Source organism: Hyperoodon ampullatus (assembly GCF_949752795.1).
Source record: "Hyperoodon ampullatus genome assembly, chromosome: 1".
Taxonomy (NCBI): domain Eukaryota; kingdom Metazoa; phylum Chordata; class Mammalia; order Artiodactyla; family Ziphiidae; genus Hyperoodon; species Hyperoodon ampullatus.
In genome coordinates, this window is record NC_136914.1 from 49,897,644 (window position 1) to 50,041,822 (window position 144,179).

Here is a 144,179-nt window from a genome sequence, read left to right on the forward strand (position 1 = left end):
ACCATTCACACTCATTCACTCATCAGTGGAAAATTTTTCCCCAAGAGAACCAAATATTGAACACTTCCAGGGTCCCTAGAGCAGTGAAAACTGGTGATTCTGATTACTAAGAAAATTACCAGGAAAAGACAACATCTTCACTCCAATTTTCAGGAACCAAACAGCCTATGCCCACCTTCACTCACCCTCAAGATATTTTAAAATATAGATTTATATTCTGTGTTTGTTTTTACATATTAAATATGTTTGTCAAAGTGTGTATCCAAAGCAAGGGTTTTTCTCCATGATTATTTTATATTTTAATGATATGGAATGGATTTTATGGAGTGAAAGTCCAATTCAAGAGTCAACTCTGGGACTCTTCTAGCTGTCATCCACAAACTTTATTGTATATCATGGGTCAATAATATTTGCATTTCTAATTCCAGTTTGTCATACCTTCTGAGGCACGGAGAAAGGAAAAGAAGAAATGAGGGTTAACAGCCATTGAGCAGTGCTCAGTTTGCAGACAATATGCATAAAGGATCTTACTTAGTCTTTATAAGCACCATTGCCAAGTAAGTAATATCATCTACGTTTTTTTAGGTGAGGAATCTGAGGCTCAGGGAGATTAAGCAGTGTGTCCAGGGTCATCAAAGTTAGTAATTGCAGAACTGAGACCTAACTGCAGGTTTATTTTTGGAGGCTGCTTTTACCAATAATCTATCCTATAAGAAGATAAAGATATGGCATTACATTATTAATTTGAAAGTGACCTTTGTGACTTTTACTTCTTTTTATCCAAAATATGCCTAGCTCCGTGCTGGGTACACAGTAGAAGACCAACGGGGGTAGGTGAGGAAATGGATAAAGTATGACATTTGGAACTGTAGCTCTCAGGCTCCAGAGCCAACCCCCAGGCTCAATTCCTGGATTCACCACTAAACAAATACGTACCCTGTGGCAAGTCTGTTTATTCATATGGCAAAATGGGGATAATAATACTTATCTTTCAGGGTGGTTGTAAGGATTAATTGAGTTGATGCTACTAAATTACTTAAAATAGTGTCTGGTACATAATCAGTTCTCAGTGAATATTAGTTTTTATTATGATTGATCAGATAGATTCTGTCAGATTGTAGGTACGTGAACTTGGGTAAGCCTCAGTTTCCTCATTTGTAAAATATGGAAAAATAATGTGTCTTGCATGGCTATTTTATTTAGCAAGCATAGCTTTTGTCTGCATTCAGCAGGTATTAATTCACTTAACTTTTATAGCAGCCTAAAGAGGCAGGTACCCTTCTGATCCCCATTTCACAGATGAAGAAACTGAGGCACTGAGAGGGTAAATGTTTTTTTCAAGGTAATACAACTGGTAATTAGTTGAATTGAGATTCAAACCCAGACACTCCAGCTCAGAGTTTGAGTTTGTAATGATGACTCAATGCTACAGATGCAATGAAATAATATTTGTAAAGCATCTGTCCAGTTCCTGACACATAGCAGAAGCTTAGTAGGTATCAGCTCTTCTCCCATCTTCTCAATAAATACCTTTTGAAATTCTCATGGAATGCAAAATGATGTGAATTTATCAGCTGGTCTACTTGCTTTCCTAACATGTCCAAGCTTGTGTGATAGCAACATCTCTGTGCTCTTTGGGGGTACCCAGAAATATGTGAACATATTTCTTTCAGATTAGGCCCATCTTAGATCATCTATTCTGTTAACGCGTTGGAGTTCCAGGAAGAAAGACATCAACGTGCACTCATGCGTGTGCAGTGATATCCTGGAGAGCAGCTGTCAGCGATGACAGTTTGCAGCAGAACAGCTGGAGGGCAGAGCTGATGTTTCTAATGACTGAGAACAAGTAATGGAAGTAAGGCAGCCAAAGAGATGGTGCCCGCAGCAGTGCACACCGCCCCACGCTACTGTTCAGAGTTCCCTGATGAGGAAGCCGTAAGAATTCCAGGTGGGACAATTCTGTGCCATGCAGGACTGTCCTTAGAAAATCAACCTGGATTATTTCACACGTTGTCGGATTTGTAGCATTCTTCACTCTCAGATACGAAATGCCAGTAACTCCACTGTCATACCAACAACTAAAAATCAAAACTAATCTATGCTTCCACACATTGCTTCCCTGCTGTTAAGAGGTGGTGTATCACCTCTGTTGAGAACTGCTTCTGGTCAGGCCCATGGGGTTCACCTGGGATTATGAGTAGAAGGCTTCATTTTATATTGCCTTGCAGCTTACAGTCAGGGGGCAGCCTGGAAACCTTAGCATCAGCGCCCCCTGGGAGCTTATTACAACTGCAGAATTTATGCCCCACCCCCAAACTATGACTCAAAATCTGCATTTTAACAAGATCCCCTGTGATTTGCATGCACATTAAAGTTTGAGAAGCATTATCATACTAAATAGAAGATGGGCTTTGGCGTAAGAAGGACGGGATTGAAATCGAGACTGCCTCTTACTAGCTCTGTGACCATGGGAGGGTCACTTAACCTTTCTGGGCCTCAGTTTCTCCATTCTGGAAAAGAAGAGGCTAACAGCCAGGTGACGCTGGGAACCCTTGAAAGGCAACGGAAATCTCAAAACTGTGCCCCCATGAGGAGGGCTGCTCGGTGAGCTTGACTGCTTTTCAGAAATGGGTGTTCAGGAGGAGACAGCACAACCGCTCAAATAGCCTCTGGGCCTCAGGACCTGAGATTTAATCACCGTTGGGGGTTACTTATCCCGTATTTCATTGATCACTTATCAGCTCCAGAGCTTGTTTTCGTGGCTCAGTAAACCCATCTGCAACCTGGAGTTTCCTCATCGGTGGGAGGTCGATTGGAGGGATGCGGGGGGCAGTGTGGCTGTTGGAACTTCCACGGTGAAAGTGAATAAATTAAAGGAAACCCTGCTCATCCCAGCAGGTCTCTTTATCATGCTCCAGCTTTCGGAAATCTGCATCCTTCTCCTCACAAGACCCCAAGCAGAGGCAGGGAGCTGGGAGCCATCGGTGGGTGGTTGGGGGCAGGGATGGCCATGTCTCTGCCTGCAGCAAGCAAAATGCTGAGAGGGGTTTTGAACCCTTTGTCTATCTCCTCACCCACCTTTTTTTTTTTTTTTTTTTTTTTGGCGGTACGCGGGCCTCTCACCGCTGTGGCCTCTCCCGCTGCGGAGCACAGGCTCCGGACCCGCAGGCCCAGCGGTCATGGCTCACGGGCCCAGCCGCTCCCCCCACCTTTTTTTTCTATTTGTTGGGAGTGGATGAGTGGGCTGGAGGGCTAGTGGGAGGGGAGAGGGAAGGGCAATGAAAGTAGGGAGGGGAGAGGATCTGGTACATTATATGCAATGTGAGCTGTTCTCTCTCTCTCTCTCTTCCGTGTTCATTTAAAATTTAGGTCAAAATAAAAATATATGCATTTTGTGGGTTCATAAAACTTCATTTACTGTATCTTTAAAGAAAACAGAAGTAACAGCAATGTATATAAAAGTAATGACTTAATGACTATAAGCAAGACAAAACAATAGCATTATAAAAACAGCGTCCAGTTCAGTAGCTCCCTTTCTTTTCTCCAGTCCCCAAGTTGTACTCACATTTTGACAGAACATTTGCGTTGCCACGTGAAGAACCACGATCAGAGGAGATGGTGGCTGAGGATAAAAGGAGCCTGCGAGTGGGAGAAGAAAGCTATGGACAGCAACGTGTCACGTGACTAGCTGCAGAAAGGAAGTTATTTGTACCTATGCATATTCTCCTCCTTGCTTTGATAGGGATATAGGTATATATATTAATCAGTTCCTTTTCTCTGCTTTCTCATGCCCCCTCTAGCCAATATAAAGCAGCTAACCCTATACTTTGGCATTTAAGTCACAGGAAAGCAAAGGAATATTGCGTCTGAACTAGGAATGAATATTCTCGGAGATAAGGTGACATATGGGAGGCAGTGTCTTTCTTTTTCAGGAGCAGTTGAGTGCATCCTCAGTTGTGTAAGGGACAGTTGTATCACATTAGGGATAACATGATGTTGTCTTCTGGGGGAAGTTCTAATCTGGGGAAAGACGAATGGACTGTACTGTCTGTGTTCAGCTCAGCATCGTTACCACCCTGTGCTCTGCAATACAGAGGAGAGGGCAGGAACCACGCTTCTTGCAATTCCCTTTCCTGAAAGGTTCTGGCTAGAACTCGTCCGTAAGAGGTTCTCAGGTACAATATGGAAAAGGCAAGGCCATTCTCCAGAAACTGTCGCCAGCAGGTGTGTGGGCAGCTGCGGCTGTCCCGTGAGCTCCTGAGAATGACCTGCTTCACTGCTGCAGCCTGAGACACTGCAGCCTCCCAGAGACCCAAGAATGTCAGCAGTTATCTGGCACGGCTTCCCTCACCTCTTCTCTTCCCGCTCTCGCAAAGCCTGTGTAAGACTCTCATTTCTATCTGAAATCCTTAACTTCATATTAAGATTTTAATATATATCCCAGAAATTCAAGGAAAAGTGTTTTTGTTTTGTTTTTTTTTCCCCCTGGTGAACCCTAGTTACAGGGCTGAATGTCCTGGCACAGGGGTTGAGCTGTGGGCGTTTGTGTCTCACACCACCCGACAACATCTGGCTTCTGACTGACTGGAACTTTTCAACACTCTGCCCAGCAGTGTTTGAGGCGGTGGTTTCTGTCCAAGTGTCAAGGGAGACATGGTCAGTGGGAGAATAGGAGGGCGGTCTGGACCATCTCACCATAGCTGCTGTGTGGTCTGGGGCCTGGGAAGGGTCAGCCTGGAGTCCCCTGCTGTTGATTACAGTGGTTGTCAGGTGAGTGACCTTGGCTGGCAGTGCCAGAATCTACACAGAGGCAGCTTAGAGTCTGGTCGGCTGGGTGCCCTATGAGTGGCCCCCTGGCTACTCTAGAAACCTTCCTATAGGTAGGGATCTTGCTTCTGCAGTGGGTACCCAACCTTGGCCTTGGGTTGTCCCACTGGGTTCACTGGGATGGCTGGCCCAGTGCACGTGCCAGGAACCTCTGGCACAGAGTGAGGGCTCTGTGGAAGTGGTCAAGAGCATGGACTCTGGAGGTCCACTGGTGACATTTGAATTCTGCCCCACCACTTACCAGCTGTACGACCTGGGGCAAGCTTCTAAACCTTTTGGCCCTTAGTCTTCTCATCTGTACCGATGGGGATATTCACAATAGCTCCTTCACAGGGATGTTAATCCATGTAAAATGCTTAGTATCTTTGACACAGTTAGTCTATGTGAGAATAAACATTATTATGACGACACCAAGGAAAAGACGAGTTAGCGCAAAGATGGAGACTTCGGACAAGAGGGGGCAGTGACACCAAAGGCAGCGTCCCTAGTCCAGGCTGCTGTGGACTCACATCCGACTCCTGGGGAGAGCAGGGAGGCTGCAAGGGGACAATAAGAGAGAGGTTTTCACGAAAACGCTGGGTGACAGCGGGGGCCTGTGTTCTTGCAGAACTGGGGGGAGGGGAGGCAGTCTCCCCCTTGGCAGAGAACACAGCCCAGCAGGGCAGCAGGAGTCAGCAGAAAGGTGACAGTGCCTGGCAGGGGGTATGTGCTCAGGAGCTGACTGGGCTTGCTCTGGGCTGCATACCAGGCACCCTAGAGATGGCCCAAAATAGCTGAGGGGGACTTTGCAAGGGATCTGAGAGTCTTAAGACCTGGGTTATATTTACATCAGATACCAGTCCCGTGGGTGGAAACGGCTCTGCTGACAGACAGACCTGGTTTGAATCCCACCTCTGCCACTTACTAAACTGTAAATGCTTGGATAGCACGGGGCGTCGCATTCACTGTGGAGCACACAGGAGGATTCAGTCCATGCGTGAATGAATTTAATATCCTGGAACCTCAGTTTTCCCATCTGTAAGATGGCAAGAGTGTAATGACCCCTAAAGCTGATGCAAGGGTTACATTAGACAATTGCCCACAGGCACCTAAAATTCCTAGTGAGTATACATTGCTTCTTTTTTTTTAGCTGTATGCGGGCCTCTCACTGTTGTGGCCTCTCCCGTTGTGGAGCACAGGCTCCGGACGTGCAGGCACGTGCAGGCTCAGCGGCCATGGCTCACGGGCCCAGCCGCTCCGCGGCATGTGGGATCTTCCCGGACCGGGGCACGAACCCACGTCCCCTGCATCGGCAGGCGGACTCTCAACCACTGCGCCACTAGGGAAGCCCACATTGCTTCTTTTGTTTTTAGTAAATATTCGGTGTCTTGCTTAAATTGAAACACATTTGTTGACTGGAACGGATTAATGCTATCTTAGTGAAGAAAATGTAGTCCATTCTACACTTGCCAAAGACTACATCCTTTAAGAGAAGAGGTCATACCTCTTACAGGTGTTTTCCCAATTTGATCAGTGTTTTTCAGTGTCATTCATGACTCAGTCCTTTCTGACAAAAATCAAAATATAGCTACTAGCTATTGATGCATACTATTGACTATTAGGAGAGTAGAAGATTGAGGATAGGTTACTCAGTGATTGAAACAGATTATGACCTGACTTGGAAAAGCTATAATACAGGGAAAAAATTGATCTGGAACCAATAATTCATGATATGTAAACACTATACATTATTATTAGGCTTTTTCTTTCTATACACACTTAATGTGCTTTCCAACCAATCCTGTTCAGGCAAGCTTGGAATAATGGAGTTGTTACTTGCTTTCGTGCCCATGGCAGGTCTTCGAGAAATGACCGAATGGTCAACGGGGAAGGGTCTGTTTCACGTCTGGTTCTCTTTGTTCATCTTGAGTCCTCCCCAGCAATCCTCCATGCTGTGCCACTGGAAGCCAGGTACCTAAACATATTAAATCTGACCTCAATTTTAAATCCATCATCAAATCAACTTGCTCTAGTTTGCAGGTGGATCCACTGCTCTCCTATGTTGCAAGATACATGGGCTTTGTTATTGCTGCCTTCTTCACAATCAGCATAGTCTTTGGTTGGCTTCTGGGGGTGGAAATTATATTCTGGATGATTGAAATTGCTTGCTGTTTAACTGTCAGATGGATGGGTATGCCGAATTTTTTGAAGGAGAACAAAGCAAGTATCAAATGTACTGCTACTGCCTTAATGTGACTTATCATGGATCACTACCTGTTTATTGAATCAAAGTGTTTATTTTTATAACTATTTTATAAGGCATGGTATATGGTTAAGAGTAAAGTCATTGCTTGGAAAGTTTCTTCATTTCTGACATCCTTCAATTCTGTTTCAAGATCAGAGAGAACTTCCCACTCTGCAGAAAGTATTATTTATTGATGTGGGATAAATTTTCTCTAAGAACAAGCCAGGACTACTTAATCTGAGCAGTACTGAGCATAGGAACCGAATGGCTTGAAGAACAAAACATATCAAAATGTGAATCAACACTGTCAGATGCAAGCTTTTAAGAACTTTAATTGATATAATTATCATTAATATGCAATACGTCTTACAACAAATGTAGATACAATGAGATCAAATATCAAAGAAGTTGCAAGTTTTTCCATCTTGAAATGATGTTGGCTAACTCACCCCAAAAAAGCAATCTGGCATTGGTCTCTTGGTTAGCACTATTACCAATATCAACTAGCACTTTAAAATCAAAGTTGAAATGGTACATTCATTTGCCAAAAAGAGATAAAAGGCAAAGAAGGTGAATCAACGTGCAAATTAGCATCTGGCCCAGTTGCAAAATTCATTTCCCAGATGCGAGGGATTGAACCATGCACCCTTGCAAGCAAGATAAAGGGCAAACAGATGACAGTAAACCAAAATCAACTCCACAAGGAACTCAGAAAACTTTGGGATGGTAAAGGCCAGGTCTACTGCTGTTAGCGTTCAGGTATCCATATGTGTTACCCTAACTCAATAGTCTGTGAGACCTATGTCCTGGGCCATCCTTTCATTCAGGGATGGAAACCATCCTTCATGGTCCCAGGAGTCAGGCAGCGGCATTGGGGGTTAGCTTGGAATTGTAACAGCTGTCTGTATCTAGTTACTATACAGCTGTCATTTCATAGATTTAAGTAAAAACAACACATCAGTCAAACAAGAAACTGAGATTACTTATACATTTATGTAATACTTAAAACATCTATAAATATTTTTCTCCAGAAATTGAAAACACTGTAGACATGATTTCATTAATCCTCACAACACATTTGTGAGGTAGCATGGGGTGAGGTCCATAGGACAGCATCACGCCCGACTAAGAAATGAAGACACAGACGTCCAGGGAGGGCAGGAGACTTCATTGGGGCCACGGTAAAAGAAAACAAACTTGAACCCCGCTCTGTCATTTGCAATCTGTGACCTAGAAGAGGCTGCTGGCCTCTCTCCTGCTCTGACATTCTCTCTAATGCATTATGACTAGTCCGGTCCCTGGAGAGTATATGGTTGTTTTAGATCCACCGGAGCCATTTCCCTTAAGTAGGCCTGAACAGACTCGCTCCCTGAGGTAAAGGACGTCAGTTATTGGCATATATTTCAGGGGTGTGTGTGTGTGTGTGTGTGAGTGTGAGTGTGTTAAGCAATATTTGTTGAATGCAGTTGTTAACATTTTTGGCCAACTCAAAAATAGAAAAATGCGCTTGGCAAAATAAGGTTCAACCCACTGGTATTTTACACTAGCACAACAAGGAGTGTTAGAGCGTTTATGGGAAGCTGTCACCTTGCTGAATGCATCTGCTGATCCCTCTCTTTACCCTAAGGATCTGGAAATTAATAAGAGCAACCAACCCATCAAGTGCTCTTGTACATCAGCAGCCTTGGTAGGGAAAGATGCTAGTTGAGTCAGGATTCCCTGGGAAGAGGCTGGTCCCTCTTACCCAGTATTTATGACTGAAGCAACACCCAGAAGACCACCTCTCCAAAGGTGCTTCATGGACGTTTTGTCAACACATCTGTGGCCGAGGGAGTAAAAAAATATATGGAATATCCTGTCATTATTGAATTGTCCTTTGCCGAACCGAAAGCCTATAAAGAGGGTGAGGGTAGGAAAGAGGGATAATTATTCAGGCCAAGCATGGTCAGAAGGGGTACCCTTGGTCATTCCTGGCCATTTTTCTGAGAATGTCCACTTTCGTTGTCCAATTTCTTTCAGAGAGGGGGATTGGCACATCATGGAAAGTGTCACCAGCCCTAATGTCTCTGCCACCAGAGAAGTTTAGCCCAGCACGGTAGCGGCTGTTTTCATGTCAGTACTTTTGCTGGGCCACAGTGAGTGACAGGAGGAGTTGAGGGTCAAGTTTCTGGAAACTAAACAGAGTCATGGCAGCAGGTCCAAGTTAAGAAACAAAATATGATGCAGTTTCAAGTTCTTTATGATAGCATAGGACACTATGACACATTCTGAAACAGAACCCAATGTATATTTTCTATGCTATGAAATCAGGACATAAAATGCCAGCTGCTAATACACAGGTGTTTCAGAAGGACAGGGTTAGAGCCATGAAATAAAACCATCTAGAAAACACACAGAAATAAAAAGGCAACCATGCATAGCAAAAACAACCCATCTGCCAACAAACTAAATACTTTTAAGATAAAAATTGAACGAATCATTCCATTTAGGTAAAAGTAAAAACCATCACTAACCTGGGGCATCTTGTTTTGTCACAACAAGCATCACCATAGATTAGGGTTTCTCACACTCGGCACTATTGACCTTTGGGGCCAGATAACTCTTAGTTGGGGTAGGCTATTTTGTACATCGTGGGATGTTTAGTGCCTCCATGGCCTCTACCCAGTGGTAGCACCCCCAGATTGTGACACTCAGAAAATATCACCAGGCATTTTCAAATGTTCCCTGGATGGGGGAGGAGAAGCAAAATTACCTGCTGCTGAGAAGCACTGCTGGAAATGGATGCCCACAAAGATGATCAGCTCTTTCTCAAAATTCATGATGCAGGATTTTAAAACTATGTACCCAGGGGTGTCCATTGATCAAACAGCAGAATTAGTAAGATAAATGTTTGGGAAAAATAAACGGATTAATCACCGTGTCTGTATGGAAAAGCCTCACTGAGCAACTGCAGACAAACTAGTGCCTTTAAAAAATTAACAGCAACAGGAAAAACACCAAGAACAACCAGTTTACAGCCTTTATCCAACAGACAGTAAGGCAGTGAACCAGTTGCTTTCTGGGTAGAAAGCAAGGAGTCTACAGGCTCCTTCAGGCAGTGGATGTCTCTGGCAGTTACTGAGGGCTGATCTTACCTTCCCTAATGAGGTACGCGGTGTATGTTACACGCCCCTTCCCTCCCACCCTCCTCAACGCCCCCATTGCACACTCACTTCACACGTCTCTCCCTTTCTTTTCTACAGCTAAACTCATCTCACAGCCTTCTCCTGTGGAACCGCTGAAAGCTTGTGGGCTGGGGTCCCAGCTGCGGTTGACTAGAACAGGCATCCTCAGCAGAGACAGGTGTCCTGGAGGGGTGGCCAGGTAGCAGGCAGGCTGAGATCTGACAGCAGCCTGCTACTTTGCCCCTCGGCCAGCTGGCCTCCCCCAGGGCACCTTCCTCTTTCCTTAATTAGGCAGCTAAGAAACTGGCATCCAGCTAGCAGAGCCAAGCAGGTGTCCTGTGGGACACAACCAGATAAATTGAGATTAAAAAGGAATCTGAGAAACCCCTGCTTCCTTACCTGCAAACTCCTCCCAGCACTCATTGCCTTTCCCCTCATCGAGACTTAATGTAATCTCCTAAAGAAAAGTTTAAGAAATACCACACACTGAAAGTTCCCCTAAAAGTAACCCTTGACAACACAACTTGATCCCTCTTCCTGTTTCTTCTCGCAGTGGGACCTGCGCTGGGTACAGGCACCTCCACCGTGGCGTCCGGCCTGGATGGCTTAGGGTTGGCCCATGTCAGCTGCATGTCAGACTCCACTCACTTTTAAATAATTTTCTTTCTTTCTTTTTTTTTGGTACCAGAAAGGGGAAGTTGTAGCAGCCAGAGGAGAGGGAGGAAAACAAAACAACTAAACCAACAAAACAGGGCTTAGGATTGTCGCTCAATGCACATCAGGTACTTGTTATTAATTCTACTGGATAAGCACTGATAAATAAAGACAGTTATTCCTCATCCCAGGCCACCTTCCTTTGTTAGGAGTCGTCGTACAGAGGATTGTTGTAGTTTCCCCAGGACCCGTAGTCGTGGTCATCCAAGAGCCTTCCATAGGAGGAATGCCTGGTGGGAAGGAGAAGAGGGGTGTGGTTATTTGGAGAAGTTGCCCACCTGCGGACAGCCCCGTGCCCTGGGGCCTGAACTGGGGAGAGGAGACACAATTCTTCACTAGGACACCCCTCGGTAGCAGATGCACCAAGCCGGGAGGCCCCAGTCCGCAAACACCTTGTAAGTTATGACTGATCCACTGGGAGCCCAACTGGCGCCTTCTCTTGAGATCAGCTGGGTCCTTGTCTCTCTCCTTGACCTCCAGTGCTGGAGGAAGAGGCCCCTTTTCCATGGCTATTTAATAAGAAGTAATGGGAAAGGGAAGGTTGCATTCCTGGCATTTTGGCTTAGGTCCTGGACTTCATTTTCCCTGAAATGATAACGACACAACCAGAACCGCTGTTGCTCTCACCACCCCCTCCTGACCTTTATATAATGTTTTATAATCTACAAAGTTCTTCTATGTTCTGTGTTCACTTGATCCTCAGAATAAAACCATGGGCCAGGTATTGTTCATCCTTATTTCTCCGATTAGGAAAATGGGACTCAGAGATGTTAACTGACATGCCCAAAGTCACCCAACTGAGCTATGAGTCGAACCCCTACCTCTGGGATCGGAACCCAGTTCTCTGAGCTCAGCTCCCTGGAGTCTGTTTAGCACCTTAGCTCAATGGCAATATGGGTTTATCCGGCTTTGCTGGCTCATTCTGGCAACCTGTTCCACAATTAATATTATTTCAAAAAGAAACTGAAATCAGATGCTTATCGCTCTTCCGTGTGAAGCCTTTAAGTGGCCCATCATCCCAGAGTCAAAGCCAAAGTCACTACGATGGTTTGCAAAGCCCTGCAGGGTCTGGCTCCTGTTACTTTTCTGAGCAAATCAGCTACTATGCCAGTGCCTTTTGCTCGGTTCCAACCACACTGGCCTCTTTGCTCTTTCCTCTCATGACTGACACACTCTTGCCTCAGGGTCTTTGCACTTACTGTTCCCTCAGCTTGGAGCAATTGTCCTCCAGATCTCCACATAGCTCATTCCCTCATTTCCTTACATCTGCCCAAATGTCACCTTCTCAGGGAGGCCTTTCTTAGGAGCTCTATTTAAACTTATAACTCCCCGCCCAAAGCACTCCCTGCTTAATTTTTCTCATAGTACTCACCACCTTCTAACATGCGATACAATTTACGTATTTATTTTGTGACTGCCTCTCTCCTCGAATTAGACTATACATATGGATTATTTGCCTGTTTTGTTTGTTCTTGCCTCTATCTCCAGCACCTAGAGGAGTAAGTCCTAGATAAATGTTTGTGGCAGAAACAGTGATAGGAAAAAATACATCCTGAATATCCAATCTGTTCACAAGGTGGGAGCTTCCTGTAAAGGATTATGGCATTTTAAGAATAAAACCAATGAAAGGATTTGGAGAACACCACAAAATGAGCATCTGGTGCCTCTGAGGTTCAGGCTAGCTTGTGAATTTTGACACCTTGCCACTGGAAATCAGGTAGGCTATCTATAGTACAGATGAACATACCCACTTCCCCTAACTTTTTTCTCAGCTAGATATGAAAATTAAACAAAATGAAAATACAACCCGAGAGGCACAAAAAGCATTTGCTATATACTTCTATCTGTTGCTAAAATAAGTGCTGTCACTCTTCTAAGCTTATTTACATCTGTCAGGTAGTTGAAAAGAGATGCTTGATGTGCTGGCTTCAGACTCTTAGCTTTCAAAATTCTGATTTCAGTCCCGAGGGCTGGCTCAGTTGACCCAGTCTATACACCTGGAAACTTCCACAATATAGTTTGTTTTCCCTGAAGACCCACACTCATTTCTGTGGGTGTGAGAATGAAAGAGGTCACAAATAACACACCACTGATCTACTAATCCGCAGGAATAGGGGAGGGCAGTGTTGGTAAATGAGTCCCACCCATCCATCACCAACGCTTCCCCCACATCTAAAACCTCCAATTCCAATCAAATTCTTTAATAGGAGGGTTGAGAAATGGAAGTTATAGACTGAACAAGTAGAAACCTAGGGATTACAAGACTGGAGCTGGGCCTAAGTTTCAGCATGACTTACTGTGACAAGTCTGGCCAAAAGGGACCCAATAAGCACCTTCTTTTATTGATAGGATACTCTGTCTCCCCTTTGTATGCTTTCTCACAGCATTTTTATATCTATCATATAATTTGATTCTCATAAAATGTCAGTTGAGCCTACAGATGTATGTCCTTGAATATATTTTTAACTCCCTGTTTCTTCATCTATAAAACGGAGAAACAAAAAAATTGCGTTAGGATTGGTGGGTGGGTTAAATGAGGTAATGCATATAAAAGACCTGGCACGTAGTAAATGCACAATAAATGTTGCCCAATATTGCTTTTTAATTTTTATTATAATGAAACTTACACAAGTGCATGACAGATCTGCAAATAAAAAAGGATACTGAGTGAAAAGTGCGCCTCCCTCACTTTCTCCAGGAACTCCTGAAACTATGCCCCAGGCATAGTTATAAAACCAGCTTCTTATATTATAACTTAAAAAAAATATTATCATGCTAGAGTGGGGTTAAAGGATTAAAAATCTTCTGGGCATCAGGTCTTACTGCTTGTGGTTATTGTAGGCAAGACTATTTGATCAGAGCTATACCTGAATCTGCTGTATTATAAGAGATGTCTACTACACACACACTAGTAAAATAAAGGAAAAAGATGGAGCTTTCATTTTTCTTTGTCTTCTCATTTGAATGAACTCTGAGTTGAGCAAAATACTGGGAAATGAGGGAAGCAAAGCAAGAAATAGAGATAAACCATGTTTGGGAGTGTACTGAACCCGTAGGGCATGTTTTAATGTAATAATGAGCCTAAACAAGAAGAATTGGGTGTGCTGGGATTCAAGCCAGGTTTGGATAAATCCTGTAATACTGTGGAAAGAGGAAGACAAACACATTTTGTGTGTGAGTGTGTGTGTGTGAGATAAGAAGAGAATCATTAATGATCACTTTAAACTATCTCTCTTGGTCAGAACCTCTTAAATCATGGCATGTTTTAGATGGAAATGGGGGAATTTTTCAGATTGGCATTTGTCAGGTCTAAAGTAGGGAAAAAACTCCCACTCTCAGGGCTTCCCTGGTGGCACAGTGGTTAAGAATCTGCCTGCCAATGCAAGGGACACAGGTTCGAGCCCTGGCCTGGGAAGATCCCACATGCTGCGGAGCAACTAAGCCCGTGTGCCACAACTACTGAGCCTGAGCTCTAGAGCCCGCAAGCCACAACTACTGAGCCCACGTGCCACAACTACTGAAGCCCACGCACCTAGAGCCCGTGCTCTGCAACAAAGAGTAACCCCCGCTCACCGCAACTAGAGAAAAGCCCGCACACAGCAACAAAGACCGAACACAGCCAAAAATAAATAAATGAACAAATAAACAAAAAACCCTCCCACTCTCAAGATTAAGAAGGTGGGGCTTGGCCCAAGAGATCTGGAAGACTGTCACTGTGACATACTGGGAGAGGTGGTACTAAAACTAAGGCCTGTTGGCTCCGTACTGCAATGCTGCTGCATTTAATTTCAATCTGAAGAGCACTGTGTATGAATGACATCCTCGTCATGTCAAGGCAGTTTCATTTACCCCATTTCTTCATAAAGACCGGCACCCAGCAAGCCAGCATAGATAAGTTTTCCATTTGCTGTAAGTTGGCTTCCTTAGACAGTAAACCTTCCGGGGGCAGACTACGTCTTACTTAGCTTCTCATTTTCTGAATGTCTGATATGTTGCTCTTAATGCAATGGTACTTTTATAAATACTTGATAATAACTGCTTACATCCAGTAGCATATAAACAGTACATGGAGTAAATACACAGAGTTTACTTTGTCAATACCAGCGGGGATTAATATGACCTGTGGCAATGTGATGACATGGCTTTGAAGCACTCAGTATAGGCTCACAGTCCTTGTAAATCAATGACACTGTGCTTATTGTCACTATTAGCTAAAAGCAGAACCTGAGGGGACAAAATAGGGAATGATTTCTGTGAAGCCCTTGCCTCATTGCTTCCTTCTCAAGTGGTTTTGCTCTAACAAAGCAACACTCCCCACTCCCCGCAGTCACAATTGGTGATGCTTTGTTGGTGACAATTGGTAAATGTGGTAGTGACATTTGTGGTTTGAGGCCTTCTCCACAACTGTGAAAAGGTACCTATTTTAAGATAGCTATAGTATCAATACTTAATGGAACTCAATGCTCTTTGAAAATGAATGAGGTGTTTAACTTTTTTCTGTGTTGAGACAAACATATTTTAGAAAACACCTTCTCCTTTATAAGGGTCAACCCCAGCAGGTCTCCAACTTTGTTTATTACTACTCCTTCCAAAGTCCTCTCTTCTCTAGTAAAGTGAGTCTTGCCATTCAATCACTGGTGCCTATTATGTGCTAAGAAGGAGAGTTATAAAGATGAATAAGATATGGCTTAGTGCTGGGAAAACACAACTGAACTTGCAGCTCCTTGGTCATTAGCCATTAGGCCTTAGACTCTTAATCATCCATTAGCAAAGCTAGTTTGGTGCAGCTGTCACTGTCTCCTTTGTTTTCGTTGGTGGCTTTCTTTTTCTGATTGTCATTTCCCTGCCTGGCTTCTTTCATTTATTCATTGAAAAGTTATCATCGATCAGTCCTTATTTTGGGATTTGGGGAATACTTCAGTGCAGTAAGAGACAGAAATCCCTGTCCTAAGGGGGCTTACATTCTAATGGGGGAAGACACAATAAATAAGACATGAAAAGTAATATGGCAGATGGTAATAAGTACAATAGAGGAAAATAAAGCAAGGAAGGGGAATGAGGGGTTCCATATGGGAAGTGGGGGCTGTAATTTTGAATATGGTGGTCGGGAATGTCTCACGAAGATGTCATTTGAGCAGACACATAAGGGAGATGTGGATGAGCCATGGGGATGCCTGAGGCAGACCCTACAGACAGAGAGAACAGCATGTGCAAAGGCTCTGGGGCAGAAGCAAACAACACATCTGTGTGGTAGCACTGAACTGTAATTAAAAAAAACTTTCTATATTGGGATGGTTTTAGATTTATAGAAAAATTGCAAAGATAGTACAAAGAATTCCCATGAGCCCTTCACCCAACTTCCCTTGACGTTAACATCTGACATAACCATGGCCCATTAGTCAAAACTAAGAAATTAACATTGTGAACTACCAATTTGAAGCTAAGAAATCTGTGACCATTAGTGGTGAATTTATTTGCCCACAGTTAACCACTGCAAGTTAGTGGCAACAGTTAGAGTATCATAATTCAGTATCTTTAAATAATCACCTTTACTTTGAAGGGGCAGGTAAAATTTTATATTTTAAAATCATCTGCCAGTATCATACTGGCAGACACTCATCACAGAAAAGGCCTGCACGTCGGAACACCTGCCTATTCGTCAACAAGTTCAGAGTCACGAGATAACTAGGGTAAGTCTATGGTTTAACAGATTCCCATCGCTTCCCCTTCTCTAAACCTAGTTTCTCTTGATCTGGAATAAACCAACACTGCTGCCGCACCCCCAACTTTCTTACCCAGAATCATTCACTCAGCCAGCAAGTATCTATAAAGCAACTCTTATATGTCAGGTATTGCCAGGGGCTCTCTGTCCTTCTAGTGGAGGAGACTGGCAGTGGACGCAATGATTCCAGTACAGGGAAGTGAATGGTACGAAGGAGGCATGGGCAGCATGAAACTCACCGTGGAGAGGGTGAGGGTGGGAGCTTCCCAGAGAAGATCTCTTTTGAGCTAGACAACTTGGAATTAGCTAGATAAAAAAGAGGTGAACCAAACACCTCTGGCCAGGGATCAGCACGTTCAAAAAAAACAAAGGCACGGAACAGCAGAGCATTATACCCGGGAAACTTTAGAGCCAAGTGTGTTTGGAGTGTTGGAGGAAAGGGTAGAGTAGGGTTACTCAAAGTCTGGTCCTTGGACCAGCAGCACTGGCATCACCCATGAGCTGGTGAGAGCTGCCAGTGCATGGGCCCCACCCTGACACACTGAGTCAGAACCTATGGGGCTGAGACCCAGGAAACTGTGTTTTTAACAAGCTCGTCCACTGGTTCTTTTTTTTTTTTTTTTAATAAATTTATTTATTTATTTTTGGCTGCTTTGGTTCTTTTTTTGCTGTGCGGGGCTTTCTCTAGTTGTGGCGAGCAGGGGCTACTCTTTGGTGTGGTGCGTGGGCTTCTTATTGCGATGGCTTCTATTGTTGTGCAGCACAGGCTCTAGGCACGTAGGCTCAGTAGTTGTGACTCATGGGCTCTAGAGCACAGGCTCAGTAGTTGTGGCGCACAGGCTTAGTTGCTCCGTGGCATGTAGGATCTTCCCGGACCAGGGCTCGAACCCGTGTCCCCTGCATTGGCAGGTGGATTCTTAACCACCACGCCACCAGGGAAGCCCTCGCCCATTGGTTCTTATGCACATGGAAGTCTTGAGAATCATTGAGGTAGAGAATCAAGTCAACTAGACCTACAGAACGCCAGAAGCTGACCGGAAAAGGTCAACCTGTAGCTAACAAACACTGGAAGATCTTAGACTTCATGGCTGGCTCTTTATGGGCCTAGTTTTTCAACCTAACAACTACCAGGAGGAATCCAGTTGTAGAAAATGTCATCACTAGAAAGACTTAAAGCAAAACAGGTGACTTCTACAAAGATGTCCTAAGGGCCAGGCCCTGTTGTGTCTACAAATCAAGATCACATTTATTTTTGTGAAGGGAACAGCCGTGTTGTCTGTCTGGGTTACCAGCACACCTAATTATAGCAGCATCCACGTTGCTGGCGATAGCAGATATGGTCTCCTGCCCAGGAGATTATCTCGTGACTGAAGAGTTTTGAGCCAACTTAAACAAAACAGAACTGACTTACCTCACTCTTCAATCATCACTAATTAAAGACAACCTTCTGCTAGAGGCAGGCAGGGCTTTTGCTTTCTTTGAAAGTTGCCCTGGAATAAAGATTTCTCAGAGATAGCTTCTATTAATGAATGTATAATGTGGATGCCACTTCACAGGTGTTTAGGAAAAGCACAATTGAAATTGCCAAGATGGAACATGGAAGTCTGCACGTCAACACGTAATTAGAAAACTGAGCTTCTGTGCTGTCTTCCTCCTCCTCCACCTCTCCTCTCTCCTTTGAATCCCTGATGCCTATGGAACGGGGCTGCTGGTGGCTACAGTTTACTGAGCACCTAAGTAGGAAGCGCATGATGACAATTACAACGAGGACAGCAGTTGGCCCTTCCATGGCTCTCACTTCAACCCCGGAACTGCGTGTTTATCTGTATCATAGTTTAATCCTCATAACAAGCCTGAGTTAGGTATTAGTATTCTAGTCCTATTTTACAAACAAGGAAACTGAGCGCAGAATGATTAATGAACTTGCCCTAGAGTCCATATTCTTTACCACCATGTTATACGGTCTTTCCAGGTCATCTACATTCATTACTCCCCTTCATCTTCAAGACAACCTTGAAAGATAGGTGTTATCAGCTCTATTTTTGCAGGTGAAGAAATGAAGGATCAGGGAGATTATGATTTGCCCAAAGCCACCTAAATAGTAAGTAGAAGGGTCAGTATCGAACCTGACTGCAAAGCCCACGTTCCTCCCTCCACCCTACATTGTTGCTGGCTACAATGCGGGGGTGGATAGTAGAAAAGAGCCTTGGAAGGTTCTGGGCAGTTCATTTTTATAAATTGCATCCAAAAGTGGCTTAGGGGGCTTCCCTGGTGGCGCAGTGGTTGAGAGTCCGCCTGCCGATGCAGGGGACACGGGTTCGTGCCCCGGTCCGGGAAGATCCCACATGCCACGGAGCGGCTGGACCCGTGAGCCATGGCCAATGAGCCTGCGTGTCTGGAGCCTGTGCTCCGCAACGGGAGAGGCCACAGCAGTGAGAGGCCCGCGTACCACACACACACACAAAAAGTGGCTTAGGTTACAGAGAGATGAGGTCCTCCAGGCAGGAGATACCGTGACAAAACTAGGGGTCACAGATCCCTGAAGAGTAGGAGTGTGAAAACGGATGGCTGATCGGTTTTCTGACGCCTTCAGAGGGAGCTAGAATTTAGGAAAGTGGTGAAACTCCTGAGCCACTGTTTAGCAGAGCTCACAAGGAGTGCCCTTTTTCTGGTGGTGAGGCTGCCCTTTCAAGTGGATCTTCTTTTGCCTTTGCCGGGACATCGGCTGGGCCTGGGGTGATAGGGCGTGGTTGCAGGCCAGAAGCTAATGGTTCCCTCATGGGCTGTGATCTCAGTCACTTGCTGCTCCAGCCAAGTGAGCTAAAAAAACCACAGACAACATACTTCTATCATGTTATTGTTCTCAGAAATGTGGGACAATAGGAATGTTGGAAATTTTCAGCCAAGGCAAAACTCAACCTTAGGTACACACACACACCCATGCATGCACATTTGTCAATTGAGCCAAGTGTGTATTTTTGATGAATGATTAGTGGGGCTTTCCAAGAATCTGGCAAAATAACACGTGAAGGGGTTTTAGCACAGCCTTGAGATTCATGAGAGCTATTAACCTCCTTATGTTATCATTTTTCCAAAATAATTACCAGAGCAGCAGAAAGAGGTTTTCCTTAGGGGGTTTCTAAACAGGGGTCTGATCACTTTATCCATCCTTAAGTTTGTAGTGCCAAAGATAAATAACAATCTTATACTTATACCATGGGGGCCTTTCTACATTAAGAGGGAGGAACTACATTACAGGGGAGAGAAACAATGACTAGTTCAATTTAATCATTCACTGAATTTATCTGGTGTTGAGAATGCTTGGAGAAAAAATATAATTTAAAAAATTTTTAAAATCTAAATTAAAAAAAATTTATTTAAATTTAAAATTTAAAATTTTTTTATTTTAAAATTAAATTTTATTAAATTTTTAAAAATTTAAATTTAAAAGTTTAAAAAAATTTTTAAGTAAAATGTTATACAATTTTAATCAGCACTCATTAGAACCAATTTTAATGGTATGTTAACAAAATTTTCCAAATCCAGTAAGTTCTGAGATGACAGAACTGTGTCTTATGACTGATGTGACCCCACTGCTTGGAAGAGTTCCTGGCACATGGCTAATGCTCAGTAACTATCTATTGATCAGCTGTCCTACTGGTGTTCCTTCCAGCTGACCACTTTGATGATGATGATGATGATGATGATGATGGCAGTGCTATGTACTTGGGAAGCAGCATCCATTAATCCTTCCAACGATGCTACCAAGTAGTTAAAATTACGGCCCTCATCTTACAGAGGAGGGAAGTGAGGGATCTTGAAGCTCTGTTACATGCCCAGGTGATGGTAGAACCTGCTAGAAAGTGGTAGGGCTAAGATTGGAACTGAGATCTCCCTGCTCATGGAGTCTGAATTCTTAGTCACTGTTCTAGTCTGCCTGTCTTATCATCAGTGGTAGGCTTCAGGTGGTGAAATTGAATTCTTGCCTGGAGTCAAGAAGAAGAGTCCTGAGGTTATTTTAACATCATTTCTGGCAAGTGTGTGGCGAGAGGGAAGTGTTTCTATTTTGTTCCATACTCTAAGAAGGCATTTTTGGTGACATAGCCCTTCGGAACTCACCACTGGTGATTCCAGAATGTCTCTAAAATTTCTCTGTAAGTTCCTTTCTTTGAGCCCCACCCAGAATCTCCCAAACACAAAGAGAAACTCTGTTACAAAGTGGGAATGAGGTACCCAGACTAGTTCATAAAAGCCAATTTAACTAATAACTAAAATACAGTGTATCTACCACGATAAACTAGTAATTAAGCCAGATGGAAAAGGGTAGCATTCAGTAAGCTATAATTCATAAAACTGTTTGATGCTGAAGGAAATATAGACTTAATGAAGAGAAAGATTTTTTTTTAATTTGAAGACCTCTGGATCCTTTCATAAAGGCTTTCAGACACAGGTAATGCTGGCACTTTAATTCCGATTTCTCTTTGAAACCTGGCTTTCTTGTTCTTTGTACCTTAGATAGGGGTGATATTACAAGGCACTCTCATACTTGACACCAGTCAGTAGATTGATTTTGTTCATTTGTAGAACAAAAGATGGAGGGAGATAAAACGGAAGGGGGAGGGGAGGGTTCCCCAGTGGGCGCTGGTCTGGGCTGGGATGACAGGGGGAGATGAGAGGGGGCAGCAGAGGGGATGCGTGTGTAGAGATGAGAAACTGAATACATGAGCTCCACGTGGGGAACCAGGACACGCCTCTTAAGGGAGAAGCACAGCTGTGATGAGAAAAAGTCAAGAGTGTGCATGTGTGCACAACCGTGCCTGTGTGATTGTGTGCTGTTACGTTCAGTTGTGCATTTATTCAATTTATCGAGCATCTTCTTTATGCCAGCCCTGTGCTCACAGATAAAGTCTGGGTCCTCAGGCAGTTTACATTTTTGTGGGGAAAAGAGACAATAGACAAGCAAACAAACATACAAAAAAAAAACAAATAAAATCACATACAGTGAAAACAGCCAGGATGAAACTAATTGAGGCACTAGGAGAATAAATAACAAAGGCACCAAACTGAAGGGAAATCTCCTGGAGAATGTGACTTGAAAGCCATGTATGAGGAAGAACTAGAAGAAAAACATTTCAGGGAGAGGGACCAACAAGAACCAAGGGCCTGGAGAGACAAAGTACCTGGTGTGTTCTAAGAACTGGATGGAAAGCCAGTGTGACTGCAGCTCAGTGGTTAACAGGGAGAGAAATGTGTGATGAGCAAGAAGATGTGGCAGGGTGGGTCCATGAAGGAACTCACGCCAAGCTGAAGGGTCAGTTTAATTCTAAGGGCAGGGGGAAAGCCACTGGGGGCGTTTGAGGGAGGGAGTGACAGGTCGAAGCGAAGGAGCTTCCACAGAGATGGGCCTGGTAGTTGGGAGGAGAATGCATTGCGGGGTCAGGGACCAGTTGTGCTCATCATGGTGGCAGGCGTCCTCCTGTCCCTGTTATAGGCACTGGGCAGACTGGGGAACCAGACAGCCACTTGCCTTTTGGCATTTTACAGCTGGAAGCACACTCAGTGTGAGTAACGTGGTTCTTGAGAGTTTTGATTTTACAGACGGTAGACGACAAAAGTGGAGGACTCACAAGAGTACTGCAACTTTCTCTTTGGCTAAAGAAAGTAAAAACTCAACTACCATCTGTGACCACATTCTTTTCATAAGAGAAAGGATATTTTAAAACCCAAACTATAAGGATATAATCTCGGGGGGAAAAACCCAATTTTGTAGAAAACACTACACTTTCCTTGTATTTTCAACATTTTGCTTTAGAAGCGGTGAGAACCTCCTTCCAGGCTGGGTACACACTCCCACATCAGTGTTCAGAACATCAGTGTTTTGGAACCATTGAGCCTGCCTATCTCGCCCATTTCACAGGTGAGACAAGGTGAGGCTCAGGATGCAAGTGGCTTTCTCAGGGTGATGATGTGAGTTAAGGGCAGAGGGCCAAGGCCCCAGTCCCCTCACTCCAGGTTCATTCTCCTTCCATTACATCATCACGCTGTATAGTCCGGATGATTTCTTCTGCTTTGCCAACTTTCAGATACTGCCCCATCTATTCCTGTCCAGGGTGCAGTATGCTGGCCATTTTCACTGCCCTGCCAAGATTTCTGAGAGCTGAGATACTTATCAAGAAACAAGAACTCAGCAAAACAGCTCACAGCCCAGAGCCTGATAAAAAGGAATTCCATTCTTTATAAAGAAGAGGAAGGTGCTGTCTTACCTGATCTTTAGATAGGCTGCAACTCCAAACACCAGCAATACCACAGCAATGACTGTCACCATAATGGCGGCGATGCTGCCTGGGAAGGAGAAAAGGCACAGAAAGAAGATGAAGGAAAGGTGTTTATTCCAGATCATTCTGCAATGCGAAACCCAGGAGCTTAATTCTGTTATCAAAATGTTTCCCAGGGGCTTCCCTGGTGGTGCAGTGGTTGAGAGTCCACCTGCCGATGCAGGGGACGTGGGTTTGTGCCCCGGTCCGGGAAGATCCCACATGCCGCGGAGCGGCTGGGCCCGTGAGCCATGGCTGCTGAGCCTGGGGACCGGAGCCTGTGCTCCGCAACGGGAGAGGCCACAACAGTGAGAGGCCCGCGTACCGCAAAAATAAAAAATAAAAATAAAAAATGCTTCTCAGGCTAGGCTAAGTTCGGTAAATGGTCAATATTTATTAAGACCGTTTGGCTGGCCTTGAGTTCAGAAAACAGTTCACAGTAATATTTGATAATTTTTTTAAGAATGCCACCAATCTGTTGCTGCTGCTGCTGCCGTCTGCAGGGGTAGTGGATTTAAAATCTCCTGAAATATTATTTTCTTCTTTCATATGCTTTAGCTTGTCTTTCTAGCATTTGCAAAATATTGGAAGACCTAAGATGCTTAGTCAAGGGTCATGACAAAATAATGCTGTTGATTTTTTAATAAAGCAGAACCACAGCGTTATGTCAGTAGTGTCCACTTCAAAAGGGTCATCTTGGTAGGAGATGCACTAATTTTAATGATGCCATCAAATCAAAGCATTTAAAAAAAACACCTCTTTGGGTCATGTGTCCAGTTTTCAGCCCTAAAAGGTGAATCTGATTTTGTAGAGGATAAAGTCAAGTTTGGTGTAGAAAATAAGGTCAAGTCTGGTAGGTAATGCTATGTTTTGTTTGTAGAAATAACCAGGTACAATTATAAAGTAACATGAATGTTTTATTGTGTAGTTTAAAATCTGTTTCCAAAGGCAACTATTAATGGGCAGTTAAAAAAAAAACAAACAAAAACCCCTTTGAGCACATAACCTTGTAAGAATAACCATACTGCTTCCAGAGATTACTACTTTGGGGCACAATGCTCTTTTTGTGTGAGTTGGTGGCTAATAATGTATATATTTCAGTTTTATTTCACCTCAGAAATACCAAGAATCAATTGGGCTTTTGTCTCCTCATTGTTAAAGTGACTTTTTGGCATTAAAGTTGGTACTAGGGACCCCATTTGCTCGTTCAGGCCACTGAGAAATTATTTTCTACTTCAACAAATGAATGGGACTCTTAAACACATTGGAAAGAGCATCAGATCTGGAGTCTGAATATGCGGATTCAAGTGTGGTTCTCTCATTAGCTGTCTGACTATGGGCTAACTACTAAACCCCGTGGACCCATACACCACTCACCTGCTGTGACAGAGAAGGAAGAGCTGTTCTACCCACCCACATAAGTTGAAGAAAATTAAATGAGGTGCCCTGTGCACCAAGCCAAAGTCCGATCCAGATATACCTTCCTGGACCAGTGCCCATCTTTCATGAACTACATCGCAAAGGTGATGGATCTGTCCCACATTTTTGGAAATTTACTCTTTGTGGATGATTTTGCCACTTCTCCTTCTATTTTTTCCCCCTCTCTTATGAATGGCTTTTGTATATTGTCCTTCTCATTAGCCCTTCCACCACAGGAATTAGAGCACAGCTAAGAAGCCAATGAGTCTACTCATTAACTCTTCAGTAACTCCCGCAAAGGTTTGGGTGAAAGAAGGCTACAGGAGACATGCATGCCCCCGCCGGTTATAATTTCTAAAAGGCCAAGGAGGTATTGCTAACATTGAGACTAAGACCACAGTTTGATGTGTCTACACAGACCGACCATAATGTACCATTTTAGAGCTTCCACACTTTTGGACACTCACACGCCCATCTCTTTGCTCCTAGAGTCCTTTAGGGCCAGATTGGTATAATTATCAGTACAGTTCTCTTTCACTTTTTACTATTGTCAAGGTAGAATTATGGCACCGACACCGAACACTCAAATATGCAGACTGGATCAAGTAGAGAAAGTTTGAGGTCAGTCCTCTTACGGATAACCTCTACTCTGCACTTAGCTTCTCAGCCTCCAAACTGCGCTGAAACTAGAACAATTCAAAGTTCACTGAAGCCTCTTAACAGCTCTTTTAAGAGCTTGTGAAATGAGGATTATTACTGCAAGGTAAGGTGATGGGGGTATTTCAAGATTCAAAAAGATACACTGATTGTAATTAGGAGCTTTGAAAACTGACCTTTAAATTTAATTTCCTCCTTTCAAAAAAATGGGAGGAGAGAAAAAATATAGTTGATTTCTCTATAAGACCCTTCTTTCTTGCCCCAGGATACATTTAATTTAGGAAATCATAGGTTTGTCCTTCAAAGTTTCTTCCCTAACTCTAGGCAGTTGGATCTCCTCCAACTCTGCGATTTACTGGATATATTTAAATACCACCTCTACTGAAGATAAAACAGGCAGTTCCCCAACTCCAGTGCTGTTTTTTTTTTTTTTGAAACAGCAAGTAGTAGAATGACCGTTTTCCTCTCCATGTGACTGGTGGCTGTCTGGCTCTCGGTGTAGACCAGTCTTCAAACAGGGCTGTTCAAGGCCACCCTTCTTGTTCACAAAAGACAGCCGTGCAACAAGAGCTGGAATTAGCAGGTGACTCCCCCCATGGGCCCTTGAGGGCAGCTGAGCGAAGGGGCGTTTCTGAGGGTTCATATTGCCCAAAAGGAGGCCAAAACGTGTGAGGTGAAATAGATGGTACTTAAATATTCGGGCCACCTCCTTAACTATTCTGCCACCCACCAGCTCTTCTCAGAGGGTGCCATCATGAGGGCAAGGGTCTTCTGGAACTAGATGGGCTTCATCAGGCCCCCAGCCTGGGAGGGCTTGTGTCCTAAGCTCGCTTTCACCTCCACGGCAGCTGCCCCTCTCCGAAGCAGCCGGGAAGTTCATGCTGGGAAGTTCCACGCCTCAGGCCATCGCGGTTTGAGCATCTGAGGGGTTTGCTGAGCTGACAGTAGCCGAGGGTAGCAGGACTTTATGCAGGAACCGAAAAGGCCTGATTTCCTCCTTGTGAAAACAAATGCCATTTCCCCCTGAGTTCTGTTTAAAGTAAGCTGGATATTTCATGAGCTTTTTTTTTTTTTCTTAGATTCCATATATATGTGTTAGCATACGGTATTTGTTTTTCTCTGGGATAAGGAGGGTGGGAGGGAGGGAGACACAAGAGGGAAGAGATATGGGGACATATGTATATGTATAACTGATTCACTTTGTTATAAAGCAGAAACTAACACACCATTGTAAAGCAATTATACTCCAATAAAGATGTTAAAAAAAACAACAACAACATGGTATTGCTTTTATCTGTATTTTCATTAGCATTCAGTCAACTCAAAAAATGTATTAATTAATTAATGACTGCATTTTGTATGTGTCAGTCATAGGATGGGTTATTACTAAAATAGCAGAAATTAAAATACCATTTATAAGGAAAAAAAATAAAGTAAACTGGAATTCCCCTTCTTGTACTTCTTCTTTTGAGGCAGGGCAGGGAGAGGAAAGATGAGGAAGGTGTGGCTAGGGCAGGGAAGCTCTGCCCTATGAGGAAGGTGTGTACACCGGGTGGGCAGTGCCCTGGGGATGGGGGATGGGGAGGTGGCTGGCATTTCTGTCTTCCTCATCTTCCCTGTTGGCACGTGTAAGTTTCAGAATGGGTGTGATTCACGCTGTGAAGCCCTGGAACCAGAAGAAATTAAGAGAGAACCGGAGGAAATTTATATATTTTCTAAGCCGAGATGCCAGAATATTCCACTGTGCCAACACGTTCTGCCTGACCAGAGGGCTGTTGAAGAGCCACGAGCCAAAGCCTCCTTGAAGTCTGGGTCTCTCTGATGGGGTTTCTCAGGGGGTCATTTCCCCCACTTTCATAACAACTCAGAACCAAAAAACAGAACAGGCTAAAGAATGAACTGTTCTACACTTGTGGGTGGTTACTTCAGTCTGGTGCTGGGCCAAGAACGTTACAGCTCCCATCTCATTGAATTCTCTTTATGAGATGAAGAGAATGATTCCCATGTGATGGATGAGCAAGTTAAGAGAGATTTAAGAACTTGATTCAGGTTTTATAAGCTGGTAAATGATTAAGCTATCATTTGAACCCGGGACTATTTCCTAGGCTTTGCATGTTTAATCATTAATATACTGGTGACATCCCTGGCCCTTTTCTCAGCTTGGCCAGCTCCTACACTTTCTTTATGACAACTAAATATCAACCCTTCTGGGAAGCTTTCCTGACACCCCCAAGCAAGTTGTAGTGTTGTTGTGTGTTCTCAGCTCTTTGTGCCTGCTTCTCTTAAACACTCTGTGTTGTATTTATGAGCTTCCCCAGACAGATTCTAATCATATTCATCTTGCATCTTATCCCCCTTCTCCCTGAACTCTCCGCACTGGGCAGTCTCTAGCCCATAGTGGGTATTTAAATTATTTTTTAAAATGTTGAATGATTAAATGTAATACTTGTAAAAAAAATAAAAAAGATAACTGGCAGTTTTTGAGACCAGTCACTGTGCTAAGAAGGTCCCCCAGCAGCAGTCTTTCCACCTGTCCATCGTAGAACCCCTGCTGCAGGTCTTACCTCAGCATCTATTCCAATGACTCTACAGCTATGGTCCAACCACCCCAGTGTGGGCTCGCGAGTCCCCATGGACGACTGAGCTGGAGGAGAGTTATTATAGGACTCTCTGTCTGAATAAAGTCAGAAAATATTCTTGAAGTAACCAGAACAAAATCCCAGAAGCTCATGCTTCTGGTTGGACCTGGTCAGACTACCCGAGGGAGAGGGTTTCCCTGGAGGGTATCACTTGCCCTGCTTTGACTCTGTTCTGTGCCCGTGCAGTCCTGGAATAAACTATGACATCATTTACAGGCTCTCTCTGCCGCCCCCAACACCTGCCTCTGTTTACTACGCTTCGGCTAGTCCTTTGCAGACACAGGGCGTCCTCCACACTCAGAGGGGACCCTGCTCCTGTCCAGACTGCCTCCCCATCACTTGTCCTAAAGGTGCCCTCCTGTTTTCCTGGGCTTAGCAATGTTCCCAAACCTCAAATGTTCCCCTGGGGACTCTTCTCATTGAGGGATTTCCCCCCCAGTTTAAACATCTGACCTCTTTGGCAGGATACTTGACAATCATATCCAAAAATGAGAATGTTAGGATGTGATAGGATGAACCCGAACGACCTCTGAAAGAAAGAGCTTTCTTAGGCTCTTTAAAAAAGCTGTTATCGGGCTTCCCTGGTGGCGCAGTGGTTGCGCGTCCGCCTGCCGATGCAGGGGACACGGGTTCGTGCCCCGGTCGGGGAAGATCCCACATGCCGCAGAGTGGCTGGGCCCGTGAGCCATGGCCACTAAGCCTGCACGTCCGGAGGCTGTGCTCCGCAATGGGAGTGGCCACAGCAGTGAGAGGCCCGCGTACCACAAAAAAAAAAAAAAAAAAAAAAAAAAAAGCCAGAGTAGGGAAGAGGTGGGAATGAAGATGTTCTCTAAAGGATGGGCTGAACTTGGACAGAGAGCAATGAAATTTTTAGGCAAGAACCAGCTAGATGGAGGTACATATATACAATGGAATATTACTCAGCCATAAAAAGAATGAAATTGGGCCATTTGTAGAGACCTGGATGGACCTAGAGACTGTCATACAGAGTGAAGTAAGTCAGAAAGAGAAAAACAAATGCCATATCCTAACACATGTATATGGAATCTAAAAAAGAAAAAAAAGGTTATGAAGAACCTAGGGACAGGGCAGGAATAATAAAGACACAGATGTAGAGAATGGACTTGAGGACACGGGTTTGGGGGGAAGGGTAAGCTGGGACGAAGTGAGAGAGTGACATGGATATATATATACACTACCAAATGTAAAATAGATAGCTAGTGGGAAGTAGCTGCATAGCACAGGGAGATCAGCTGGGTGCTTTGTGACCACCTAGAGGGCTGGGATAGGGAGGGTGGGAGGGAGATGCAAGAGGCAGGGGATATGGGGATATATGTATATGTATAGCTGATTCACTTTGTTATACTGGAAAAACTAACACACCATTGTAAAGCAATTATACTCCAGTAAAGGTGTTAAAAGAAATTAAAAAATAAAGGACATTAAAAAGAAAAAAAAAAATAAAATAACTGATTCTTCTGAAAGTGTAGCTATTTGTTAAATTGAACTTTATAAGTAGTTATGATGCAAAAATGAAACTCCTTTATAAGGCATACAGCTTGCATGCAAATATGATACAGAACTGTTTTTTTTTTTTTTTTTTTTTTTGCGGTACACGGGCTTCTCACTGGTGTGGCCTCTCCCATGGTGGAGCACAGGCTCCGGACGCGCAGGCTCAGCGGCCATGGCTCACGGGCCCAGCCGCTCCGCGGCATGTGGGATCTTCCCGGACCGGGGCACGAACCTGCGTCCCCTGCATCAGCAGGCGGACTCTCAACCACTGCGCCACCAGGGAAGTCCCCAGAACTGTTTTTAATCAGCACAATCCAAGTTTGTCTCCATGTTAGTCCTTCTCTCTGCTGCCCCATCCCCTCAAATCTTTAAATCATTAAAGTACTGCTTAATCATTTCTTCACACAGTGGCAGAGGTAAACTTTATTAAAATTAGTCAAATATGACCACAATTGGAATCTTTTACTTCATGTTTATACTATTTCTTAAAAGCTAGTTAGTTTGCAGGATTGGTCAGTGGGCAGACTTGGGATTTAAACTTTGGGCAGGATCCCTAACATCTATACTTTTCCACTTCCTGTCATCAGAAGCCCTGGTTTGGGGACTGGCTTTACTTTTATCTAAAAGCATTTTACCTACTTGGGTAGCATATAGTTAAAAATGTATACTAGAAACACAAACCTCTGTTGAGATAATAAAAGATTTGCATTCACCCAAGCAAGTGTGTGTTTCTTTTCTCTTCATTTCTCTCTCCTGCAGGCACATCAGCTGTACTTTAAGGATGCAGGGAGCACAGGTTTGTAACCAATGCCAAACGGGGCACACAAGTCGGCACAGTTCCTGGTTACCATGGTTTTAAAATTTCCTTACTTCACTTACAATCACAATCTTTCCCAACACAAATGAAGCCTCGTTCCCACCTGGAATTTTTTTTTTTTTTTTTTTTTTTTTTGTGGTACGCGGGCCTCTCACTGTTGTGGCCTCTCCCGTTGCGGAGCACAGACTCCGGACGCGCAGGCTCAGCGGCCATGGCTCACGGGCCCAGCCGCTCCGCAGCATGTGGGATCCTCCCCAACCGGGGCACGAACCCGTGTCCCCTGCATCGGCAGGCGGACTCTCAACCACTGCGCCACCAGGGAAGCTCCCACCTGGAATTTTTTATAACTACCTGTTTAGGTCACCCAACCCCAGCTCTCCTTTGACACCTGTAATGTAAACCAGGCTGGGTTTCTAAGAATAGCAAACAGTGCCCCTCATCCCCTTTCCCTATAGCATCCTGACAAGCTGATGGCCACACAGCAGCTTCCCATCAACATCACGTCACGGAGCATTCCTCTCATTCAGTGCTCTCCAGACCAAAAGGAGCCCACAGGGAGTAAGAATTCTTCCCGAAACAGGGGTGACCCTTACATCTGTATGCTATTAACAGACTCTCCTTAAAGACTGAATTCAGTCTTGGCTTAACAACATTTCTCAGGGGACATCTCTAGTATTGTGCCAAGAACAGTAATAAAAGCTTTAAGAAAAACAATCGTGGTCATAAAAGTCTCAGTAGCCATCCTTTACTGCAGTTCCCTGTGCCAGGCACTGAGCTAGGCAGAGTGGGGTAGGTATCTCCACTTAGGAGTTTAGCAAAAGCAGTTAACAAAAATCTATTCAACTGGTTAGTATGCAGAAATGGGATTCAACCTCTGAGGCTGGATTCCCCAAACGTATGCTTCTCTACTTTCTGTGACCAGAAGACCTGGCGTGAAGACTGGCTTTATACATGCACTAGCTGAATAGTCTTGGGCAAGTCGCTTTACTCCTTCGTGCCTCTATGGCCTCATTTGTGTCCCTATCTCTACCTGTAAAGTGAGAATTTGTTCAATCATTCACACAACTGATGTTTATTGTTTACTACGTGCCCAACTTTGATGAATCACTTGCTTCCTCTCAGAGTGTATTTAAAATGCTTTGTCCATCATGAAGTTCATTACAAAAGTCTCAGTCTCTGGGCATCTCTTATCCATAAAAACTCCGAAGCCAGGAAGAAACTTGAATCCAGAAAAGATCTGAGCCAACCCTAGTATTCGAAATGATTGCAGATCTCAAGTTCAAGTTTTGCTTCCAGCCTGATCATGACCAATGGAATAATGTAATTTTACTGTTGAAAGGAAATTAAGAAGGTTCATTGCCTCTAACCCCTTCATTTTACAGATGATAACAAAGAAATTAAGAGATTTGGTTGAGATCAGACTGCATCAGTGGCAGAGCTGGGAGTAGATACCTTTGAATTTCTGGTTTGCCTTCTTTTAAATTTTCTACCGCTTGGTCTTATCCCAAGTAAAAGCCTTAAGGCACTGATAGCTGAGGCAATAAACAAAGACAAGACCTCATCCTCTATGTCACGACAATGTTTTCAAAATTCAAACATCTCTATATCACTCTCATGATTTTTGCCATGTCCACATCACCGATACTATTATTTTCTTAATATCTGTCTTTAAATTAAATTATTTTCTTTAGATACTGACTACATATAGCCACACCCTAAGCAATGATAGCTGTGAAATCATGAGTTTGATGTGCTATTTTAGTTTTTTTAAAAAATTCATATTGAAACAAAAGCATAGATTTATTAGAATGAAAAAAGGTTCATCCTCTTGCATACTACCTGTGTAGGGACTTAAATCATACTTTTGGGAACACTGCTCCCACGAACCAAATTTTCACAAAGAAACTCGGGGTGAGATGCTGGATTGGGGGTAGATCACAGCCCTCAGATCCCCTGGAGGAGGCCACGAAGAATGGAGGGCAGAGAGTCGGGGTCATCAGGGCCAGTGTCAACACCTGTCACTACTTTAGGGAATGTGGAAGCTTCATGAATACTGCTTCTTGGTGGAGGCCAAAACAGGGGAAATGTGGCACAGAAGGGACAGCTGTCCTCACTTACCCAACCCCCGGGGTAGCAGTGCAATGAACAGAGACTGTATTTCTAAGACCATGACGCTAACTAAGCCCTGATGATTGTCCCTAAACATGCTTCGTGTCAGTCTCTGCTGCTCATTCTTTCCTGCAGGGCAGATTCACAGTGCCTGGCTTTATAAGCCTGTAATAACTCTTTCAAAATTACCTTATATAATAAATGTAATTCAGCCTGGGATGAATTATAACCTGTTCTGGGCTGAAAGAACCACACCTTGGCATGAGTGGGGATCTCAGCTCTGAGTCAGACCTACCCTAGACCTCTTGAGGGATGGAGGGACAGTGTTGGAGAGATTTCTGGGGAATAATTAAAAAAAAAGATTAGAGAATCCCCTCTACTGTTTGTCCTGGATGAGGAGAAGTCTCCTTCTCCTCTTGTGAAAATTCTGATCTATAGTGTAAGTGGGTGAGCAGTATCATGTTAGGTCATCAAATCCTTTGACTGAAGGACAAAGATATTTCTATTCAGGAGTCAAATCAGAAAGAGGGAAAGAAATCCTGACATCTCTCTGCTATCGGAGTATCTTTAATGCAATTAGCCTTGAGAGTATCAAAAAGATACTGGAAACCCTGAAAACCTGGGGGTTTTCCAGTTGGGGACAACTAGCTGTGTGGCAGTGGGAAGGAGGAGGTATGTGTAGGCTGAGAAGTCAGCCTTTTGTAGCCTCTGACTTTCAACTTAAGGGGCCAAGTTGGGGATCTCAACTCTGAAGTCATCCCTTTGCAAATTTCCCCACAGAGAGGGGAGAATTATGTATCGCAGGTGCCATTTACCTCCATGAAGACAGAAAAAGAAGGTGTTTTGGTTGTTCTCTTTAGTATTTCCTCTATCTCTTCAGTATTCCAGTGATGAAAATGAGACATGACCACAGATAAAACAATACTGAAGGGGAAAATAAACCAGAAAAATTCGTATATGCCCTTTTTGAGACTCATCTAGTCTGCAGGTGAAGGCTCAGGCCCCTTTGAGGCTTATCAGCCTTGGCAAGTAAGGCCTTCCATGCTGGCATTTTCTTGGTTCCAAGGACACGGCAAGAAGGAAGGGAGGAACTTCTTAGGGCCCAAGACAGAGTCCTAACCCTGCTTGCAATGATAAACTTGCAGTGTGCAAGTTTATCGTTTTTTGTCATGGAAAAATGACTCTCGCTGGGGAGCAGAGAGTCAGTTTCAGGTCACCTGTCTCAACATCTTGACAAAGGGCAGTGACACTATAATTCCTGCAGCCCAAGGACTCGGGGATCTCTGCAGAACCATTAGTTAATTTAGCTTTGCCTCCATGTAATTAATCACCTAGGCAAGGTAGGAACCTGCTTTTGGAGACTGTATTTTACCAAGCTTTAATCCCAGACTCAGGATCCCAAGGTTTTTAGAGTTAAAAACTTTGGAAAGAAAATAATTTCCAAACTTTGATGCCAGTTAGGGGAAGAAGGCAACCTCCAGCTCTTAATCCCCCACCCTCAGGTGCAAGTGGAGCCTCGGCAAAATCCTGTAAGCTCAGCTTTTGTATCCTCCCTCCTCCATGATTTATTTTCTCCCAGCTAGAAATCTCTAGTTGTATGCACTCTTTAACCCGTATCTTTGGATTTTCCAAGTTTCATGAAAGTGCTACTATTTCCAATGTGAACATAGTTACTTTTCTCTTTCACACTTTTTGTATTATCCTTTTCTGTATTGTGTTATAGGCAGGTGCTAAAATGGATCTTGATTACCTAATACTTACAGTAATAATCCTTTTGGGAGTCTTGAAGTGTTGTCACAAACGTTTTATTTTTTCAAGTTAAAAAAACCCAAAGTCTAGAAGAGTCAAATTCTTGTTGGTAACCACACTGAGAATTAGGGACCCAACTGTAATAATAAGAGCAGCCAACATTTATTTAGTGCTAACTATGTAAGGGACTCTTTATATACTTGTCTCATTTAATTCTAAAAAGAATCCTATAAGGCAATTATAGTACTATTATTACCCTCATTTTACAGATGAGGAATATGTGACACTCAGTGATGAATAAACTTGCCAGGTCATCCATCTAGTGAATGGCATTGGTGAGATCTGAACCAGGCAGTCTGATGCCAAAGTTCATACTACAAGTAACATTCTTACCCTCCTAGAGCCTGGCTTTGAAATGACCCCATAATTCCACCAAACAGAAATATGGCAAAGTGTTTTTGATGGCCCACTTCATGGACTTACTGAGATTTTATGACTTTAACCTAAGTTCACCTTAAATTTTGAGCCTGTGTTCTATCCCTGAAGGCCTGTGGGTCTGATGATAAAAGCAAGATACTGTTAAATAAAACTCTGTCTCTTACTGGCCGATAATTTTCTTTCCCAGGACCGGAGAACAAGGCATACTGAGGACAATATCAACTTAGTATCCATTATGTGTTCTCCTCATGCAATACTCCTAACTCAACCCACTTCAGGGGGGGAGTTCTAGAACCTTTTCTGAGGAAGACAATGGGTTAGTGCTGATCTGGTCTCACTTTCCTGTTATTGTTTTGAACAAAAAAGACATGCTCTTCTGAGTCAGAAGATTACAGTAAGTTCAGTCTGGATATGGAATCGGGAATATTCCAACCAGTTTTCCCAGTAAGCCAAAAAGCCATAGATTCATTTATGATATCAGCAGCTGTGCTTACAAGCTAAATTCCACTTTCTCAGTGAAGTATTTCCAAAATCACTTTAGTCATATGTGACTAGTGAAAATATTTGAAGCCGGAAAAAAAGAAAGTGTTCCATGGAGACAAACTCTCTAAATGTAATGAAAGGTGAGACAAAGTATCTGATGGAGTTGCATTGCTACTAGATAACAATACCAGTGGTAACTAGCTGATTTTATTACCTTGCCATATATTTTTCAAAGGATATTTTGGAAATATTTTAAGACCAGATTAAGATTTGGCAGTAAAAGTAAACCAAAGGAGAAATAAAAGTAGTAGAGACAAGAATTTAGAATTATTTTTTACCTGAAATATTATCTGACCGTTGGAGCTCCTTATGGGAGTTTAGTTGGTGCAAGCAAGCTTAGAGGTTTAGCTTAAGTTTAAAGAATTGGGCACAAAAGAAAAAATGTGAGTGAGGACTTATAATCCATACACTTGTCAGCCTTGCAGTCCATGTGGACCAAAGATAGGAGCCAGCACGAGGGGAAAAGAGAGATGTGGTGGGATATGGGAGCTTTGACATGAGAACAAGAGTGAAGAGAAGTGGGTGAATTTGGGACCTACTAAGAGTTCAAACCAACAGTTCTCAGTGATGGAAAAAACACAGAGAGGGAAGGAGGATTGGACTAAAAGATGTTGGCACCATTCACTGTTAGAGGCCACGCCTGGGCATGTCATGATTTAATATTTGTAAAACTGAGTCTAGGATAGATACAATATTTTTTAGGATTATTGCTTTCTGATATATTTTGGGCAATCTGGAAGAATATGATCAATAAACGTTTAATGTTCTTTTACGTTTTTTTGTTAAATCCTCATTTCCCCGTTTAATATATTTTGAATATATCATCAAAATATAATGGTCATTAACTTACTATTGTATTACTTACAATACATATATATATTTTTTACTCCTAAAATCTTTCTATGTATACTTTAAAAATGATTCTTCCCCCTTTTCTAGGAGTTAATTCATTTTTCAAATCTATATCTATCCTAAGAGTTGGTCTGGAATAAGGAGGTGTTTTGACAGCTGAAAGTCCCTTGCAGGTATGGATGCAGAGAGGATTAGATATCTGTGCCTGCCTGGTGTCCTTTCTTTCAGGGTATTTATTAGCACAGTTCATACTGAATAAATCTGGAGTCAGACTAGCAAATTAAAGTTCAAAGGCCTTCACCCATTTTCACAATTATGAGTCCTCCTCTTTGTAATGGAAAGCATAGGACAGTATAAGACCAGGGGCCACTTGGATTTTACAGACAAAAGAGAATACCCGGTCTGCAACAAGCTGAGTGACTATAATTTTAAAGTTTGCATATGTAGGAATTGGGGACGATTCGAGTATAATTTGGTGTGCAGTATCAGTTCATCCTTTAAGCATTCACACGGCACCATTCAGTTCAGTTCAGGACGTCACAAACATACTGTAGTCATAGCTTCCACCCTTGAAGAGCGCCGATTTAATAACCCAGACGATCCATATTTAACACATCACATCTCTCTCTCTTTTCCTTTTTTTTTTTTTTTTTTTTTGTATTACGTGGGCTTCTCACTGCTGTGGCCTCTCCCGTTGCGGAGCACAGGCTCTGGACGCGCAGGCCCAGTAGCCATGGCTCACGGGCCTAGCCGCTCCGCGGCACGTGGGACCCTCCCAGACCGGGGCACGAACCCGCGTCCCCTGCATCGGCAGGCGGACTCCCAACCACTGCGCCACCAGGGAAGCCCTCTCTTTTCCTTTAAAAGCAAAACAAAAACTGAAAAATGAAAATGAAAACTCGTTTCTTCTGCACAGCTGCTTTTGGATGGCTGTGGCTACCACCTGCTTCTCGTCGCATCGGGAAGCTCCACCCCTCAGGCCCAGCTGGCAGCCCTGGGCGTTTGACAACATTCCATGCGGCTCATGTCCACAGCAGGTCTGGAGGCCGTAGGTCCTTCCCAACTTTTCATTTCTACGAATTCAGCTATAATGGGTACAGTGGAAGGAAGACCTGACTTAGGGTTACTCAAGTGAACTGAATTTGAATCCTGGCCTGGTCACTCAAGGGAGGACTTAAGTCACTAAACCTCTCTGTGCCTGTTTTGTCACCTACAGCAGAGATACACCATCCAGCTCACCTTGCTGGAATATTCTGAAGATTAGATGGAGGGCTACCTGTGTGAGTCACGAGCCCAGTTCTTAGAACATGTATATTCTCAGTAAGCCTCATATGAATGTGAATCTCATTCCTTCTGCCTTGGATAATTCTAATAAACAATTTTTGTGGTATGATAAGCCAACAACAACAACAAAACCCCTGGAAGATTGTCTCTCTTGTGTTCAGTTTATAGTGAAGAGAGCTTAAAGTCAGAGTAGCTAAATGACATGGTCTGTCAGTGACAATGGCCAACCGGAAACCAGGTATAAACCGGTCTACGTGTTACCAGTCCTGAACTCCCTGCAGTTTACGTCCATGTATTCCTGCCAGTTGTATATTCTTAAGTATAATTCTGAACATGTTCTGCCTCTGATCAGAAGCCTTTGGTGACTATCAATGGCTTGTCAAGTAAAGTAAGTTGTCTCATCCTGTTACTCAGGGTCCTCTAACACTTGTCCTGAAATCTTCCTTCCGGCTTCTTCTGCAATGTCCTCCTCCACACATCCTGGGATCCAGCCTGGGATCCACAGGCTACTTGCCATTCTGTGTACACACGACACTGTAAACTCCACAAGGGTGGCGACTGTCTCATTCATGGCCAAATCCCCACTGTCTAGCCAGATGCCTGACTCACAGTGAAAGCTCAATAAGAGTTTGTTGAAGATGATGGGCAGTCTTCATTATGATAAACACAGTAACAATGATAACAGCAATCACAATAGCAAAATAATAACAATAATGATGATGCCGATGATAGCGGTAAATAATAGTAAAATAACAAGCATAGACATCAACAGAGTCATTGCTCAACAGCCATTATGCTGTACATAGACCCTCACCGGGTCTCTCCGGTGAGGGTGTGGTGAGTGGTGAGATCAGTTACAGGGGTATTTAGTTTCTTATCTCAACTAAACTTTTTAATAACCCCATCATTTGGAGACTACCCTTATCCCATTTTATTGGTGAGAAGACCAAGGCCCAGAGAGATTAAATAGCTTCCCTGGTACTGGCTGATTGCCTCTTTCATACATTTATCCAGCAAGTGTTCTTTCAAGTCTACCATGTGTCGGGCTCTGTCTCAGGGGTTGGGGATGTAACCTACATCTTCCCGTTCGTGAGCAACGTCCTTGCTTTCATGGAGCTGACAGTCTAGTGGCAGAAAGCAGACACCTACTCACCAAATAAATGAGAGAATGTCAGAAAGTTTTAAGTGATTAAAACGAAAGTAAAGCAGGATAAAGGGATCCATGGTGATGCGATTACTGTTTCAGAGAGGGGTATGAGGAAAGGCTCCTGAGGAGATGACAGCTGAACAAAGTCCTTCCTGATGAAAAGAAGCGAGCCACTGAAGACCCAGCAGGAAAATGTTTCAGGCAGAGGGAATGGTAAGTGCAAAGGCCCTGGGGCAAGAGTGTCTGCGGTCTGTTCAAGAAGCGGTAAGATTGCAATGTGTTTGCTGGTGAAAGTGGAAGCAGGTGAGAGCATTGAGGCAGGGTGGGTTCCGAGGGTGCTGAGCACTGCAGGCATGACACAGACTTGAGCTTCTACTCTGATTCAGAAGGGCAAGCAAATGGAGTGTTAGAGCTAAGGAGGGACAGGATCTGTCCTGGGTTTGGAAAAGGGTCTCTCCGGCAAGGGTGCGGTGAGTAGTGAGATCAGTTACAGGGGTATTAAAGGCCCACATGTGAGAGAGGACCGAGGCGTGAGAGGAAATTGGGTTCTGAGGGACCAGATGCAGTGTATATGAGAGATGAAAGGAGTCTAGGATTATCCCACAGTTTCTGAGGGAGGACTGGACGGAGGTGTGAGGAAATCAGTAATTCATCTGATCCCTATGACATCTGAAATGCCTAAGAGCCACCCAAGTGGAGACCATGAGTTAGCTGACAGCTGGGTGTCGACATGTCTTTAGTTCAATGAAACAAAACAGGGATAGAATTTTACATCTCCGGGCTATCAGCATGTGGATGGCATTTTAAGTCACGAGACGTGATGAGGTCATCTCAGGAGTGAGTGTGGGGAGAAGAGGAGAGCGTGCGTGTGGAGAGCTGGGGGAGAGGAAGACAGTGTGGGCCCTGGGGTGCTCCAGTGTAGGAAGGTGAGGGGGTGAAGTAAGGCGACAGGCACTGAGAAGGAGCAGTGTGACGAACCAAGAGAGACTGTCCTGGAGGTCAAGTGGAAACAGTGCTTCAAAATGAGGGCAGTGACCATCCGTGTCAAATGCTCCTGCTAGGTTGGGTATGCCAGGACTAAGAATTAACCCTCACAGCTGGCAGTGTGGAGGGTACCAGATACCCCGACCAGAGCAATTTCCGTGCTTGCAACTGCAGGCTGGATTCTGCACCCAGGTATGTGCAGCACACAGGTGCCTGAATCTCCCCTGCCCTGTCTTCTCCTCGGGCCGCAATTCCCTTCATCTCCTACAACTCAGTTCATGTCCTCCCTCTATCATGAAACCTTCCCTAATCTCGCCAGTCAAATCTAACTCCCATAACATTTACCTTGTTTTTGAATTACTTATTGGTGACTACGTCTGGATATTTGTTGAATGGATAAGTCCTTGGATTATAGAAATATGCTATGTGAACTCATACAGAATAAGACAATATGCTCAACAAAAGTGCAGTATGATTACTGCCACTATTAAGGCAGCACAAGAGTCTCTAAAACAAAAACATCTGCAGATAGTCAACTATGGGCACAGTGTCACAGGGTGCTGCCTAGTCTGCTGAGCTGATGGTGGAGAAGTGTGGCAATGCTGGTGCTTAAAGAAGACCCAATGGTGGTTTAAAGGATTTGGGCTCTGGGCCCAGCTTTACCACTGGGCGGTGTAACCTTGGGTGAGTCACTCCAAACTTCTGGGATGCAATTTCTTCACCCTTGAAATGAATAGATTGTATCACATCTGCTCAAAGATCCTCCCACCCGCTTTGGTTCATTCTCAGATCAGAAACTGAGTGGTGTTAAGAGTTACTTGTGTCCTTTCTTTTTACTTAAACTGTAAAATCTCAGAGGACAGGTCTTACGCTTATTAATACTTCTTTGCATCAAGCACTGGGTCCTGGTGGATGCACAATAAATATTCTTCGATTTAATAGATCATAAGGGATGAATCCCCTTGGGTCTATGAAATGTACACTGGCCATACTCAGTGATCTCCCTCTGACCTGTCACACCTTCCTCTCAAGTCAATCAACCTTTCCTTCATTCATTTACCCTGGAGTTCTTACTGGGGGCCATATTCCCTAGAACTATAAAGATCTGGGTCAGGACCCAGCTCTGTCACTAATTTTGTATCTCTTAGCCCTGCTGGCTTTGAGTTGAGGAAATCAAGACACATGGTCTAAAACACAAGCCAGAACAGTGGAACAGGGCTGTCTTGGATAATCTAGCCCATGAAACTGAGGGACTTGGAAAGAGTAGTAGGTTATGCCATATTAGGGAGTCTCTTGCATGCCAAGCTCAGAATTTGTGCTCAGTACATTGATCCACCATGTCTACGGTAACCTGGAGGGGGCAGAGGCTGGAGGAAGGGAAACCAGTTAGAAAACTGAAAAAAGTAGTGCAGGTGGTGGTGAGGTCTGAACTAGGAAAGGGAAGAGATGGGGCCACTGCCTCAAGCCTGTTCTTGGATGGCACCTTTGTTAGGGACAGACCTGAGGACACTGAATCAACACTCACTCTCCTCCAGGTACCGCGTCCATTCTTGAGATATTCCCTGCATGCTGGCAGCATGGAAAGTATCAGACAGAAAGTGGGGATGTGGCAGAAAGTAAAGACAGAAAGTACACATCTAAACACAGCGTGCTAAGTACTGGCCGGAGGCGCAAAACAGGGCGCTAATTGGGGACGGGGCTACGCAGGGAAAGCTGTGTTTGGACTGCGAGTGCCGGATTCCCTCCTTTTGCCTCCCCAGATCCACTCTCCACCTTTCTCCACTTTGCTCTCTGACTTGCCCTCCAGGAGGCTGAACTGCATGCACCACAACAGGCTTCCTTGTCCTTGGCTTCGGGATGCGTATCAGAGTAGGGGGGGAGAGGGAGGGCAGAGTATAGATTCCCTTCACTTCCAGAGGTTAACCTTGAGTTAGTTGTGTCCCTCCCCCAAGAGTCCCTACTCCTCCCAAGGTGGTCTATTCTACAAGACCCTCCTTCTGGGTTCTGGTTACTGTTCTCTCCTCCTAGGTCTGACTCATGACAGCTCTGCAATTATGATCCCCTGTGGTTTTCTTATACACCAGCTGTACCTTTGTAATTCATTCCTTTATCCCAGTTTGATTGCATCTGTCTCTCTTGTTGGGACTCTCACTGATACACACTGGGCCTTTGAAATAAAAATGTCATGAAGAACCTAGGGGTAAAACGGGAATAAAGACACAGACCTACTTGAGAATGGACTTGAGGATAAGGGGAGGGGGAAGTGTAAGCTGTGACAAAGCGAAAGAGAGGCATGGACATATATACACCACCAAACGTAAGGTAGATAGATAGTGGGAAGCAGCCTCAGAGCACGGGGAGATCAGCTCGGTGCTTTGTGACTGCCTGGAGGGGTGGGATGGGGAGGGTGGGAGGGAGGGAGATGCATGAGGGAAGGGATGTGGGAATGGATGTATATCTATGACTGATTCACTTTGTTATAAAGCAGAAACTAATTAAAAAAAATTTAAAATAAAAATAAAATAAAATAAAATAAAATAAAATATGCAGAAAAAAAAAAAAAAGAATTTGCAATTCTTTGGGACCTTCTCCCTTAGTAAACTGTGAGCTCTTCCACGAGGAGTTATGTCTTGTTCATCTGAGCTCTGTTTCTCCCCACCTCCACTGTTTATCAGAGTTTCCGTTCATAATGGTTGTTTATCAATTATTTGTTAACAGATGTTAATTTCTCCTCAGTCACAGCCATTTCTTTGACCCCAGCTGGTGCTGTGTGGCTCAGTCCCAAATACTCCCCTCTGAGTCCATGGCCCCTGGCAAGATGACTCAGGCGAGGGCCTAAAGCTCCATTTTCCCCTTCACCTGCTGGCTGCTCTCACTGTTTCTTTTTTTTTTTTTTTTTTGCGGTACGCGGGCCTCTCACTGTTGTGGCCTCTCCCATTGCGGAGCACAGGCTCTGGACGCGCAGGCTCAGCGGCCATGGCTCACGGGCCCAGCTGCTCCGCGGCATGTGGGATCCTCCCGGACCAGGGCACGAACCCATGTCCCCTGCATCGGCAGGCGGACTTGCAACCATTGCGCCACCAGGGAAGCCCTCACCTCACTGTTTCTTAATCAAGAGGCCAAATGTTCCTACTAAGGCCTTTTCCTGCCCAATGCCCTAAAGTTTCCAGACTTCACCTCAATGTCAGATGGATGTGACCTCAGAAAAGACCCTAAATCTCTCTCTATCATAATTTCCAAGACTGCAAAATCAAGATAAAAATAATACTAACTTTACAGGGCTGCTGGGAGAATAAAAACAAACGTGACATTCCACAAAAGTTGTTGTCTTTCCCATGATATATATCAGTTACTCTAAAGAATAAGCACATTCTCTCCACCCCCCGCCCTACTTTCTTTGACTGTTTCCATGAGGTAAACACGCATTAATACATCGAGCAAAATCATAATAACAACTGACATTTCCTGAGTACTTACTCTCTGCCAGGAACTATTCTAAGCACTTTATATGTCATTTCATTTAATCTCCAGAAGAACCATGTATGATACAGCTTTCTTTATCCCTATTTTACAGATGAGGAAAAATAAGGACACCCTGATGAAGTAATTTGCCCAAGGTCAGAAGCCAGAACTGGAACCTAGGAAGCTCAACCCAAAGCCTTTGTTTAACCAGTCTCATTGGTTTACATACATGAAGACGTACGTGAAGACAAATTATAAAGATTGGCCACAATTAATGAACTATCATGGGGAAATTATTAAGAGACTAAAAGTAAAGTTTGCACTTGTGGAAATTCTTAGGAATTATAATTCAGCTAGGTGTTGCACTCCAAAATTCAAACTTAATCCACTGTGTTTGGTTAACTGAAGGGCATTCTTAGCACCCCAGTGTCATCAAGGCCACGTGCTCTAGCCAGAGACTCACCTGAACTTAGCGCATGCTCCACTTCCTGCATGATCACCCCGGCGGGGGCAGTGGTGGTCTCCGTGTCTATCAGCATACAGGTCACTCTGGGGGGCACAGTTGCTTGGGCCGTGGTCTCGGTGGGCACTGGCTCGGCGGGGGCATGTGAAGTGGCTATGTGGCCAGAGCTGTGCTCCTCTGCTGGGGGCTCTGATGTGGTTAGAGCTCCTGTGGGCTTGGCGCTGGTCTCAGCGGAGTTATGGCTGGTGCTCACAGAGGCAGAGGGAACCTCCTCTGGTGGTGAGGTTGAAGGGGTTGAAGGTGATGAGGCTGGCGCTTGAGGGGAGGTGAGTGTGGGAGACTCAACGGGGGGCTGCGACCCTGTAGCTGGCACCCTGGCCTCGGGAGTGTCTGAAGTGTGTTCCTCGAGCGTGGGTGTTAAGTGGACCCCACCACTTGTTGGTGAGGCGTCTGTGTCTGTGCCCTCCCAGCTGGAGGCTGGGCTGGCGGGTTCCTCTTCTCTGGGCTCTGTGGAGACGTTCTTGGCGGATGGAGATGTCCGGGCAGATGCTGTATCTGGGAGGACCGAGTTGCTGGGTGTTCCACCGGTAGGGGAAGCGGGAGGGCTTTGCGGAGAGCTGGTCCAGAAGGCTGTAGGTGGGCTGCTCTTTGCCGGAAGAGAAACAGGGGAGAGGGTTGATGCAGACGCGCTCTGTAGCCTCAGTCCTGTAGAAGAGCCAGTACAAAGGTGGTTAATGTGTGAAAACCTGCGCGGCGAGGCCGTTTTACAGTATTTTCACGTCTTTCTCATTTCACACTGTGCCTCTGTAATTGTGAAGGTGACTTTAAAAATATTTTCTTCCCACTGTTGCTCTCTCCTCCCTTGGTGACTATCAGCAGGAACCAGCCTGAGGCTCTGCAGGAGCAATTAGTGGATCAGTCAACACAAGTCCAGCCAGTACACAGCATGAACTAACTTTGTCTTCTGCTTGCTGAAAACCATGCCCTTAAAAACCGAGACACTCTGCGGAACTGATTTTATGAGAAATGGTCTGGACAGTCGAGGGAGCTGCTGCACAACGCTTGCGGGGATGCCCAGCCTATGTGATGGGTGTGGGGAAGGCATGGTTGGTGAGTGCAAAGCCAACCACTCACTGATTGGCTCGTCCCTGTCAGAGGAGCTCATTGATTGGCTGTTCCCTGCCGTAGGCGCTCACTGATTGGTTGCTCCCTGTTACGGTTATGAGCTCCGCGACCTTGCACAGGGATGCAAGGGTTATGGGCTTGTCCACCGCGGTGAATAAAGCTGTGAGCAGATTTCCTGTGGAGGAGTAAAGGGGGAGGTCCCAAATGAAAAGCTGAGAGGAAGAAGGAATCTGAAGTTTGGAAATACTTTCTTAGACTCGAACCTAGTTCTCCCAAATTCTAGCCCGGTGTCTTTACCATCATGTCATTTCGCCAAATATTCTCTTTCATATTTTGTAAAATTTAGAGTTAGTTTCCTTTCTTCATTCCTCCCTACCTCCGTTTACCCATTCAGTTTCATTCATTCATTTTTTCATCCATTTATTCATTCAAGTATTTAATATAATAAATGGCTTCTATGTACTAGCACTCTGCTAGACCGAGTTTATGATTTCACATTTTATGTAACACATCTCTTGATTGCCTCTCCACAGCCCTTGCCATTCCCCAACTAGCTTTTCCTCTAGTCATTTCCATCTCAGTGGATGGCAAGACCTATCAGTTACTCAGTTAAAAACCCAGATATCATCCTTAATGCATCTCTTTCCCTCACTGCCCCTCTTCCATCCAATCCATCAGCAAATCATGATGACTCTACCTTAAAAAGATATCCCGATCCAATCTCTGCTCATCACCTCCCTTATTATCTCAACATCACCTGAGCCACCAGTCACTTGTCTAGACAACTGCCACAGTCTCTTAATTGGTTTTCTAGCTTCCAGATTTCTTCCTTTCAGTCTACTTTTCACATGGCAGCCGGTATAATATTTTAAAGTGGCAAATCAGATTAACTGACCGAAACCTTCCCAAGGTTGTGCTTAGAACAAAATCCAAAACTACTCCCCTATGTCATCATCCCATGTTCTCCTCATCCTTCTAGTTGACCTCTACTCAAGTGTCGGCTCCTCCTCAGAGGAGCCTTCCCCAGACAGTCCTAACCAAAGTCATTCCTACTCCTTCCCCTTGCTTATTTTTTAAAAGATTTTTTTTGATTTTTTATTGTTAAAATATACATAACATTTTAACCTTTTTTTTTTTTTTTTTTTTTGGCGGTATGTGGGCCTCTCACTGTTGTGGCCTCTCCTGCTGTGGAGCACAGGCTCCAGATACGCAGGCTCAACGGCCATGGCTCATGGGCCAAGCCGCTCCGCGGCATGTGGGATCTTCCCAGACCGGGGCACAAACCCGTGTCCCCTGCATCGGCAGGCGGACTCTCAACCACTGCGCCACCAGGGAAGCCCTTGACCATTTTTAAGTGTACAGTTCATTGGCCCTAAGTACATTTTCACTATTGTTCAACCATCACCACCATCCATCTCCAGAACTTTTTCATCTTCCCAAACTGAAATCCTGTACCCATTAAACAATAACTCTCTATTCTTCCCTTTCCCCAGCTCCTGGAAACCACTATTCTACTTTCTATCTCTACAAATTTGACTGCTTTAGGTACCTCATATAAATAGAATCATACAATATTTGTCCTTTTGTTTCTGACTTATTTCACTTATTAGCAAAATATTGTCAAGGTTCATCCATGTTATAGCACATGCTAGAATTTCTTCCTTTCTAAGGCGAAATAATATTCCATTGTATGTATACACCACATTTTGTTTACCCATTCATCCACTGATGGCCACTTGGGTTTCTTCCACCTTTTGGCTATTGTGAATTATGCTGCTCTGAATATGAGTACACAAATATCTGTTTGAGACCATGCTTTCAATTGTTTGGGGTCTATATACTCAAAAGTGGAATTGGTGGTTCACATGGTTAATTTTATGTTTAATTTTTTGAGGAACTGTCGCACCCTTTGCTCATTTTTATTTTTCATAAAATAAATAAAATAGTTTCTTCTTGAAACTACATATTATTTATTTGCCTATTTTACCTCTCTTCTACCAGAATGTAAGCTCCATGAGGGTACAGGGACCTGGTCTTATTCATTGCTGTTTCCTCCAAGCCTAGAAGAGTGCCTAGGTCATCATAATTGCTCAATAAGTACTTGAGGAAAGGAGGAAGGAAGGGGGGAAGGAAGGAAGGAAGAGAGGGAGGGAGGGAGGGAGGAAGGAAGGAGAGAGGAAAGGAGAGAGTAAGGGAGATAAGGAGGGAGGTAAAGAGGGAGGGTGGAAAAATGAATTAACCTAAGAACTTTATTTAAAACAATACCCCAGTTATTTCTCTACTCCCTTCTACACATCACTTAGTATGGCCACATCCATCATAGCTGCCTGGGGGCTGGCTGCCTACCTGGTGTTATTTGAAGGCAGGAAACTTGCTTAAAGTGTCAACCTCTGTCCTTTCACCACAACATGCACTGATGCCTGATGTCTTGTTAGGTCTTCAACTATTTAACTCTCCAAACTCTGAGGAGATTTCCTGGGGGGTAGCATATAGGTAACAGCCAAACATGATCAAGATTCATAAGGGAAAAAAAAATGGGCCAGATTTTAGCACAGAGGAAGGGAGAAAAGAGGAATGCAGAGGGATGTAAGCATTTGGGATAAGATCTGCTCACTTCTTCATTCAGCTGCATGAAAATTGTGCTATAGAATTTAACCTGAAAACAGAGTTTTCTCAATATTTAACTGAATTTAACGCTTGGATTGTTATCAAAATGATTGGTTTAATTTTTTTTTTCTGAGAGGAAGTTACATTTTAATCAGTAAGTATCACGACAGAGGGACTTTTGTTAGCTAATTCATGATATCTATGTATAAAGCAACAGTTTCCATCCATCCATGGGATCCTGAAAAGTTCTCTGTGTACTGACTGTATTTTCCAGTGGCTTATCATTTTAGCAATGTTGCGTGTTCATTTCTGATGGGCTTTCACCTGACCCCTGCCAAGCTTATTGGTTTAATTTTATTTAAAGGTGTTGGTCAAGACCGTAAACTACAGGAAAGTTACTCTCCTAGTAAACTGGGGGCACACCTCCCAAATTAGGCCACATAATAGTCCATGTTTCTGTGGTTGACTTTTGGCAGCTGTGAAGTGTCAACAATTTCAGGATGAATACAGGTCAAGAGGTCTTTGAAATATGGACAAAACAATAGTTGGGACAAATATTATGAAAACATCAAATCTTCATATGTGACCTTAGAGCATACTGGCTTTGCATCCTGGTAGCTCTCATAACTCATTAAAGACTCTGAGGCCAAAAAAAAAAAAAAAAGACAATGTTTAACTACTGTTTATAGTACCATATAATAGGTGGGCAGATGGAGGTAGAGAGAGCCTTAGTCTGGCAGCTGAGTCAGAGTCTTTGGAATTCTGGGATGAATGAAGAATGAGTCATATGCAAAGGAGCAAGACTTCATTCATTCATTCAAGGTTTTATTGAGTAACTTCTATGTCCATGGCCTTACCCTCAAAGAGTTCACCATCTAACAGGACAGAAAGGACACACAACTTTCTGTAATATGATGTGATAAGCACCTTATGGAATTATAAGCAAGTTGTGATGGGAGCACCAAGGAAAGATGAATAAATATTGTATGGGGACTGTGGAATGCAAAAATATACAAAGTCATTTTCAAATGACATTTAGAAAAGTCACAGAAGAGATGACATTTGAGTTGGTTCTGAAAGGATGAGACTACACAAGATGCCATTAAAGTGTATGATATTCAGGGCGACACCTGCATTGTCATTTCCAGTGGAGCTAAAAGCTGTACTACGGAAATCATTATAGTGCTGAAAATGACATGCTGCAAGAATTAGTTTTGTGGCTGGAGACATCCATTTTCTTGTTTAATTCTGACTTGTATACTTTTATAACTCCTACCCTTCCTGCTTCCAAAGAGGACTGAGGTGGTCATTTCCGTAGCTACCTATTTAGTACTTATTTAAAGTACTTTGCAGTCTCGTTCAGATAATTCCGACTCCTAACAAACAACAATGCATAGAAATTGTGGGACAGCGCTGCTCATCTTCCCTTGAACAAGGCATCAAAAGCCTCTGCTTTGCCTGTTTGATGATACATTCCATATTGCTCTGAGTACATGAGGGTTGGTCTTCATGAAGATATCCAAGGCTCAGGCGCCATGAAGATATCCAAGGCTCAGGCACCATGACTTTCTTCATGAAGATATCCAAGGCTCATGTGCCATGAAGATATCCGAGGCTCAGGCGCCATGACTTTCATCATGAAGATATCCAAGGCTCAGGCGCCATGACTTTCATCATGAAGATATCCAAAGCTCAGGCACCATGAAGATATCCAAGGCTCAGGAGCCATGACTATACTAGAGAATGCTTGCTGTTCTAGTTGGCTCAGGCTGCCAGAACAAAGTACCACAGACTAGTTGGCTTTAACAATAGAAATTTGCTTCTCACAGTCTGGAGGCTGAGAAGTCCGATCAAGGTGTGGGCCAATTCAGGTTCTTGTGAGAGCTCTCTGTTCCTGGCTTGTAAGTGGCAACCTTCTAGCTGTGACCTCACATGGCCTTTCCTTGGTATGTGTTGGGGGAGGGGGTGGTGAAGAAAGCCCTCTGGTGCCTCTTCTAATAAGAACACTAATCTCATGATGTGGGCCCCGCCCTCATCTAACCCTAATTACTTCCCAAAAGCTCCATCTCCAAATGCCATCCCATTGGCTTCAACATTGAGAATCACTGAGATAGCCTGAGGAAATATCATTTCTGCTTTATCATAGGTAGGACCCGTGTTTCCACAGGACTACCAAATTGATTAAATCAAACAGCTAAGGATGTATCCCAGGATTTCAAAAAATTTTTTAGAGCTAGAGAGGGTCTAAGTGATGCATGATTACAGCCCCTCATTTGATAAATGAGGGAACAGACACGGGGAGGGGAAGTGGTATAACTGACCTTACACATCTAAGAGAAGAAGCTGGGCAGTGTTGCCTGGAACGAATCATGTAGAGACAAGATCAGAGTTAGAATTCCCCACCAGCACACTGTGCCCAGCCTCAAAAAGGCCGGTAGAACGTACTTTAGCAACCACCATTATAGAATAAGAAAGGAGGAGCCCATGTGAGACTGCACAGCTAAAGAAGTTGAAATAATGCACCAACAAGGACCTACTGTATAGCACAGGGAACTATACTCAACATTTTGTAATAACCTATAAGGGAAACGCATCTGAAAAAGAATAGGTATATGTATAACTGAATCACTTAGCTGTACACCTGAAACTAACACAATATTGTAAATCAACTATACTTCAAAAAAGTCATTAAAAGTAAAAATAAACAACCCCCCCCAAAATAATGTAGTGCCCCATACACCTTCCCACCCAAAGTAGAGCTACTTTCTGAAGAAAAGAATTAGTTCTAATATTTCCTTGAGAAAATGGCAGAGTAAATAGAATAAAGAAATTGAACCCATTAACCCCTAAATTAGAGGTGACTTTACCAGACATGGTGTCCCTGCCCAGGCAGTGACAGGCTCACGTGCCTGAAATGGAGTGACTCAAAGAAGGAAATCTCTCAGACTTGGCCCAAATGAGAGATCTAGGGTTATAAGGGCCAACTTAATCTGAAATTCCTCCTTGTAAATTTACAAATGGAAGTCCTTCATGAAGTTTGGTCAAATTAAAGCTTTTATGTTGCAAGAATGGCTGACAGATTGTTGCTCAGAAGAAAAGCAGATTCTTAGGTGGATAGAAAACTATTTGTTTCCATGTGTACTATCCTTTGATATGTGAAAAAAACCAGGTCTGGCTTGAGCCCGGGTTTCTTGCCTTGCTAGGAAGAGAGATTTGGGGGCTGATGGCTGGGACAGGTAGGCGAGTTCTCCCAGTGCTGAGGGGAGTTACAGGATATTCCAGGGTGGAGAGTCTGCGTTCTGTGCATGTGCTTCTGCCTCCTGCCCAACTGGGTGTCAGGAAGATAGGTCTGCAACGTTGGCAGCCGGTGGACAATGAGTGCCCTGAACTGTCACTTCTTCCTGGGTTTTGTGAGCAGTAAACTGGGTCAGTGCCAGAGTCCCAGATGGCCTGATTACCTGTGTTGCTCACCTGTTCTCTCCCCCTAATCCCCCACAGCATGTCCTCTCCTGCCCTTGGCTTGTCAAGTGCCTGAGAAAACATGTGACAAAGCTTTGGCAAATTCGGTGAAATTCGATCAAAACACAGTCAAGCGCTCTCCTGGGCGGCCAAGCCAGCCCGAGTGGTGCCTTGGCCTGCGGTCTCGGGGGATCGTGCCAGGCCTGCGTCGCAGAGGCCCGACAGCTGCTGAAGGTCTGCACGCTAAGGAACTGCTAACAGTCAAGGCCAACTGGACCATGTCACTCCCCTTTGAGGGTGGAGGGGAGGAAAGGAAGCCTGCACAGAGGATAAAACTTCACATCCCCACGGAGGCCTAGAAGGCTCTTTGTGATCCAAGCTTAGTGTTGCCTCTTCAGCCTTGCTCCCCACCAGATCCCAGAACAAACCAGCTTTTTAATTGTACTCTAGTCCTTCTGCCTCAACAGCTCTCCCTCTTACGCCTGCCTGAGTTACTCCGATTCATCTTTCCAGTGTTAGCTTAAGGGCCTTTGCTGATTCTTTTGCTAAATCCACCCCCTTCCTCCAGCCTCAACCCTTTATGTGCTCAGAGCACCTTGTATCTTAACTTCATAGCACTGAAATTGGCACGTAGCTAGGTAATCGCTTGTGGGAAGCTTTGTTTAATGCATGCCTCCCCCTGTAGACTCTAAGATTCACATGGAACGGGGACTGTAGTGGATTTGCTCACCACATATCCTCATTGTCTGATCCATAGTTGGAATGCAAATATATACCTATATATGAATGAGAGAATGAGCTGAGGACTCTATGAAGGGCACGGTGCTGACCACTTTCTATGCATCATCTCATTCAATAGTAATATCTATTGTTATCTTGGTTTCACAGATGACAAAACAGAAGATCAGAAAAGTTAAGTAACTTCCCTAAGGTCACACAGCTAGTACCTTGCACAGCTGAAGCTTGAATCTGAAACTGTGGGGCTCCAGGCTAACCTTATAACCATTCCACTGTATTGTACTGGGAAATGCAAGGGTGTTTTGGAAGTCTGGGCCCCATGTTTGTAAAGTAATCAAGCACCAGTTTTCCTCTGTCTCCGATAATACATTCTCTAGCGTGGGCCAATAGAGTGGGCTTTAAAAAAATTACCCAACCATGTGAATGCTTTTATTCCCATTTATCCTGCTGCAGGCTCCATAATGGCCTCAGGATAAATTCTGAACTCCTTGGTTCAGCACATAACACCTTTTATGACTTCCCAACCCCATCCTTCATGAGCCTTGCGATTCTAGCAATCTGAATCAGCATGCATTCCTGAACTATCTGCTGTCTCCCTCCCTGCATTTGCATCTGCTGTTTTTCCCACCCTGGCTCCTCTCTCCCCAGCCCAGTTCTGAGAACTCTGGAACCTCACCTCCTCTGTGAAGATTCACCAACTTGAAAGAGCCCTTCTTCTCTGTGTGGCCACAGCACTAATCGTAGCACACATTATCCTGAGCCATTTCTCCCCATGCTTGTCTCCTATCAGGCTGGGAGCCCTAATAACAGGGACTGCAGCTTATTGTTTGTGTCTTAGTGCCTGGCACAGAGAAAGTGCTCCCTAAATATTCATTCAGTAAAAACATGGATTTTTCTACCCTTTGAAAAACAGAAATATTCTCTGGCTTATATGCTGGGTCATGAGGGCAGAAATGCATCTTCCCTTTGATATGTCTGTACGTTCCATAAAAACTACCAGCTAATAGGATATTTTGGACCAGTCTCTACACACACTTCTGCTATTTTTGCTCACTTGTTTCCACTTTGGAGACTGCAGGGATTTCTTCTCTCTGTGCATGATATAGACCAGAGTCACCAGCTATTGAAATGCTGGCCATCAATCATTCGGCCTAAACACAGGCAGGCCTTACCATCCCTGCACTGAATGGACTAAACTTCAGCAAGTATTTAAGAGAGGGAGAGAGTACAAAATAATCTTAAAATGATATGTATACTTGAACATAAAAGCTAGGTCTTAATGTTGTTTAGGTTGAGTGAAGCCACTGTTTGGGACCCTCACACTTACCAAAATTCCCCATGTTGCATTTGGTTGGGCTGTTAAGGGCACTCCAGAAGGTTCATCTAACATCTGCAAACCCATTACTAATCAAGAGTCTGGTCCAACCATATGGCATTTGAAAGCCCTCATAGGTCTAGACAGAATGTGCATGCCCCGAAGCCATCAAACTGTGTTTAAGAAGACACTTGTTCAAAGCAGAAGAGCCATATCCTCCGGAGTGTTTTGTTGATGGAAATGAGATCTAATTCTAGTCCAAAAAGAGGAAAAGACCTTCTGTTTTCCAGCCATCGAATCAGAACGGGCAGAACTGGTGTACGGCTCAATTTCTCTATGGGTGAAATCAGGACTCATGATATCATCAGGCTCCCTGTGGAGGCTGTGAGTGCTAATGAGAAAATAACATTTGTGAAGAATGTTGTGCTTCCTGGGGAAAGGAAATACACCATTTTTTTTCTTTTCGCCAGAAGCAGCATCTGTCTTTGTCAGTCAGATGCCCCCCCCAAACTCATTATCTTTAAGTTGGAGGCTGACTGTGGTGGCCGGCCTCCGGAGGAGGCTTTGCTGAGCAAGGATGCCAGCAGATACCCGAAATTCTGGAGGAACCACACTGGGGCTTCTCTGGGTGGGGCAGCGAAGAGAAAGAGGACGTAGGGAGGGTGAGTACCTTCTCTTCGGCTGCTTTGAGGTTAAGGTGGATATGGGCGTAAGCCATAGGTAGTGAGATGGGAGAAGAAGATGACCTAACGCCTCCTTCAGGTTGCAGGGGATCTTCTGAGCCAGTGTTAGGTTTTGCAGTGGGCCCAGTCCTAACGTGTATGGGATCCAGGGCAAGAGTGTACACAAAGGCCCACAATGAGGATGTGTAACTGTTACAGATTCACAGCCTGTGCTCCATCTAGAGGCCTGCAGCCTTCAGAAGAGGGGGATCCCTCTGGTGACTGGAGACTAAGGGGACCAGGGCAGTGCTGGGGCAGCGCAGGCCAAAGCCGGGCCTGGGACCACCTGAACCCAGGATGGAGACTGATCCGGTTGAAAAGGAAAAAAAAAGGCTTTGTGTTCGGGTGTCATAAAATGCAGCAGTCTCTTGCCTGGTCGAAGGTCACACCCCTTCCTTACGCTCCACCTCCCACAGGCCCAAATCACAATCAAGTCATTTCTTATACCCTGAAGCCCTGGAAAGTACCAGAACTTAAGAAAATCCATAGTATCAGTCTGCTTTGATTCTGAACTGTTTCCTTCAGAGGATCTTTTTGAAGCTTAGAATTGCCCAAAGGGCTGAGGCAGCCCTGGCGCCTTCTCAGCCCCACTGCCTTGTCAGCCTAAATGCCCTTGTCCATTTCTTGCCTCACTTTGTCTCCAGCTTAGTGGGTGCACCATCCATGCCTTCTTGTTCCATGAAGAGCCGGAGCTCTTTAGGTGGTCAGCTCCATAGAAATCTGCCTTTGGCAGGACAGTTCTTGGGGGCATTCCCAGCCTGATGCATCCTGGCATTCTGACTGGTGAATCTGTAGGCAATTTGACTACAAACAGGATAACACCCATGAAATGCAGAGGGATGTTGTATTCCTGTTTGCCTCACCACCAAGTCCACCACTGATCACCTAGGAGTCAGGCAAGAGGGCAGGGATGGCTCCAGTGCAAACACATCTCCAAGACTGGGAATACGATACAGAGGAGATTTCCTGCGCTGCAGGAGAGGGCCGCGGGGGCTTTCTGAGAGAAGAGGAATGACGCATGATATTCGTGGGCCTCCTTTCCCTTCCTGCCAACATTTTCTTCTGAGGGTTTTCTGCAAAGGTGTCAGTCAGCATGAATGGTTATGGTTATGCTTCCTAGTTTCTTTTTTAAATTTTTGTGTCCTTTTAAGATAGAAGTATAACTTATATACAATAAAATGCATACATCGGGCTTCCCTGGTGGTGCAGTGGTTGAGAATCTGCCTGCTAATGCAGGGGACGCGGGTTCGCGCCCTGGTCTGGGAGGATCCCACATGCCACGGAGCACCTAGGCCCGTGAGCCACACTACTGAGCCTGCGCGTCTGGAGCCTGTGCTCCGCAACAAGAGAGGCCGTGATAGTGAGAGGCCCGCGGACCGCGATGAAGAGTGGCCCCCACTTGCCACAACTAGAGATAGCCCTCGCACAAAAACGAAGACCCAACACAGCAAAAATAAATAAAATTAATAAACTCCTACCCCCACATCTTCTAAAAAAAAAAAAAAAAGTTCAAATGTCCATTGAATCAAGCTACTAACATCTTTAAAAAAATGCATACATCTTACATGCACAAATCAATGAATCAATGAATTTTTACATGTGTATATACCTGCATAACCACGACTCAGATCAAGATAGAGAACTTTGGGGATTGACATGTATACACTGATGTGTATAAAATGGGTGACTAATAAGAACCTGTTGTATAAAAAAATAAAGAAAAAAAAATATAGAACTTTTCCAGCACCCCGGAAAGTTCCCTCGTACCTTCTCACAGACATAATCCTCTGAAGGAAACTCATTCTGACTTTCATCACTACAGATTAGCTTTGCCTGTTTTTGAACTTCAAATCAATGGAGTCATATGGTGTGTACTCTTTCATGTCTGTATTATGAGACTCACTCACTGTGAGACTCTCTTATGTTGTTGTGTATTTTAATAACTCATCATTTCTCATTGCTGGATAGCATTCAATTGCATGAATATACCACAATTTATTAACCCATTTTACCAATGGTGCACAGGTAGGCTATTTCCACTTTAGGGTTATTATAAATGAAGCTGCTTGCTTCATAGCTTCTTAGTTAACACTTTTCCAATGCTTATTAAAAGCCAAATCCTGTAATACTTTTCAAGAATTAGGTCACTTAATCTTTACAATAAACCTAGGATAATTATTATTATTATCCCCATTTGACAAGTGAGCAAACTGAGGCAGAACGAGGTTAAATAACTTCCCAGGATATATAACTAGAAAGTAGTACAACTTGGATTCAAACTCTAGAAGGTAGTCTATCTCAATAACCTGTCTTCTTAACCATCTTGCTAGATAGCTGCCTGTTATAGTTAAAGCTATTAGCCAGACCACTTATTTGCTGCATGACCTTGGGCAAGTCTCTTAATTATTATCTCCTCATTGGCCAACTTAGGATAACAACAGTACTTCCATTCATAGAGTTATTGAGACGATTAAATAAATAATCCATATAAGGCCGACACTGTTGCTTGACTAACCCAATAGTCATTCCCAATCCCCTCTTGCTAGTCTACCTACAGAAGCTATAAAAGCTAAAATGCTCCTTTTCTAGCCTCCTTTGCACTTAGAGGTGTCTATGTGCCCCAGTTCTGCAAAATGAGGTTGATGGGATATAGGCTAAGGGGTTTCTGGAAAAATTTTGCTTCCATATAAAAATAATATATAAGGAAGAGAAAGTCTCTTAGTGCCTACTTGTCCCTCCTCCTTCCTACCTTTAATGTAGATGTGATGTCTGGCACAGTGGCAGCCATCTCGTGAAGCTAAGGATGAAAGTCAACCCACTAGGGGTGATGGAAGTGAAAGGGAGAAAGAACCTTTCTCCTTGATGATACTGTTGATCTTGCCAAGCCAGGACTAGAATGCCTGACTTCAGACTTCCTATTAAAGCAACAACAAATGCCTTTGGGGATTAAGGTATTGTTCAGGTTTTCCATTACTTGCAGTATAGATGACAGATCATGTAGAATGCTTATCACAATGCCTGGTACAAAGTAAGAGCTCAGTAAATACTAGGCTATTATGTGGATCTCTGTCTAATTGGAACCTGGGCCCAAATGCCTTCACCTTCTTTAATTTGCTAATGATTTGTAAAAGGCACTTTTCAAGGAACTATTAAAGAGGAACTATTCCTCCTCCCGGCGTCAGCTGTGAGCCTCCGGGATGGAGCGCTCTCCACATCCTTCAACAAAGCCATAGGCAGCTGGACCCGTCAGTGTTCCTGGCGGTATATTCTCTAGGCTGATGCCTACGAAAGCTGAGCCTCCTCCCACACCCACAGAATGCATCAGAAAGGAAAAACAAAAAACAAAAAAAACCCCACACAGCTAAATAGGATTTGTATTTCTCCACCTTATTAAAAAAATGTTCAGAAACATCGTGGGGCAGTTTTCACCACAAGTCTTGTTAAGAACATGCGTGGGGCTAGGTGGCTGCAGCAGGCTGAGGGAGGAGAGCAAAGAGCCCTCAACAACAATCAGGGACCAGGGCCTTGGTACTGTTAGACAAGCTGGCCTGCCGTCAGAGCCATGAGGTGTAAGTCATGAGACACACTCACTAGAATGGCATCCTACTCTCGTTTTTAAACTTTAAGCATCACTTAGCAGCTTACTTTTAAAATATTTGATTAGACTTTTGTTTGTCTAGATCCAGTTCAACAAATACGTATTGAGTGCCTGCTCTGACCAAGGCACCCAGGTATCTAAGTGATTATGGAGGAAGGCGGACTGGAAGAGAAAGAAATTTGTTTTATATTTCATATAGCCTTTCCGTGGACAGCTGCAATTTGACTCTGTTTTCCCCTCGTGTATGTTGATGCTTAGGGCCTTTTGCACCTGACCTTTCCAGATAAAGACTTCTGATATTGGCACTGTCATGTTCCTCCTCTACCACCTCTTCTCCATGCAGATTGTCTGTTTTGTCAAGTATGCTGAAAGGCCGGTGCTGTGGTCTGAATGTTTATGTCTCCCGCCTAACTTCATATGTTGAAATCCTAATGCCCAGTGTGTTGGTATTAGGAGATGAGGCCTTTGGGAGGTGCTTACCTCATAAGTGTGGAGCCCCCAGGAATGGGATTAGTGGCCTTATGAAAGGGACCCCACAGGACTCCTAGCCTCTTCTACCATGTGAGGACACAGAGAGAGGTTGTCGGCTAGGAAACAGGAAGAAGACCTTCTCTGGAATGCGACCATGCTAGTGCCTTGGTTTTTGGACTTCTAGCCTCCAGAACTGTGAAAAGTAAATTTCTGTTGTTTATAAGCCACCCAGTTTGTGGAATTTTGTTACAGCAGCCCCAATGGACTAAAGACAGAAGGGAATAAACAATTACGTGAAAGGGATTAGTAGGCTATTAAGTAAGACTCTAAAGTAACATACTCATTAATTATTATTTCTTCCCTTTAATCCTCTTTCTGCATTTTTTTTTTTTTTTTTTGCGGTACGCAGGCCTCTCACTGTTGTGGCCTCTCCCGTTGCGGAGCACAGGCTCCGGACGTGCAGGCCCAGCCGCTCTGTGGCATGTGGGATCCTTCCGGACCAGGGCACGAACCCATGTCCCCTGCATTGGCAGGTGGACCCCCAACAACTGAGCCACCAGGGAAGCCTCCTCTTTCTGCTTTTTAAGCTATCTCCTAAACAACAAAAACTACACTAAAATTGTAAGTTTACAAACTCATGTGTCAGGGCAAAATTCCTAGAATCTGAAGATCATTGTCCCCTAAGATGTGGAAATGAGAATGAAGTTGTTACTCACTTGAGTCAAGTTCTAGGCTGGAAGTGCAGAGGTAGAATCTGCAGCCCTGAAGCTACGTGGTTTTGTGGGTGTCGAGGCCTTCGTTCCTTGGACAAGCTGCTTCTCTTTAAGACTCAGTTTCCCTGATTATTAACCCACTTCCCCATAAGGGACCCTCAGTGCTGTGCTTGGCCTCTCCACCGAGAGGGGTCATTTTCAGAACTAGAACTGGGTGGAAGATGACAGCTGTGGATGGAACCATGCACAGCAAGACCCGACTCATCACCAGAGACTCCAGGAGGGACGTTGTGTTTTACTGTCTCCCGGAATGTGGTCCAAGTCCTGATATGCGGTCAAAGATAGATGGACCATCCCTGGAGACTGGGAACCAGGTGCCCATTTGTTCCCAAATAAAGAGAAGAGGCCAGGAGAACAGGAATCAGTCATTAGGAAGTTCCAGGTATACGTGCAAGCTAAGAGCTCACATGAAGATACGAAGAGCACAAGCTAAGGGCAGACAAATCTTGTTTCCAGTTTATGTGTGATAAGGGTAATCTATTAATTTTGTAGGAGTGAATTTTCTCTGCAGAAATGTTCCTCATAATGAACAGAATCCATTGAAATCAATACGAGGAACCATGCTTTATGTAAGAGATGTTGTGGGTAATGAATTTTAATCAAGTACGTTAAGTGACGAGGGGATCTGGCTGTTTGAAGGAATTCCATGGTGAATCCTCATTTAATGTGATTAATTACCGCCTAATTTGTCACCTGTGTAAAGCATTCTGTTGTCTAAAAATCCGGACCCTATTATGCTCTTGTTCCCTAAGACATTCACGACTCCAGAAGGCAGCAGCTCGCTCTCCTTTTTCACAGAATTTGCATCTCAGCTTAAAATAACATAAATCACTACTCTACATACAGCCACATACACATCATCTTCAGGGTTTCACTTGTTAACCAACCTCCAATTGCTGGACCCTCAGTATCTCTTAAATGCCTGCAGGGCAGCCTCCTCTGCTAGGAAAAGTGTCAGCAATGCCAACTGGGGAGCTGCCACTGGCATTGTTATTGGTGTACAGCATCTCCTGATGAAAATCTTTGGGACCCATTAAAATACTACTCCATAGCCACTGCTGACAGATGCTATTAAACACATCAATCTGGAAGGACAGACTCTGGTGACGCAAGCTGAGTTGGGTGAATTGCAGAAGCTGGATAAAAATTGGCTCTGCTGGTAGCTCAGCTTGAAGAATGATTTTGCTTTGGGTCTACTTATTTAGAATAAATTTATACGTGTTGCTGCTTAGAAAAGAATTATTCAAAAAGTAAAGTTGCCCAACCTATACCTCATGAACCACATCTTCCATCTACTCCTAGGTTCCCTCTGGCCATGTTGGGATTAGACAGGGACCCTCTAAATGTACACATGCTGAATTTGAGGTAGAGGCAGCTCTACCTCATGGCTTTATTTCAAAAGTAATTCCCAGGTCTAAATAACCAGCCTGGCGTTCCCTCCTGTGTTCCAGTCCTCTGACTCCAAATGCCTTTTGGGTTTTGCCCTCAAAGTCAGTAAGTCTACCAACTGTTTTTTCTTTCCCCATCCAACCAGTTCCTCTGGGTTTATTTCTGTCATCACTCTTCCCCTTATCCAAGTTCTTTTTACTTTTAAAATAAAACTTGCATATATTTAAGGTGTACAACATGATGATTTGATAGACATATACACAATGACATGATTAGTACAGTTAAGCTAATTAACAGGTCATCTCCTCACATAGTTACCATATTTTGTGTGTGATGAGAACACCTGAAATCTACTCAGATTTTAGCAAATCTCTCTTAGCAAATTTCCAAGATTCAATACAGTATTACTAACTATAGTCATCATGCTGTACATGAGCTGTCTAGACTTATTCGTCCTATAGAATGGATCCTATAGAACTTTGTACCCGTTGATCAATATCTCCCCATTTCCCCCACCTCCCCACCCCAGTAACCACCATTCTACTCTCTACTTCTACTTTTTTAGATTCCACATATAAGTGAGATCATGTAATTTTTTTTCTTTTTATGTCTGGCTTTTTTCACTTAGCATAATGTCCTCGAGGTTCATCCAGGTTGCTGTAAACAGCAACATTTTCTTTATCCATTCATCCAAAGCCACACAAAGCAAACCTGGTGTTTGGGCCTGGGTATGTCTTTCCAGTAATCCTTCGGGTCCTTTTGTAAGGAGGATCTTATTCCTGTAGATATGGAGGCTACTAAGGGAAGTACTTTGTTTGCATTGTGGTGAAACATTAAGCTACACATTAACACATACAGACACACACACACAGACCCCTGCACCACTACCACACCCTTCTAAATGATCCATCAGAAAGGAAGAATTTTTTCTGCCTAGCCAAACATACAAACTCCTCACATATCTAACCAAAAGAAAATGGGTGGGCCGTTCCTTAGTCCATAGGACAGATGCCCTCATGTCCTTCGGCAGGGGCTATCTGCCAGCCGGACTATGGGGACACCTCTCTCTAGCTCAGAGGCTGCTTTTAGCAAACAGATTCACATCTCACCCTAAAAGCACTTATCAACTGTTAGTCAGGTCTCTGAAGGCTGGAGCAGAAGCACTTCGCCTTGGTAAGATTATGGGGCTGTAACTGCATTCACAAGTCTTCATCCAGAAAATTTACTTTTTATTAAGTCCTTCTCAAATAGTATATAGAAAAGCCAAACTTATTCTTCATAGGATCAGGAATATCATTTCTATTTGCTGTGTAATTAAATCCAGAGCTTTCAGCTTTAGCTTCTCTCTCTGAAATCTACCCTTTCATTCACAACCTAAGCAAGCAACAGCAGAATAAAAAAGATACAAGCAAACTTTCTCAACAGTAGAGAGAAAAATAATTATCCTTTCTATGTTATGACTGTATACACAACCTAGAAAGGAATACGCCAGGTATTAATTTTGATTTCTGGTTTCACCAGAATAAAGCCACAATCAGTCTAGCTAAATGCTACTGAGCAAAGTGAGGAAAGCAAAATTCTCTTTAAAAAAGTGGTAAAATTAGCAAGTCTGAATCTTCCAGCCTCACAAATGAGCCCTGATTCCATCATTCCAGCTGCACACAGGTTGTTTCTTCTTGGATAATATTTTATCACCAAATTCAACAGGTCCCAATCTAAACTGAGCAACTCCAAAATAATTCTCTTAAATGCTCCCTTGATGCTTCCAATGGCACTAGTTACGTTTAATGTATTAAAAGAAAGTTTGACATAGATACAGTGGGTACAGAGTAGTGGTTACCAGAGGCAAAGGGATGGGGGTGGAGGGCTGGGTGAAATGGGTAAAGGGGATCAACTGTGTGGAGAGAGACGGAAACTAAGTTTTTGGTGGTGACCATGTTGTGTGGTAAACAGAAGTAGCAATATGATGTTGTACACATGAAACTTATATAATGATATAAATCTATGTGACCTCAATAAAAAATTGTCTTTTCCAAAAAAAAAAGTTTGATTTTTAACATCCTATCAAACTCATTCCTTGTTTATCCTTCAATTAAAAAAATTATCTGGAGTCCACTATGTATTTGATACCATGCTAGGTGTTGGGGAGAAAAGAATGAACAAGGTCATTGACTTCACGGAACTTACTATTCAGTGGAGTAAGCCAATGAGTGATGGTACAGGGCAATGTCCAAGCACGTCAGAGAAGGCCTAAGGCACATGTGGTTCAGGGTGTTAGAGCACTTCTGAGCGAAGTGATCTCTCAGATTGGATGTGAGGGGTGAGTAGAAGTTAGTCCATGAAGAACAGGGAGGAAGGTGGAAAGGATGGGAAACATTTTATTATTATTATTTTTATTTTTTTTATATTTATTTTTTTTTGCGGTACGCAGGCCTCTCACTGTTGCAGCCTCTCCCGTTGCGGAGCACAGGCTCCGGACGCGCAGGCTCAGCGGCCATGACTCACGGGCCCAGCCGCTCCGCGGCATGTGGGATCTTCCCGGACCGGGGCACAAACCCGTGTCCCCTGCATCGGCAGGCGGACTCTCAACCGCTGCGCCACCAGGGAAGCCCGGGAAAAGGGAAAGAGCATCATCTACAAAATCCCAGAATGAGAGAGTATGAAGTCTTATGTCTGGAACCTAGAATGCAAAATGATCCGGAACCAGATTATGTTGGGCCTCAGAAGGCACGTAGTAGTTCTGGACTTTATCCCAGTGATTTTGAAGAGAAGGGTGATGGGATCAGCTCTGGGTAGATCACCCAGGTGAGGGGACAGCATTGATTGGAGGCTGGCAAGTGTGGAGCCAGGGAAAGCAGCCAGAGGCTGTTTCAGAGAAGAGGAGTCACTGTCCTGGACTCGGGTAGTGGCCACGGAGACGAAGAGAAAGGAGGGACTTGGAATGTGTCTTGGACTGGGCTCCTGTAATGTCACTCTCAGTACCATCATGTGGCCTGCACAGAGTCAGTGCTTGAGGATCTGCAGAGCATACAGAGAAATCTGGGGCCAGATGGCTCTGTTCAAACCCTGACTCTGTTCCTCATTAGCTTTGTGACCATGGGTAAGTTATGTAACTTCTTGGGGCCTCAAATGTAAAATAGGGATAATAATAGGGTATATTCCATAGTAAATAAACATTAAATGCATAGTTAATACATGTACCCATTTAGAATGGTGCCAGGAACATATGAAGCACTCAACAAATATTAATTATTATTATTATTGTGTTTGGTATTGTCATTTCCTTTATTCACAATCTCATCAAACTTTACCCAGTCTACTCCAAAATGGCATCTAAAATAGCCTTCTCACCTTATTCTTCCCTTACCTAATTCTACTCTGTACATGACTTCTAGATTAATCTTCAAGACATCTTTCACCATGTCATTCCCTTTTCCAGATTTTATAAGCCTCCCAGATAAGTCCAAAATCCTTAATCTAATGATTAAAACTCTTTCTTATCCTGGTCTTATTTATTCTTTTCTAAGCTTATTTCCCATTATAGTGATACTCCAGGGTATGCCATTTTGGCTTACGAGAATCTAAATTTGCAAGGGATTTCATGTAATATCTGCTCTGGCTTATGATGATGCATTCATTTATGTTTATGAGAACTGCTTTGGATGATGTGCACCTCCCAAGAAGCCGAGAGCCAGGAAACAAGAGCCCCTATGAGGTCATCTTTCCAGCAGTGAAATATTTCCAGTATTTTTGGTTTGCAAGTCTATAGCAGTGACAATCTTATGCACCATTTGCATTGCTTTTATTGATTTATTTTGTCTTTTGTGGGCTAAAAAAGACAGTAAAGGTTTAAGGGTATGGTATAGAATAGTTATAAATGAACTGGATAAAGGCATTCAGCCTTATCACAGGGTAATTAATGAAGGGAAATTGCCTTGGAAGGCCATGCCATGACAACAAATGTCATCTACTGAAGTGAGAGTGTTCATCTTAAGGGGATTTGGTGTTGTTTTAATATAAGTGGCTTAATTTCAGGGCTCAGGAAGTATCAACATCTCTTGAAATTAACAGTAATTATGTTTTAGACTTTATAGGAATTTGCCTTATGGAGGTTTTCTGGAAGAAATTACCCTGGAAAGATAGAGGAAGACTGTTTTCTTCAAAAGTCACACTCTGCTTAATGTTGGGCATTGACTTCTTCTCCTCCACACACATTACCAATTCCTGCTTCCTGGCCCTGCTGGTATCTCCCCTCTGCCTCAGGTCCTCCCCATCTTTCTTCTACCATTTTACCAAAGCCTGATTATTGCTAGGTCCTCTGTCCTCTGTGAAGTCTCTTGTAACAATTACAACTCACATTGATGTTTCTCTTCTCTAAACTTCTATTGTCTGTTCTTTACACCTTTATTTATATCTTTTTTGAGTATATAATGTATAATTAATGTACAATAAACAGTTTATATTTAGAGTGTACAAAACTGAGATGTGACATACATATACTCCTCTGAAACCATCACTACAAATTAAGATAATGAACATATCCATCACCCCCCAAAGTTTCCTTTGTACCCTTCTGTAAGCCCACTCTTCTTCATACCCTGCCTTGTCCCCAGTCCACTAAAAATATAAAATTGCCATACAGTTCATTTTTTTATCTGTTATAAAGTCAAAATCCATTGTTGATATTCTTGCCTTAAACACTCAATTATCTTGTAAGGACATGTAAAAAAAATAAGGGGAAAAGTATTTTATATTTATCCCCATATATATTCCACTTCCTGTCTCCTGATGTATCAGCTACACATCGTGGCATAACAAACTACCCCCAAACCGAGTAGCTTAAAACAACATGTATTATTTCACAGTTTCTGGGGGTCAGAAATTAGGGTGCAGCTTAGTCAGGTGCTCTGTGTCACCTCACAAAGCTACAAACAAAGTGTCCAGAGCTTCAGTCAAAACAAGGCTCAAGTGGGGAAGGCTCTGCTTCTACATTCATGCATTTGCTGGTTGGCATGATTCTGGTGAGCTTTTGGACTGAAGACCTCAATGTCTTCACGGCTGTTGGCCAGAGGCCAGCCTCAGTTCTTTACCACATGGGCCTCTCTATAGTGTAGCACACAGCATGGTAGACTACACAATCTGAGGGAGCAAGAAGAAACAGAGGAAGAGTGTGAGCGAGAGGGAAGTCACAGTCTTTTACAGTCTCCTTGGAAGTGATGTCCTAGCACCCTTGTTGCATTGCATTCGTTAGAAGCAAGTCTCTAGGTCCATCTCATACACAGGGAAGGGAGATTATACCAGAAAGTGGGGATCATTGGGAACTACTATAGAAGCTTCCTATTACATTTGGGGAGGGTATATATTATACAGGGCATAACATACTGCTATAATTTTTGTTTCAAAAAGACAATTCCTGGAGCTCTTCACTCCTTTGTTTAGATCCAGTTTCCATCTGGCATTATTTTCCTTCTGCCTGAAGGAGTTCCTTTAACATTTCTTGCATTGCTTGTCCCTTGACAGCACATTCTTTAAGCTTTTGTGTCTGAAGAAATCTTTACTTTGGCTTTGTTTTTGAAAGTTATTTTTGCTGGGTACAGAATTCTAGATTGATCATTTTTTTCTTTCAGTACTTTAAAGCTGTTGCTTCACTTTCTTCTCATTTGTGTTGTTTCCAATGATAAGTCTGCTGTAATTTTTATCTTTGTTTTTTTATTAATTGTGTCTTTTTTTCTGGCTGCTTTAAATTCATTCTCCTTTTCATTAATCTTAAACATTTCATTAAGATGTGGCTTGATACAGTTTTCTTCATTTTTCTTTTGTGTGGGGTTTGTTAAACCTCTTGGATTTCTAAGTGTATAGTTTTAATCAAATTTGGAAAAATTTCAGCCATTAGGTTTTCAAGTATTTTTTCTGTACTCCTCATTTCCTTCAAGGACATGTATATTAGGCCACCTGAACTTGTCCCACAACTCATTACTGCTTTGTTCATTTACTTTTAAAGTCTTTTTTCTCACTGTCATTTTGGAAAATTTCTATTGCTTTGTCTTCAAATTTACTAATTTTTCTTAGGCTGTGTCTAGGTTCTGTTAGTCCCATTCAGTGTATTTTTCATACTAGACATTGCAATCTTTTTTTTTTTTTTTGCGTGTTACGCAGGCTTCTCACTGTTGTGGCCTCTCCTGCTGCGGAGCACAGGCTCCGGACGCGCAGGCCCAGCGGCCATGGCTCACGGGCCCAGCCCCTCCGTGGCACTCGGGATCCTCCCGGACCGGGGCACGAACCCGCATCCCCTGAATTGGCAGGCGGACTCTCAACCACTGCGCCACGAGGGAAGCCCTGCAATCTTTTTCTATCGGTTTGATTTGGCTCTTTTAAAAAATCTTGCACATCTCTCCTTAAAATGCTCATTTTTCCTCTATCTTGAACATACCGAGTATATTTATTATAATTATTTTAATGTTATTTTCCATTAATTCTATCACCTGTATCATTTCTAGGTCTGGATCTATTGATCACATTTTCTCCTCATTATGAGTAGTTATTTTATTGCTTCTGTATATGCCTGATAAGTTTTGATTAGATGACAGACACTGTGTCTTTTTTGGGGGCTGGCCAAGAAGTTCCTTTGTTTTTTTAAGTAAAAATAAAAGACACATTTTTCATTTTCACCAAGAACTTTATTGAACAATGTATTCACCCTTTTGTTCCATTACCTTCTGCCATTTTTCAGGCAACTTCATAATTCCACCTTCCCAAAACTTTTTATCTTTTTGAGCAGAGAACTGCTCCAGGTGCCTTTTACAGTCTTCCATGGAATTGAAATTTTTTCCATTAAGAGATTTTTGTAAAGACTGAAATAAATGGAAATCCTAAGGTGCAATGTCTGGTGAATACAGTGGATGAATCAGAACTTCCCAGCCAAACTATAACAGTTTTTGCTTGGTCATCAAGGAAACATGCGGTCTTGAGTTATTCTGATGGAAGATTATGCGTTTTTTTGACTAATTCCAGGCGCTTTTCATCAAGTGCTGCTTTCAGTTGGTCTAACTGGGAACAGTACTTACTGGAATTAATCATTTGGTTTTCTGGAAGGAGCTCATAATAGAGGACTCCCTTCCAATCCCACCACATACACAACATCACCTTCTTTGGATGAAGACCGGCCTTTGGTGTGGTTGGTGTTGGTTCATTTCACTTGCCCCACGATCTCTTCCATTTCATATTACTGTACAGTATCCACTTTTCATCACCTGTCACAAGTTGTTTTAAAAAAGGAATGTTTTTGTTACGCTTAAGTAGAGAATTTCATGCGAAATATGGTCAAGAGGGTATTTTTTCCCTGCTTAATTTATGTGGAACCCAAACATCAAAGCGATTAACATAACCAAGCTGGTGCAAATGATTTTCAATGCTTGATTTGGATATTTTGAATATGTCAGCTATCTCTTGCGTGGTATAACGTTGATTGTTCTCAATTAATGTCTCGATTTGATTGCTATCAACTTCAACTGGTCTACCCGACCGTGGAGCATCGTCCAGCGAGAAATCTCCAGCATGAAACTTTGCAAACCACTTTTGACATGTTCAATCAGTCACAGCACCTTCTCCATACATTGCACAAATCTTTTTTTGCATTTCAGTTGCGTTTTACCTTTCTTGAAATAATAAAGCATAATATGCTGAAAATGTTGTTTTTCTTCCATCTTCAATATTAAAATGGCTACAGAAAAATTCACCAATTTTGATAAGTTTTTTTAAAAAAATCAACGCTGATATGACAGTTGTCATAATACAATCTAACAAGATTGTTTAGATGAAGTTAAAGACAACTAAGCACTACTAGAGCCAGCATAAGGAAAAAACGAATGAACTTTTTGGCCAGGCCAAAAAATCTGGTCTCTGTTCCTTCATCATGTTCAGAAGTAGAAATCTGTTTCATATCCTTTAGTAACCTATAACACAGGTTACCCTCCCAGCCCCAATTTTCATATATCCCTTGTGCTCATAAAAAACGTGCTCCTGGAGGGCAGAATCCATATCACCTGACTTCTTTTGCACCATGAACAATGCTGTGCACGTGTTGAAAATATATATTTCTCTTTACATAGTCTCTTGGAAGGATGGTTGTGAAGTATCTTCCCTTTGATTTTATAATAGTGCATCCTTGTGGTCCTTCTCTTAATTCTGTCTTCTCCATATTTAGTCCTCTTTCCACTCTGTAAATACAGGAGCTCTCCTTCACAACGTCACCCCATCTGATGGCTTCAGCTATTATCTTTGTCAAATACTTAGTGGCAACTTTACAACACCAGAAGGTTTTAAACTGGAATTTATGTGCCAAATATTTTAAAGGTGAACAGAGGTGAAAAACTGCCATCTGGCAAAATTAGTCTGATTATTCTAATTACCATGCTTGGTTGACCCCCATTACTTAGGCCAACTCCCCACCTTCTGATCCTAAGCTCACACTCTCTACTGTGATTTTCAGTGTCTGCCCAACTGAGCTGGTAGTAACCTGTGACTTTCCAAGACTTTCCCTGGCTGGCCCTAAGTCCCTGTCTCTTGCATCACAGACAGAGCCTGAGGTCCATTTGCTGTTTCTAGTACTGTTCCTGCATAGCTAAGTCTCATCTTTGGCTAGATCTGTATTGTGCTGAGGCCACCATTATTCCCGAGGCACTCACTAATCCCTATTTATGCTGCAGTTGCAAAATTCTTCCTCCTTCCAGCAGGAAAAACTGGTCTTGTAGATGAAGATGTCAATGAAATTACTACCTTATAGGTGAAAGTCACTCCCTTAAGGACCTATTGCGGTGACTTCCAGACCTTACATGCTTGTATTAAAAACCCTACCAGTGGACGTGCTACACATTTCCATGTGGATACTCTGCTCTCACCTCAAGTCTAGTATATCCACCCTTCCTTGCTAATCTGATCCTTCCACTGTGGTTTCCATTGTCATTAATGGTGCCTCCAACCTGCTAAGCTCAGGAGTCATCTTTGACATCTTGGTCTCTTAATATTTTTACTTGACCTGTTTTCTAGTTCCAACAGTTTTACACTTATGATGTCTCCTGTATGTTCGTTTCTCTTATTCATTTGTTTTCTATACATCCCCATTTTCACTCATCCCTGACGCCCCCGCCTCTAGCATCACCAGTCCATCCAAAACAGCATTTCCAGGTAAATCCCCTTCAAGGACAGCTTGCTTATGTGAATTTCCTTTTCAACTTTCAACAGCTCTTCACTGTCTACAAAGCAAAGCCCAAACTACTCCTCCAGCACTGAAGGCCCTTTCCTCAGTGATTTTGGCTTATATTACCTTTGTAATCTTGGCCATTGTGCCTTCCCCCACCCAATGCTGTCAACTCCAGTTTAATTGGACTTGTAGCTTCTCTTGGAATTCTCTCAGGCCCATTGATGCCTGTTGAAACCCATGAATGTGAACTTCAAGGTTCAGTACACATGCCAACTCCTTCATGTCATTTTCTCAAAGTTTCTATCCAGAAGTAATAGCAATGTGCTTATGCTCAGAATAGTGCCTGGCACACAGTGGGCACACAAGAAGTATTTATTTGATTAGTGAACCACCCTTTCTCTTTTATACTTTCATAACATTTTGTACTTGTTCAATAGCACTTTTATCATCCTGCCTTGATGCACTGACTAGTTCATTCGTTCAAAAAGAAATGACTGAGCACCTGGGATGTGCAAGGTTCCACGCTACAGAGCTAACTGAATAATGGCTGTCTCTTTCACAGCAGTGTGAACTTGCCCACTGTACACACGAGCATCTCTCTCAAGGTGGTGTGAGTGTGTCCACTGTACACACGGCCGTCTCTCCCACACTGACATCCCCAAAGGAACAGACCACATCCTACTCCTCTTGGCTTCATGCATGCACCCTAGCGCTGGGCCTTGTATGACACACAGTAAATGCTGAATTGAAAAGAAATGCATTCTCTTCTGAATTAATAAAATAAACACAGCTCATACAAGAGTCGGGATGCTGACATTCTGTTTATGTCTTAAATAATTGAAAGGAGGACAAAGATGATTTAATATCCCAGGAGGAAGTAGGTGCTGACTTGCTTCTTTGTATTTGACTTTATTCCTTTCAAAACAGAACAGTCTGTCCTTATTGATCAGTCATAAGAGAAAACCACAAACAACACAAAATCTGTCAAGTTCAGTTTCTTCAAAAGGTGATCAAGCTAATTGAATGGCAAACTTTAAAACTTTACCATCTCCTGACCTTGATGTAACCTGGTTAGATAACACCTCAAATATTTTAATTTTTAATATACAAAATGAATATTCTTGTAGCTATTATTTCAAATTTAAAAATAGTCTTTACAAATAACTTTAGTGCATGATATTCTTATGTACCATTTAAGATAAGGTTTGATTTACACACCTTTCCTTAATATAATTACTGTTTTTAGATAGGACTACTAGAACATTCATTGTCTTTCAATGATAACTATCAGTATTTATAGTGGATGTGAAAGTGTTATGAAAATGCTATGTCTCTTCTCTTCTAAGAATGAATGCCCCCACCTAACAAAGGAGGGGTCCCTGCAGTCTCACCCAAACACCGTGGTCCTGTTTTCCAATCACAGCTGACCCAATGGGGTTGCAACTTGACTCAAGTTAGACCAAGCAGATTCCATCCTCCAGGAAATTGTATTTGAGACTGACGCATTAGGTAGTCTGCCAGAACTACTGTTTAAATTGGGAGGGCATCTTCCCATGTGCATAAAGAAGAAGGGGAAGCCAACCTGCAGATGAAAAATAATGTAGCAAACATGAAAGAGAAGCACAAATGACACTGAGCATTTAGTATGTGTCAGGTACTCTCTTATTTAATTCTTACAGAACTTAACCAAACTCAAGTGTTTGCAGTTGAGGAAACTGAGGCAAAGAGGGATGAATGGAAGTGGCAGAGCTGGGATGTGAATCGAAGAGTCTGACTTCAGAGCACAGCTGGTTAGCGTGACATTTTCCTGCCTTGGAGCAGCAGAGTAAGATGAATGACCTCGAGACTCCGGAGAGCAGAGCCAGCTGGCTTCCTTATCGAGAGGTTTACTGGTCTGGCCTGCGACTTGTCTGAATTGTCTGCCTTTGGCTATAAGGAAGACCAATTTCTTTCATTAAGTTCTCCCCCTTTGCTTGAACAATTTCAGAGGTTTCAGTTACCCACAATCCCAAAGTCACATACTAGAGCTCTGCCCCCTTCATTTACACTCATTGTCAGACCCAGCGTTGTCACTGTCATTGAAGTTCACGTGCACATGCTCACATTCCCATTTCCAGCAACCTCCTCTGCTGTTTGTGTTCCTTTTCCACACACAGGCACACATGCGCAGCACGTCTCTGCACCTGCTTCTATGTTGTACATACAAATCAGTTACTTGCTTGTGGAAATGTAGGGAGGATAATGCAAAGGGTGAGGAAGATATCTGGCACTCTGTTTAACTGATGGGCCTGGTGAAATTATGAGGGAATATTTTATTGTGAGTCGCTGTTCGTAATATCTGCAATTAATGCTTTTAGGTAATTAAGCAGTTTGAACATTAGGGAGAGAAGGGTAATTAAATCTGTGTTTTGTCTTTCATAGTGCAAAGGAAACCTTTCAAAACAACTGGGAAAGGTAAAACCTAGCCAAATCCATTTTTTACCAGGAAAGTTTCTGGCAAACTTTTGCTGGCATCAAAACATATGTAATCTTCAAATGGGTTGTGTATTGCAGGTCCCATGCATTGTAAAAATGCCAACGTTCAGCATTATTGTTATTAAGGGAAGAATTCAGGTATGTAATTTCAGTCTAGTCCTTGTGGTCCTTGGCTTTTTGCCGAATAAAATGAGGCAATTTTATGTCATTTGGGCTCTGCATTCAGACAGATCAGGGTTAAATCATTGGGTTAAATCAGATCAGGCTTAAATCAGATCAGGGTTCTGTCACTGCTTACCACCTATGAGCTATGCAACCTGGGGCGAGTCACTTTTGAACTTGGGCAAGTTACTTTTGACCTTGGGCAAGTTAATTTGCTACTTTCTGTCCTCTGAACCTCAGTTTCATCATCTGTAAAATGGGATAAGAGTTGTGTCTCCTTCACAGGATTGCGGTGAGGATGAAAGGGACAATCCATTGTTGGGAAAGCAGCCTGCCAAGGGCCCAAACACCTGTGCATTTCTTTGCTGAGTGTGCCGAACTACAAGCCATCATGGCCGTCTGACACTGAGCCATTTCTGTAGCTAGTCACCTGGCCAATTAAGTAGGTCAAAGTGACACAGAGTGACTACCATCTGACTACTGGCTCCTTGGCTCGTTCACTACTTGCTATAAAAGGTGAGCCCTAGGTCCTGGATTCCTCAGCTGCAGCAAAATTGCCTGCATTGGCGCCATCTGGGCCCACTGTGCCACGTGGGATTTAGTGGCAGAGGAACGGGCCCAGCCATGAGATGCTCCTGCTATTTGCTGTGCCGTAAATAAAAACTGTCTTGCTCTTATTCACTGAGTCTCATTGTCGACTCTCAGCCACTTGGAGTTTTGGCGAGCCAGTCTTCTTGCTTGCTGACTCATGTCCTTTGGATCTTTTTTGGAGGCTTGTTACCCCTTGCCATCCTGTCTGACAGAAGTTGGCAAGCTTTCTGTAAGGACCAGATAGTAAATATTTTAGGCTTCGGGGCCACAGATCATCTCTGTTGTGTATTTTCCTTTGTGTACTTCTGTCTTTAACAACCTTTTAAAAATGTAAAAAACTGTTTGTAATTCACAGGTTAAACAAAAATAGGCTGAGGGCAGGATATAATCTTCTTCCCTGATATCCACACAAAGCACTTAACACAGCATGTTCTAGATTAGTGAAAAGTCAAGAAATGTTAGCTATTCTTACACTAATACTTTCTATTTGTTAATCTCTAAACCTGAGGCAATCCTGTTAGTACTCAAAATAATGTTCCCAGATAGTAGAGAAATTTGTTACGCATACAATGCACAATTACTAGTTCTTTCCATTCTTACAAGTGAGTTCTGCTTCTTTGGTAACAGGACAATTCTTTATATCAGGCTTCCCAATGTGGTACCAAGAACAGGTTACAGGTGTATATGTAGACACTGAGCCCCTTAAACTTCAGAGCATCTGGGCAACTGGTCCTGGGCACTCTCCTCTGTTTACCCTAATGTGCTGTGCAAATGTTATCATTTTCTATATGTTCCAAGGCCTGCCAAAGGTTGTTAAGCCCTGCTACAAGTCATTAAGTTATTGTTTCACAAAGTACGGCTTTGGTGTATAATATAAGGAGGTTTTACATTTTGCGAGCACTCTCTCAACCAGAGTGTAAGAGGCATGGCACTCGGAGAGGCTCACGGGTCCTTTTACCAATTCCAGGTGACTGCAGAATGGTCTCTTCAACTGGCAAGGTGATAAACATAAGTCACACTAACTGGTTAACTCTTAATGGTCCAGACAGCCTCTGAGGAGAAAGATGAACAAAAACCAGCCAGGAAGACATCAGTGACATCAAGAAAAAAGACAACGAGATAGGTCTTGAATGCTTGCTGGACTGAAAGGTGAACGGTTAAGGGGAAAGGGTAACCAAAGGGAGCTAATAGTTCACCGTTTCCACAAATTTCCAGGCACTAGTTCTGGTTAAAAAGGCAAACTCTCTAGACACCAAACCTAAGGAAAAATGAAGACAGGAAAAGTAGTGGAAGAAAGAAGGAACAGGAGGGGAGGAGGGAAGGAAGCTGAAGGTAAGGGGCTGTGGGCTGCAGAGGCTGCACAGGGGACTGGAGACATTCACAGGGTGACATAGATCAGGGCCAGGCATGGCACCCAGCAGAGCCAGGCTTCGGGACAGGGTGATAAATTCCTACTGGTGTCTAATGGCTGGACCACACCAGCATCCCATGGCATCACTGCGTCACGGAAGTTCTGTTAACAGTGACCTTGAGTAACCCAGAGATGCAAGGATAATGCACAGTCCGCTTTGCTTTCTGAGTCAGGAAAGCATACATTTCAGGAAGATTTCCCTCAACAAATAGTCATGAGTCAAGACTTCAAAAACTCCCTCTGTAAAAAGATAGAGGTATTAGTTTTCTGTAAAACCTCATCCCCAGACCATATTTGGGAAGGAAAACCACACTCTACTACGAATCTCATAGTGTGTGAGGGGTGGGGTGCAGGTCAGCGTTTTTGTTTTTTTTTTTTTCCTTCGATACTCGGGCCTCTCACTGTTGTGGCCTCTCCCGTTATGGAGCACAGGCTCCGGACGCGCAGGCTCAGCGGCCATGGCTCACGGGCCCAGCTGCTCCGTGGCCTGTGGGATCTTCCCGGACCGGGGCACGAACCCGTGTCCCCTGAATCGGCAGGCGGACTCTCAACCACTGCGCCACCAGGGAAGCCCCAGGTCAGCGTTCTTAATGAGCCTTTCCTGGTCCTGAACGTAGTCAATTCCTCTAGTTTTCCCTCTGACTTGAGTGTAAGATTCTGAGTTATCCTTGCACATACATGACAGTATCTGATGCCTGGAACAATTTTGTGTGTGTGTGTGATGTTGAGGGTGAGAGGGTGGTGAAAATCTGATTTTTTTCTGTTACAGTGTTAATGGAAAAGTAGGGGAAGGTTCATAAGGCTAACAAGCATGTTTTACAGGGTCAGAGACCAGAATCCGCTGAATAGTGAGCTGATGGACCCGGGGTGATAACGACTGCCTGCATGAAAAGAGTTAGAATGAAAACTCTATGTGTCTTCGAATAATGGCAACTTAGTTCAGGCATATCATTGGGGAAACTGCTTTAGAATTTTTTTTCTCTTAAAGCTTGACTGAACTTCTCAGAAAATGTCCCTGAAGGAAGTGTTTCTGAAAGTTGTCCCGGAAATGGAAGGCCATTGTCTCTGGAGTAGGTCCACATTCACCAACAGTGGCCATGTTTCTAGCCTTATTCCGAGGCATCAGCAACTTTATTTGAAAAATACACTCATGCACTAAGGGTGACCAGCGGTGATCTTTGGATGGCTGGAAGAGGAAGCTGTTATTTTTTTTTTAGTTTGCTTGCTGGAAGTTTCTAATTTTCTACAGTACATATATATCACAACTGTAATAATGCAAAGCTCGTAAAAAAAAAAAAAAGAACTATATCCAAGCCATTGTGGGAGGGTCCATTACATAGAGGTTGGTGTACAAGTTGCTTGCTTTCTCTGATCATATTAATCTAATTAATACAATGAATGGAGTCAAAGGTAATGCAATACCAGTGTGTTACCAACTTCTCTGGTATGTAGGTGGTTGTAAAATGTCTGGGAAATGTCAAAACCTAGTAAGGAGTATCCCTTCCCTTATTCCCAGACAAACTACTGTCTTTCAACTATCCCAAAGTTCATTAAGTGGATCAAGGAAACAGAGATCACTAAACTACTGCTGGTTGGAGCTTTATGTCCCATGTTTTTTGTTTTATTTTGTTTTGTTTTCCAGAAACAAAACCAAAATCACAACCTAACATGACTGGGAAATCCAAAACGCTCATTAACTATGCTGTCTGGTTATGTCTAAGAAGAGCTCATTTATCGCTAAAGCTAGGCAAAAGATGGTTTTTAAAACAATGATATATCAGAATTTAACGCATCTAATAGGGGCTGCAATCTTTCAAAAATTGGATGCCATGATTTACCTGTCTTAGTGATCAGAGACTGCACTGACATTTAAAGCCTGGGGTGGCGGGGAGGGAGGAGAAATGTGCAAACTGTCTCTTGAGGAACATGCAATGGTAGCTTCAGCTTTCAGAGCGGGGCAGGGCTGGGCATAGTCTGGCTGACACAGTAGAGTGGGGTGGCAGGGCAGCGGCAGTGTCCAATGTTGCCCCTGAAAGTCGTCCCCTCAAATTGTAAGTGGTCACAATAATGTTTGTCTCCACATTCACCTTTCTCTACTGTGGTTGCGACCACTTCCGCATTCTATGCTAATAAACCAGAATGAGGAATGCAAATATTCTGGCAGGCAGGTATGGCCAATAAAAGACCTACATGTCTCCATGTCTCCTGACCTTGAATGGGCAGAGCCAGATTGAAAGAACTCCTCTGGAAACCAGTGCATCACGTGTGACCGTCTTCTGTGGTCCCCTATCCTAGGGGCAGCTACTGCAGACAGCTTATTTATGGTCAACTTAGGAAAAGTTAAAGCAGGAGTCAGATGCTTTTCCTGTGATCTCTTTCAAGCTTCAACTTAACTACATTTCTCTGTATGATGTTATCTCTTCTACAGGCTCCTAGAGCACCAAAGATGAATCATAAATCTGTATATGTGAGAGCTGCTAATTAAAGTATCTTTATTAAAGTTATCTTTTTGTAAGAATGTTGTTATTGCTAAAATAAATGCCATTTAAAAATGCACACACACACACAAAAGACTAAGGACATTTGTAAATACTGGTATCAAGTCACTTTTGACCCCATTCATTGTATTAATTAGATTAATCTGGTTAGGAGAGACAAGCAAATTGTACACCAAACTCTGTGTAATGAACCCTCCCACAATGACTTGCGTATAGTTTTTTCTTTTTTCTTATAGCTTTGCATTATTACAGTTGATATATTTATATGCATACATGGTAGAAAATTAGAAAATTCAGACAAGAAAACTTAGAAAAAAATAACAACTTCCTCTTAAATAAATATGGAAGTCTAAAAATCTGGACAAGTCCTCTTGGTGTGATTCAACAATTTCCAGTAGCCCATCCCCCCAGCGTCATATCTTTGCTATGTCAGGAGGGAGCCGTGGGTCCAAGTGTCCTGAAATCTGAGGGAGGTGGCCTGAGTTCCCTTGGTCAACACCTCAGGAACTTGTGTCAGGAAGGAAGAGACAGCCAGAATCTACAAAGTATGGACAGTATAGGTTTTTTACACCTGAGAAATGTATATTTAACTTAATGGCCAGCTAGAGGCTTGTGCCACTGTAAGAGGGTTCAGGGGGAGAATCTGAGGTTACCCAGACCTTCAGGGCAGGATTTGGTCTTCAACTTGTACTCCCTTCCAAGACTCAGATGCAGATAAGGAGACCTGACTCTCCAGTGGTCCAGAAGAGATCATGTCCCCAGCTCTACCCTGGGATGATGATTTAACACTGGGGAAGTGCCCAGTGTTAAAGTTTTCAAGATGCTGAGATCTTTAGGGGGCAATAGAAGTATTTTATATGCTGAGGTCATTTATTCTTTTAAACTCTTTAAAATCTGTTCATAGTTATTGGAAAAAAACGTTACTCTCTTCCACATATATTTTTCCAGCATCATCTAATTGGTAGGTTTTGCTAATTTTTCTCTTTCAAGTTTAAGCTGCATACAACGTGTACCACCCTGAAAAGACCCAGGTTTTACACTTTGCTGACTGAAAAACAAAAACAAAAATCAAAATTCAAACCAGCAAAATCATAAACAAGGCTTCTAAAAGCAATGGGGAAGTGGGAGGAAGAGGTAAGTTTAAATACTACTGTGTAATGGGGATTGTAGAAGGTACATTCGTATATTATTTTGTTTAATCTTCAGAATAACACTGTGGGGTATTATTGTCTCCTCATTTACAAATGAGAAAATGAGGCTCAGAGAAATAAACTTCACATAGCAGAAAAGGGTCAGAGCCAATGGTTTCAACTGCCACCTGCCTGAAACAAAACCCATGCCTTCCCCTGTGTACTGGACCGGCTTCCAGACTCCCTCAACCCTCCTATGCCCAAACTGTAAACTTCATTTCATCTCGCTGCCTGGAAACATCAAGATGACATCATTAAGGACTTCCCACTGGAAATAAAATAATCCAGAGAACACAGAGAGTCAGCGGTTAATAGGCTCAGATCGATCTGTTACTTTCCTAGGGTCTCTGCCCATCAGAGTAAGAAATCATGGAGTACTACTTTGTGTATTTACCAGAAGAGTTTTCACAAGGCTGTGAAAGTAAAAGACAAGTCCCCTAAATGGAACTATTGATTCTAGAACCTATTTACAGCAGAATGTCAGAACTCACACGATGCAACTAGAAAGCTGCGCTACAAACATGTTGAGAACATTCAGATTCAGCTGGGATGTTTACAAAGGCAGAGATTTCAGAAAGGTTTTAACTTAGATTTGTGTTTCTCTCTGAAGTTATCTTGTTGTTATGAAACAGACACACACACACAACTCGATACTAAACGGACTAAATGGAGCGTTCTGAAAGAAACACACAGAGAGGTTTCAAAACCAAGTAAGCAAATGTGGTTGAAAGGAAGTGTTGTCACAGGCTTTAAAAATAATCTTTTTTACACTGTAAAAAACAAAACAAAACAAATCCAATGTTTAGGGCAAAAAAGCAGGGATCCCTAATGGTGGAATGAGGTCTTGCATAGGATGGGGAGGTTCCAGGGCCACGCAGCCCTGCCTCTAGCTCAACCTCCCTCCATCTCTGGAGATGCTCAGGGAGCTGGTGCAGACAGCGCTGCTCCTCCAGGCGTGATTCGGGATCTTCAGGGTTTTCACCCCATGTCCCACTCAGAGCCAGGGACACGCATGTTATCAGTACCCTGGCTCACCTGTGCACAGCCCCAGCCAGACCCCCACTGCCGGTCACCTCGAGGAGCTGTATGTGAATAAAGAAGCATCCCTGATATCAAATCCTGGTGCTCGTGGCTGTCTTCTGGTCCTGGTGGGGACTGGCACCATCCTGCTAATCGGCGCTGCAGAAAGAATGTGTCCCTATACCTTGGACGTCTCAGAAACCTTCAGGACTTTCTCCTGGAAAGAGTAGACTAGACCAGGCTGGGAGAAGGTGGGATAAGGTCATTAAAAAGTTAAGCCAGGGCCTCATTAACCTCACTGGTGGAGAAAGACCCCGGAAGGGACAATTCAGGAAAGCAGCACTCGGAACCTCAGAGCTCACCTTGCCCAGCTGCTACATTGTCAGATGAGCAAGCCCAGCACAGAAACACGACCTCAAAGGTAGTAATTCTCAGCCGCACTGTTATTTCATGCACCATTAAGAGAGATGAAATGCTGCCGATAAACTAAGATAGGCCGTCGGCCGTGAGATGCATCCCAGTTTCAGAGGTGGTAAATGTAAAGAAAAACAAGTGGGTGTCTTAGAATGGTTGAGATGTACTAAGCCGCTTGCCCCCAAATGCTCAGAGCTCAGTCCTTAGGGTTTTTTTTTTTTTTTCCTCTGCTACACTCTGTAGCTGCATTCACGGACAAAAAACCCAAAGCCCAGAGCTTAAGTGACTTAGGCAAAGTCAGTGAGCTAATAAGGAGAGAGGCGGGACTCGAACTAGACCCGGAACTCCTTCAAGATGGCTCCCATGACTCTATGCGGCCTTTGCTCCAAGGTATTGATCTCTGGCTCTGGAAAACTAAACTGAATTCCTCGGCAGAACATTTGTCTCCTGATTAGGTTTTGCATATGATAATATAAAAATTAATAAACTGCTTCCGTGAACACATGCAGACAGGTTGAGAGCAACCAGAGTAGGCATTTGCCAGTGGGGAGGACATCGCTTCTGGATTTACAATGTGCTCAGGAAAATCTATGAAGTAGATAATCCGCAGGCCTGGCAATGAAAGAGCTACTTGTGGCAGTTAGAGTTGATGTTTTATTAGGTCTTCCTGGAATACAGGAGAGGGGTGAGAACAATTTTATTTTCCATAGGCCTAGCTAGCCCTCCCCTTCACCCCAAAGCTTGTGCTAAGATTCCTCCACAACTCCTGTGCCCACGAGTAAATGACGAAAGCTTACCCTGCTTGTCACTAAATGCTCCAGGGGCTGACGTATGAACTCCCCAGCCCCAGGTGACCCAGAACCCCCTCAGACTTGAGAAGAGGGACAAGGCCACACAAGAGGACAGCTCCCTCTGCAGTGTCATCTCTGGCCAGGCTGGCATCAAGGCATGAATTAGGCTTGGAAGAGAATGATGTGGAATGTCTCACCTGGCTGGCTCCCCAGGAACCCCGGATACCGTGTACCTCCTGTACACACACTGTCACTTCGAAGTTTAGCTTAGGGAGGCACGGCCTCTGATTCCTCGTATGGGGAAAAGCTTCCTTTAACTCAGAGTGTTCCATCATCTGGATTACAGGGGAACCTAGTCCCTGGGCTGGTGTGAACTGCCTTGATTTTGATTCTTATTTATTTACTTTTTTAACATCTCTATTGGATGGTGTGTTAGTTTCTCCTTACAATGGTGTGTTAGTTTACAATGGTGTGTTAGTTTACAGTCGTGTGTTAGTTTCTGCTTTATAACAAAGTGAATCAGTTAAACATATACATATGTTCCCATATCTCTTCCCTCTTGCGTCTCCCTCCCTCCCACAATTTTGATTCTTATTGATATTGGATCTTGAGTACTCCAATGACTTGGACAATAAAAAAGGGTGCATCCGGACTCACTTGGCCCCTATAAGGTGCCCTGCCAGCTCGGCCCACAGATTATCTCAAGATGAGGGTGCAGTGCACTGTGATCTCAAAAACAGTGGGAAACCAAACCCCGAGGCTCCCTGGCCACTCTTGCTGCCGGCCTGGTAGCAAGGTGTTGGGGAGTGCCCCAAAGAGAAGGAGCTGGGGAAGGAACAAAGGTATGGCCTTCTCAGGAGGTGTTTGGTTCCACTGCCCCACCGCCCAGGCCTTTGGCCTTTATCTTCTTTGCTTTCCCTGCCTTGTGAAGAAACGCAACACTCTCAGAACTGCACCTTCAAACAAGCTGCTTGAGAAAATGTATCACTGCTCTTGAGACACGGTTTGCACCAGCAAGATGGGCACTTTAGCTCTTGTGATGAAATGGGAGCCCGCCTGCCCTCTCTGTCCCCTTCTGGCTCTGGAGGACCACTGTGTGGGTCTGGAAGGCAACACCTGGGTGCTGGCGCTGGAGAAGATGTGGTGGCCGCTGCACGCAGATCTGGTGTCTGCTTGCCAGCAACCTGGACGATACAGCCTTCTGGGTGCCGGGCTGTACGCCCTGCCTCTGAGTGCCTTCTTGTATGTATGTTAAGCAAGAGTTATGGTTTGTGCCTTCCCTCTGAATGCCTGCAAATGCTCTTTAAGTGACCTAACACAGCCAGGAAGGCGCCCTGGACCCTCCAGCACGACCACCAGGGCCCGTGAGCTTGGTTTCTCTGGGCACTCCTGAAAGTGAGACGGAGCAGCCGGAGAATGTCAGCTGCCCCTCCTCACGCCCTTCCTTGTCGTCAGGAGAAGCCCTATGTACACACACCATGGCGACCTTGACAACATCAACCTGCGAGGAGAGACGGGCAGCCAAAACACAGTTTACTGCATATGCGTACACAGTCGAGTCTGGGTCTCTGGGAGGTTATTTCTAGTTGTGAACATGAACAGCTTTGAAGACCAGCTCATCCTAGGCTATTATTGTCTTCCACAGCCTTTCTTTCTTTCTCCCTTTCTCTTTCTTTCTTTCTTTTCCTTTCTCTTCCTTCCTTCCTCTCTCTCTTTCTTTCTTTTCCTTCCTTCCTCTCTCTCTTTCTTTCTTTTTCTATCTTTCTCTCTCTCCTCCCTCCCTCCCTTCCCTCCTTTTTTCCTTTCTTTCTCTTTCTTGCCTTTTACAAAGAAATATTTTTTACAACTGTGGTTTTCACTCCTGAGCTGTACATTACAGTGATGTTACAAAATTACCAGCGTTCAAGCTCATCCCCAGTTTCAGGTTAAATGCTCTGGTGTGGGGCAGTGACACTGGAATGGCACAGTGTCAAACCTCAAGACACGAATCATGCAGTTGGAGACATTCTCGATTCCTCACAGCCTTTCTTAAACATAGGAAAGCACCACGACTCTTGGAATGAGCAGAAACCAAAAATCCTACAGAACTGCCTGTATTTCTAGGATACGATTTTAACCTTCCCAAACTTAAGCTTGGTTTAATTCTCTCCAATGAAATTACACCATGTACTTTGCTGCCTTTGAGTAAGGAGGAGACAGAAGTACGTGATCAAAAGGAAAAGTTCTTTCTCTTGTTCTGGGAAAAAAATTGGATGCAAAATTGGCAAAAGAAAACACAGCAGACAACTGATCCTAAAGTACCTTTTCTCTCTGTAGTCAGCAGGACCGTGGCAGGGGGTGGAGGCTGGTTCCACAATTAATTAGTTTCAGTTAATTTAAGTGCCAGTGTTATTCCCCCCTCCTTTTCTTCTTCCATATACACTGACGAATAATCAGGGTATGACATGTAAAAATTTCAAAACTCATTTGAAGTTGAGGTATAGGAAGCACAGAAGTCTAATTACAGAATACAGTACCCACACAAAGGATGAGGCATAAAACCAGAATAAATCGAATTTCTTATTTCCTGACCTGTACAAACTAAATTATCCAGACCTGATATTTTAGTAATCTGATTTCCAAACGATGCAATGTTTTTTCCTTAATTTTTCTTGAGACAAATGCTCTAATTTTATATGTAGTATTTGGGGGAAAGTAAAGTTCAGTGTCTAATTTTTTCTGATCTATTTAGAGCTATTTTCCTCTGCTTTCTAGGAGACAAAATAGAGAGACAGAAATGGGATCAAATTCTATAAATAAATTATGGTTGGCTTGTCCTTAAATATTATAAACTGCTGAAAAGCAATGAAGTCATAGACATATATTAATTTTATTTTGAAAGCTGGCTAAGAGATGGCATTAAAATTAAAGAGCTTTGCAAGAAGGAAAATGAAAGGAGGGTGAAAAAAACCCTGCGAACACTTCAGAAATAATGAAACAGTTACATTTCCTTGCCAGCCTTTTCCAAGACATCAGGATCCTATGTTTGCTGCTTTATCCACTGTGCTGCTGTGATACTTAAGTAACCACCAAAGTTGGGGTAAAACCTGACAACCTGTCAGTGTGTTGCTTAATAATGGTTACATTTTGCCCAATATTCTAGCCACTATTTCACCTTCTCCATAGATTAAAATATCCACTAAGGAAAAAACCACAAGTTCAATAACAGCAGAACAAGAGGACCTACAGGTAGACATGGATTTGCTTGGATTTTATGAACTTCTTTCATCTCCTTTCAGAATTTAAGAGTTAGGAGAGTCAGAATGTGTTAGCTTATGAAATTTATTTTGGAACTGAAACCAAAAAAAAAAGAACAACTTTAAACTTAAGTTTTCACCAGCTCAGCCCATGTGCCAGTGTCAGCCTCCATCAGCCCTCCCCACAAGCTCTCCCCATGACACAGTCTATCTCTCTGCAGACCGAGCTCTAAGCTGCCCCGCAGCCAAAGCCAGGTGGAGAAATGGGGCTATGCGAAGATAATTTTAGGTCAGAATACAGGCCAAAAACCAAAACTGGTTCTGCTTGATATTGCCTGGCTGTCCTCATTTCATCACTTGGCTTTACATGGAAACACAGTGCTCCCAAACTTACCCAAATTACAAACCACCATGACATTTTACACCAAGAGTAATGCAAAGGGGGACTGAGCTTATCAATTTTTTCAGACCTGGATATGTTAATGCGAATGAATGTGCTGGACCAGCCCAGAGGGAAAGAAAGCCCTCCTATAGTTCATCCCTTGACCTCAACTGGCAGATGTATGGGATTTGCGTTTGCACTATAAGTAAAGTTCTTACATCTGCATAAGGATATTTTGACTGGAAAAATGACTTCTGCTCTGGGAAAGAACTGCCTACTGGATTCTAGGTACCAAACCACCTGTAAAATTAGATGCCAAATCCTCAAAGTTTGCTGTCTCCAGACACACAAACCAATCAATTTGGGAGGAAATTGGCTCATATAGCATTAACCCGGTAATGCCAGTGGCCAAGATCCAAATGCTGAATGTGAAATCACAGGTGGAATCTGCTCCCAGGCTGCACCATGTCAAGACTATGGATGCAACCAAATCATCTGGATAGGAGTCAAGCAGGGTGAACGCTGGTAGTATAGGCGCCACTCAAATGGGAATCAGATGATATTGGCATGACTGATGATGACAAAGCCTCTCTCCACTTCAGTCAAGTTCCTCTGAGCCCGCTTGTCTGGATCTCAACCTTGGGGCCCCCTCATGCCCCTCCCCATCCTGTCTTTGGCCTGCCTAGCCCAGTCTGAGCAAGAATCCTGCTAAGTCAGTTTAGTGAGAATCCCCCCACCTTTGATTTCTGATCACCTTTGATATCTGACCAAGTTCCTCATCCCTCACCTTTGATGTAAGAGTCCTTGGCCTGCTTTGAGCAAGATTCCTGCTAAGTTGGTTTACCCAGAATCACCCACCCCTTGATATCTCCTCTTAGTGATTTTCCATCCACTGACCCTTTCACCCTGCTCCTTGGGGGATGCCCACTTGAAATTGTTGTGTTCAGAAGTGAGCTCCATCTCTCTCTTCTATTGAGATAGCCTTGACTCCTATTTCAATAGTCTCAAATAAGTCTTCCTCACCATTTTAACAAGTGTCAGAATATTTTTTTTTTCTTTGACAGTGATGACTGTACTGCGTTAGGGGCTGAAACCTTGACCTTTGGCGACAGTGACAGTGACAACAAATGTCACGGTCTGCTTAGCAGGGAGTTTTCCTTTTTGTGATTACTTTGTTTAAATAAACTTCTTTTTAAAACTTTAGTCGTTTATTTTACTGCCTTCCCCTACTAGTTTAACAAAGAGCCAATACTGACTATTTTAGTTTTGAGGCTTTATCTTTAAATAAACTGCTTATTTTGGAATAATTTTAGATTTACAGAAAACAGTGGCTATTTTAGTTATGAGGCTTTACCTTTAAATAAACTGTTCATTTTGGAGTAATTTTAGCTTCACAGAAAAGTTGCAGAAATGTTACAGAGAATTGCCATTTACCCTTCACCCAGTTTCCCCACTGTTAATATCCTACTAAGAAATTGTCATTGATACACTACTATTAATTAAACGTTTAAATTTAATTAAAACCAATATTAATTAGACTTTATTTGGATTTCATCCATTTTTCCATTCATGTCCTCTTTCTGTTCCAGGATCCAATCCAGGTACCACATTGCGTTCAGTTTTCCTGTCACCCTAGTCTCATCTGGTCTGTGACAGTTTCTCAGTCTTTGTTTTCATCACCTTGACAGTCCTGAGGAATACTGATCAGGTGTCCAGAAGAATATTTCCCAATTTGTGTTGGTCTGATGTTTTTCTCATTAGACTGGGGCTATGAGTTTTTGGAAAGAATATCACAGAAGTGTCCTTTTCATCACATGATCAGGTTTTTGTGACTGTTTTGCTTGTTCAGAGTATTGCAAATGTGGCCCCTTTTGCTGGTTGACCTTAAAGCAAGACTGTTCGCATTCCACAGCTATCCAAAGGGAAATCCACTATCCAAGGTATCAGTGAGGAATTTTACTGAAGATTTTTCATGGTGGAAGGTGGGGGAAGGTAAGGAGAAAGTAGCGTGGCATATAACACAGCACAAGTTAATGAAAATCCCCACTAATACCAACGGTTCCCCTTTTTGCACAGGAATTTCAGCCCATGTGGCCTCTACTTGCCTGGAAGCCCCCCAGCTCCAGCCCATCCACACCCCAGATCCCTCCAGCTCCCATCTCATGCATCTTTACACCCATCATCTTGTTCAGCAAAGGCCCTACTGAAGACCCATCTGCACAGAAGGCACCTGGAGATAGTAAATAAGAAAAAAAATTTTTCAGTCACAAATAGCTTTTTTTTCTTTTACGTAAAAGAAAGTTTTAGGGCTTCCCTAATGGCGCAGTGGTTGAGAGTCCGCCTGCCGATGCAGGGGACGCGGGTTCGTGCCCTGGTCTGGGAGGATCCCACATGCCGCGGAGTGGCTGGGCCCGTGAGCCATGGCCGCTGGGCCTGCACGTCCGGAACCTGTGCTCCGCAACGGGAGAGGCCGCAACAGTGAGAGGCCCACGTACAGCAAAAAATAAAAATAAAAAATATAGAAAGTTTAAAAAAAAACTTTTCTACCTACTCTCTATCAGACAAGAAATGACTTCAACACAATGTCCCCTCATGCAAGATGAACTGGAGAATTGAGCAAATTATCTTGGCCCTGGTATCTGTGGGATGGGATGGGATGAGTGAGTAGGAGCTGATTTTGCCTAAATGTTCAATATTGCCTTTCTTCAAAGTCACATTTACAAGGCGACCGCAAATTCACTCATTACTTTGCTTTCATTGTCGCTCACTCTCGGCTATGTCCCAACTAGTTTTGAGGCAAGACTACCCCTAAACCTTCCAGGGAACGAGAAACTAACAGAGACAATTATTCTTTGTGTTAGATGCTAAATCAGCTAGTGCCTACCCGTAATGCAATTTTTCTTTCATTTATTTATTTTTTAATTAATTTTTATTGGAGTATGGTTGCTTTACAATGTTCTTTCATTTATTTATGTTCTAATTCAACAGATATTTTCTAAGCTCCTACATAGTATCTAGGACTGGGCTAGAGCCTAGGAGTGGGTAGTAAGTAAAACAGACACAATCCCTACCCTCATGGAATCTATAGTCTAAGAAGATACATACTAAAAAAAAATCATAAACATGATGTGTCATTTCAAGCTATGAATGAATCATAGCTTGGCTGTGCACAGTCTGGCTGTGCGGACCCCACCTGCTTCTGCTACTCGGGTGCTGCCTTCACCTGCCAGGTCCTTCGGCCCTAGCTTGGGGCGAGCAGAGCTGCACCCAGTAGAACTAAAGCCGTTCCACGATTACCGAAAACTGAACAGCAACCTTGGGGGACCTGGGTCATCACGTACTCCTCCAGCTGGAAGCTCTTTCTCTGGCCTCAACTCCCGTCTCAAGGCCCCACCTTCCACCTACAACGGTGTCTTCCGCATCCAGCGCATCGACCTCTACCAGCAGGCCTCCCCACCAGATGCCCTGCGCTGGACGCCGAAGCCTTGGGAGCGGACGGGGTCACCTTCTCAAGAAGGGCCGTCCCGAAGGGCAGAGGAGCCTGGGTCCCGAGGGGACAAGGAGCCTGGATTGCCCCCACCCCGCTGAGGGAGTGCCCTTTGCCTCCCCCCCGGGGGGGCTTGTATGTAGATTATAAATATATAAGGGGGAACGGGGCGGGTGGGGAGGAGTTACAGGGCTGGGGCCTCGCTTCCCCTCCTCCCCCCTCCCCTGGTCTCCTATCCCTGGGGCCGTTTGTTAAAAAAGAATAATAAAAGGATTAAAAAAAATCATAAAGAAAACATCAAGGAAGGATACAATGAGACCTACTTTGAGTATGTGTGTGTGTGCGTGTGTGCGCGCGCATTGTGTGTGTGTGAGAGAGAGAGAGGGAGATTTGCAGGGTGTGGGGAGGAGCTGACTTGTTTTTTTGAGACTGGGGTGTCAGGGAATGCTCATCTGAGGACTAGCTTTTGCAGGAGGCCTAAGGGATGAGTAAGAATGAGCTAAGCTGACTGAAAAGCACAGTTCAGGCTCAAAGGAGAGCCTGCAGGAATGTTCTAGGAATTGCAGATGACAGTGTGTCTGGAGCACAGAGATGCGTATGACCTCCGCACTCACCCCAGGCCAGGTTAAGACCACGTTCAAGATGGTGAACACCGTCCTCCACGCAGGGCACGAAGGCAAGTGCTCAGGAGGGCAACAGTTAAGTACCTTGCTTACTTCACAGAAGAGAACGGTGACAACTGAGAATAAATAAATGCTGGCTGACCTGCCCATGCCTCCCTCAGTTATGCCCCCTGCCCCTCCCACGCCCCACCCACTGCTCAGGAAGGAGGAGAATGAGGCAGCAAACACGCAGGTCAGCTCCCCGACACCATGTGCCATTCCTACCCAGGGTCTGCTACAGAGAAGGGCTAACGTTTCTCTTTGCAGAGGAAGGAAAGAGCTATTGTAGACCGGGTACCACAACAGTCTCCCGCAGATCTGCCTCTGAGGTCAAGGATAACTAACTACACGGGCTGCTGCAAAGACTTGTGTCTGCATCTGACCATCCCTCCTTAACGAATGATTCAGCTAAGTGAGTCATTCAATCACCTCATAGTCCAAGGATAAAGAATTTGGGCTCATACTTTGTGAACAGTAAAAGAAGGTCTGTATTTTTGTTGACACTTTGGTTTAACCACCAGGCAAAGTAACAAAAACAACAACAAAAATACTCCAGTATAACGACAACAAAAAAGTACTAGCTATGAAAACAGTGTTCTGGGCATTTTGTACTCAATGAGCTGTTGCCAATACATAATGTTTTCCATTAGCATTTGTCAAAATCAGGGACTAACATATCTGTCCGTGAGTTATGGATTATTGGGGATTTACTGGGAGCAGCATTTATATTAGAAAAAAAGGACCAGAAAGGTACATGGTAGGGAAAAGAGAGGTGGCTGACAGTGACAACAGAAACCATGAAGCTTAGGCAAGATGCTTTCTAAAGTAGAGAGGATAATCCAACCAAACTTCAGGATAATAAGAGCCCAGGCCAGGAAGCCAAAAGACCTGCTGGGTTCTAGTGTTAAGTCTATCATATCCGTGTGGCCCTAGGAAAGTCAGTTTCCCTCTCTGAGCCTCCATTTCCACAACTGTAAAATGGTAGTGCATGGGGGGAGGGGAGAATGAGGAAAGTTTATATCAATCTCTAAGGTCCCTTGTATTCTAAACATTTTGTGATTCCACGACTCTACACCTCCACTGCCTAATAGAGTAGCCATTAGGCACGTGTAGTCATTTAAATTTAATAAAATTAAATAGGATAAAAGTGCAGTTTCTCAGTTGCACTGGTCACATTTCAAATACTCAGTAGCCAGATACAGCTAACGGATAGTGAACTGGCTGGTGCAGAAAGAGAACATTTCCGTTATCACAGAAAGTTTTATTGGAGAACCCTGTCTTTCTTTATAAAAGACACTTGAGAAGTCTAATAGGAACACTGTTCATGTTTTCAGTTCTTGATTTTACTGTAAAATTAATGATTGCTATGACGAATACCACTACTAAGAGTTGACATTTATTGAGCACTACTATTGCTGGAATTGTAGCAATTAGTCTATTTCGATTTAATCCTCACAACAACCCTCTGATAGGTACCATTATTTTCTGCATTTTATAAATGAGGAAAACAAGATTCAGAGTGACAATGTGCGTTGTTCAGAGCCACATCTGAGAAGTGCCAGAGGTAGGCCTTGAGCCATTTGACTGTTTGTAATCCATACCCCCAGTGTTTCACCCTGGCCCCAAGTTTGGTCTCTGGTCTTGTTGTCTCATGGCCAAGCCTCATGGATTCCTCACAATCCCCCTATTGTGGACACTGGGTCTTTGTACCTGCTTTGTCTATGATGCCTTCTCTTTCCTCCTTTCCTTTGTTTGGGAACTTCCTATTTATCTTCTTAAAATATCTAAATATTACTTCTCCATCTGGCAAAATAGTTACCCTGTCTGCTTTAGGTTTCTATAACACTCCATTCATACCTCAAGCATGGAGCCCACCAGGCTGCATTATAGTATCTGTTTGCAAGTCTGGTCTTCCACTAGACTTAGTGCATTCAAGATGAAGTGTGTGCCCAGTACTTACAGTTTAAAAAAGGTGCTGAGTCAAGGTTTGCTAAATGAAAATGTCAAAATCTCCTTCTAAGATTAGGTTACCACTTTTTCCAACCATTCCAGCTTATCTAGATGCTTTCCACTTTCCCTGGAATTTGCAGTTTAGATGCATTCGTTATCTGCAAGCAGAGGGCTCCAGGACCTTCAGGCAGGGAGCAAAGTTAAATACATACATACATACATAATCATTTTGCAGACATGTAATTCTTCCCGAGTCTTTCTGCAAGCAGGCTGTCATCTACAAGCAAGGAAATCTGACACTTCCTACCAATTCTGGTGACGTTTTGCCCACATTTTCTACCACGTACCAGGCCTCGGCAGTGCACTGGGCTACCTGCTTATAGCGACAGAGGCCATTCAGAAATATTGCAGGCCAACAGGGTGTAGCTTGGCTGCTGTCTTGCTTCAACCCTTCCCCAAAGCAACAGGACCGCAGCAGCTTTATAAAATGATGTTAAAATTACTCACAAGGGTCTTGATGCACAGTTAAAAAGACACCTGGTCACTTCACACATTCTCTCTGGGACCAGACGGCACCAGCCCACTCCCTGTCCTGTAGCTATTCACCCCAGACAGAAGATGGAAGAAAAAAAAAAGTTATTCCTGCCTTTCCTGTCCTCTAAAATCATACAGGTACCTCTAGAGTCATCTTTTTGCTTCTGCATTTTAAAAACAGCTGAGGTAGGTCAAAACCTAAAGTAAAAAAAAAAAAAAAGGAAAAGAAAAGAAAAGCCTAATTAACTGACCAAACAAAGTCAGAATTATTACCAGAACAAAGTGTGGGAAGAGAAATACTATTTATCGAAGACCTTCTGTATATCAGGATTGTTCTGGGTAAATTAATCTCTTAAAATGCAACAACCCTAAAAGATATCTTTAATGATCACATTTTACAGATGGAGACATGGAAGCCCAGAAAAGAGGTGCTGAATCATTGAAAGAGCACGGGTTTAATGGCTGAGAGATCTGGGTTCAAATTTGGAATCCATTAGCTCTGTGGCTTTGGAAGAATTACTGGACCTCCTCAAGCCTCTGTTTTCTCATTCAGAAGTAGAAACCAATAGCACCAACCTTCCAGGGCTGTTGTAGGGTCGGAAAAGAAAATGCCTATAACGTGCCTAAACACGATGGCGGGCATCTTACTAGGTTTCATGTCAATTTCCCTTCCCCCCTGCTTGTCTGCTAAATGGCAGAGCTGGAATTCAAAAGCAGGATCATGGGCACCAAACCAAGGTCTTTGCAAATCTGTAATGAGAACTATTTTGAGCTGCTCCTCTACCACTGTGGTGACGGAATCAAACTAGCTGAAGCTGACCCATTCTTACCTTTGTACTGGCAAAACACTCTCTATTGTTTTATATATCTATGCCCAGATGTAAATCTTTCAGAAGTTAAAATCAAAACAAATAAATCATGTATCTCCCAGTGCATTATAATGTCCTTTCAGCACAGCCTGATCACAAAAATATCTCTTCCAGCCACTTAATGTCATATAACTACTTAGGAAAAAGGTTTAACGTTGGCAAAAGATAATAGAATAATTATTGGGTTTCAGTTCCTATGGAATTTACAAAAAGCCAGTAAGACATAGGGAGAAATAATAGACTTTTTTCTCCTCAATCTTCCTCATAGTCCCCCAACTTTGAAGTAGGCTATGTATGCTTCTGGAAAAAAAAAAAGTAAGTCCACAGAAAAAGTTCTTGTAAAAAGGTGTAGGCTGCATTTAGAACTGGGAGGAGTTCAGTTTTGGTATTTTCTTGCTGGTCAGAGATATATTTGTCCTTTGCTTGGTATGGAGAAGGATTCTGAACTTGTAGAAAATTCTTCAAATCTACACTCCAGGGAACGCACTGTTTATGTTACCGCAGAATTTATTTTGCAGACAGCTTTCTCGCCAATGCACAAGTCTATGAAAATCGTCTGACCTGACAACATATGTCCCCGTCTGTGCACCCCTCGCCTACCCCCAATGCCCTGAGAACACTGTAGAGACAGCTGTGCTGCCACGAACAGGTGCAAAGTTGGAGTCGTGAGATCAGCCTGGAGTCTGACTCTGCCCCTTTCTCTGTGGCTTTGGGTTGTGTCACCTCACTTCTATGAGTCTCGGTTTTTCTCATCTATATAATGGGCATGCTGGCTGGCTGCCAAGAGCTTGTGAGTACTGAGTGTCAGTTTGCGCCTGAAAGCTCTGTGGAAACCATAAGATGCTATGTGAATGTTTTTATTAGAATTTAAGGATCAGGAGCCTAAAGAACTGTAGGCTCAGGGCAGTATTTTCCATTTTTAGATTGAAATTCATACTCGCCACTAGTCCAATTAATCTTGGATCATTTTTGGGGGGGGGCTAGAGTTTGGAGGCCTTAAGTAATAAAAGTGGCTTCCAAAATACTGAGCTGCGTGCAGGAATATGTAGCTTTTATGACATTCTATATAACACACTGTAATGGAAAGAAAACCAGTCCGGGAAGTCAAAACACCCATGGCTGACTCCCCAGGCTCTCACTGACTGCCTCAGTGACACATCTCTGAGCCACTTTGCTATTCCCCTCCCCACTTCTATAGCCCTAATTTTAAAGGACAATCTCCACCTTTGTGGGTGACCCAAGGTGAGGTGAATGCATGTAATAATAATCTGTACTTTGAAAGCCACAGCCCAAATAAACATAAGCCAGCACTACTGCAGTGTAAGGGTGCCCTCAAGCACCACACCACCCCTAGGTACCTTATGAATTGTCAAAGAAAGAGTAAATCCTTTATGGGTTAAATGAATCACAGAATGAATATTAGATGCTCTTAAATTTATTGGAGAGCCAGAGTTCAAGTACTGGATACAATCTATGGAACGTCTCCCAAGAAAAAGAAGGCACAGAAGTTCATTCATGCAATGTTGGATACGATGTTCTGTGAACTTCCTGGAGCTCATTTATGGATCATCTAAATTTGGTAGGTCTCAGGTTAAGAATCTGTTTTAGATCATACAGAGTAGATGCTAAAGCTCATCTCATTTAAACCTCTTATTTAACAGATGACAAATGGAGGCACGGAACTTACCAGTGACCTTACCATAAATGTTAGATATGGTTTTAAATATGCTGTTTTTTTTCCAATTAAAAAAATCAGCAACCCATATAAGAGTACAGAGAAAGCTCAGTTATTCGGACTATTTCATTTACCAGAATATTTACTTCATCATCTCTGTTAAATCAAGACCAACTTATGCATATCTTATCCATTTTCCATACCGTAAATTGAATTTATACCTTGAAATGATGCCGTGTAGCAAGGAAGCACAGACTGAATTAATCCAATGTCCCACTGAAAGCCAAACTGCTAATGCTTTTAGAAGGATACTTTATCCACTAGGGCTTAAACCTAAATTCTTAGATGAATTCGGATCTAACTGCTAATCAGGTTTCCTGAATTTACACAGCTTCTGGCTAATTGCCTATGTTCTGCCAGATTCCTCATCAAAAATAAAAATTGGGCTTCTCTGGTGGCGCAGTGGTTGAGAGTCCGCCTGCCGATGCAGGGCACACGGGTTCGTGCCCTGGTCCGGGAAGATCCCACATGCCTTGGAGCGGTGGGCCCGTGAGCCATGACCGCTGAGCCTGAGCGACCGGAGCCTGTGCTCCGCAACGGGAGAGGCCACGCAGTGAGAGGCCCACGTACCGCAAAAAAAAAAATAAGAAAAAAATAAAAATAAAAATCAAGTGTTACTTAAGTCTGATGCTAAGAAAAGTGCATTTTTATAAAAATAAAATCAAGAAAATGCGTGAACAATATAATTTGCACATTTAGGAATCTGGGTAATGAGGGCCAACATTCCCTTTGCAGATTGGGATTTGGTACCTATTTTTTATTCACTGTCAGCACAACCAGTGGGAATGGCTCTTTTGCAGGTACAGCAGGGTTGGCTGTGTCTTCTGAACACAATGTTGGGACAGGCCATCAGCATCACAAGTGAAAAGAAAATGGGCAGGTAGGACCCTTGCGTTTACAGCAAAGTCCGATCGCCACATTGTGCATTGTAATTGCAACACTGCAGCATTTCTTTTGTTGGACATTTTGAGTCAAACAAGGTCATATTTGGGTTGTTAAACACCCAGCAGTAAGTGCTCGGCAAAGAACATAGGTGCCTTTTCACATCCAGCAGTAAAGTTTCATCAGTACGGCTTGGCACAGCTGTATGGAAGACAAATGATGTCACTTTGGCTAGAGAAGACCTGACAAAGTACAACTGGCACACGCCAATGAACGCATCTCTCTAATTCAAGTTTTATGTGCCTTCCTAGAAAGCCAACCCTGATTAAGTCAAAGGGAAATTGAGTCTTTTCCCTAGAATTCCTGTCCCTTCATACATCATCTCAGAAGGCTTTGAGTTTTTCCTGGGTAGTTCTTGTTTTTATTATTTTTTTTTACTGAAGTATACTTGATTTACAATGTTGTGTTAATTACTGTTGTACAGCAAAGTGATTCAGTTATACATCTAAATATATATTTTCTTTTTTTATGTATTCTTTTCCATTATGGTTTATCACAGGATACTGAATATAGTTCCCTGAGCTGTACAGTAGGACCTTGTTGTTCATCCATATATAATGGCTTACATCTGCTAACCCCAGCCTCCCACTCCATCCCCCCCCAAATCCCCTTCCCCTTGGCAACCACCAGTCTGTTCTCTATGTCCGTGAATCTGTTTCTGTTTCATAGATAGGTTCACTTGTGCCATATTTTAGATTCCACATATAAGTGATATCACATGGTATTTGTCTTTCTGACTTACTTCACTTAGTATGATAATCTCTAGTTGCATCCATGTTGCTGCAAATGGCATTATTTCATTCTTTTTTTATGGCTGAGTAGTATTCCTGGGTAGTTCTTGATTAACTAGTGAATGATCTCTTCTCAGTGATTTTGAGAAGAATTTATTGTGGGTATTGAGCCTTAGCGCTTCACAAGGTATATTCCAGATCTACTCCTAGTTTCTGCCTCAAGTGCCATGGACTCTCAAGCAGCAGCCATGCTACCCTCAGAGAAGAGGTTTCTAGGTGGCCAGGCCAGCTACCATACAATTGGTGGCCCCCAAATCGGCCAGCTTGACTTGTCAAGGGAAACAAGCTGTTTCACCAGACGTGACCCACTTTCCTTCTTCCTCCTGTCAGGTCCCTTTGGGGTTCGAGCCCCAGCTGGCTCATCTGCTTTCCTCAGTCAAATGTCTCTGGAGAGGCCAGGATGCTCTCAGATGTCAGTAACGGTGGGGATCACTTTTCAAACTTTCATGTTTCTTGTCAGTTCTTTCATTCTGGAAGAATTATCCTAAAGTCCAATCTCCCAAGGAAAAGTTTGGTCATTCCAAGCATGTGCCCCAAACCAGATATATGAGCTGGTTGACCTGCTCACCATTATATAACCTCAGATTTCCTGATTAACTCCTTTAATCTTAATTGTTTTAGAAAAAAATTCAAAGCTTCTAAAGCTCTTTACTCCTAGTCTCTTGGGCACTGACATTGGGTCCCAGGCTGTCTTACCACATTGCTTTGGCGAAACAATGGCTCTCCCTGGGATTTTAAAAATATAATGAGGCTGTTCTTTTGCTTTGTAACTTTTTATCTCAGCATGAACTCAGCTCTCATCAAGGAGCTGTGTTTATAGTGTCAGAGCTTAAAACTTTTTTTTTATTCTTTTAAGAATAACCCAAATCAATAAAGGCTTCAGTAGACCTCTCAGTTTTCTTAGAATATTTCTCTTGCCTATATAGGCAAAACGATCTAAGTAATTAAATCTCCTATAAGTGAAATTATATTTTTTCCAAGGGAAAGACTTGCCAGTGTTGATTTTCACTCTGATTTAGAAGGAAAGCTATGATTCCAAAAACCCATTGAATAGGCAGCTACAGAACAAAATAAATGCCCATGTTCTACCTAATTAATATCCTAGTTACTAATCAGAAGACATGGATGCACATGATTATGGCTGTTCCACGTGTAGGATAACCTGTTATTTTATGGGGAGGAAGTGTTGAATTTTACATATTACAGAAAAAGCATGAATCCACTGAATATCAATTTTCCCAGAAAAAGACATTCTTTCTATGCTACTTGGTCTCCTCCTTTAAAAATTCTTCTAAATATTTTAGTAAGGAAGGAAGCAGGTAAGAAAGAAGGGAAACACACATCCTACCCACAAATACACAAACACACACCGCCACACACTTTTCATGTTGGCAGACAGAAATCCACAGTTTTACAATGTCACAATTTCTACATTTTTCCACGAAAGATTCCTGTGACCTCCTGTGTCCCACATCCAATAATACATTACTCACAACTGAGGAAAAGAGACTTTTTAGGGAGTCGATCATGCCCTCTCTGCACAGAGGGGAAAGGTATGGTATCTATAAGCAATGAGCTCCACCACCGAGGAGCAGAAACTATTTTCATCTCCTGGCACTTTTTGCTCTTTCTATTCTCTTCCTGAGTCTACCTCATCCCCAAGGCTGCACACAATATAGTATTAAGCATGGCAGAGGAAAAAGTGACACAGTGTCCTCCAAATAGTACACATGCTACTAGCCATGTCCAAATCAGAATGTTCCTGAAGCATCTAGAGGCCTCTCACAGTTGGCAGACTGGCTGAGTAAGTTCTGAGTAGGAGAACTGCTATTGCTTAGGACAACCCATTCTGTGTGGGTCTCTAAGGAGGGCCATTAAAAATCTCATTAATGTAGACCTTTGGTTTTCAGTGAGCCTGATAAGTTTAGAAACGTGTGAAGGCATTTCCTCCCTCCTTCCTTTCTTACCTTCTTTTTTTTTTTTCCTCTATTTTTCTCTTATTTTGCTTGTCAATTCCTGTAAGGTACTACTGTGATTTAGCATTCAAGGGCCAAGGGATGCTATCCACGTGTTATATCCCCTCCAAATGCCCAGAACATTCTGGTTGAGAAATACCTGATTTAAACAGTCTCAACCAAACTTCTACCATCAAGAGCAATAAATAAATAGATAAGTAAACAAGTTAATAAAATAATTTTATTTTTTATTAAAATTTTTATTAAAATTATTTTAATAAAATAATTTTATTTTTAAATAAAATATTTAAGACAGCAGCTGCTATCTTGAATAAAAGTAACTCATAATTGATTAGGTTATTAACTGCTCCTTTTATCAGTGGAGGAGGGTCTTTCATGAACATGGCTTAGATGTGAAAATAATATAGTGGGTATGGATTGAAGTGTGTCCCTGCAAAAAGACCTGTTGAACCCCTAACTAGGGGGTACTTAGTACCTGTGAATGTGACCTTAGTTGGGAATCCGGTCTTGGCAGATGTAATCAAGTTAAGATGACGGCATACTGAGTAAGGGTGGGCTCTAATCCAATCAAGACTAAATGACTAATATCCTTATGAGAAGGGAATCGAAACAGACTCAGAGGGAAAAAGGCCATGTGAAGAGGCAGAGATCAGAGTTAACACTGTCACAAGCCAACGAACACCCGGGGCTACCAGAAACTGGTAGAAGCAAAGAAGGATCCTCCCCTTGAGGCTTTGAAGGGAGCGTGGTCCTGCTGAAACCTTGATTTTAAACTTCTAGTTTCCAAAACGGTGAGAGAATCAATTTCTGTTGTTTTAAGCCATCCCAGTTTGCGGTAATTTGTTATGGCAACCCTAAGACAATAATAGCTAATCTATATTTGTCCCAAGCTTGGAAGGTTGGCATAGTTCAAGGAAGCAAGGCGTTCGCAGCAAACTGGGGCAAGTAATGTTTGGGGACAGACACTTACTAACCGGCAACCTCTGCTGGGTAACTGAAAAGCCAGGAGAAGGTTTCCCTTTCTATCCAGGAAGGTACACTACCTCTTAAATTCCTCTACCTGTGAATCCTTTAAAGACAATCTTCACTGGATTCACTTAGCCAGAGTGAAATTTTATTTCATAAAGACATGCAGGTAAGGGTGGTCCCCCAAAGGTAGCAAGCTTGTCTGGAAGTTGACTCTCATTCCTTTCCAGATTTCCTGTGCTGATGTGTGATGACGTGAAACAGGCTAACTGGATCTCCTCTCCTTTCTGTGCTACCCCTGAGGCCTTTCGGTGTTCAGTGCATTCACCATGCCTCGCACTGTGCAACTCCTCATCCAGGTGATGTCCCAGCTTCCAGGCCACTTTCCACTATCTCAAGGTATCTGTCCTCTAAGCCACCCCCTCAGTCTCCATGCTCATCTACATGCCAGCGCATGGCAGGCAATATGGTGACCTTCTATTTCCACTATGCCGTCTTTGTTAGCTGGAATACTTGTATGGAGACAGTCAGTTATCCCATCATCTAATATTTGGTCACCCAGTGTACACCTCATAAAATAAATGCATAAGATCAATCAATCAATTGAGACAATTCTTTTATCTATTATTTTTCAAAATAATGTGTTGGTTAATTAGCATCCTTTAATGGAGATCAGTGAAGTTTTGTGTAATCATTAATTTGTTTTTGGTACCATTATGAACTCATGAGCTTAAACAATGTGATTCAGACCTTTGAAATTATCCTTATGGATGCTCCAACTGTTCTATCTTTGGCCAGTGGGAGCCTCAGTAAGTGGTTCTGAGTCCTTTTGACAGGAGGCTCGTAGTCTTTTTTTTTTTTTTTTTTTTTTGCGGTACGCGGGCGTCTCACTGTTGTGGCCTCTCCCGTTGTGGAGCACAGGCTCCGGACGCGCAGGCCCAGCGGCCATGGCTCACGGGCCCAGCCGCTCCGCGGCATGTGGGATCCTCCCGTACCGGGGCACAAACCCATGTCCCCTGCATTGGCAGGCGGACTCTCAACCACTGCGCCGCCAGGGAAGCCCTCGTAGTCTTTGATAACATCCCTGCTGTCTGGTATAACAAGATCCCCCAGGCTTATCTTATACATTTCCTAACCCCGACCTGGAGTTAGCCATTTCTCCTGGAGCCTTCATTCCTTGTATTGGAAATAAAATTTAGCAACCACCATCTGAGCACCTGGATGACTCTTAGGCAGATCCGAGTCTGCTTCTCCTTCTTTGGAGGGAAGCAAGCAATTTGGCCTGGCTTGAATGAGTCCTCACAGACTGTGAGAAGATAAAGCGTGACAAGTGACCATTTGGAGTTACTGTAACAGTCCAGGATGAGATGATAAGGTTCTCAACCAAGGCTGTAGCTGTGGGGATGGCGAAGAGGATCAGGGTTGGGAGAGATCCTAGAGACTAAATTTACACAAGAGGATTTATCAACTCACTTGGCAGTTCAAGGCAAAAGATAGCAGACCTGGGTTCAAAGCCTAGCTCTGTCACTCACCGACTGTGAGATCTGCATCTCATTACTCAACTTCTGAGACTTAAAAACCTGAACTACAAAATGGGAATAGACTGCCTATCTCTTGGGGTGGTTGGGAGGATTAGATGAAGTTGCAGATGAAATGAACATAGTATAAAGTGTGATAACTACGACAGCTAAAAATTAAACATGTGAATTTCCCCTCTTCCCAACAGGCCTAGATTTTTCTACAAAATGAAGGGGTTGGCCCAGATCACACCAAAGCCTCTTCCAGCCCTGTCTGCTCCAGCCCCCTCTCTCTAGTATTGTTCCCTGATAATGCCATGGAGTATTAATAATTGATCCCCCAGCATTTTCCTAAACCACATTTGATTGATTATTTTATTGAAAAGATGATATAACAGATTTAATGTTGCCAAAAGGGAAATAAATCGTATATTCTTCTGAGGGCTGTTTTTCTTATTTGACATCAAAGTTGACAAATTTCATTTTAGAAAAACTTAAAGTGATGTTTTAATTTAAAATTGCTTCCATAAGAGACCAACACGGAAGATATTAAAAACTAACAAAGTACCTAAAACACTGATCAGTTAGCTCAGAGCCTCTTAAAATACTTTCCAAGATGGCTGTCCTGATCAATGATTTATGCAGCACTCTGGCTTTAGAAAATATAATATTACTTTGTCAATTCCTCCCCAGAACCTTCCTTGCCCATTAAGTCAGTGATATCCTGTAAACCTTTCTGAAGTTGTTTGTTTTTCTAAGATCTTATTTTTGAGGACTCTGTTGGAAGGATTTTTGAATCAAGATTTTGAGGACAGTAGTAGCCATCTAGCAGTTACTAGAGCCACACTGACTGTTGATAAAGAGGGATTAAAATATTGATTACAACTTTACTTTTTAAATTGTGAAGGCAATACAAACATTAAAATAAACTTCAGGCCAAACAAATGAGCATAAAAAGTGAGACTGACCCAAATCTCATTTGATGGCAATAACCAGTGTAAACTTCTAAATTCTTTTCTCCACAGGCACACACATGACATTTTAACTATTTTATCATGAGGTACATTTTATCCCTTTGCTTGCCCTTTTGATATGTTGTGAAATATAAAGTTGCAATATAGTAGTTCAATATATTGTCACCATTTCTACCTGTCAGTACGTAAATGAGCCACCTCATTCTTTTAAGCAATTGCTGAATATTGCCCAGTTGAATAAACATGGAACTGTTCATTATGATCTGACTCGTACTTTATAATTACATATTTACATTGCTCCCAATTTATTAATATTTTTAAAAAGTTCTTTTGAGATTGACATATATACACTAATATGTATAACATGGATAACTAATTTTAAAAAAACTTCTTAACCAAGACAAACAAATAAGACTTAATCGGGTCTGGACAGGGGATGAATACATTCCTGTCAATTTCTGTGTATTTTATAGTCTCCATAATAAAAAATGAAAAACAAGTCAGTGCTTGAGTGCAACTTTGAAAAACTGTTATAAAACGAGAGAGAACTGTCACTTATGGACATTCAACTTTTTTTAAACAAAGACTTGGCTGTAAATTTCTGAATGTCAAAACCCCATCTCCCCTCTGCCTGATAACTCTCCAAACTGAAACCCTATCCTCGGTGATGCAGTAATTTTTGCTCTTTCAGCAGCCACACTTGGCTTTAAGATTTTGGGTGTCACAAGTCTCCTCTTGTCAATGTCTGTTCCTTTTCCTTCCAGTGGCACTCACGACCCCAGACACAGTTCCCGGTCGGTCCTGCAGCACAAGGGCCAGCCTCCCCTCCTTGCCCCTCCTCTGTTCACGGTCCATCCTGCTCTTCAAGATGGTGGAGCGTCTTCCCACCTCAAGAATGGACAAGTGACCTCACTGAACAAGCAAGGAGCATGTTTTTCATATAAAGAATCATCTTTTCCCTTCTTTGGTTGGTTTATAGGTTGCTCTTCAAGTTGATATCATCTTAAATTTTACTATTATCCGTTAGGCTTCAAGACCAGTATGTTGTTCTTTTTCAAGATCATGTTCTTTTTGGCAGCTGCTAAATGAGTAGGTGTTTTTATTTAAGGCAGAAAGTAACATGAGTCTTTGTTGGGTGATGAAGTTGGGGGATATGCCAGCCTGGGTGACTTTAACACCAGCCACGCCAAGGGGTGTCAGCCCTGCAGGGTGGGGAACAAGTGCATACAGGATACAGGTCTGATTTTAGTCAGGACTTCCCATCACTTCTATCTATCGCTTGGACTAAAACACAATTCACATTTCAGAATCACCAATGAAGAGAGAAAGAGTCTGTAAGGCCAGGAAATCTCCTATTCTGTCCTTCAGCTTATTTGTGACTAACTTACACCCTCAATACTCAGCATTTGAATTGACTTAACTTCCTCAGACATTACTGGGACATTGCCAGTCATGCCTCCCTTTGACTTAAATCACTTTCATCACCAGGCTCTTTTTAGCTATTCAGAAAATCCTCAAAAATGTTCAAATAGTAGAAGTATCTTTATCTTGTCTAGCTGAGCTCAAAGGTGACTTTTTTTTAATTGGCCAGAGAGTTTAAGAAGTTTCAGCTATTTTCAAGTGATAGCCATGATAAAAAATAAAAGGCTTACATTTTTAAAAGAAGTGTTTCATATGTGCATAGCTTTAAAAAAGCTGATTTTCAAGTTTAGCTTTTGTAACCCTCAATGAAAACGAAAAGCCTGACTCTTCTTTAAAAACAGTTATTTGGAAACACTAGACACAAGCACTTGATAGTAAGCAAGTTTGCCAATGTCTCCTTTTGGGGGGAATCTAAGGTGAAATTTAAATTAAGTCTTCATTGAGCCAGCCCTCAAAAATGTATTTTAATCCTTCACTTCAACAAATATTTTGAGTACCCCCCTTTGTTCCACACAGCATTGGGGATACCACAGCAAACAAGAGGGACAAAAATCCCAGGAAGGGGGGACTAGGGATGGAGGAAGAGAGACATTAAAGGAAAAAGTAGAGGCAAGAGGCAGATGAGGGGCAATGGGAATACGGTGTCGGCAGGCAGAACAGACTGCAAATTTAAAAATGTTGGCCAAGGGCTTCCCTGGTGGCGCAGTGGTTGAGAGTCCGCCTGCCGATGCAGGGGACACGGGTTCGTGCCCCGGTCTGGGAAGATCCCACATGCCGCGGAGCGGCTAGGCCCATGAGCCATGGCCGCTGAGCCTGCGCGTCCGGAGCCTGTGCTCCGCAACGGGAGAGGCCACAACAGTGAGAGGCCCGCGTACCGCCAAAAAAAAAAAAAAAAAAAAAAAAAAAAAAATGTTGGTCAAGAAGAATAAAAGAAATCAAAGAGCAAAAACTGCATGTTCTATGAGGTCCAGATTAAGAAGCATTGATGAAATTGACCAAAGCAAGGCTTGCTAATTTTAGTATGTATTACACATTTTCTTAATAAAATAAGACTGTCCACATGATTAATCTCTGGTGGCTGCTGAGCAGAAATTCAGGATAAAGATCAGGTTTCCAGGACTGACTGTAAATACGTTCATCCTTTGGGAACACAGGAAAGGAAATCTAATGATGCAGAAATAATCATAGAGCAGCCAGGAAAGAAAGAGACCAGAAGGGGAAGTGCAAACTGGACGCTACAGCCAAAGAGCCTGAAGTCAGTAATCAAACACCTCCTCAAAGTATGCTTAACAATTTCAAGGGGAGGGGGAAATAAAAGAGTAACTGACAAAAAAAAAAATGTTGGTAAGGTAAGTCTCACTGAGAAGGTGACATCTGAGTAAAGGTTTTAGGAAGGTGAGGGAATTAACCACATGTATATTTAGAGAAAATATGTTCCAGAGAGAGGAAACAGCCATGGCATGCAATAAGCAAACCAGTGTGGCTGGTGCCAGGGAAGCAGAGGAGAGGTAGAAGCCCTGGTCCAAGATGAAGGGGGAGCAGCTCAAGTGGGTCTGGATGGCTGCTTTAAGGACTTGGGCTGAGATTTCACTCTGAGCACAACAGAAAGCCACTGCAGAGCTGTGAACAGAGCAATGTCATCACCTGATACATTTCCACTGGATCCACAGCTGCTCTGTAGAGACTAGACCTTAGGAGGGAAAGGGTAAAAGCTGAGAGGCCCGAGAGGAGGCCCCTGCAGGATTCCGGGAGAAAGAGGATGGGGGCTCACACCACAGACAGCAACGGAGGTGGCAGAAAGTGTCTGACTTTATGTATTTTAAAGGTAGGGCAAACAGATTTTCTTGAAGCGTTGGATGAGGGGTGTTGAGAGAAAAAGAGACTCAAAGATGACTCACGATTTTCAGCCTAAGCAACTGGAAAGTTGGAGTTGTCATTAATTGAGATGGGGAAGGCTTCTGCTGGGGACTATTCTGGGAGATCCAAGAGTTCGTATTTGGACGTGTTGCGTTTAAGATGACTGTGAGATGGTCAGCTACTGATTTTCTTCTGACCAAGTCAATAGCCCTCAAAGAACATGAGTTCCCTGAGGGTAGACTTCTATTTTGCTCATTGCTGTATCTCCAGAGCCTTAGACAACACATGAAGATCCTCCATTAAAAATTAATTTAACAGGGACTCCCCTGGTGGTCCAGTGGTTAAGAATCTGCCTTCCAATGAAGGGGACATGGGTTTGATCCCTGGCTGGGGAACTAAGATCCCACGTGCCCCAGTGAAGATCCCACAGGCCACAACTAAGACCCGACACAACCAAATAAGTAAATAAATAAATAAATTTATTAAAAAATTAATTTAACAAATATTTGCTAAGCACTCATTACATGTCTTGCTCCGTTCTCCATGCTGGGGACACAGCTGGGACAAAACAGCTAAAATTCTCATGCATCTTATATTCGAGGAGTGTGAGGCGGACGTGCAAATGAAGTAAAATAAAATCTTCTATGCATTGTTTACTAAACTTTTGTTGAATGTTTACTCACATGGCACTTGATGTGTATTATCATAACTCTACAAGGAGGAGACTGAAACCCCAGAGTTGGCATCACACCAGCCTGTCTTCCTCCAAAGCCTCTTCCACCATATGATGTAGCCTCTCAGAGAAAGTAACACAAATCCCATCCTCATCGGGTAAATACCAGGGTTGTGTTTCTCTTCAAATAAGCATTGAATGGGGAATCTGCTCAAAATAGGACTCTACGTGAAGAGCAGCCTAGGAGGCCAGCCCGGAAGTGGGCAACCCCAGGTCACTCAGCCCTCCTTCATGCAACCAAACCACGCAGCTGAATTCCTTTTGACATTTCAGGGCATTTTCTTCTTCTTCTGCCCCTTTCACAATGCTGAGGGTACCTGAATTACCTGCCATTAAGGGCTGTCACATCCTTTCCTCTGAAAGGCTCAATTTGCAACCTTTCACAAAACTAGAAAGGTGTACTAAAAGAGGCTTGACAGGCATATACATTTGAGGAGGAATCTCTTATCTCCTTCACCTAAAAATGAAACTTGATGAATTTTCCATTCCCAGTAGCAGCATCAAGGAGGTGGTTTGGTCTTTAGTAGCCCCCAGTAATTTCAACAATCACTTCCCCCTCGTTCAGCCACCTGACATTCTCTCCATCTCATGCAACAGACCACTCCCAGCCTCTTCCACGTATCCTACGCAGAAATTCTGAAACAGCCATGGCCCCTGCCCTCTGTCCATTTCTTATCCAGTTTCCACATGGAATGTGATATCACACTTCCTTCCCCTCCTACATTTCCTAGAAGGTAAATGATGAATGATCATTTATCCTCAAAAACTTATAATTCTTTCTCATGCTCAGACCTATCTGAACAGTTCTTCAAAAAGGACAATTCCACGGCTCTCTCCTCTGTAACGCCATCTCTGACAACACTGTAATTTTTAAGACCAAACATGCTGAGTTCCCTTTGGTTGGGTGATGGCCGTATTCAGCTTGATGTTACCTCTCATGCAGCTGACCCATCAACAGCAAGAATTTCCATGACCAGCCGAGTGTGTGATCCACCAATAACTTGCCTCTTTTCCCAAAGAGGTGTTCAAGTCCACCAGATTTCTTTAGGACCCTCTCATGGACCAACAGGCTTTGAGACTCCCTCATGTAATTCTGAGATGTACTGAGTCATCTCCTAATGTGACACATTACCTTAGCTCAATAGAATGACCAGAGTCTTAAACATTTCCCTAAACACACATAGCTTTTGCATGGTGAATAAAGAGGACATCCTTTTATCCTTACAATAATTATTACTGTTCTTCCTAAAGAATCTAAATTACAGTACAAAGCAAGAATCATATAGTGTGGAGGGTTTAACAATGAAATAACTGTTCAACGCCAGCATAATGGTAGCTGCCTGTCGTCCATCTGTGGATCACAAAAGCTTTTCCAATGGAAAATGAAAAGATTTTATAAGGGGCAGACAACCCCAGTAACAACCCTTCATGGATAAAACAGTGGGTGAAAAAACTCTCTCAGGAATGAGGTTATGCTTCTGGACTACACAAGCTGGAAAGAGTATCATAATTTTAAAGGTAACATATATTTTAATAACCCCATACAGGGAAATATAATATGTTCTATCCAGTGAGAAGCTTGAATGATAGCTTTAAGTTTACAACCATGGCCAAAAAAATGAAAAATGAATTAAACCTTCTCTCCTCCAATTCTTCTCATGTGCAACATCTGCCCTAAAGCTTCTGTGCCCTCATTTCCTCCTTGATGGAAAAGAAAATCAGGTGTCAGAATTTGGACTGTAACTGGAAGATATTATCATCAACGCTGTATTCTATCATGCATCTTATTTTGTATTGAATAGACTTGTTTTCTAAATATCACACCTGGTAACTTTCCACAATTTTTTTTCCACTTAACATTTAACTTGTCACAGATTTGGCCTTAAGTATAAAGGTGCAAATTTCCACCACAGTCTAATTGCTGAAAGGATTTTTTCCCCCCAATCTGCCTTGAAATTCTGTCTAATATGCTGCTTCAGGCTCCATATAGCCAAAGATTTCAAGTGATACCTATAGACCTCTCCTGCAGGAATTATGCAAACCTTATATAATAATTGTGAGATGTGTTAAGATCCTGGCACAGAAGACAGCATTGAAATCCAAAGCTGTTCTATTAACTTTCTTTTTTAATCAGCTGCCAGCTGGATTCTGGAAGGCTCTTAGTGCCAGCTCCTATGCAAGAACACTGTTACCATTTCAAATAGTATACTGTTTTGTTTTTTTTTTTAAAGGAAAGGTCACAAAAGGGTAAAGTAATGTAGCCTCAGGGAGGCTACAGAAATCCCACCAATTGTTCAGAAAAACACAACAGTGCACAGTAAATGGATATGCAATCCGATTCAAAATGTTCCATCGGCGAGCTGCCTCTGAATCCTAACGTTGTAAGTTGCTTTCAGAGAGAGAGAGTTGCTTTGAAATCTCCGAGTCGTCTTCCCATGAACAGATTGTGATGAATGAATGAAATGGAGTGGGATGGCTAAAGCTGGGTGGGGCAGGGTTCAAAATAAAGCCAATCCTATGTCAAACCCATTGCACTGATGAACCACACATGGAAGGTCAAAGGTAGAGTTGCTAGAATACAGGATGATCAGTTACATTTGAATTCAAGAGAAACAACGAAGAATTATTCAGCTTAAGTGTGTCCCAAGTACTATGTGGGATAGACTTAGAATTCACTATTTATTTGAAATTCAAATTGGACTGGGCAACCTGTATTTTTTTTTTTTTTTTTTTTTTTTTTTTGTGGTACGCGGGCCTCTCACTGTTGTGGTCTCTCCCGTTGCGGAGCACAGGCTCCGGACGCGCAGGCTCAGCGGCCATGGTTCACGGGCTCAGTAGCTCCGCGGCATGTGGGATCTTCCCGGACCGGGGCACGAACCTGTGTCCCCTGCATCAGCAGGCGGACTCCCAACCACTGTGCCACCAGGGAAGCCCGTAACCTGTATTTTTAATCGCTAAATCTGGCAACACTAGCCAAAGGAAAATTAAAACAGCTTATTTTCAGTTGACATTATGCCACCTTGCACCAATGAAAAACACAGATGAAAATAATTATATAATCGCCTATTTTGTTGTAATGGTTTCTATTACTTATAAAATGGCAGAAGTCTCAAGGTTTATAAACGATATTAAAACAGGTAAAAGAAATGGCTATGCTGCTTTAAAGGATCATGCAGACTATTTAAAGATCCACACATCAGAAAATCTGATGTTACATCAATCCCCGTCCTTTAAATAATTTAAGTTGTGACTACGAAATGTAATGCCATGAACTACATACACAAATCTGTCTTATTTTATAGTAACCCTACTTGCACATTAACTGGATGATAACCTATTAGCCCTGCATTTCCAACTAAAAAGCAATCGTTGCATCAGGCAGGTACCCACTATTTGCCTACCTCTTTTCATAACCACTGCTGTCTTCTAAATGAAACATTAATTTTTTCTAGGCAACTGTTTTATTCAATACCTTGCTAGCAAAGCAAAGACAGCCATCTCTCTGTATCTGTGGGATCTGCATCAACCTTGGGCCGAAAATATTGGGAAAAAAATTCCAGAATCCAAAAAGCAAAACTTGAACTTGCTGCATGCTGGCAACTATTTACACAGCATTTACATTGCATTAGGTATTATAAGCAACCTAGAGATGATTTAGAGTATACAGGAGGATGTGCGTAGGTTATATGCAAATACTATACCATTTTATATAAGAAACTTGAGCATCTGAGGATTTTGGTATGGGGGCCAGGTTCTGGATACTTAGGGATGACTATATTTGATTCCTAAACTAACGTATCCAATTTCAGTAACAGATAACTTCTAAAAGGGAGAAAACCATCGTAAATGTTAGAGCAGGATTCCTTTCATTGGGTGTTAAAACAGTCAATCCACTTTGAAAATATTTTTTAAATGTCCCTCTTCGTTGTTTCCAGTGGATGCTGTACCCCCCAGCCCCACCCCTGTCCCCCAAAAAATTGTAGTTTAAGAAAATCTGCTCAAACAGTGTAAATATTTGGCCAATATTTTTCTTATAAAAGCACAAGCACAATGAAAGCACCACTAGACCAGGCCCAAATGATCAAGTTAAATTAGAGATCTGGCCATTATTGATGTTTTTGGATTCTGGAGAGAGCCATTCTAGATCATTCATATGCAATGAAATGCCTTTTCCTAAGTTGTTTGATCTGAATTATCCAAAATGTGTGGCTCTGGGAACCTGACCTTAAGGTTTAGCTGAGTTGGGCTTTTGAAACACACCAGTCTGCAAAAGACTTTGTGGAAGAAATAACATCTTCTGTGAGACTTTACTTCTGTTTGTTACTGAGCGTTTTTTGGACTTTTGTGCTCAGTTTGAGCTGGCACATTACTAACCTTTTCAAATTAGGCATTTAGTAGGCTCAGCTGAATCTTTTCTTAATTTGCACATGAGTGTTTGCCAGAACAGCTGGCATTGTGCTGGAATATTAGTTTAAATCTTCAATTTACATAGTCTAAGCACAAACACATAAACTTTGGAGAGGATGACCTAACTGGTGCCAAAGACAGTCAACTTTATTAATAAGAATAATAGCAACAACAATCGCTAATAGTTATTGAGTGCTTACTATGTCCCAGGCATTATAGGTATATTCAGTTATTTACCACTTTTAACAGTCTGAAGAAGTTTTATTTCCCCATTTTTGTAGATAAGAAAACTTGAGAGGTTAGGTTACGTGCCCTAAATTATACAATTAGTAAGTAGTAAAACTTTGCTTTGTACTGAGGCAATCTAGCTGCAGAATCTGCAGCCATGCTTCACCACTTTGCAACACTGTCTCAGTAAATCTATCCCATAATAATGGAGAACTTCCACCTTCTCAGGTAGGTTTCACAGCGAAGGAGGTGTCACTTTGTGACACAGACTTCAGGGGAATAGGAGGTAACCAGGCTAAAGGGATGCAAGCCACCCTTCACCTCCACTCCCAAGCAACCACAGGCAACCTTGCCGTTCCCATAAATGTGTGTACATTTTTTGGTTTATTTTTTAACATGTTTATGATGAGATTTACGATATGGCTTTAATATGCTTATGATAAAGCCCTGCCATATATCAGGACCTATACGAGAACAGAGCCATAAATGTGTAGGGTGGGGTCTTTCTTTGAGGATAAGGACATTTGAGATGTTAGTCACTTGGAGAAGAGCTAGCTGATAGGCCTGGGACACAAACAGGCTCTCTAGCTGGGTGGCCGACTGGAATCTAGCTCTGCTGGTCTTGATCACCAAGGGGCCAATAAGTCAGCTTGGGTAATGGGGCAGAATGCAGTACTCTCCCTGGGGTGGGGCAGACAGGGCAGAACTTAAGGCAGGAAAAACTGGGTCAAGGGACTTTTGCCTCTCTTACCTATGCTTGTTTCCCCTTGAACTCCTTGAATGTTTGTAAAAGGACTCTGGGAAGTTCCAGTATACCTCAGATGTCTCAGTGAGGGGATTTTTTAATATATTGAGCCATAGAGCACTGGAGAGCAGCAACGACGGTGGTGGGAATGAAAGAATTGAATCTAGAGAGGACAGGGAGTGGGATGAAGATGGAAGCTTCCTGTGGCCTGCCTTCCTCCCTCCATTCTTGGTTCTGCTGCCTGCCCTTGGAGGTTCTGGCTTGTAATTTAGAGGCAGTACTCCTGTATGCCTAGAGTACTGGCCTTAAAGGTGTTTGGGAATGGTTTGTAAAATAGCCATGCTAGTTTTCTACCACAATCAACTCTGAGAAAACTGAAGACAGCCCAAGGTTTCTCTCTTCCTTCTTTTTAAAATACAAGTGAATAAGTGTAGAGATCCACTTTTGCTGTGTTGTTGACAATGCACAGGTATTACAAGTGTCCATTATACAGGCTGGAGAAAACACTATGTATATGTATTGAGTAGATTTATTAAGCTAAAAACGTCCCCTGCTAAGCCCCATTCCTGGCTCAAGAAAGTATCACCTCAAGAGTTTTAGGGAAAATTTCCTGAATCCTCTAAAGATGGGGGTGGGGGGAGGAATGCAACTGCCTGATGAATCTAGAGCTTTGCCAAGGGAGCCCCAGGATGATCCACTGAAACACGCATGCCATTTTCATTTCAAGAACACTTGTCCCTCTCTCCTTTACAACTTTTTCTAGAAAAGTTATACTTTAGTCTCTCAAAACACCTTACTTTGGGATGTAAGCAACCTTGTACAGTATTTATGCCTATTTTTATATTATTTTCCTGATAACTTATTGCAAGTAGCTCTAACAACACACTGACCCCCGAAGAGATTCCTTCAGAGGCACAAACTCAGAGGAAAGGACACTTCATCAGTCTGTTAGGGAGATGTACTCAGAAACATAACTATGTCTTCCGGGGTCAGGGGAACCCCAGAACTGGGAGGCTGTGATCTTCTTGGCTCTGACTTCAACACATGTGTGCAGGGATGAGTGAGCCTGCGCAGCGGGTCCCCAGCTACCAGCCTCCTCAGTCTGGGCCATGAACAAGGTCAAGATTCTTGCCGCAGCAATAGCGAGGCTAAACTCTAAAACTGGCCAAGAAAAAAAAAAATATATATATATATATATATATATATCTTGAGCTCCTTAGGGAGAAAAAAACCCCACAATACACTGCCTTAGTAGGGTTAATCCCGGCGTTGCCAACTGCCAGAGTTGTTAAAAAAATAAAAATTAAAGACAAGCCACTCAATAAAATTAGCCAACAAACCTACCTACCAGCTGTACTGGCTCACTGAAGGTTTTCTGAGCCTCAAGCCTCATGAAAGGATTTCTAGAGAGGAGAAAGGAAGGCACCTGTCCTGTCACTTCGTAAACGTCTCTTGGCAATCCCGGGGCTAGGAAGTCGGCTGTCACACTTGGGGATACAGGCGCTCCCAGCCTGGCCCAAGGCTGCGCAACCAAAGCGGCAGGAGACCGGGAACCCTCTGCGGACGCGCCTCCAAACCTTGCAGACACCAGAGAGAAAAGGGAGCTTTCTCAGGCGTTCAGCAAGTAGAGGAAAAAGACCCGCTCTAGCCTCAAGTTGGGAAACTTTTCCTCAAAACTGCATTATCCTTTGTGAGCTGCCTGGAAACCCCTAGCTTCTTTTCAAGGGGTTGTAACGACTTGTGTCCACAATTATAGGAACCCAAGCAATTCAGGAGGAAAAAAAATACACATACGGACTACAAGCATGAGTCAAATGGCTTGTGTATGTGGCTTTGGAACATTCTTATCTAAACACGCCGGTGTCCCCGCACTCGGGCTGCTTTTTCCACCAGTGCCTCATCCGTAGTCAGTTGTCCCTTGTCTGCCCACATTTTCTGGAAAAACTGGATACCACCCTCAGACGTAAAGCGCTGTTCTGAATCTCTCCTCTGCGCCCACCAAGCCGAGCTCAGTGCTCCGGCTCTTCTCTCCCCAGGCCCTGCTTGGAGGCCGCTGCCATCCGTGGCCGGTCCTGAGGCCAGCGATGCGCGCGTGGGGAAGCCGTCCCGAGGGTGAGTGTGTGTAGGGGAGTGGGTGGAACGGGGAGGATGCTAGTTTTAGCCAAGTTAACAGTTTCTGCCAGGGCACATATTTTGGGGGAGTTTCCGGGCCATAGGGTAGAATTGCAAATCCCCAGGGGTGATCACGAGCTCGAGCCGGGTCGGAGCAGCTGCCGTGAGACTGTTAAGGCCGCATCACCCCCACGCGTCACTAGGAAGGGTCGCCGGAGATCGGAGACCACCAAATCTCGGGGAACGCAAACCAGCCCCGCCGGGTGCGCGGCCACGGCTTAAAGCTTTCCCAGATGCGACCCCCCCCACCCCGCTTCTCCTTCTTATCCCTCCCTGAGTCCAACCGCGTCAAGAGGTCTGGTGCCCAACTCCGGCAGGGTGTGCTCGGAGACCCGAGAAGCCTCTAGTCTCAGTCAGTGTCGCCAACCCGGGTTTCAAACGCATCGTGCAGCCACCTGTTTCACAAAGCCCGGAGTTTGTGCGGGCGCGGGCTGCGGCCGGAAGAACCCTCTCATCCCCTCGGTCCGGCTCGGCCCAGGATCTCCAAAAACGCACATCGCTCTAAATCCAAGTGCGCACGCAGCTCTGCGAAACGCTGGAGGCTCGCACCACTCCGGCCCCCAGCGCGCGGCGACTTATTTCCCGGTCTCCCCGGTTCAGCCCCCGCCCCCAGCGCTGGTCGCCGGGCCAGCCCTCCGCCAGATCGGCGCCCCAAAATACCTGCCGTGAAGATGCAGAGAGCGAAGAGAGTCTTGTAGACCATGGTACCCTGGTGCTTGGTGCCGAACCCGGCGCGGGCAGCGGGAGAGTTTGCCGGGACTGACGGAGCGCCCAGAGCGCGGGCAGCTCCTCCTCTGTCCGCTGGCTGCGGTGGGAGCGGGCGACCGGGCGGCTCGGGCGGCGGTAGGGGAAGCTAGGCGAGCGCCGCGCGGCTCCGTCAGCTGCTTGTACTCCGGCGCCCGGCGCGCTTCTGCTCCATCCCAGCCGCCCGGGCTGCCTCCGCCGCCGCGACTGCCGCCGCCAAACCCCTCCCACCCGGGTCCCGCGGAGATGACAAGGCCACCCCTGGCCTTTCCTCTCCCAGCCCTCGTGTCCCGGGAGTCGCGGCCCAGGGCGGCCTCTGCTGGACAGTCAGGGCGCGAGACCCGAGTTTTGACCCGGTTCAGCAAATGTTTGGGGCGGCTAGCACTGTGCTGGGAACTAAGGGGAGGCAAAGAAGTGGGAGCAGATTTCTGCCCTCAGGAATTTATCTCAGCTTTTCTTACAGGAGAAACAACCTTTAATCACGTGACCGTGTGCCATCTTAGGTGTCACCTTGAAGAGCCAAGACCCCACTACTGTAAGAGAACATACACTTCTTTCCAAGTATGAGAACCTTTTCCTTTTCTTTCATTTCTCCAGTCGTTCCTGCGTGTACATTAAACCCTCACACACATTCAACCCCACTGCATTTCCTGGTGCCTGAGCCAGGATGTCTGCCATCCTACTCAGCTGCTTACGAGAAGAAACAGTACTAATGTCAGGCAACAGTGATCATGCGGTAATTATGAGCCAAGCACCCTACTGGGTGTTGTATCATGATGCTTCTAACAACCCTACGACATAAGAATTATTATTTCGGGCTTCCCTGGTGGCGCAGTGGTTGAGAGTCCGCCTGCCGATGCATGGGACACGGGTTCGTGCCCCGGTCCGCAAAGATCCCACATGCCGCGGAGTGGCTGGGCCCGTGAGCCATGGCCGCTGAGCCTGCGCGTTCGGAGCCTGTGCTCCGCAACGGGAGAGACCACAACAGTGAGAGGCCTGTGTACCGCAAAAAAAAAAAAAAAAAAAAAAAAGAATTATTCTTTCATTTTAAAGATCAAAAAACTAAGGCACAGAGAAGTTAGGTAATGTGCTCAAGGTCACATAGCTGGTAAGGGCTGGATCCCGTAACTGAAGACTTTGTGTACCAGGGCATAATAACAAAGGCTGACATTTCCTGAGAATTGCTGTGTGCTAGACAACTGTGCTGTACAGGTATTAACCAGGTCAAATTCTCAGAACAATTCTTTGAAGTGGGCACTATGATAGCTTCATTTTCAGGGGAGAAAATGAAAGCATGGAGAGGTTTAAGTACTTGCCCAAGATCACACAACTAGCTAATGGTACAGATAAGATGCCTGCCTAGGGACCTAGGGTCATCTCTGTACTATACTCTCTCTTCAAAGCCCAAGGTTTCTGTGTGTTCACACAGATCGAAGCTGATCCTTCACTTAATCCTCTCCACCACCTTAGACTTGCTTATTTTCTACACCTCTATCAGACCAGATGCTAGATCATCTTCCGATATCTATGTTATTATGAGCCTGGTGGTCCCCTAGTCACTAGAGCTGGGATTAAGGAGCCTTCCTAAAGAACTGATTTGCTCAGGACCTAGCAGTGCTGGAGAACAGCTTTCTTTCTTTCTTTTTTTATTTTTATTTTACTGAAGTATAGTTGATTTACAATGTTGTGTTAATTTCTACTGTACAGCAAAGTGATTCAGTTATATATATATGTTTATATGTGTGTATATCTATCTATATATTTTCATATTCTTTTCCATTATGGTTTATTAAAGGATATTGAATATAGTTCCCTGTGCTATTCAGTAGGACCTTGTTGTTTATCCATTCTATAGAACAGCTTTCTTGTTCTGTGACTTCTTTCTCATATACCAGACAGAGCCTCAAGTTGTATTTTCTCACTCCCTCGGGCCTCATGACTTTATCTGTGATGATGTCAGTTCCTCTTCCTGACCCCACCATCACCACTTGTAGAGCTTGTCACGCTTCCACAACCAGATTAAACTGAGCTCATGTTTTCTCTTTTGTCTTGGTAAATTTATTGATTCTTGTTGAAATGAGAAGTCAAAGATATTACAACCAAATGCCCAACCCCCTTTCCTCCTCCCTGGCCAAAGAAACTGCAAATTTATTTTATTAAACAAACTCTCTTAATGCTTTTGACCTTCAGGTCCTTCTGGTTTCTAGGGTAATCTATGTGATGATGAAGAATTACTGCATCTGTGTGGTGACTGCCATGGAGGCAGGGACCACACACAGATGGAAGTTTGCAATCACGTTCTGTAAGGCACTGGTGCTTTTAGATAGGGCCATTTAAGTAAGTGACCCTATGACAGAAATAAAGATTTTCAAAAACACTTCACAGAAAAAAATTGTTCAGTTGAAATTCAACAGACATTAATGGAGTCCCTTAGTAGTGTAAAGCATGTGTGACAGGCTTTGATATCTAACATGATAGTTTTGTACCCAAAGGATTGAGATTCCCACGTATGAATCAGTTAAAATCTCCAAAGTTTTCGTTGTATACAGAATAGAGTTGAAAATAATTTCTTTAACTAAAATAATTCATTTTTATTAACAATTAAAACTTTTATTAATTTAGTGAAAACATATTTGATCACTTACTAGGTGCCAGACCTTATACTAGGCTGTGGGAATGAGACAGGTTGTAATACTCAAGGTAGGTAGGTTATGCTGCTGTAATAAACCACCCCGAAGTCTCAGAAGCTTAAGCAATAAAGGTTTACTTCTCGCTTATCATCATCTGCTTTGGATCCAGGCTACTTCCCAGAGTAGATATCTTCTACATCAGGATTCGGTGGTATACTCCATATCAGAAACTGCTTCTATACTCAGGAAAGAAAGAGGAGGAGAGTTATGTGCAGCATTTATGTCTTCCATCTGGAAGTGACGATTCTTTTCTTTTTAAAATTAATTAATTAATTTTATTTTTGGCTGCGCTGGGCCTTTGCTACTACACACGGGCTTTCTCTAGTTGTGTCGAGTAGGGGCTACTCTTTGTTGTGGTGTGCAGGCTTCTCATTGCAGTGGCTTCTCTTGTTGCAGAGCATGGGCTCTAGGTGTGTGGGCTTCAGTAGTTGTGGCATGCATGCTCCATAGTTGTGTCTAGCAGGCTCGAGAGCGCAGGCTCAGTAGTTGTGGCTCATGGGCTTAGTTGCTCCGCGGCATGTGGGATCTTCCCGGACCAGGGCTTGAACCCGTGTCCCCTGCATTGGCAGGCGGATTCTTAACCACTGTGCCACGAGGGAAGTCCAGAAGTGACGATTCTGCTCATATTTCACTGGTTAAAGGAAGTCAGTGGCCATGCTTAACTTCAAGAAAGCAAGGAAGCACATTCTTCATGGTTGTGATGTATGCCACAGTGGTTAATTGTCCCTGCCATCAGGAAGCTTATATTCTAGTAGTGAGGAGTCAAACATTGAATGATCCCAAAAATATATGCAATAATTTATTATGTTAAAGTGGTGGGGGATGGGAGAAACGGGTGAACTGTTTTATAGTTGTTTGTTAAAATAAATTGAATAAAAAAGAGTTCAAAATATATGCAATACTTTATTATGTGAAATGCTATAAATAATAATACCCACTAACATGTATTGAGCTTCTGCTCTATGTTCTGTTAGGGATTGTTTCAAGCATTTTGTGTAATCTGTAAACTTTACACTCTGTAAGTTTATCCCAATTTTGCAAATAAAGAGACTGAGAGATACTTAACAAAAGTTTAAGTATGAAGGAAACCAAAAGATGCTAAAGATATTATGGCAGGGAGACTTGCACTCCTCATTGGGGTCAGGGATGGAATTTGCATGTAACCTTTTAGTCATGCCTTATAGCAAAAGCCAGTTTCTTCAGAGATTTCTTGGTTCTTTCATAATGCTCCACTGGGATAAAATCTAAGATAAACCTGCCTTTTACTGACTCCCACTCTTTTTTTGATCACTGATTAAATGAATTGCTAGGGTTGTAGACATTCAATATTTTCAAAAAATTGCCCTTGGTTGACTTAGCTTTCGACCTCCTGAATTTATCATAATTTATAGATAAAGTCAGGTAATACATTTTAGTTAATATGGAAGTGTTAGCTCTGGACTTTTGGATTCATCATGGCCTAGGAGAGACAGAATAACTCGGTTGAGAGAGCTGGGTAAGTAAGGCAGTCTGTGCAGTGGTTAGAGGCTGAGTTCTGATGTCTATTCCATGGTCCCCATAGGCTGGGTTCCAATCCCCCCTCTTCCATCTACTAATTGACTTATTACTTGGTATCTCTATGCCTCAGTTTCTTCCTGGCTTCATTGGGAAGATTAAGTGGATTACATATGTGAAAGGCTTGGCATGTTCTAGGTGCCAGTAAATGTTAGCTATTATTAGAGGAGAAACTTTGATGTACATTTAAAACTCATTTGGGGGGGCTTCCCTGGTGGCGCAGTGGTTGGGAGGCCGCCTGCCGATGCAGGGGGTGCGGGTTTGTGCCCCTTTCCGGGGGGATCCCGTGTGCCGCGGAGCGGCTGGGCCCATGGGCCATGGCCGCTGGGCCTGTGCGTCCGGAGCCTGTGCTCCGCGGCAGGGGAGGCCACGGCAGTGAGAGGCCCGCATACCGCAAAACAAACAAACAAACAAACAAAAAAACTCATTTGGGGATCTAAAGTACAAGGAGAAAACATTAATGCTGGCCGTAGCTATTTCTTCATATAAAAGGTTACGAAACTTGGATTCTCCCCTGGGCATTTCCACTCCTGCTACATCTGAGCTGCAGGGGAAAGCTCTAAACTGTCTCTGACAGCTCCTCCCCCAGCCCCTCATCCCCAAAGGCAGGAGTGCAGCAGTCTCAAGACCCTGATATATTTTGTCTTGGTTTCATTTCTCTTCCCAAGTTGCACTGCAAAAATATCCCCGTAGCTTTTGCTATATACTTAATTACATAACTTTGCTTCTCTCTTAACTCCAATTTCCTTTTAAAAATATTAATGGTAAAAAAGATTAAAGGCAGTGATGCAATATGAGAAAAAGAGGAAATTTGGAACTTTGCCAAGAAATATCTGCTTGAACAAAGGCAGTTTTAAAAGCGCATGATGAAACATAATTGTTTCCCTGATTTAAATAAACTCGTTTGGAGCACTTTGAGGACACTAAACCACATGTCACTAATTTTTATATTAATTAAGGAGGAAACCCTTAAAATATTTCAGGAAGGAAGAAACTGGCCTCTTGGAGGTGATGCACATAATGAAACCTCTTTTTAAACTTGATTGAGTTGATACTGTAGATTTGCATTGTCCAATAGAAGTAAAATACAAGTCATATATGTAATTTTAAAATTTCTAAAAGTCATATTTTGAGAAAGGAGAAAGAAACAGGTGAATTTAATTTTAATGCTATGATTTATTTTACTTGATATATCTAAAATATTTATCATTTCAGCATGTAATGAATAGCAAAATATTAATAGGATATTTTACATTCTTTTTCTCATTGTAAGTCTTCAAAATCCAATGTTTATTCTGCATTTATACAACATCTCAATTCAGACTAGGTACATTTTGAATACTCAGTAACAAAACGTGGCTAGTAGCTATCATAACGGGCAGTATGGCGATAGAGCACTGGGCCCAGTCTCTTGTCTTGCCTCATGGATATCTTCTGTAAAAGTACAGAGGCAGTGCTGGTGGGCCTTTCTTAACTGACAGTGGAGTAGTTGGAAGCCTAAGACTTGCTGATTGCGTGGCCTCTCACCCTCATTAACTTCTCTAAATCTCAGTTTTCCCCTCTGTGAAGTGAAGACCATGATAATAATTACACCTTACTTCAGAGGATTACTGTAAGGATTTATAATCCTTATATTATTAATTAATTAATTAATGCATGGAAAACATTTAGAACAGACCCTAGACAGAGCAGAGCCTTAATAAATGTTTACTTGTTGTATTTGGTAAGAATGGTTATGATGATGATTACAAAATGAGTATTAATAGTAAAGTCTTCCCAATTGTCAGTGTAGTGTTAGCGATTCCTTACCACTCAGAGGCATTGACAATATTGCTTGTCCCTAGAAGTCTACTTTTACATAGTTTAGAGCAGCATTTATCAAACATTTTGGTCTCAGGACCCCTTTGCACTTCTAAAATTAGAACTCTGAAAACTATTTGTTTAAGGGCCCTTTCAGGTAATTGCGGGTTTTGTTCTTTTATATTGCAACAAAACTCAATAAACAGTAGTTTCTTAAAAGTTAGTAGCAAGGTGGAATCTGAAAGCATCTCAATAAAATTTTCATATTCTGTTACATTAAAATCCATTGGTCTATTTTGCACTTTGGATGTGTCTTTTACCCATGTGTGATTTTGTAACATCATGCATTGATCATATAGAAAATATTGGTTCACTGAGTTACGCAGATCTTCTGAATTTTAACACATTTCATTATACAACATCAAAAACTATACTTGTTAATATTTCCACTTATATCGTCAAAAAAGTCTTTAAGTATTGGGAAGCTATCAAGTTAGTGGTAGAAGATACAAGTTTGTCAAAATTCTAATTTTCACTTGAAAGCTTGGTTGCTTTCCTTGAAGTGACATCTAACATCACAGAAAAAATGCCTGACAAATATCCAAGTCTGAATAACCATAGTTTGTCTTTTAGTTGTTCTTTTAAGTAAAAATTGTGTTCTGCAAAAAAAGTGGTTAGTTAAGCTTGTGACTCAAGTAATCACATAAGTGCATTTCCTAGAGACAATCACCTCCCTTTGGCATGCAGCAAACATGCTTTATGCATACTTCCCATTTATTTACATAAAATATGAAAAAATATACATATTCAAAATCAAGATTTAACAAAGTTAATAATTTTTACTCCTCTTTAAGGGAGTTCTTAAGTGAAACATGCTTTTTTCCCCTTTAAACTAGACATGCATGGTGTTGAAGAATACAATGACTACGAATATAATTCGGAGCCACTGCTTCATTTATGCTGAGGCACCAGACATTTTCCCACAATCGCTTTTGCATCATCAATGCAAAAATTTTTAAAAAGGACTAAAAAATAAAAAAGGTAAATAGCATCTTAGTATTATGAAAATAATCTTGACTTTGCAGACCTGAAGGGATCTTGGGGACCCCTAGGAGTCTGTGGACCACACTTTGAGAACTGCTGGTTTAAGCAAAAACGTCTTAGAAGGTTGCTGAGAACATCAACTGTTTTATCTGTCCAGAGCAGCCCTTTCTTCAGAGAAATTCTCTTTTCCCTTCTCCAAGCAAGTGGTTCCAATGGTGGTTGCATCTTCCTGTGGAGGCTGCCTCTTTTTTCACAGTGATTGGTATAGGGTGGACATCAGGCTCTGTTTGTCCTACTCAGTGCACTTCCCCAGGATTTTCAAACTTGGGACCAGAAAACACCACTAATAGTTGCTCTCTGAGATGATGTTATGGGGTTCTGGTATGCTGGTGGACCACTCCAGCATGTGGAAGGAACTGGTCTGAATTAGGATACAGAAACTTGATTCTTGGAGAGAAGTAGAAATGGGAGGAAAGATGCCCAGTGGCATTCTAGTCCCTAGTCCCTAGTCTCTAAGGTTCAACCACTTCCTTGCACTTCTCCCCCCACCACCCCACCACCCCCACTCTGTGAGCATTTTCATGAATTTCCCCTTTTGGTCCAGCTAGTTCAAACTGGGTTTCTGCCACCTGCAACCTAAAGCAATTGGCTAATGCAGAGGGTAGCAAAAACTAATTTCCAAAGTCACTCAGTGTTCAGTAATAGTGACTGAGGATAGCTCTTCCCATTCAGAAAAGTTTAATTATCAGCTCTGGGCTAAAAATAATCATAATAAAAACATACCACCGCTACGTTATTGAACTGATGTGTGGCAGAGCAAGTCAGGATATTCAGCTTCTATTTCTGAAAAAAATTCATGTAAATGAAAATGGTTAAGCCCATGAAAGCAAGCGAGGTTCACCATTGATACTAAAGGTTTAATAATACATGATAAATTTGAATAATTTCCACAAATATTTGTAATGAAAAATACAATGAATAACCTGGGCTTTAAACACCTTACTTTTTCACAATATTTGTGAATTTGTCCAATAAGGCCTTTTTTCTGCTCTACACATATTTTTACCACCATCAATCGTAACACATCTTAGTAGATTCCATTTCAGGTTGTACTGAACTGATGTTTTTTTTAGGTTCCTTGAAAATATTCTTGGACTTCCCTGGTGGTACAGTGGTTAAGAATCTGCCTGTCAATTCAGGGGACATGGGTTAGAGCCCTTGTCTGGGAAGATCCCACATGCCACGGAGCAACTAAGCCCGTGTGCCACAACTACTGAGCCTGCACTCTAGCACCCACGAGCCACAACTACTGAACCCGTGTGCCACAACTACCGAAGCCTGCGAGCCTAGAGCCCATGCTCTGCAACAAAAGAAGCCACTGCAATGAGAAGCCTGCACACTGCAACAAAAAGTATCCCCTGCTTGCTGCACCTAGAGAAAGCCTGTGCACAGCAATGAAGACCCAACACAGCCAAAAATAAATAAATTAATTTAAAAAATATTCTTGACTCTAGTTTTACTCAGAGTATTCATAGGGTGAATTTTTCAGTCATTTCAAACTTGGTATTGAATCCTCAAATAACTACAACAGAACATTGTTATTGGTAACATCTATTGATTCATTAAGAAGCAAGGAAAAACATTAGAAATCATTTTTGTTGTTGTTGTTTTTAAGTTGACTATTGATGTTGCTTCTAAAGTTCTCAACTCTTTGAACAACTGTTCTCACAGAGAGCCTAATAGTCCAAACAAGTTTATTTTCTCTGGAAACTTTTTTTTGGCCACTGCAAACAAATACAATTTAATTAACTCACAATGGTAAACCATTTTTCTTGCTTAGTTAACAAATGAGCCACTTGGAAAGTTATGTTGATTGTAGCTTCATTTTGGTTTTTAATTTTTGTGGAAAAATTCTGATCTAGGGAGATATTTGTTTTAAATTTTCTAATTTTTCTGACTGTTTTGGGAATGTTGTGCATTGGCAAGAGTGTGACAATTATTTAGTTTGGTAATATTGACCTATATTGTATTCTCTTAGCATAGCAATAGCATAATTCTTTGCAGTTTAGATAAAATATCCATGTTCCATTGTTTCTTAGAAGTGTGATACTTGGAGTCTACATTTCTTTTCATTTTTCTTCTTTGTTTCTTTTGACATGATGGGTACGCAATAAAAAAAATGTGGTAGTAGGGTGATATGTGTGACACTCAAAATGCTATCAAGCTATGACCGCATCACTGTGATTTGTAGTGCACTGAGCAGCAGTGTGAGGCCATGAGAGTACCACATGCAGCCTCTGTCACAGCTAGTCAACACCACACTGCTGCTGTAGTGTGAAAGTAGTTGTAGGCAATATGAAAAACAAATAAGAGTAGCATGTAGCTGTGTTTCAATAAAACTTTAGTTATAGACACTGAAATTTGAATTTCATGTAATTTTTATTTGTCATGAAATACTCTTCTTTTGATTCTTTTCAAACATTCTGAGGTCACAGGCAGTACAAAAACAAATTTGGCCTCCTGGCCATAGTTTGCCAACCCCTGCTCTAGAGAAGATTTGCATTTGATTCTGCTAGATATCCTGGATTGGTTCAAACCTATATCAATTTCAGCTTATTAACCTGGGTTTTCCTGAACTGAGTCATGTATATTCAAACTCCATATTCATGTGAGGTTAGGGCTATAGTTCTGACTTATGAGGGAGATTCTTCTTCTTCTTCTTCTTCTTTTTTTTCCTTTTTCTTCTGGAGCTGAGCTGAGGCCCTGATAAACAAATCACATTCTGTGTCTCCTTTCACCATCAGACGTATGTATTTTTTCTAGCTTACCTTTTTATTTAGGTTGTAGTCATCCTTCAAGGACCCTTTCTTTATGCAAGAAACCCCTAATCCCATGACTGCTATTTATGCAAGTCAAGCCCTTATCTCTTGTTCCCTATGTGGTCATTAAACCTGGGGCATCTACACCTTCAGAACTGCTGACCACTCTAATAACAGCTTCATTCTCTGTCTCTGTGGGGAAGAGGGACAGGGGATTTCCTTTGCTTTGTTGTGAGTCCAGTTATATATTTACAAATTTTATAGTAGTTTACCCAGCATTTTAAAGTTATTTTACATCAGGAGGTGGTTTTTAAGAATAACTAGACCTACATATTTACAGATGTAAAATTTCCTTGTATTTTCTTAGTCTCTTTTCCCTCTTTTTCTTCCCTTTACTTTCTATAACTCTGTTTCTATTTTTTAAAAACATATTTATTGGAGTATAATTGGTTTACAATGGTGTCAGTTTCTATTTTAAGCCTCCCATCTCATTAAGCTGGTGGAAAATTTTAACCCTAGTCATTCTGACTTAATCCCAACTTCCTGCATGTTTTTTTCCCCATAGTTCCAGAATCTTATGCAATGGTAAAGTTTGGAGTGGGGTGAAAGCATCTGGTTCTTGAATTGTCCATCTATTTTCAATCCCAGGTTACAATTGAGAATCAGTCATTCTCTTCAACATGGCTCTTCATATCCAGGGGCTCTCTGCCAGGGTTGGGTGTAGGAAATTTTGCAAGGCTGCCCAGATTCCCACAAAGTTAGTCATTTCATTACTGAAGTCTTTCCACTTCTCCAGTGGCTTTGCCTAGAAAGTCCCCTCTGTATTTAGACCCTCAGACCTCTTTGTTCTTACTATGCAACCTATCCCCTAAAGTCCTGGGAATTTCATTCTTGTTTTAGGGAAATAATTTTCCCTTCACAATTGTGGCCTGGATGCTTTGTGTATACCCTAATCTTCACCCAGCTTTAGGGATTAGGCCTTTGGAAACTAAGGCCTGGCAGATTACAAAGCTACTTCTGATTTTTCTCTGCTACAGTCCTTCCCTTCCTACCAAGCTGACAGTGAAAACTGGATTGACTGTTTGTTTGAATGATAGGAGAAGAAAGAAATACAGCAATAATAATAATAAAAGATTAATAGTTTAAAATATTTTCCTGCCATGTGTTTGAAAGGTAATTGTAGTAGTTATGATAAAAGCTGATGGTGGTTGGACTAGAGTAGTGACAGTCAAGATGGAAAGACAAAAACAGAGGTAAGATACATTTTGGTGATAAAAGTAACAGGGCTACTAACTAATATCATGATGTGGGGTTAAGGAAGAGGCTGGAATCAAGTGCAACTTCCAGATTTCTGCTGGACCAACCTGGGGTCCCATTTACTGGGCTGTGGAAATCTGAAGAAATAAAGAATTTAGGAATTTTCTTATATCTATTTTTCTACTTGAATCCATCCCTCTGGATTCTGTCAGTGTGATTTTTGTGGGGTGGATTGTTTTGAATATGAAAATATTATTCCATTTAATTAAGTTACAGATTGTATAAGACAATGAATAAAGATGTAAAGAACTAATCCTCACTGCTATCTTCTACCATTTCTAATCCTCCACAATGTTGTCTTGACAACTCAGTTTATGTTTGAACTGAGGAATATTTTGCAATGGGTAAAAGAGATTACTGAATAAACTTTAACTGGAGGAGCCCCAGGATGTACAATTTTGTTTGTCTTGACTATTTTACAACTTTGTAGAACTGTAAAAACCTATAGAAAACTCAAATAATATAAATAATTTTAGGCCATAGAAATGCAAATTTTGTCCAGTGGAGTGAAATTGACTATCACTTTGTGGATATTGACCAGTTTTGCCAATTTTGCATCCATTTATAAATTCATCTCATCATTTTTTATTTGCTTAAAAGGTATGATATTTTGAATTCTTTGACTCAGTTGTAACATCTTACTGGTCCCCTCATTTTACTAAGGAGTTAAAATCTTTGATACGTATTCATTTGATGAGTCATGATTTTTCCTTTAAACATTTTTTAAAAAGATTAATCATAATTTTTATTTATTTATTTATTTATTTATTGGAGTAAAATTGCCTTATAATGTTGTGTTAGTTTCTGCTGTACAATGAAGTGAATCAGCTGTATGTATACATATATCCCCTCCCTCTTGGACTTCCCTCCCACCCCACCCCCATCCCACCCATCTAGGTCATCACAGAGCACCAAACTGAGCTCCCTGTGCTACACAGCAGGTTCCCACTAGCTATCTATTTTACACATGGTAGTGTATTTATGTCAAACCTAATCTCCCAATTCTTCCCACCCTCCCCTTCCCCTGCTGTGTCCACATGTCCTTTACCTATGTCTACGTCTCTATTCCTGCCCTACAGATAGGTTCATCTGTACCATTTTTCTAGATTCCACATATATGTGCTAATATATGATATTTGTTTTTCTCTTTCTGGCTTACTTCACTCTGTATGGCAGACTCCAGGTCCATCCACATCTCTACAAATGACCCAATTTCATTCCTTTTTATGGCTGAGTAATATTCCATTGTATATATGTACCACATCTTCTTTATATATTCATCTATCATTGGACATTTAGGTTGTTTCCATGTCCTGGCTATTGTAAATAGTGCTGCAATGAATGTTGGGGTACATGTGTCCTTTTGAATTATGGTTTTCTCTGGGTATATGCCCAGTAGTTGGATTGCTGGGTCCTATGGTAGTTCTATTTTTAGTTTTTTAACGAACTTACATACTGTTCTCCATAGTGACTGTATCCATTTACATTCCCACCAACAGTGCAAGAGGGTTCCCTTTTCTCCACACCCTCTCCAGCATTTATTCTTTATAGATTTTTTGATGATGGCCATTCTGACTGGTGTGAGGTGTTACCTCATTGTAGTTTTGATTTTCATTTCTCTAATAATTAGTGATGTTGATCATCTTTTCATGTGCCTTTTGGCCATCTGTATGTCTTCTTTGGTGAAATGTCTATTTAAGTCTTCTATCCGAGATTAATCATAATTTGTGATATTTCATATCTTTATTCTAAATTCTCTTTGAATAATAGAATAGTTATAATAATTATTGATGTAATTAATTAATATAATTAATAATTATATTGAGACTGGGCAAAAACCTTGGAGATACTAGGACCTTAAGGGCATTATTATAGGTGAAATAAGTAAGACAGAGAAAGACAAATACTGTATGGTCTCTCCTATACATGGTATCTAAAAACCTCAAACTAATAGAAACAGAGAACAGATTGGTGATTGCCAGATATGGGGTAAGGGTTGGGAATATGGGTAAAGGTAGTCAAAAGGTAAAATCTTCCAGTTATACGATATGTAAGTTCAGAGGATGTAATGTACAGCATGATGACTATGGTAAATAGTACCATAGGCATATTTGAAAGTTGCTGAAAGGAGATCCTAAAAGTTCTCCTCATAAGAAAGAAAAATGTAACTATGTGAGGTGATGGATGTTAACTAGGTTTATTGTGGTGACCATTTGGCAATATATACATATATCAAATCATTGTTTTGTATACATTTGACATGTATTTCAATAAAACTGGAAAAATATAAAAAAGAAAAGAAAAGGAGATATTTTTGACTTTTAGGTATACATAATAATTTATTTAGCAAAATACACCTTTGTTAGTAAATAACTTCAGTATTTTTCTTATCTGAAGTATAACACATTCTGAATTGAAGAAATCATTTAATCAGGTTTTATTATATATTTTTGAATTATTTTTGCTTTGGTTACCACAAGTTTTGGCAAGCATAACAAGAGGTTTAAAAATCAAGGGCTTATGGCCGCTGAGCCTGCGCGTCCGGAGTCTGTGCTCCGCAACGGGAGAGGCCACAACCGTGAGAGGCCCACACACCGCAAAAAAAAAAAAAAAAAAAATCAAAAATCAAGGGCTTAATTTAATGAATATCATGTTAGATGAACATGATTACTTATAGTCTTAAAGGCCAACCAGCCTGGTTTTTAGTGGAATAACTAGAAAAGAGCATCTCAAAGATGAAGATCTTTCTTTAAAAAATCCTGTCTTATTCTCACTTTAACTAATGCTCTTAACAAAATGTCCTCTCTGCTTAAATGTTACATCTGTGTGCTATAGACTGCAAGTTTGTGTTCCCCCCATATCATATGTTCAATCCTAATGCCTAATGTTATGGTATTTGGAGTTGGAGCCTTTTGGAAGTGATTAGGCCATCAGGGTGGAGCCCTCATGCTTGGGATTTGTGCTCTTGTAAAAGGGACCCCTCTTCTACCCTGTGAGGACATAGCAAGAAGATGGCCATCTATGAACCAGGACACAAGCCCTCACCAGATATCAAGTCTGCTGGTACTTTAATTTGAACTTCCCAGCCTCCAGAACTCTGAGAAAGAAATTTCTGCTGTTTATAAGCCACCAGTCTATGGTATTCTGTTATAACAGCTTGAACAGACAAAGACACTGTGTAACAATAAATTTTTTTATGAAAGGAAAATAGATACTTTGGCTCCAAGAGAACGAATGTACCAATGACCAATGGCCAGAACACATATGACAACAGAACTCTGACCCACAACCTCTGTAGGAACCAGTCCAGAATGGTCAAGACTTGGTCAATTACTGTCAACTTCCCTATTTTTTCTCTTGTTTCCAACACAAGACCAACCAAAGAAAGCCAACACACTCTCCAAACCAATCATATAAGATGCCTCGCTTCTAGGTAGCCTCCTTCTAGTTCCCCCATCCAGCAACTTCCAACCATATCATACCTGAAGCCATCCCTTTTTTTCCCACTGTAAAACTTTCATATTCCCTTGTGCATCTTTCAGTCTCTCCTAAACACAAGTGATGGTGTTGATTCCCTTGCTATAGCAAACTTTGAACAAATAGCCTATGTTGGTTCTCATTTGGGTGGTCTTTGTTTACTCATGTTTTCTTTGAGATCCCACCAAGATGCAGTGTGCACTGCTCAATGCTGTGAACCCCAGCCTTCAACCTGGTGCGGTACCCACAGAGGCCCCTTGTGCTTGCTGCTCATGACTTGTCAGATTCATGCTGACATGGAAAGTCAGCACCTGGTCTGAACTATGCTCTCTTTGTGTTGCATTCCTTGGCTGTTTATTCACAGTTTAATACTCAGGTTTTCTTATTGGTTTCCACTTGTTTGGTATCCTTAGTAGAATCAAGCCATTCCTTTTCATCCTTTTCTGCTCTCTTTGGGCTTCCTTTTTGTGTTATCTAATACTGTTACTTGTCATAAGAAGGAGAGACAAAGGGTGGACAAATGACCTTAAACAAATCAACCTGTAATAATTTTTTCTTTTTTTTCTAGAAGAGAGGGACACAACAAAGTCACAATCTACTGATGATAACCAAGGTTATTCTAAATTTGAACTTAATAACCTATGAAGGGTGGTGGACCAAATACTTGCTATCTGTAAGAGACTAACAGATACAAATATGTGACACAACTAATGTAAAGTCTTGGTTCTGACCTTCTGCCATGAACTACTCCCCTTTCCCTAGCTTTCCGTATACCTCTACCAGATACCACTTCCATTGTGTCCAGAATGCCTGGTCCTGTTTGCCTCAGACCAACACCTCATAAACCTTAGGAGTAGTACTCTGAGATTTGTCTGTACAAAGAGACCTTAATTCTATAAATCCTCAAGGCTGGAAATTCTGATCCAGACACAAACTCTAAAACGATGCCACCCTTGATTATTCAGGTATTCTACCTGGGGGAATTACTGACTCATTATTTATGCAAACCATCAGAGCAGTATGATTCCCACCTGTGGGAATCATATACAACTGGAAAAGACTGTAAGAAACTTATCACTAGCTTTGGCAGAGGTATTAATGCTACCACCTCTGTTTTAGATGGAATACAGATTAGTCTCAACACATTCACATGAATAGTGATGAACAGTTGCACTGCTCTAGATTTCTTGTTCACTAGTCATGGTGGCATCTTTGCCATTGCTAATTCTTGCTCTACTCGTATCAGTGACAGAACATGGTTGAACAGGTTATACGTCACCATAATGAAAAAGATACTGGTTTCTCTAAGGTTGATTCTCATGGTTTATGAAATTGGTTCTTGGCCTGGGTTGAGTGATTGGAATTCCTGGTTCAAGCATTTTACAGGAAATGTTAATTATTCTTGTTGCTATCACAATGCTCGTTATGTCGGTCCATTGCATTCTGCCTCGAATAGCCACTTTCTCATCATATGATCACCATGATTATATAATAAAAAGGTCAAGACAATCTTGCTCTGCAGTTGATTGTGAAGGTGGCTAAACAATCTCTGAGAAATGGAAGTTGGATCTTTAGCCTTCCATAAATTGGTTACCTTCTGACAAGTAAGATACGGACCAAAAGGGGAGATGAGAGACTGCATATACAACAGTGGCCAGACCATATCATATATGACAGTAGAACTCTGACACACAACCTCTCTGCAGCAACCATTGCAGGAAGTCAAACTACAGCCTCTGCAGCAAGTATACCACAGTGGACAGGACATGGTCAGTCGCTGACAGCTTCCATATTTTTTGCCTTTGCTTCCAGCTCAAGACCAACCAGAAAAAGTCAAATATGCTCCCCAAACCAATTACATTTGATGCCCTGCTTTTGTTTTATTTTATTTCATTTTAATGGTGGACATGTATTTTATTTGCTGTGATGACTGAAAAATGTGAGCAGCAATTATGACAACGTCCATAGAATTTCCCCTGTGGTGTAAAATAACAGACAAGACTTTTATAATATTATCCTTTGATAACTGAAGTTCGTGATGGCTGAAATTCTCTATGGGGCTCAGTGATGCCCTGCTTTTAGTTTTTCCTTTTTCAGCTTCTCAATGCCATCAACCTCCAATCAGATCATGCTTGAAGCTTTCCCCCCGACCCCCACTATCAAGCTTTCTCACTTCCTTGTCCATCTTTGAGTCTCTGCTAAATGCAAGTGATGGTGGCTGACTTCCTTGCCATTATAAACTGTGAATAAATAGCCTCATTTGTCCTGATTTCAGCAGTCTTCTGGTCAATGACTTAGCTTTGTTTTAGGATATCTATAATGATGGGCATAAGGATAGTAAAATTATAAAGTCAGTCTCAGACATGAAAGGTAACCGTGAGGGATAGTGAGGGAAGGTTCTTTTCTTAAAATGAAGGAAAAGTGGTTTCTGAAAAATTGCCTAGAAATCTTCTGGAAAATATGAAGGGGAATAAAATAAGTGATTTGGTTGGCTTTGTAAAATGACATGGTGGGCTGAATGGAGTCTTTATTTTTTACAATAAGAAAAGAAAGGGAAAAAAAAAAGTTCAGTGCTTTGTGTCTCAGAACAACATTATGCAGATTCTAAAAGCACTTGGCAAAAGTCATCTGGTATCAAGTATTAGAAATCCCTTTTCAAAAATGAGAAGTGAGAGCACTGTGGATTTTTCCAGGAGAGGAGAATAAAGATTTTGTACTTTGCCATTAAATATCCTAATAATTATTTCAGTACCGTATTATTCCATAAAGTAGTCTGTACGGCAAGGTTTTATATACTGTATTATGTATGCTAGGTCAACTCCTAACAGTACAACAAGACAATTAACAGCTTTTGACTTTTAAATCTAGTCTGTTTCTCTCTACTATGTAAAGAAAGCTGGCACTAGAGTTACATATTTATGTGGAGTGATTTTATGGCTTGAAATAATCCTCACACCTCAACTCCATCCACAACAATTTCTATCATCTTGAATTTATTCTCCTTGCCTTGATTCTATAAATAAAGAAAAAAAACACTCTTGCTTTAATCTTCATTTTTCTGCTTTAGTCTGAAAAGTGCTTTAATATTATAAATGTGGCTGTAAATCTAATTTTTTGAAGCACAATTTACTCTTTAGACTCTATCACGATGATATGGAAAAAATGATTAGGTGTCTGAAATGCAAGTCACTATTACATTATTTTAAAATCACAATTTACTGCTATTATAGTGATTCTTAATTTCCTAGAATGTCTCCAGTGTTATCTGAAATTGTCCAAAAGGTTAATGTTAAAAACAACAGCAGGTGTGTACCAGGTGTGGTTCTTTCCACAGAGAGACGGGTAGTGAAATGAAATACAAACAGGGCTTAACACTTACAGGAAGGTTGGTGGAGGATCTTCCAATTTTTAAAAGTGGTCTTTCCTTTGCACTCTTGGTTTTTCTCACTGTCAGCGTTAGAGTAGGAAACTGGGCTTGTACACTATCACTGACTGGCAGAATGTTATACACCAGCACAATTTTGTGTGTGTGCCTCTGGTTTGCTCTTGTATAGGTGTTGCTATTGTCTGCCTTACTGAGATGACATAAGAATAAATAACACACTGTATTTTTGAGGTTAAGCTTGTCAACCTGGTCATTATTTCTTTCTGATAATCTTTGCTCACTCCTATAACCTTTCGTAAGGATTTCATTTCCCCTTACGTTTTACCTTCTCTTAGTAACTGCATGTTACTCTCCCAGCTTTATTATTCATATTTTTCAAGGGTAGTACATGACATGTAAATATGAGCCACTTTCCTGTTATCAGTCTTTGAAGATGTAATTTAATATATGCGCTCCTACTTTTTGACGCCTTCTCACACAAGCAAGACAGTATCTGATCTTCTTGCCCTCATAAAATAGAATTGGTTTTTTATCCATGAATTTTTATCCATGTACTTAACAAATCCTTATTGACCGCTTACTCTGTGTCAAAAGCAGAATATATATATAATCATACATGCATCCCAGATGACAACTGGGGTCCCCTTTCCTTGGATATTTAGGAAAAAATATTCAAACACTTACTGCACATCCCAGAGGAAGCCCATCACCTCTGGCAAAGTTTTGTTGTTGTTTGTTGTTGTTTTAGATTCCATGGGCTTCTATTCTCACGGTCACCTCACTCTAGTTTCCTGAAGACTCCAATGACTTGATTTTCCTTGTGTCCTGACTTCCATGGCTATTCTATTTTCTATGCCATGAACAGACCCAGATGTGGAGTTAGACATTTTCCCTTAATTTCCTGCAAAACATAAGGCATTCTTGCATGCAATGCACTTTATTAAAGGTTTGGGGTGATGGAGTGACAGAGGACCAAACAGAAGATAATTGAATGTGAATGCTACCGTACTCCCTTTTTAGAATTTCTTAGGCCGCATTCACTACCAGGACCTGACAACTTCACTCCACGAGCCACCTATTTATGGAGGTGGCTTGTTCCTCAGCTCTCTCTCTAGTCTCCTTACATTTTTCCCTTGTTTGCCTCCAACCTCCCCCAAATTCCTGCTTATTTTAAATGCAAAGCAGTTTCATTCTCTCTTAATTTCACTGGACCATTCCAAATCATATTCTGGAGGTCACAGCCACAGTGGACTGTGGACATATTTTATTCAATAGAAGACTCTCTATAGCTAAAATCTGCCACTGACTTAGAGGCACAAGTGGCTGCAGGCAGTTTTGGTTTTAAAAAGCAAGATAGTTTTCCCTTCCCGGACTTGTGTAAACAACATACTGTGAGAGGAATCACTGTGGAGACCTAGGCAGAATGTGGTGTGATGGTCCAGAGGAGACACTTGGGAGAGGAGAAAAGCTTCACAGAGATCTGAACTGGTTTTAAAGTACGAGAATGTATGTGTCAGTCAGAACACTGGGGAAAAGGACAAGAGAACCATTTATTCCAGGTTACTCTATAAATATTAGTATAATTAGGGAAACCTATTACTTGTAATTAGTAAAAGTGTGATATCATTTTTTCACCCCTCGTATTTAAACTACGTTGTTATTCTTTCTCAGTTCACCCTCTTATCATTTAACCTTTCAAATCCTCACTCGCATTGCATCTACTGTGTATTTCAACCTCTGCTCCTTTCCCTCTTCTAGTCTTTGGACCCTCTTCTGTCTTGACCTGCCTTCTTACTCTATGATCCGCTATTTTGACTATGTTCTCTTTAACAGGCTTGACTATGTCACCGCCCTCACCAGGAGCTTACACAATTTGTCAGTTCTCAGGTCTGGATAATCCCACATTTCCCCTTTTACTCTGTCTCCTTGCTTGCTATCTCCAGAGAAAATTATGAAATGAGAGCTGAAACTAAAACGAGGTCCTGTCTCTGTGCTAAAGAATAACTGGGTAGAATTTCCTGTCCCTATGTTAAATAATACTGAGAGCAAGCACAAAACAACTTAACTTCTTGCTCCAGGAAACTATTTCTCCTGAGAAACGTGACTGAGAAGTTGATCATGAAGATTCCCTTCAAGGGCTTCCCTGGTGGCGCAGTGGTTGAGAGTCTGCCTGCCGATGCAGGGGACACGGGTTCGTGCCCTGGTCTGGGAAGATCCCACATGCCGCAGAGCGGCTGGGCCCGTGAGCCATGGCCGCTGAGCCTGCGCGTCCGGAGCATGTGCTGCGCAACGGGAGAGGCCACGACAGTGAGAGGCCCACGTACCGCCAAAAAAAAAAAAAAAGACTCCCTTCAAGACCCTTTCCTCCCTGTGCACATTACTCTAAAATTAGGATGTCAAAGGCCCAACCAGCTTCGTGGTTGGCAAGACTTGCCTAAACATCATTCAGTCATGTTCTAAATCTTACAAGCATCCTCCTCTGACTTGACATCCCTCTTCCAAGATGCTACTAATGCTCTAGCAAGGTACTCTTCTCTCTTACTGAAGTCTAATAAACTTAGCTTTGCTTGATAAAGACCTTTTCCTGGTGACCTTTAGGGGAGTCAACAAGAAGCCTTCTCATTTGATGTCCTGTATCTTCATGCTCTAATTTCTGCTCTATCCTCCCTAGAGTCTAGCAATTTTTTCATTCCTCTATTATCCTTTTTTAAACTTTTCCCCCCTAGATGTCCATAGCAACGCTATCTCTCAATTTCAGCGAATGACCTGATTTCATCTTCTCTGTCCCTAAGAAGATAGGAAATGAACTATAAGGACAGTTACAATGTGGTCGTCTCTCTCCGAACTATCTTCTCCACTGGTTTCTATAGCTCCTGTGATCTTTACCTCACTGCTGCTCTTTATTCTCTTTCTAACTTGTCTTTTGCCATTTACTCCTTAAATAAAAGTGTTCCACAAAGTTTCTCTTTTATCCTCTCTTTGAGGACAATTTCATTCAGTTTCATAGCTTCACAATGATCTTTATGCAGGTAGTTTTACTAATCTGCTTTCCTATCTCTAACCTCTTCATATATGACCTTCAAGCAGAAAACTGTGCCAAGAATAACAAACCTCAGTTTCAACACAACTCACAATTTAGTCAGGCTTCTCTAAGACCGCAAAGTTGGCCTTGACCTTGGTCCTGTCCTGTCTTTGACTTGCCCGGCCGAGTCTTAGCAAAGAGTCCTGCTAAGTCATCTCCCACCTATGACATCTGATTAAGTTCCTCATCCCCTGCCTTTATGGATAAGTTCTTGGCCCACCTTTAGCAAGAGTCTTGTTAGGTCAGTTTAGCAAGAATTCCCCTCCCTTTGATATCTTGTCTGAGTAATTTTCTATCCACTGACCCCTTCATTCTGCTCCTTGGCTATAAATCTCCACTTGTCTTGGCTGTATTGGCAGTAGACTCTAATTTCTCTTCCTTATTGCAAAGCCCTACTTCAACAGTTGAATAAAATTTTCCTTACCATTTTAACAAGTGTCAGAATCATTTTTTTTTAATAGAACAGAGGACGGTACACAGACTCAATGCATCCCACCTACCCACCAGCTAGTGCAGGGATGCTACATCAATTTCCCTAAATCCAGATGCCAGCTGGGAGTAAGGGAGGGAGTAAACCCTGAATTGAAGAGAAATGAATCCAGAGAGCCTGAGTAGTAACCCCCAAGAATTAAGTTGAAATAGTACCATCAAGCAGTTCTATTTGCAACGAAAATTGGGACTGGTAAGCCAAGTGCAAGTATGGAAAAGTAAAGAAAGTTTTGTGGCTTTGTATATCTCAGCAGCTTTATTTCATTTAAGAGCCACGTATTTCTGAAAAATATCACCTCTAGGATAATTTAATTTTTTGACCCCAGAAAAAGAAAATGTACTTTTTGTAGAGGCTGATTACTGTCTGTGTACAGAGCTATTTGCCTTCTCACAGTAACTCTCTATACTTCGAGGGGAGTCAGCGGGGCTTCACAAACTTAGTTATTCCTGGGAGTCCTTTACAGTGAGCATTTCTCATTTATTAAACATTGAGACATTTACAGCCTCAGGTATGCTATGCTTCTCCACCATATAATTTGTATCACTTAATCAGTACTTATTTTTCATTCTTCACAAACCCAATCCAAATGCATACCTGTGTTTACAAGCTCTCCAACTAATAGCCAGAGGGGTCTGTCACACACAGTCTAGCTCTCCACAAAATTTCGTGAGCTGGTATGCATTAGGCAGTAAATGTCAGCCTGACAAATTGCTAAATCCAGAAAGGCCTCTCCTCCCATCACTAAGCACTTCTCAGATCATTTTGCTTTTAAGTTTTTTTCCCCCTTGTTTTTAATAGAAGAGCAAGAGGGGAGAAAAAATAGTAACGTACTTTGCTCAGACTGATTTAGTTATAAGTCTATAGCTTTCCCCCATACAAAGAGAATGTTATTCTTTTTACAGCTCTGGGTCTGGTAGATTTCTGGAAGACCAGGGAAAAAGCACATCAAGGAAATATGCCTCACTTTGGAGGCATAATTTTTTTCTTTATTTTTCTCCTGAGGGACAATGGTAGGAGTTTAAAAAATTGAGTGAAATGATTTTGAAAAATTGAGTGTAGTTAACATATTTATTACTGTCTTTTGCAAATTGTGGAATGCTAGCACTCTGATATTCTAACATATTTTCTGAGGCTTTCTGTATGCAATTTGTCAGTGTATATTTATAGTTACAAGCGCTCTTTCTTTGGAAAAAGGCCTCTTTGTACTGGAATCTGAAGGAAAAAAGAGTTTAAATGGGGTGTATTTAAAAGTAATCTGCTGAATCAACATATTTGGAACAATGTGTCATTAAATATTCTTTCTCTGTATTTCCTCACCTACAGGCACATAATCAAGGAAAACTCTGAGGCCACGGATGTACCTTCAATTTGAAATGAAATTCAAGGATGAGGACCCTTGCATTGGTATGAGATTGAACTAAACACCTATAAAGCCACTTCCAAATTTGAAACTCACTTTCTCAGATAATTTAAGCTCTTACATTTTATTTGGCATTAATTATTTGACTAATTCAGGTGATAACATTTTAAGGTATGTGTATCATTCAGGTTCAAACTTATATTTCATTTGTAGCTTTCTTGTGCTGGATGGATTCTATTTCCCATATTTCATCTACCATGGAGCCTGGAGATGGTGTTAGAATTCTACCAGTTATCAGACTATCACAGAATTCTACCAGTTATCAGACTATCATAACTCCTAAACATTGCTTTTCATCCTTTGAGCAAAAGCTTTTCCTCTCCTGAAGCTCCTATCTTCAGATTTTATCACCTTCCTTGGTGTCGTTCACATCTACTCAACACCTGGTCTTTCTTTGTGGTCTCTGTCTTTCCATGTTATCTCCTCAAATCCCATGATGAATGACTTCGACATCCATGGCATCAGTAATCCACCACTGTGACTTCACTGTTCCTTGATGTCCTTACCTTCCATAACTATCATCTAGACTGCAGAAACCTATACCCATGGGCACACCTATGCTCTCGCTCTGTGCAGCTCTTCCACTTCTGAAATTCTAAAGTCCATTTTACTCTAACCTCCGAATGCACACTCCATCTTTGACCTCATTGAAATCCTTGACTCAACCATTTCATCCCAGTTTTCACCTCCCTTTATGACAATTTTCTTCCCCTTCTACATTTCTTCGTTAAGATTGCATTCCACTATAGGAAATAGAAAATTCAACCAGTGGTTTAGTTTAAATAAGTAGGTGCTTACTTTTCGCATGCAATAGAGAATTTAGAGGTAGAAGGTTACCACAGGGATTTTAGGCACTCTGTATTCATTTTCTAGGGCTGCCATAATAAAGTACCACAAACTGAGCGACTTAATAGAAATTTATTGACTAAAACAGTTCTGGAGGCCAGGAATCCAAGATCAAGGTGACAGCAGGGTGGGTTTTTCCTGAGGTTCGTGAGGAAGAATTTGTTCCGTGTCTCTCTCCTATCTTCTGGTGGTTTGCTGGCAATCTTTGGCATTCTTTGACTTGTAGAAGCATCTCCTGATTTCACCTTTCATCTTCATATGCTGTTTCTCTTTTTATGAGAACACCAGGCATTTTGGATTAAGACTCACCCTACTGACCTCGTTTTGACTTATCTCTGTAAAATCCCTATCTTTAAATAAAGTCACTTTGTGAGGTACTGGGAATTAGGACTTCAATATATGAATTTTGGGGGACGCAATTCAACCTATAACATGCTCTGTAATGTCATCATGGGTCCAGGCACTTTCCTTCTTTCCTCCCCACCACCCTTAGCTTGTTGGCTTTGATTCTCGCGTGTGTTGCCTCACATTCAACAGATAGCTGCTGTACCTCTAGGACTGCTCCACATTCAGGGCAGGAAGTGGAAGGGAGTGAAAAAGGGCCACACTCTCCACATCTGGTCCTTTTTATCAAGAAAGCAAGAGCTGCCTTTGGTTTTTATCATGAGGCAGAACTGGATTATGAGGTCAGAACTGGGTCATGAGGTCAACTTCAGCTGAAATAAAAACTGGGAAATAACGTATTTAGCTTTCCAGTCTCACTAGGAGAGGAAGACAAGGGAGAAGAAGGCTGGGAATGGGTGTTGAGTGAACGTCCTTGTATTGTCCACCACAGCAGCTTTAGCCATTTTCTTACCAACCCTCTAATATCCTCAGCATATATGTGTTCGTGGCATGTGCTTTGCTAATCTCCAACCTTGGATGATCCCATCACCTGCCTTCTCTGTTAACAGCATCCAGGCCTGGTGGGAGCTCCTGGAGGAAACCTCTCATCCTCTAAACTGGAACCACTGCTAATCCATGGTCTCCAACCAAAGGAGTCTCTAGGATTATTTAGAAATACTTGTGCACATCTCTGATCAGCTCCCTCTTCTGTTCATCATTGAAATTCCAAACTACTATGGTTTTCTTCATTTACTCTCCTGCCACCCAGTCTCTGTCCCTAGGAAAACTGTGGTTATTATTGTGAATAGCCTCAATTTTCTTTTTGCTTACTCTACTCGTCTCTACTTTCCTTCGAGTTCCCTAGTCCCCTTTGGCTTGTTCAAAGTTGATTCCTTAATACAGGCTCTTTATCTTATTTCCTCTAGCCTCCCCCAGACTCTGCTGCTTGGATTACTCCCTCTGTTGTCCAATTTTCACCCTTTCCCTCACTATTATCTTCTTTTTTAGCTATAAACATGTTCAAGTCTCTTCCACTGAAAAGCAAATAAATCCATCATTTCCTGCATACACACATTCTTCTCCAGCTACCACTCTTCTTTGTCTTCTTATTTTCATGATAAACTTCTTGGAGGAATAGGCTTTACTTGTCTTCATCTCTTCTCCTTTTAATCACTCTTAAACTTACTATAGTCAGCACCTTGATCATCTACTAAGATTGCTGTGGTAATTTCTAGTGACCTCCAAAGTGCCGAGTCCACCCTACTTTTTAAAGTTCCCATCTTATTTCAAGCTCTTGACATAGACATTTTCTAATCCCATGGCTTCTGAGATGTGTCTCTCTCTTGACTCTCCTCCTCTCTGATTTTTTTTCTTTCTGCCCTTTACTCCTCTTCCTTACATGTATTTTGTTCAGTTTTTTTAATTGAAGTATGGTTTTATTTTTTGAATAATTATAGTTTTTTTTTATAAAATGTTATAAGATCTTTCCAAAGTCAGTTTGAAAGCAGTTTAGAACTAGTGCAGCTCAGAACTCCCTTCTCCAAGGTGTTCCTTTGGGTCATGCCTGGCACCCTGTGACAATATTTCTAAATTGAAGTATAGCTGATTTACAATATTGTAGTAGTTTCAGGTGTATAGCAAAATAATTCGGTTATACATATGTATGCATATATCTATATTCTTTTTTAAAACATTCTTTTCCATTATAGTTTATTACAAGATATTGAATATAGTTCCCTGTGCTATACAGTAAATCCTGTTGTTCATCTATTTTGTATATGGTAGTGTGTATCTGTTAATACCATACTCCCAGTTTATCTCCCTCACCCCCTTCCCCTTTGGCAACCATAAGTCTGTTTTCCATGCCTGTGAGTCTGTTTCTGTTTTGTAAATAAGTTCATTTGTATCATATCTTAGATTCCACATATAAGTGATAACATATAACAGTTTGTCTTTCTCTGTCTAACTTACTTCACTTGGCATGATAATCTCCAGGTCCATCTGTGTTGCTGCAAATGGCATTATTTCATTCTTTTTATGGCTAATATTCCATTATATATATCTATTCTATTTGTATATCTATTTGTATATATATCAATATATATAGATATAGATATATACCACATCTTCTGTATCCATTCATCTGTTGATGGACACTTAGGTTGCTTCCATGCCTTGGTTATTGTAAATAGTGCTGCTATCTTTACATGTATTTTGCATGTTGCATCTCCCTGGAGCTTTGTTCTTAGCCTCCTTCTGTGCTGGTTCTCTACATCCTCTCTGGGCAATCTCATCTACTCCCACATTTTCAGCGCGACTCAAATCTTTACCCATCTCTCCCTTAAGTTCTTCTTATTATGTTAAACTGCCTATGAGAAATTGATTACTAGCATTCCACAGGCATCTTAAACTCAACTTGTTCAAAGTTAAATTTATCATCTGCTTTTCCTCCTTACTTTTCTACCTTGGTGAAAATGGGTCCTGTATCATCCTAGCTACTATTCTTTTTATTCCCACCACTGAATGATCACCACATTTTAAGGAGTTCTTACAGCTGAATTTCCTTCCTTTTTTTCCTCTGCTCCCTTTGTTTAGCTCATTATCTTTTGCCTTCTCTAGAGAAATAGGCCTAACTGATGTACCTTCCTCCTGTCTTACAGCCCAGTGATCCATCCTCCAACCTCTAAATCACTGTTACAGTACCTATCAATACAAATTATGCCCATGCTTGAAATAATGCCTGCCAACAGGACACAGTCTGCAATTTTTGCTTTGCTGTGAAGGCTCCACATAACCAAGTCCTGGCCTCCTTCTCAGGCCTTACCTCTTGCCGTCCCTCCCATCTCTGCATACCCTATGCTCTAGGTGTATCAAATTACTTGTGGTGTTCAGTGAAAAGAATAGTCAATCTGTTTCACACATATATGCCTTTGGTAATATATCCTCTGTCATCATTTGATGATTATCCACTCATCTGAAACTCTCCTTTTATGAAGACATTCATCACCCCTTCACCGTTCTTCAGGGATAAATGTCTACTCTCTTTTGTGCTCCTTCTGTATCCTTAGGTCAAAGCTTCTTGACACTTGGTTACGTTTTCTTATTTACATGTCTGCCTTTCCCTTCTAGATTCTAATGAGATTGAGGGCAGGGACTGACCCTTGTGCATCTGTGTGTCCACAGCAGATTCTAGATTCTAATGAGATTGAGGGCAGGGACTGACCCTTGTGCATCTGTGTGTCCACAGCAGATTCTAGATTCTAATGAGACTGAGGGCAGGGACTGACCCTTGTGCATCTGTGTGTCCGCAGCACCTACAAAGCCTGACATGCAGTAGTAGGAATGTATGAATGAACTCCTGTCTAGAGAAGTAGAAAACCACACCGAGTTTAAAATTTAAAACGTGAGGCTCAAGTATTGGTTCCACTGATTATCATCTGTGTGACTTTGGGCAAGTTATTTAAACTTTCTGACTCCCAGTTTTATGTGAATATTTTTGAGCTCTTATCTTGTGCTAATGTGTGCATTTAAGCCACAGGGTTTTTCCCATCTATTGTGAGCTTTTACAGACATAATGTATGTGAAAGCACCTTGTAGGCTGTTAAGATTTATTCCAGTGTCAGGTGTAGTATAATTGCTGTGATCAATGCTTAGATATTAGCAAACATTGATGAAAATAAGAGCACTGATGTGTAACTTTGGGTCAGCAACATGCATTTGCTATTAGTGAGAATAACGACATGTATTTATTTTCATTAGTTGAGTAGTGTTTGTAATTTAAGGTTAATAAATATAAGGACTTGTTTTTGTTTATGCCTGAGCAGGAAGGCATATTTGAATTAGTTTTCTTTCCAGAATATCAATTGATTAAAAGAGGTGAGAAATACCCCTGAAACACTAAATTACATTTATTTCTTTGTCTGTTTGTTAATAGTTAACATCCACTTGCATTTCGATTTTCTCTTGGGAAGTGTACAAAATTCTCCTTTCCGTCTTCTTAAGTCATTTCAGCAGACTTACTTCATCAAAGCCAATTTGAATTTGACACTGACCATGAAAGTATGTATTTATATATTTTGTGCGGTATTTCGTGTTTCATTTCTCAGGCTTATGGCCTAACGTTCTGACCTCTGTGCTATAATCCCGTCCTGGTAGGAGAAGCTGCTTCCCTGCATGTTTTATGTTCTATTGTTCCATTTGCCCTTGAAATTGTGATATCAAACCCTTTTCTGCAATTGAAGGTAGAAACTATCCATGCTTGAATAAGTTTTTTTTAGCAAATTTGTGAGGTAGGCAGTATTTACCTGAGGTCTATTAATCTCCATGTCTCCTACTGTCGGTGTTTCCTCTCCTAATTTTCCCCACCCATTCCTCTTCCCTCACTGAGTACTCTGTATCCGTATTCACTGCCCCCGATAGCAAAGCCATTTCCAACAGAGGAGACAGAGTGAAAATCATTGTTATGAGTTGAATTGTGTCCCCCCAAATTCATATGTTGAAGCCCTAACCTCCAGTACCTCAGAATGTGACTGTATTTGGAGATAAGGTATTTAAGGAGGGATTGAGTTAAAATAAGGCCCTTAGTGTGAGTCCTAATCCAGTCACAGGAGTCTTTACAAGAAGAGAAAATTAGGACAAACAGAGAGACGCCAGTGATATGAAGGCACCGAGAAGACTGTGTGAGGACACAGGGAGAAGATGGACATCTGTCAGCCAAGGAGAGAGGCCTCAGGACAAACCAACCTTGTTAACACCTTGACCTTGGACTTCTAGCCTCCAGAGCTGTGAGCAAATAAATTCCTGCTGTTTAAATCATGCTGTCTGTGGTACTTTGTTATAGCAGCCCTAGTAAGCTAATACAGCCAGGAAGTAGGACACACCTGGCATCACGTGTGTTTGGAGAGTGATAACTGAGCGGCTGGAGAAGGTAAGAGCCAGGTCATAAGGGCCCTTGTTAGACATTGTAAACTGTATATTACAAGGAATGGGGGGCCACTTTCAGTGTAAATACGGAATTAGTCGGATCAGAGTTCTACTTTAAAATGATCACTTAGGCATTAATGGATTGGATAGAGAGGGTAAATATATGATGAAACCAGTTGGGGGATGGGCTTACTGCTATCTTGGTGGAGATTGTGGTTTGACCTAGAAGAAAGGGTGAGCTTGAGGTGTGAGAGGGAGATAGATCTTGTGTTAGACACTTATTGCTCACAGCAAATTACCCCCAAAACTTGCTGTAACTTAAAACAGCAAACATTTATTATCTCATGGTTTTTGTGGGTCAGAAATTCCTGAGAGGCTTAGCTGGGCGGGTCTAGTTCAGAGTCTTTCATGAGGTTGCAGTCAAGATGTTGACTGGGGCTGGAGGATCCATTTTAAGAAGACTCGTGTGGTCTCTGTCGGGAGGTTTCAGGTCCTTGCCAACTACTTACCAGAGGCATCGGTTCCATGTCTCTTAGACCAATCCATAGCGTCAGCTTGAGGGTTTCCATGGCGTGGCGACTGACCTCCTCTAGAGCCAGGCATCTAGGAGATACCATTACTAAAGAGTAATGATGACTTAATGACCTGGTCACATATCGTCACTTCCTCTGTTTTCTATTCAACAGAAATGAGACGGTCCCTGAGTCCCGTCTACATTGGAAGGCAGTGGATCAGGTTCCATCTTTTGAAGGGAGAAATGTGAAGGATTTATGGACTCATTTTATAAGGATGCTATTACTATAGTCCAGGCTAGAAGCAATGAGGCTCGGGATAGTACAGCGGCTAGAGGCATCCACTTGAGACACTGTTATCAGGATGTCCCTTCTGGGCAGTTCATATGGTGGATGCAGGGCTTGCTGCCCTGTTGGCATCATTGTGTGAAGATAAAGGTTCACTGAGTGAGACCATGGCCACACGTCATCCTCTCAATCAACATCCATTTGTAGTGCACAGACTGTAGAGCTGTAAGCTCTGGCTGTGTCTCCAAATCAATCTCCCTGTGACTTTCACTCATTGATTTTAGTTCTGTGAACTTGAGAGGATGAGATAAATTCCATTGCCTTTTAAAAATGACAGTCATTCAGTATTTGAGGAGAGCTATCACACTGTCACCTAAGACTTCTCTTCAGGGAAACTTTCATTCTTTGTTGAAAAGACATGGTTTTGAGACTCTGATTCTGTTCTCTCCCCTGAAGATGAAGTCCAGTTTGTTATCTCCCCTCTGACCTGAGCAAAACACTCCATGTGTATTCTGGTTAGTGAGGTAGACGTTTCCTTTAACAGCACATTCACTGCGTTTCTATGAATGTAGGCTAAGAGAAGGTGCATTTATTTTTCTCCTGCTAACTGCATTACCCAAGTGTCATCTAAAATACTTGGGCTTAATGCACATCTCGTTTTGTCCAATTTAGTTATCTGAATATAGATTCTGGACTTTTCCTTTATCTTTGCTTTTTTTAAAACACCTCTTTTGCTTGTTTGAAGGGTTTATTATTATTATTCAACAGATGTTAGTGTTCTTATCCTCAAATAGTGGGCCATCTATTCTTTGTATTTTTTTTTTTTGCCGCACTGCCGTGGCTTGTAGGATCTTACTTCCCCACCAGGGATTGAGCTAGGGCCACGGCAGTGAAAGTGCCCAGTCCTAACCACTGGACCGCTAGGGAGGTCCCATCTTCGTGCATATTTTTTATGTAAAAGCACCGATCTCAATAATAAATCCTTTTAATTTCCTTCACGTAATTTAGACTAAAGCCTTGGTTCATTTTCATAGTGTTGGCACACTGTGAGGTACCCTTGTGGGCTTTTTTTTTCCTTTTTATGTATCTTTTGCTCATGTAGTTGCACTCACCCATCAAACTAGAATTTCCTACTGCATTTGGCTGGTGGCATCACGGTGTCAGTTATAGTGCTTGAGAACAGCTCTACCGTATCTTTGGAAACTCCAAATGCATTAGAATGTGGCACGTCCTTTTCTCAGAGACAGGAAAAGGAAATCAGAAAGCATTCACTGAAATGGATGTCCAGAGTCCACATAGAGGGCCATCTCATAGTGGCCACTCTACCGTGCTTGGTGATACTCCCTGTTTAGCTACTAAATAAAAAAACTCAAAACATCTAATTAAAGCATTTCATTTTACCCCAGGAGATGTGTCTCATTGTGAGCTAGTGAATAAGTTCATGGGTTGACATGAAACATTTTACTGTTTCCGAGGAAACTAATACTTCCGAAAAGATTCAGCTGTGAGGCCAGTGTGTGAAGAGAGTTTTAGGGAAATACAAAGCAAAGCAGATTGCAGGTCCTAAATCTGAGGTCCATTGAAGGACACCTGGTCCTCCAATGTCTTTTTGCTTGATCTAATGAATGATATTCATTGTTTTTGTTTGTCTATTTGATAAAGCCCAGTCTCTTTAGCATGGTACCAAGTATTTAAGCCTAAGAGTGGATTCCCCTTTCCCCTCCTTAGGCTAGTTTAGTTTGCTCTGTTTTAGACTGACATCTGGTGGTCAAGAAGGATCAACCAATTGCCCTTGCAGTGAAGAATTCTATCAAAGCAAAGGCGCGGCCATTTTGTGGTCAGCTATTGCCAGGAAATACTCCACAGGATTATTTATTTTCACTTTCTCTTGTACATAAATCAGAGGGGCTGTCTGAATTTGACCACACTTATCAAAGTCTTTAAAAATACTTACAGTGTTTTGACTACCACTTTAAAAAATATATCTCAAATAAAGGCATGCAGACAGATTTATGTATAAGCATGTTCCTCAAAGTGTAATTTATAATAGCAAATTTGGAACTAACCCAAATATTCAAAAACAAGGATTGTTAAAATTAGAGTGTTGCATTCCATAGTGCGCTCATCCTTTAGAGGAACATTTAATGACATGGGAAAATGTTTATGATGTCTTACGAAGTGAACAAAACCAATTAGAAAACAAGTAAAGTTCCATGATCCTGGTTTTGGTTTTCTGTATATTTCCTCCTTTCAAAGGCATGAACATGTAATATTTTTGGAAGCAGAAGGCAAAGAAACCCCAACATCATAAATATTATATAAGTATGGTTACATGCATAGTAGAGTATCCAACTTTTTTCAAAGTAACAAGTCCTTTAAGATATCTCTCCTGAAACTTTGTCCAGTAAACATGTTCCTATAGAATACTGGTGCAAAAGGTCACGAACAATTGTTTCACTGTTCTTGGGATAAGTAATAATCCAGGAAGCTTGAGCACGCAGCTGCCACTCCAAGTTTGCTAACGGGTCTTGTGGCTGAGACAAAAAGCATGATATTTCTTGCATGACCCTAAAGATTCATTAATTTGTTCTAAGGCTTATATTTTGCTTCTAAGAGTTGGTGGTGGGGCAGTGGAAGAAGATACAATTTAAATCTCTGTGCAGTATGTGCCATAACCAGGGTTCTATTTTATAATTGGACACAGTCCATTTCTTAAAGCATTTTTAAGATGTAACTTTGAGATTTTTCTTTGTGCATTGAACAGGTATAAATAGACTGCTTTGCTTGCTTCATTGGGTGATTTGCCCAGAAAGAGAAGATCTCACAGGATG

The 144,179-nt window shown here is 42.4% G+C and overlaps 1 protein-coding gene across 1 annotated transcript; it reads right to left on the bottom strand.

Annotated features, from left to right (window-relative positions):
* Positions 1-10,459: 10,459 nt before the first annotated feature.
* PARM1 (prostate androgen-regulated mucin-like protein 1) lies at positions 10,460-111,276 on the bottom strand (the record flags this gene model as incomplete). Its single annotated transcript, XM_079697341.1, has 4 exons — positions 10,460-11,159; positions 22,915-22,993; positions 43,041-43,745; positions 111,234-111,276. The coding sequence occupies 4 exons, from the start codon at positions 111,274-111,276 to the stop codon at positions 11,075-11,077; spliced, it is 912 nt and encodes a 303-aa protein (XP_079553467.1). The 3' UTR covers positions 10,460-11,074.
* Positions 111,277-144,179: the final 32,903 nt, after the last annotated feature.